Raw genomic sequence first — 144179 nt, 5'->3', positions numbered from 1 at the left:
AATTTCTGCTACGAAAATCTCTTAGAAGAAAGACAACAAGCTATGTTAACGCCCACATAGTAAAGCACACTAGAAATACGATTCTATTATATCCATTTGAGGAGTTATCACCGATTAAACAAGACAATCATAACAGATTTGTTAAAAAAATGGGGTTATTCGTCAACTCTTAAAATTGTAAGGGCTAACATGCAATTTGACCAAATAGGTAGATGTATTAACCCACGTTGTTTGATTACCCATAATAGAAAAGGCTGTAATCGAACAAAGTTGGTTCAATTGCACTTGTGCCAACTCTTACCCACATGACATTTAGCAACGTGGGTTAATATGAGAAATATTCAATCTGAAGTGACGGTAGAGATGGGGTGGAGGCCGCAGAAATGAGAATGGGGGTTAAGATGTAGAAGTATGCATAGAAGGACACGTTCTCCTCTCAAAGGATTGTTTCAAGTACCTAGGGTCTATGATACATAAGGATGGGGGTGTAGATGATGACGTTACACACCGTATAAAGGCGGGATAGCTTAAGTGGAGGGCAGTTACTGGAGTTTTGTGTGACAAGAAGGTGCCTCAAAAACTTAAGGGAAAATTTTATAGAATGGCAATAAGACCAGCGCTGCTGTATGGATCAGAATGTTGGGCAATCAAGAAGGATCACGTAAGGAGGATGGAGGCCGCAGAAATGAGAATGCTTCGATAGGCATGTGGTAGGACTCTGTGGGACATGACACCAAACTCTGCTATTAGGATGTCCTTAGGGGTGGTGCCTGTATCCGAAAAATTGAGGGAGGGAAGACTACGGTGGTTTGGGCATGTCCTTAGGCGACAACCGTCGGATGCGGTCAGGAGGGTAGAGTCAATTACAGTCGACGGTGCCAGAAGGAGATGACGACCAAGGCGGAAGTGGGAAGACTGCTTAAGATCTGATTTGAAGGATTTAACCCTTACCGAGGACATGACCTCTAATAGGAAATTATGGAGACTTAAGACCAGGGTAACCGATTAGTGCGGGTAACATCCATAGGGTGTAACATTTCTGTCTTCTTTTAATGTCTTTATAGTAATTTTCATGACTTCTACTTTTTATACGTTTCTGTCATTGAAATTAATGAAGGCTTAGAACTAGGGTAGCGGATTAGTGTTGCCTTAGTCTAGGTTTTAACCCATTTGACTTTATTCTTTCTCGTAGCTTGCTATCGTTGACTTCTGTGTATCATTCTCTTCATGTTTCTTCTTTTTAATTTTAGTCGGGTCTTACGTTTCTGTCTATATGTAGAAATTATTATGCAGGGATTTATTAGCAAGGATTACTTCCCATTACATGACGCGGATATGAAGACTACATATGAAGACTGTTCAAATATGTATTTACTTATTTATTTATACATACATTGCATTTTATCTTTATCTTCAATTTTCTGACTGCCGGATGTCTTCCACGGAAGATGCTCTTAACCATGCGTTGGGGGCAGCCTACTACTCTACCTCCCTCTTATCCCATTGCATATGAGAATAGGGTTTTGTTGTTGTTGTTGTTGAAGTGACGGTAGAGAAGTGTATACAACGCTCTCATTTAAGGCGTGAAGATTGAAGACGAAGGAAGAAGCTAGGGTTATCAGTGTATCAATAATTCTACCATGTGTCCTTCAATGGTAGCCCAGTTAGATGTCTTGACGTCACCGCTTGTCCAATGAGTGACATCAGCGAACCAATTTGTGGCATGTGGGATTCGAGATGGCACGTCCCGACCGGCTTGGCTCGGTGGAGTTGAGTCGACTCGGCTTGCTTTTAATGAACCAGCGTATATGACCACTATTTTATCTATGATGTGCGCCTACCACATTTTCAGTGTACTATGAAATTAAATTCGACAGTTGGCACAACCCTTGTATGCTAATATTACCCTTAAATTAACACATTAAATCATTCCTTTTTACATTTCATTTTTGTGAATGGCTTCCAGTGATGTGATTTGTAAGCTATTTCTAATCATATAAATAAGAATAAAGAGCAAAAACTTTAGAAAAATATATGATTTTCATTAAAAAAAAAGTAATATATATATTATATACACGAGTTGAACAGTAGCAACAACGTACGCATATAGAGATTGTCTTTAATCACTTAATTAGTGTATATTTAAAAAGTTATTTAAGCACTTGAAAATAAACTTCGTATATAAATAATGTGTGATTTGTAAATCTCATGGCCAAAACTACTTGTTTTTGAGCTCTCAAAAACAGTTCTTAGACTTGGTTAAACTCATATCTACATCGGTCAAGGATAATTTTAGATATTTAGATCCTGAATATTCTATAATTCAATAATTATTTATGATTGTCGTACTTATGAGTTTGATCAAATTTAAGAACTGTCTCTGACATATGAAAATCAATAAGTTTTAGTCATGAGATTCACAAATCACACCTTGTTTATATATGAGATTATTGAAGTGTTTAAATATAATCTCCTAAACATATGTAATTACTGAGTGAATAAAACCAAGACATATATATGTGTATTGTCATTCAGTCAATTCATGTTTATGCTCACACAAATACATGTCTTTGACACATGTGCGTGTTGCTACGTTTTCTATTTAAAAAAATCAACTCATTATTCTCATCTATTTCGTTAGAAACTTCATCTGAAAAATATGTCACACCAATAAAAAAACGTCTTACTAAAAACACCTTCTACATAACATATCTTAATTAAAAGAGTGTTGTTTTTAAAAATAAAATTATTTAGGTGTCATTTACTTAATTAAATATAAGATGCATGATATTCTCACAATATTGCCAATTTTACAAAAAATGCACACAAAGTTCAAATTAGCATGCATTTGACAATTGCAATCCTTCAACAGATGGAAGTGTGATATTTTATGTTGGACCGTTGGCATGCTGATCATATACTTACTTCCAAATATATATATATATATATCGATATCGGTTTCAGACTTTTAGTCCAGGTGTTAGAAATTCAAGATGAAACATAATTTTCCATTGATTTTTTGGGGGAAAAACAAATAATAATAAATAAGTTCAAGTACGTATGTACTAATGTGTACACGTCAACGACCAGACCAGCATGTGTTTTCTATTTGACTTTTGCGTTTTTGTTAATAATAATTAAAGAACATTTTTTTAATTAATAGATAGTATTTGATGTATTGACCAATTATCTAGATCGGATTTTACAAAGGCTCGTTATAGAGATGATCATTCCAATTCAGTTTGTTCTATTCACAGACGTTAGAATTTAAATCTCTGACTTTATTTAAGAAATATAGTATCTCATCCTACTAAAACAAATTATTGTTGATAATTAAAGAGATATTTTATATTAATAAATAAAGTTCATGTAGTAATAACAAGAATATAATTGAAATTAAATAAAAGTAAAAATAAATAATACATCAAATTAGCTTTAGATTTTTAGGTTTTCTTATCTAATTCAATGGAAAAGACCTTTTGAGAGGAAGAAGAAAAGAAAAATGAAATTGTGAGGGGAAAAATGAAATTAGTGCATATAAAATAATAATAATACATGCTAGTTTAGGTTTTTATTCTTTGAAATTATTTTTAATAGAGTATTTGATTCATTGATATGATTGATTCATATCAAGTATAAATAAAGATTCATTATTTAAGCAACTCTCATAATCTAATTTGTTTTATTTATAATATTATGATTCAAATCATAAACTTTAGTAAATGAATTTATAATGTGAACAACTCTCTAGGATTCAAATCATAAACCTTATTTATAGTATTATGATTCAAATCATAACAATTTAATAATAATCAATCTTTGCTTTATAACAAAATGCAATCAATCAATCCAGTGGCGGATCTATGTCTTGTTTACGGTGGACACTTGTTCACCATGAAATATGAATTTATTTCTATTTGTCTTCTATTTTAATGATTGTACTCACCTTAAACTTTTACGTACTCATACAAAAACTTAATATTGTTAATATATGTATACTCACCTTCAAAAAAATATTTTTATATCCGTGACTGAATTTTAATCATAAAATAAAAAATCCTAAATAATGATCCATTAAATGTTTCCCATACCACCAACTCCTTGAACCAATGGAGAATTTCCAAGGACAAACTTTGGTATGAAATATAAATCTCATTAAACTCAATAAACAAATCAAGTGATAGGCTTCACTTATAGCATTTTTTTTAATCAATGCGTTAAGTTGTTGCTTTGTTGTTTATTAATAGAGTTTTGGTATGAAATGACACCATCTTTCCTTTTCTATAAATTAATAATTCAACTATATTCATGTATTGTCATATTTATATATTTTATTATATCATAATTAATTTAATTTCAATGATTTTTAAATTTTTATATACTTATGTCGAAATAATATTAACAAGTGTTAAATATAATGATGTTATATTACATTCTAAAAGAGATTATTCAAATTTACGCTTTTAGATATTGTTGAAAGGAATAAGTACGACCTATATATATTGAACATAGATTATAAAACGAACAGAAAAATATATAAATTTTATATTTATTATTTTATTATTTTATAAATTCATTATTTGTATATTATATTATAAGTTTAAGGGTCACCTTTGTCTATGTACTAGACCTAATTTATCATTTTCGTTCCTATCGTATTTTAGCATAAATTTAACTCTCAAAGTTGTTTAATTGCATCATTCTATATCCTATCCCTAACTTAAAACCCTAAATTGATAACCTTAAACCTAAAGCATAACCATATAACATCTAAACCCTAACCTTAATTTATAATTTAAAACACTTAATTTAGAGTTTTAAGTATGAGGTAAGATATAAAATGATGTAACTATGTAATTTTAAAAATTAAATTGATACGAACATATAATAGATACAAAAATAATAAATTGAGTATATTATATAAACAAAAGTTACCCTTTTTATCTATATATTATTTTATATTAATTGTATCTACCGGCACCAATACCACATAAATGGTGGGGGAAAATAGTAAAAATCTCAACTGCCCTGGGAAGGGAGGACAATAATTCAAAGGCAGAAAAGTTGTGACAGCCTGCATACATAGTACAGATTTGTAAGGAAAGAGTTACTGTCTTTATTTATTTATTTTGGATATTATTAATAATGTTGTATAAAAATATTTTAATTAATTTTGCTTTTGTCGTTTTGTCATGCTCCTTTTTATATAATATGAAATTTTATAGGCCAAATACTTAAATAATAGTGTAATATTTTAAAACCTATAATATTTTAAAACTGTTGAATAAATATCTGATATTTTTAAATATGATTATATAAATGTTTGGTTTTTAAAAACTTTTGAATAAAGGGCTTAACAAATTTTGAAAATTCTAAGTCTTTATTGAATTGTTTTAAAAGATTTGATTCTAATTTTAATAGATTTGAAAATTTTACTTTTATTTATAGAAAAGCTTGCAGACAATGTAATAGCATTGTTAAAATATATTTATATTCATTAACAGTGGTTGGTTCAAGTGGTAAGCAGATATTTCGAGTTCGAGGCTTTATGTATACATAAATTTTTTGTTGAATACTCACCCACGACGCGAGTTGGTCCAGCGAGTCAGTCCGGACTTATCATATGCAATTCTTCAATTTTGTACTATTTCCTCATTTCATGCATTCAAGGTACCTAATTTTGTAAATCCCAGGGCGGAATAAAAAATTTATTAAGACGGGGTTAAAGAATTTTTTTATTTTTTATAAATACATTTTTTTAAATTGAGGGACGGGGCGTCGAGTAAATTTTATTTCTTTATTTTTAATATATATATATATATTTAATATTAATTAATATTTTAAAAAAATTGGAAAAGCCTAAAGTTTTAATTTGACCCTCAAATTTCACCCAATTAATTAAAAAAAAATTCGGTTGTTACAGTCTTTGACAGGGAGAGTACCCATTTAATAATGTTAGTACAGAGTATGAATTTGATCAAAAAAAGTACAGAGTATGAAGAACGCGAATGACACGTGCATATAAGTTCTTCGTACGTGCGAGAAATTATTTGATTATAAGCGAATCGGTTCGGGTTGATACTCGGAGGACAAGTGGGCCAGTCAAAACGTGGAGGTTTGGGCCGGAAAGTGGGGTCCACTAAGAGGTTTCGGTTTCAAGGAGGGAGGTGGGCAGGCGGCGCCACTTCACTAAGATGTTCGGTGCTAAATTGATCCCAAAGTCACACACTTTTCCCGAGGCAGTATATGTAATATTAAATATATTTTTGGGTAAATTATATTAAATATCATCGAATTTGTCAATTAATATGATTGTAATTTTGAATTTTAATATTGTATGTAATTATATCATAAATTCTCATAAATAATTGAATGACATAATAATTTGATGCTTATATACGTTGATGAAAATAAATTTATTACGTTGTCCGTTAGCAATTCATTTGTTTTGGTTTGGACGAAAAGTCGTGGTAAGTAAATAAATGACCGTTGATCGATATTTTCTTATGACAAAAATAAAGGCATACTAAAGAATGTATGGGTGAAGGAGAAGGAAGTGATCAGAAGGTCCCTTCTCAATCGTAGTTGAGAAGTATTTACAGTGACTTTAATTGATAGTGTTAGGCATAGAGTCATTATGATTAGGTCAATGGGCAAAATAAAACTAGATATCAGATTCTTAGATTTTTATTCGTAGATCACGTGAGTCTATTAAGGATGTTCTCCATGCAACTTAGTTGACCTGAAGGATGTAGACTTCTCGTAGACTCCTGTAAGCAAAGGAGCTATTTGAAGGTGTTTGATATATATATATATATATATATATATATATATATATAACGACGTTGATTAGTTTAGAACAATTACTACTACTTTTAACCAAGCATTCAAATAGCAGCAAAATAACGGAATAGCGGTCGCTATATCGCGGTCGTGGTGTGTCCGAAACCACTATCGCGGAAAATAGCGTTGTGAAGTGGGATCACACTAATAATGGTGGATCGCTGCCTCAATTTAACAGATAACGGTCAATCGCGACAATAGCGGATCGCTTTCTGTTATTTTTTTATTATAAAAAAACAGCTTTTTGTATACCCATTTTTGTTAAAAATAATATTATTGAAAGTTTAGACCCTAATTTTAAATTTTTTAAATCCACTCGTATGAATGGCCGAATGTGAGACACTCTTCTTGTGTAATGGATTCGCATCCATCTGATTCATTGTATATATGCAATAACAAAAACAAAAGCTTTGAGGTGAAGATCACACAGCCCCTTACAGTGCAGACGCAGTGGTACGTGAGAATGAAGTCATTTCTTTGATCAACAGTCAGTCCAAAATTTTACACACATTCTAGTAACGGTCTAATTTATAATTAATGTAAATTATGCAATGCAATTGTCAAAATATACGACACAATAACAACAATAGAATCGATCGCACAATAAAAAAGACATCAATATTAAACTACATAAAACCTTGAGAGTAGATGACAACCTAAAATAGTAAGATTGTTTAGCCTGAAATCTGACGACAGATGAAGAATCTTTAGGATTGATACACAATGGTTATTTGCTACCATACACTGTTACATTGATGATAAAAGATTTAAGAGTTCCACTTTATAGCTTTTCAATGACTAATAATGAGTAAAAGATTTAAGAGTTCCACTTTATAGCTTTTCAATGACTAATAATGAGAAATTATTCCACAAGTTCTACATTGAATATTCACAATTAAAATGGCTTTCGTTGCATGTTTAAGGAGCATGCTCTGTGTGCAGTTACAGTAAGGCTTATGGCAATCATTGCAGCAGCTCAACCAGAACAACAGTGGAAATAATAAGCATCCAATACCCTTTTGAACAGGCAATAGTTGCAACATTAGCAGCAACTTTTTCATTCGTTGTAGCACCACTTTTGACCCCTTGAAAGCATTCTTAACCTCCATAGCCATCTGTATTGCTCGAAGTTCAGCAGTAGTTGTATTCAGCACACCAAGAGCACCCGAAAACAAAACAGACACCTATCCACATTGAATTACAGAGAACCTTGAGGCTTTAATCCGGTGAAGGGATAAAGTTTTATCAAATCCTTGTTCAAACACTGATTCATTCTTCGCAAGTCATCAAACTTTAATCAAGGAAGAGAAAAATAGGAGGGGCTGCACTCGGATCGACTAGTTTTCTGCTACTATACACTGTTACATTGATGATAGATGATGTTTCAATATGTGATCATAAGGGGAAAGTCAAGTGATTAATGTATAAATAAACTCATAAAATTTTGAAGGCCAAAGATTTATTATTAGTTTCCAACAGGTATAAGTGAAGCATCCTTCAATAACTTAAAAAACTTTAGGCTAATCATCTCTAGCAGTTTCAGTAATGCCCTACAACAAATTAACACTACATTAGGTGATACAGGTAAACGAAATCTTATTACAATGACAAAATCAAGGTGTCTCATAATACAAATAATATGTACCTCACTTTGCAAAGATACATTAAGTGAGACATTAAGGAAATAAGAATTTTAAGTATTCATGCACTTTTGAACCTAAGATGAAGAAAGCACTATCAAAGAACCATCAAAGAACCTTTCTTATTGAAGTTAAGAATAACCATATGCATTATAAATATAGATGTGCATACTTGATTCAGGTCATTTGGAGTTAGAAGTAGAAAAACTGCCTTGATCTTTTATAGAATTTTCCATTTCTTCGATGAGATTTTACATTTAATAATTCTCAAGAGAAATTAATATTATTTACGATAAAGAAAAGAAGAAAAAATTAAAATGAATTTAGACTCACTTGGGTGTTAGAAGTTGAAGGCTTGCTTTGGTCTTCTTTAGAATTCTCACATTCTTCGATCATGACTCGCTGCTATGATCACCAGGTGAAAATCAGAATCTAATACAATTTTCTTATCTTATCATGTACAATCATAGTCAGCAACCTCACTGTAGTGTGAATAATGAGCAGTTGTCTTAATTCTAAATAATACATGGCATCCTGTTATGGTCACAGGACATTTGAGAAAACATACCTTTTCTCTGAATAGCTGTTGTATGGTGCTATTAAGGCTGCCTTCCAAATGAACTTCTTCTCCTCCCCACTTCTGTAATTGTACTTTGTTCAACATTGGAGTGTTTGAGTCTCCTTGAGAGAACATCTTCATCTTCGGGCAATACTGTACAACTATATTTTTCAAGGATGGGAATGAAAAGGTATAATTCCCTGATGAGCAGAAGTTTTCTAGCTTTGGTAGATCTTCAAGTTCCAAACGGTTGAGTTGGGGGAAACTGATTTCATCATCGTCATCGTCCCCACCTTGTATTATCTCTTCTATATTTTTGCAATTGATTATACTCATTTCTTTGAGCTGCACTAGACTTTCGGCTGTGGGATGTGTGATTAATTTTATGATTCCATCACATCCATCTATTTTCAAGGTCACTAGATTTAGGAAAGATACCGAGGATGGAACTAGATTACCTTTTAATGTATGGCAGAGCTTAACATGCAAAATCCTTAGATTTGGAAATCCTTCCTTTTCCTTCCATAGATGCATCAATGCCGGAAGAAAGCTAAGCCTTAAATCAGTTATCTGAGAGAGTAACAGCGATGCAGGCTTTTCCTCACCACCTTCTTCACTTTGGATTACCATCTCTTTGAAATAAGAAAAGCTTATTTCGAGTGTTTGATGATTGGGTAAGGCTAATAACCAGAACAAGTAAGATGGCAATAATTGCTTATGATACCCCTCAAGTGTGATGACTTTTAGGTTGCCAAAGTGATGAGACATATGTTGCTGTTGTTGTTGGCCGTCGCAATGACATATGATGTCTTTCAGTCCAGCATTCCCTCCCAAAGTGAGTTGATGTAGATTTGGAAACGTACACTGCACAATTCCCCATTGTTTCGTTAACAACACAAGCATAGGATGCCTTGCTCAAAATTGAAAGAGTTCAATACTAAAAAAGTAATTCATACTGGAAAAAAATATTTCATGGAAAAAAATATTTCATATAAAATAAAAGAAAACATAACACCAGAAGAATTCAAGTTCAGAAAATAACTTATTGCTACAGCTATGCACATCATGTTTTATATTTTCCATTCTTTTAACTTTTAACTCTTACATATTAAATAAATTTAACTAAAAGTGAAAACTTCTTACATATTAACTTTCAATATCGTCTTTCAAAGAAAAAGTTGGAAGATGAGTAAATAAAATGCATGCGATTTTACAGATAGGAAATATCTATATCTTTATGCATACCTTTTCATGGAAGATATATGGTACTGTTGCTCTGCCCCATATTTTTAAATCCCTTAGCGAGGGAAACTCAATCGGATTAATTCCAAAGCAAAATCCTTTTAGTTTTGGAAGAGAATTGAGTACCAAAATGTCAAGTTTAGGGAACACACTTATGCTGCCGTTAATCCTTTCTTCTTCGGTTGCCTCTAGTATTCCCTCTATTACCCATTCCATTTTATCACAATCATAAACCTCAAGTGTTTTCAGATGCACAAAGCTTTTAACCATGGATGAAGTAAATACATACTTCAACTTATGGCAATTCGCCACTTTCAAAATTGTTAAACTTTGAACACCAAAAGACATTAATGGAAGTTGATCATCAATATGCCATATTTTCTCAATGCCATAGATTGAGTTCAACTCCAACTCTTCCAAGGCAGGACACGAAACCTGCAAATATATAAAACTCATGTTTCATATTCCATCATGAATAATTCTTTCTTAATTAATAATTATCATTCAAAAAAATATATTTTTTAGAAAGTCATAAATTCTTTTTGAATATTATATAAAGATAATAAAAGATATAATTAAAAACTCTTATAATAATATTTTATAATTGTTTTAAATTTTGGTTTTCTTTTCGTAAAATTTTCAACTGAATTGATGTCACTTGACTCGTAATAATAGCGTAGATATAAATAAATATATACTCTTTTATCTAATTTAAAGGGAAATAAAGAAAATACATCAAAACAAAAAAAAATTGATGGATGCCATAATTAATAGATGAAAAAAATATGAATATAAATACCTTTTTATTTTTTTTGATAGGAATAGGAGGTCTCATTAAAAACCTCCCTCATAGTTGCCTCTTGAGAAGAGGCAACTAGCGGAAGGAGGAAAAGAGTACCTCAATATATTAGTAAACCCGAATTACATAAAACTATAACTTACAACATCACCCGAATTAAAATCCCAAACATAACCGCTAACAGTAAGGACATTCAACCTATCCCCTCCTTAGCTAACTTGTCCGCCTCCCAATTACAAGCCCTAGGAATCAACCTAACCATAATATCCCTACCCGAAATTACATCCCCAATTTCCCGAACCAAAGAACTGAAGAACGAAGGAGCCTCAGTAGGCCTGAAAATCCAATCCACTGCAGTCTTACAATCACTTTCGAGAATAAGTCTTCCCTTCGACGCCCAGTCCGAATGTAGAAATAGATCAATTCCTTCTTTAATGGCTTTCAACTCAGCAAACAGAGGAGGACCAGGCCCGACAGGCTTAGAGAAATAGATCACGGTAGAGCCATTCGAATCTCTCAACAGACCTCCGATTCCACCCTGCAAACCATCACTTCTAACAGCCCCATCCACATTGAATTTATAAAAATCAGGTGGAGGTGAATACCAGCACAGATCCTTCTTCTTCTTCTGAAAATTGACTGCTAAACCATCTGCAAGCCTTGGATCTCCTATTAATAGATCTACCTGGATGTTAGCTTCAGGAAATTTAGCTAGAAACCATTTGGCCAGCCTGAATCTGCAAATGAAGAACAATGTAGATCTCTCAAAATTCCATTTTTCAAACACCACTAAGTTCCTAGCCTTCCAAATCGTCCACATAACAACACCCGGGATGAAATTCCAAATAGAAGAAGAAGCCTTCAAATCAGACCATGAACTAAGTAGAGACGGGGGATCTTTGGGCAGAACAGTATTAACCTCCCATAAATTGATGAACAAATTCCACAACTCCCAAGCGACAGGACAAAACATAAATAAATGATGAATTGTTTCTTCCTCCTTTTGGCATAAAGGACATAATAACTCTTCCAAAGGAATACCTCTTTTCTTCAATTCCACTCTAACAGCTAATTTTTGGTGAGATAATTGCCATAAAAATGTTTCAACTTTTGGGGGAGCCAATCCAGACCAAACCCATTTCTTCCACTGAAAATTTCCTCCAGAGCTTCGAATTAGAGCTGATCTACAGGCCTTAACTGAGAACAAACCATCTCCACTCCCTGACCAAATTAGGAAGTCATCAACAGCATCAATCAAGACAATATTATCAATCAAAGTCATTAGCGATATCCATTGATCCAATTCCCAATCACATAAATTCCTCCTCAGACAAATATTCCAACTCCAACAATTATTATCATAGCAGCCAAAGTCCACAACTTTCCCCGTTTTGTTAATCGATAAAGCATAAATCCTAGGGAATTGTTCTTTTAAGGTGGAATTATTAGCCCAAATGTCATTCCAGAATTCGATTGATCTACCATTCCCCACTTGGATCTTGGAATTGGACCTCAGACAATTCCCAATATCGTCATTTTTCTCATAATTATTCACAATTCCTCTCCATATCCATGAATCTTGCGGGTTAACAGCCTTATTAATTGAAATAGACAAATTGGTAATATTGTGCTTGCAGCAGATCATCTCCTTCCACTGAGAATGTTTATCATTTGCAAACTTCCAAACCCACTTCCCCAGAAGCACTCTATTCGCCATCGACAAATCCAGGACACCCAAACCACCCTCCTCGTACGGTTGACACACAATTTTCCAATTCACCCAATGAATCCGCTTCTTCAAGGGATCGTCCCCCCAAAGGAATTTAGCCATCAGAGAATTCAACTTTTGATTAATCTTTAGAGGGATTTTGAAAATAAAGAGAAAGAAAATTGGCAAGGACGACAAAAAAGACTTCACTAATACTAATCTCCCTGCCATCGATAATGTTTTTGCTTTCTAGCCCTCTAATTTGCTATTGAACTTCTGCAGAACTGGTTCCCACAACAGATCCGAATTTCTGTAAGTGCCTATCGGTATACCAAGGTATGTCATAGGAAGAGCCCCAACACCACAACCTGCGAACGTAGCCCACTCCTTTAGAACCTCCTCATCCATATTAACACCAAATAACTTGCTCTTTGATAAATTAAGTTGGAGGCCTGTCATTAAACCAAAGATCCTCAAAACTCTCCTAATATTCATAATTTGAGCAGAAGAGTCCCTGCAGAAAAGTATTAAGTCATCTGCGAATTGTAGATGCGTCAAATGAAACTTATTTTCCGCCCTACCAACACTGAACCCTTCAAACAGAGCACTATCAGCAGCCTTAATCAACATTAGATTCAATAATTCCCCAACAATATTGAACAGCATAGGAGATAAACTGCAGCCTTGCCTTAACCCTTTCCCCATCTTGAATTCATTGGTCGGAGAACCATTGACAAGAACAGAAATTGAAGCGGAGGAGATACACAAATCAATCCAAGAAAGCCACCTATCTCCAAAACCCATAATTCTCAGGAGTCTCAACAATATAGGCCATTCCACCGAATCATAAGCCCTTCGAAAGTCCACCTTGAAAACAACACCTTTCCTCTCTTTTTTCCTCCAATCATCAATAACTTCATTAGCCAAAAAGACACAGTCCAATAGCTGCCTTCCGGGAATGAAGGCAAACTGTGACGGACTAACCAGAACACTAATAACAGCCGCAAGCCTTCTAGCTAGGACTTTGGAAATTATTTTATACAAACTGCCAACTAAGCTTATCGGTCTGTAATCTTCTATACCTTCAGGATTTCTGATCTTTGGAATCAACGTTAGGAATGAATGATTGACCCCGTGCTCCCAAATCCTTCCATTATAAAAGTCCTCGACAAATTTCATAATGTATGACTTCAGAGATGGCCAAAATTTCTTAAAGAAACCCATGGTGAAACCGTCTGGCCCCGGTGCTTTGGCACTATCCGAGTGGAAGACTGCCTCCCACACCTCCTGTTCTGAGAATCTAACTTCAAGAAGCTTCTTTTGATCATCTGTCAATTTAGCAAAAGTCAAATTGATTTTGTCCACCTCTAGGGTTGTTACCGAGTTAAAATTGTCCTTGAAATAATTAAAAACAAAGCCTCTCAGCTGATCCGGTTCTGAAATAACTTCCTCAGCTACCTTCAATGAAGAAATGGTGTTAAACCTATTCCTATTCAACGCACACATGTGAAAAAACTTTGTGTTTCTATCCCCCTCAATACTCCATCTCACTCGTGACCTCTGCAGCCAAATGCTCTCCTCCTTCCTATGCAAATTCCACAACTCCTTCCTCGCAACAATCATCAAGTCCCATTCTTGAAAGGAAGTCCCCTCTTCCTGTAGCTTCAATTCCAGACCATTAATTCTGGATTCTAATTCAGAAATAGCATCGGAAAATCCCCTGTGATTATTCCTTGGCCAATTCCTAATAGCCTGCTTAGTTCCTCTAAGCAGTGAAAACAGACCCCTACCACCAATACCCCTCCTTAGATTTGATAATGACGATTCCACCGCCTCAACAAACCCATCTTCCTGAAGCATGTAATTATAGAACCGAAACGGCTTAGGGCCCCAATTATTGCATTCTTCTACCAACAAAACTGGATTGTGATCCGAAAGGGATTTGGGAAGCATTTTTTGGATCACATTTGGGAACTGATTTAAAAATGATCCACTAATCAAAAATCTATCCAGCCTTACCCATGTAGTTGACTCTCTATTATTGGACCATGTAAATCGCCCCCTACTAGCGGTAAATCCATCAAATTTGATGACTGAATAAAAGACCTAAGCAGATCCATAGAGTGCCAATTCTGAGTAAACCCACATTTCTCCTCAGAGTCTAGATAAGCATTAAAGTCCCCCCCAAGCAGACCGGCAAGTTGATGCTTTGAACAGCACATAAAAAATCCCTAAAAAACTCCTCTTTATCAGCCTCTACTGATGGACCATACACATTGATAATGACACATTCAAAATTGCTCATATTAAACTTCCCTGATAATGCCATAAATCTACTACTGTTAATCTGTGCACTAACCTCAAAGTAGTTCTCATTCCATAAACATATCAGACCTCCTGCCGAACCATCAGCTGGAACAAAACAGCTGCCTCTGAGCAGATTACCCCCAAGCTTTCTTGTTAATCCACTTCTACAGACATTCAATTTTGATTCTTGAAGTAGTAAAATAGCCGGCTTTTCTCTAAGAACCAACCTCGACACTGCCCTGATTTTTTCAGACTTCCCAAGCCCCCTAATATTCCATGTAATCATTTTTAGTTTTGACATTTTATTTAATAACATTCAACACCAAATTCAATCCACAAGGTACAATCAGGAGGCCTTTCCAATCCCCAACAATTCCATCTTGAAAATCTCATCCTCTACAATTTGATTCCCCCCTTTAAAAGAAATTCCCAGCATGTCACAGACTTCCCTAGTATATTCCGCTTCCTGCCTGGCTTGAACAAAGTCTTGAGATGGCTGAGACACCTCCCTAACGTAGTCCACTGACTCCCTGTCCGTGCTACCATTCACCCTCCTATATATTCTATCATGAAATCTTACTTCCACTTCACCCTCCGAACATACACTACCCGAATGACAAGGAGCAATTCTGAACCTTCTCCTGTTCATTAAATTTGTGGACCGAGAAAAGCCCTGACTAGAATTTTTTGTAGACTCCAAACTGCTCTCCTTATCTAAGAATCTGCCCTCCACCTCATGGTCACCAGATACACTATTCCTATCAATGTCCATTTGTCTATGAGAATTTATCACATTATCCTCAATTATACTCCGCTGCTCGATAGCCTGCTCTACGATCAATTCGACGCCCTGCTCAGCTTGTACCAATTCCTTCTCCCCCCTGAAATTATAATCACGTGCCTAGGATTATCAACTTCTACAGGGACCAAAGGATTGACTAAAATGTTATTGGGCTGGAAAATTAGTTTATCTCCAATCCTTTTTACGTTATATGCAGGCCCAGAAGGACAGATTTTCATAGTAGAGTTTAGGGGAGACTCATTAACATCAGATTGGTTTTTTTCATCGGGAGAAGAACTTTCTCTCAGACCTAGTCCCACGTGACCTTCCACTTGGACAGACCTATTTTCCACAAAACCTGACAGCCCACAATTGGACTTTCCTGCATTTGACTTTCTTGAAGTAGCCTGACCCTCAGTAACTTTATTCATACCACTATTATGACCATTATTCAGCCAAGAAGTAACTTTATGCGAAGAAATCTCTGCAAAATCTTCTCCTTCAACTGCTCTTTCTGGAACACAGTCCTCCTCTGACTCGGAAAGGACAGAATCCCTGTTCACCTTGTTTGAAAATTTCTCTTCCATCTTCCTCCCCAGTTCCTTCGGCTGGATCAACACAGACCCCATGAGAATCTTAACTTTGAAAGATCTACCATAAGAACCTACAGTGACCATTTCTGGAACATCGAAGGGACTCTCCACCCTTAACAAAACCTTCGCAGACGAAAGGTCGTATCTCATCTTTGATTCTTCCTTAAAACAAATGAACCTTCCCCAATCCTTAGTAAGCTTCTCCAAGAAAGCCTCATTCCAGCACAATAAGGGCAAACCACACAGTTCTATTTGGCACAAAGCCAAAGGAACACCATTCTCATTAACTGCTGGAGCTAACCAATCGAAACACAAGGACAACACTTCCTTCTTGTTCTCCCAAGCATAAGAAAATTCATCAACAGAATTAAAAGTGATGATACAAGCCTTCCAAGCATAACCCCATCTCGACACCTGGATTCCCAATCCCTCTATCTCCAAGGCTTCCTTTACCGACTCATAATCATAAGTTGATTTCATTATTCCTGTTAATGATCGTTTCACCCACTTGAAATTGTCTGTCGCAATATGCATCTCCCACACGTTCCTCACACCAGTAGCATTACGTTTGCTACCCTCCACCAACATCTCTGACTCTTGTTCTCTTCTCTTGTTTACATCAGACCTCGCTACTTCCTTATACGTTCTGCCATCCCTGAAGCTTTGCAACGACTTTGCCTTTAGCCCATTTGAAACCAACTCCTGCTCTCTTGACTTGATCCTCAACATACTCTTCCCATCATCGACCTCCTTCTTAGTTCCCTTCTGATACTTAGCAACCCCTACCGATAATCTCCTCCCATCGAACCATCTCCCATTCACAGACTGGATAGCTTTTTCCCTACTTTCCTCATCAATAAATTGGACAAAAGCGAATGTTGAGGACTTGTACTTTGATTTCTCTAAAAACCGCGGAATGAATATTCTCACAATCTGACCATAAGGGCTAAAAAACTCTCTAAGCACACGTCTTGAAACCCTCTTACTAAGATTGTCAATGAACACTGTCCATTCCTCAGTAGAGGCAATGGACTTTTTCGAGTTTTCTGCACTTCTCTCTCTACCTATCTCACTCATCTTTATGTCATATTGTATATAAATACCTTTTTATCAAAAAGCCATGTGACGGATTGAAATGTATTTTCTATACACCACGAGCCATTGAATTCATTCAACTTCAAGATGCATAATTTATCCAATTTCAAAGTGTCGTCCTCTCTAATCTCTTCCTTTTCAACAATTAATGCCATCATATTGTCGCATTGGGATACCTCAAGTTCTTCGAGTTGGAAAAGACTTTTCGCTATGGAGAATGAGAACAAATTCTTCAACATATTGCAATTCTCGACTTTTATGAATCTTAATTGCTCAAAAGATTCAACATTTAGATCGTAAAGCCTTTCCACAACATCTTCACCTCCTTGCAGACTTAGACTTTCAGTTTTTCTGGACAACAATTTATAAACGCCTTCGGTCAAATCAATACTTTTATTAATCTTCAGCTTCAACATTCTTGATGTTTCCATCCCTCTGTCATCCTCATAACCCCACTTCTTACCTCCGATTGAAATCTTGAACCTTTCCATCTTTCCGAGAAACAAGATATCATTTGGTATGGCTTCCACATCAGGAATATGTGCTTCCAAAGTGGTTAGACGAGACAAATGCTGCAATTCCATAAGACTAGCTTTGCTTCTTGGATTCTCAATTCCCTCAATCTCCCATCCATCAAAGCTATTGTATAGGTATAGTTCTTCTAATTTGGATAACTTAAACAATACATTTAGTGGTATTAATTCAAGCCAGAAACAACTACTCAAGTCTAATAATTTTAGCTTGGTCAACTGTCCTATCTCCTTTGGTAGCATTTTCATTCTAGATCTACGGAGATCAAGGATTTCTAAATTTTCCAACTCTCCTAAGATGACTATATCTTCTACATCACAGCCTATCAAACGCAATGTACAGAGAGTTTTCAAGAAACCAAAGGAGGAAGGCAAGGTTGTAAAATTTGTTTCGCCAAATTCCAAGACTTCGAGTCTTTGCATCCCCTTAAAAATGTTGTCGGGAACTTCCACAGAGCCATACATGAAGAAAAATGTAAGGTTTGGACATTCCAACTCATCTGGGAGCTGACTAACCTTAGCATATTTTAAGCTAACAAGATGAGAGTTTCTCATTGTATCCTCCCTCTTTTCAAATACATCTTCCTTTCCTATAGCAAGCCAATGACGGTCCCTAGAAGCAATTGAAATGGCAACATCGCGGACAACATCATGCATATCAAAGCGTTCAGGTGTAGAACTAGCAAGTAACAGGGAAGAGTCTTTGAGGTCACTAACCAGTGTCAACACTCTGTTCCGCACTTTTTCCATCGTGTCAAGGACAGGAAATAAACCCAAGCCCCAACAATATTTCAGTAAGTCTTCGATGGCAGCATCATGATCCATTATACTGCAGAGCAAGAAAGTGTATTTAAGTTCCTCCCTTTTCAAATATCTGTAGCTCATATCTATGGCTGAATATGCTTCAGCTGTTATGCCTTCGGAGTTTATTTCAGAGGGTTTTAGCTGCTCCAGAGCATCCTTCCATTCATACAAATTCTCCTTGTGTTTCAAAGCCTTTGCAACTGTTGTAATAGCGAGCGGCAGTCCTGCACATTTTTGGGCGACTTCCATTGCTGTAGATTGCAAGTCAGATCTTTCAGCGATATGACCAGCCACCTTCTTAAACAGGTTCCATGCTTCAACTTCATTCAATATATCAATTGAAAGGCTTTTTTGCGAATCCATCGACTTCAATACAACGAGCTTCCTCGAGGTTATTAAGATCTTGCATCCCTTGTGTTGGTCTACTGAAGGAATTCCAAGTGTGTCCACCTGTTGTTTCTCCCAAATATCATCCAAGATGATAAGAACCTTCTTGGCTTTCTTTAATCAATCACGTAGCCGGGCTGCTCGGACATCAACGCTTGGGTCGTCGTCTAATTTCATGCCTAATTTGTTGGCGATCTCATTTTGAAGATTTACTGTGTTAGGAGTTTGTGTTACAGCTACAAAGACCACCTCATCGAACGACAGTTTCTCCTTGGCTTTTCCAGCGACCTCTTTGACGAGTGTGGTTTTACCCACACCCCCCATACCGTGCACTCCGATTATGCTGACTGTATCATCTTTCAATGCAGTCATTACCTCATCGAGAACACGGCTTCTTGATTCGAAGGCATCGTACTCTTTGACAGGTCTGATAATGTCGGTCACTTGAAGAGCAGGAAGGTAGGAAATCTCCTTAAATGCATCCTTTTGGGTCAAGAGTTGAGCTATAGCATCGGCCTCCCTGTCCGCTTTCTTGCTAAGCTGGTAACTGGACATGAGATCAGGGCAAAATCCAGCAAAACACCTCTTCATTGCTTTCTCTTCATTCTTCTGCAATTGTGTTGCAGCCTCCTCGGAGATCTTCTCATTGGCCTCTGTCAACCACCTTTGAACATTCTCAAAAAATCACCTCCCCATTCCTGTTAGCCGCTTCAACAGATTGTTGCACCCTTTCTCTTGCATCCTTTAGGTCTTGAACTTTTCTCCGGAGGTTCTGAAACTTGCTCCTGGGCTTGAATACGTAACTAAGTTGTCGTGCGGTGGGATCGACAGCATACTCAACAGCTTTGCCAGCAAGAGATCCAACAATGCCAACAAGAACGTCCATTTTTTCCCTTGAAAATTTGCTAAGAAGCAGAACAAACTATAGAACGACGGGGGAGTAAATCCTTAGCAACAGAACAGTCGCTGCAGAGAAAACAACATATTGGATAATGAAATGCGTACTTGAAACAGCGGAGTAAATATGATAATCAAAGATGAAAACAGTGTGTTAAACAAAGCATACCTCCTCTTTTTGGGTATCCAAAGCAAGAGAGTAATGAGCTTTAGAGTTTGATTTCTTCCTATTCCAACTGTGTGAGAGAGAAAAGAAGACAGAGGAAGAAACAACCAAGTTGGAAAATAATGGTGGACAGATGTACAAGTTAATTATTTAATATATGTTATTTGTTCATGCCTGCTTAGTGCATACTTTTGTTTTCTTTCTCGACAAAAGCATCTTTGACTACATCTGTGTTTGGAGATTTAAATCCAAATAACTTATCTCTACATTGTTTATTTCAAGTGGGACAAAAGCATGCATAATCTATACTTTTCTTCTTTATATTTACTTTTTTTTCAACAAAACCATCACTGATTCAGATCCTGCAAAAACGGCACCCAAATCGGACTGAACCATTTGTTAGGCTGTTGTTCTAGTCAAGTTGCAAGTTGGCAATCACAAGTTGGTCGCACAATTGTTTAATACATTGAATTTAAGAGGAGACGATTGGATAAAGGGACGGGTGGGGAGCAGCTTCCGTAGGAGACCTCCAAATTATGAAATACCCTACATAGGACTCGATCCTACGTCCTCAAGGTTAAGAACCTTGTGTTCTACCAACTGAACTGGATATATTATATGATAAGGTTTGTCGTAATCTATACCTTCATTTTATTATAAATTTGTAACAGCAAATATAATATCTTACCATGTGCATTTCCATATTTCTCTCATTTCACATTACAATAATTTCCGTATAAAAAATGGATTCAAATTGATTACTCATTTTATTCATAATCACAAGTCTAACTCATTTTATTTAAAAGAATTATATCTTTTAAATCAAAGCCTATCAAACATAATGTACAAAGAATTTTCACCCTAAAATAGTTCATCTGTGGATAGAAACTATTAGTTAACAAACGGTTAACGCTCCAAAATATGAGCTTTTTTACTCTAAAATGAAACGTTGAGAGTCAAAATGCTCTAGAAAAAAAAAAGAATAAAGGTCAAATTGACAATTCAGTAAAACATAAGGGCCTTTTTACCCTAAAATGAAATGTTATGGGCCAAAGTGCTCTAAAACGAAGAATAAGGGCAAGAAAAACCATTTTAGTAAACATTTGCGGTAATTTTGACATTATGCTTTAATAGAAAATAAGCTGAACTTGGCTTGGTTCATCCTCTTTTCTCTTCTCCACTCCCAGTTTTAACGATTCCAGTCTTTTCCTGCACAAACTAAATGTGAAAAACCGGAGCTTTTGGGATGGCGTACGTTTATGGGTTTCTCTCGGCGCACATTAGCGGGTCTAATGGAATCTGAAAAACCCATCCGTTTTCCCAGAAATCTCACAGATCCTTCACCGATTCTCTCTGTTTCTTTGCTGATCTTCAAGTTTTATATTCCCCTGGTTTAATCGATGGATTGGCGCAAACTATTCTCTTGCTCTACTGGTCAGCCACTTCGCTATTTTCCCCCAAATGTTAAAGATGGCACCCCAACTGTTCATCCTCCGCCAGAAGTTTTTGAAGAAGGTACTGCCGAGTGGAAAATCTCTCTTGTTGGGCAAGTGCTTGGGGCTACTCCGAACTTCTCTTCCCTTCAAAAAATCATTGAAAGCTTGTGGAAAAAACCTTTACAAGGTGCCAAAATTCAGGTCAGTTACGCCGGACCTAACCTTTACCTGTTTAATTTTGATACTGAATCTGCTCGTGAATGGGTACTGGAAAATGGGCCTTGGCATATTTTTAACAAGCCTCTAATCCTTAGGAAGTGGGAACCAAACATGAAAAAACTGCATTTTGACTTATCTAGAATTCCTCTGTGGGTTCATTTATACAATGTCCCGCTTGAATTGTTCTCTAATGAAGGCTTAAGCTACATCTCTAGTGCTGTAGGATTCCCTCTCTCAATGGATTCTATAACAGTTTCTAAATCTCGTCTGGAATTTGCAAAAGTCTGTATCGAAATTGGGGCCTCAGACGAGATTCCAAAGCAAGTTGATGTTATTCTTAATAATGGACAAACTGCTTCTGTTTTTGTGGAAGTTCCTTGGCTCCCACCATGTTGCAAAGCTTGCAATACTTTTGGTCATAGTGCTAAAAGTTGCAAAACTCTTCCTTTAACCTCTCACACGACTACCCAAGTCTGGAGGAAGAAGGAAGCTTCTACCTCCACTAATCCTCAAAACTCAAAAAACGTTGAAGACAAGCTGGATTCTAATCACACTTCTATCTGCGTAGAGGATATAAATTCTAAGGAACTTAAAACAAGTGACCAACCAACATCTGATGTTCAATCCTCTGAAATTTCTCCTCCGTCTCTGGATGTTATTCACTCCAAAGGAACTCTGTCTTCTTCTCCTTCCATCCCAGAAGTTGAACCTGTTCTTCAAGATCCTAAAGTTCCTTCTGTTCCTGCTTTACAAAGTTCTGCAAACAGTATTCAAACCTCTTCTTCTTCTCTTTCTAAAGGAAGCAGAGGTCGACCTCCTAAGAATTCTCCAAGTAATGCTCTCGCAGCATCAAGTAATAGGTTTGAAATTCTCAACTCGGTTGAAGATACTCAGTCAATACCTATTATTCCTGGTAAACAGCCCAGAAAAGCTGCTTCTGGTGTTGCCATCTTGATCAAAGAACTCAAATCAAAGAAGAAACACAATCTTGAGAAATCAAAACTTTCTACTGTTGACAATAAAGGAGGGGAACCAAATTCCTCAACTCAAGCCTAATGATCATCTCCTTTTGGAACGTTAGAGGATTAAACAATCCTCTAAAACAATCTAAGGTCCTCAGAAGAGCTACTCTCTACAAAGTTGACATTCTTTGCTTGCTAGAAACTCGGGTTAAGCAAGACAAATCTACTGACATTCTAGCCTCCACTTTTGAAAATTGGAATTTTTATTCCAACTATGACTTTGCCATAAATGGTAGAATTTGGCTCCTATGGAAGAAAAATCTTAATATTTCTTTATGCCATGTTTCAGATCAGAGCATTACTGTTAAAAGCAACTACAATAACAGTCCTTTCTTACTTTCTGCAATTTATGGGTGTAACGATGGAATCACTCGAAGGAACCTTTGGCAAGACCTTCGCAATATAGATTCTGATTTTGGTAATCTTCCTTGGATTTTGGGAGGAGACTTTAATGTCATCCTTCATCCCCATGAATCTTCTGCTCATGAGCATCTTAGTATGGTCACTTCCCCTGAAATTATTGAATTCCAGGAAATCTCTCACGACCTTCACCTCCTTGACCATCCATTTTTTGGCCCAATTTACTCTTGGAGTAACAAACAAAAAGATAATTTCCTTGCCCGAAAGCTTGACAGAGTTCTCATCAATCCTCATTGGCCTGAATTTTTTGCTCACTCATTTGTGGAATTTCTGGCCCCTGGTCCCTCTGACCATTGTATGGCTTTGGTGTCTCTTCACAAAGAGGTTCAATCCAATAGACCAAAGCCATTTAAATTCTTCAACTGCTGGACCTTGCACCCAAATTTTATTAATATTGTCAGCCACTCTTGGTCCACCCCAATCCAAGGAAATCCAATGAAAAAACTTTTCCTCAAGCTCAAACGCCTTAAAGCCAGTCTCAAAACCCTCAATAATGACTTCTACAGTGACATTTCTGCTCGGGTTAGGCTAAAGAGAGAAGAAATTGAAAAACAGCAAATCCTTACCTTAAGAGGCATTGAGCCAGTTGAAAAGGAGCTTGAACTGCAAAAAGACCTCACCTCCTTAGAGGAAGCTGAAGCAATGGTTCTCAAACAGAAAGCAAAAATTCACTGGCTAAAAGAAGGTGACAAATGTACCAGATTTTTCCACTCAGTCATTGCTTCTAAAAGGAAGAAAGACACCATCAGAGTGATTGTGGATGATCAAGGAAGAAGGTTGGAAACTTTTGACGACATGTCTTCTGAAGTTGTAAACTTTTTCCAAAAACTTTTAGGCTCTCAAGACCCTAATGTAAAAGATTGTCCCTCCAATATTCTTAAAGACCTCATTCAACCTATTCCTCGCTCTGAAGATTATGAAGGCCTTACTAGAGAAGTTACTTCAGAAGAGATCAAGGAGGCCATTTTCAGCCAAGGAAATGAAAAGGCCCCAGGCCCTGATGGTTATTCCTCTTTTTTCTTCAAGAAAACCTGGCCAGTGGTTGGTAAAGAAGTGATTGAAGCTATTACCTTTTTCTTCAAGGAATCCTATATCTTCCCAGCTTTTAATGCCACTACAATCGCCTTGGTTCCAAAGATACTGAACCCCAGCAAAGTCTCTGATTTTCGCCCTATTTCTTGCTGTTCAGTAATCTATAAGGCCATCACAAAGATCATTGTTACTAGGATGAATCAATTCCTGCCAAAGATTATTTCCTCTAACCAATCTGCTTTTGTTAAAGGTAGGAGTATTATAGACAATACCCTCCTTGCCCAAGAAATTGTGAAAGGTTATGGGAGGAAATCAATTTCCCCAAGGTGTGCCTTGAAAATTGATCTCCAAAAAGCTTTTGATTCCATTCACTGGAAATTCATTCCTAGCATTCTAAAGGCTCTTCAACTCCCTAATACTTTTATTGACTGGATAGTGGCCTGCTACTCTACTTCAACTTACTCCATTGCTTTCAATGGAAGTTTGACTGGATATTTTAAGGGTGCTAAGGGTCTTAGACAAGGGGACCCCCTTTCCCCTATCTTGTTTGTCATGGTAATGAACATTCTTTCTAACTTACTCAACAATGCCGCTGCAAAAGGGGTTTTCAATTTTCATCCTAAATGCAAGAAAATTCATCTCACCCACCTTATTTTTGCTGATGATCTCCTAGTTTTCTGCAAGGGAAACTTGGAATCTGTCATGGGAGTCATCACTGTTCTTGACTTCTTCTATGAAATATCTGGCCTCAAGCTTAATGTTTCAAAGTGTGAAATCTTTACTGCTGGAATTTCAGCTTACTCCCTTGACACTATTATTAATTCTTCTGGGTTTAAGCTTGGTAAACTCCCGGTCAGATATCTGGGGATACCTCTGGTCACAAGGAAACTTTCGGTCAAAGATTGCCAGCCTCTCTTAGACAAGATCAAGGCCAAACTCCATCAATGGTCCAGGAAGAAGCTCAGTTACGCTGGCAGATTGGAGCTGATCAAGACAGTTCTCTTTAGTGTGGCAAACTTCTGGTGTAGGCAACTTGTTTTGCCACAATCTGTCATTTTCAAAATCGAACAAATTTGTTCGAGATATTTCTGGAAAGGTTCCGACGTTTCTGCAGTGGGAGCTAGAGTTAGCTGGGGTAAAATTTGCTCCCCAAAGTCGGAAGGCGGGCTTGGACTTAAAGACATAAAGTCATGGAACAATTCATGCATGCTCCTTCTCATCAAGAAATTACTTGCAGGGGAGGGTTCCCTTTGGGTTGCTTGGATCCTCCACTACCTCATTAAGGATCATGATTTCTGGCACATGGAAGAACCGAATAACTCAAGCTGGATCCTAAGGAAAATCATGAAACTCCGAGCATCTGCTCGACCTCTTCTAGCATCCGGAGCTGTGACTACCAAACTGATTTGGGATGAGGTTCGACAGAAAAATGGTAAAGTCCCATGGCATAAACTGATTTGGTTTTCATTGCACATTCCCAAGTTTAGCTTAATCTCTTGGATGGTTATTTTGGATCGTCTTCCTACAAAGGATAGGCTTCTTCGGTTTGGGATTGAAACTAATGATATGTGCATCCTCTGTTCTGAAGCAAGGGAATCCAAAAACCATCTCTTTGCTGAATGTAAAATAACTGCTTCAATCTGGAATTCTATTCTTCAGCTCACAGGTATTCATAAACCTCTTCCTACCTGGACTACCCTGCTTACTTGGGCTTATAACACGTGGAAAGGCAAGTCATTGCTTACTAATATTTTGAAGCTTTCTTGGTGCACTCTCAATTATACAATATGGGAAGAAAGGAATCGTAGACTTTTTCGAGGAACCTGCAGATCCGAAGACGAAATTATGTCCTCAATCAAACAGACTGTTGGAACACAACTTAGCAATAGGGTTGTCAATAGATTGGATATTACTAATCGTTCTCTTTGTAGCTCTTGGGGTATTGTATGATTTTTTGTGATTCTTGTCACCCCTTCTTTTGTTCTTAATTGTTTGTATTGGATTTGAAGCATTTCTGCTTTCTTTGGGTAATAAAAAAATCTAATTATCCAAAAAAAAAAAGAAAATAAGCTGAACTTTTTAAAATATCCTAGTTATGTATAAAAGTTACAAATAGCTATACAATTTAACCCCTAAACTAGCATACATGAATCATCGGTCATTATGCTTGCAGGTAAACTAATAAAATTATTAATATTAGAAAAAAAAGCATCAATGTATGTTGCAAAAATGGTTACATACCTGATAGCACTGCAGGACCCCACGACACGTTTACAGATTTCCGGACAAGTTCCCTATTTGCATCGAAACTCAATTTCTATCTTAGGTTTTATTTTCTATATGAGCTGCTAAAGCTTCATTATCTAATCAAAGATTCTTCAAGGTTTTTAATTTATTGAATCTTTATATAACTAATTAAAATCGAACCATCTGTAATTGTGGGAAGATTTCAATCCATGTAGTAAAAAACTCTGGCAAGGGTTATTGTTGAGTTAATCGATTGACGGAATCGGCCAAGAGGGGGTGAATTGGCAATTAAAATTTTGGTGGAAGCTTTTGCAGAAAATTGAAAGAAATTGCACAACGATTTAGAGTGGTTCGACTTTATCAACAAAAGTCTACGTCCACTACCTTAGCTTGATTCTCTCTTGATTCTAGTTGCTTGATAATTCTTGTTATTGATCAATGGCTTCTAAGCTTACTTAAATACACCTTGAATCACTTCTGAACGTTGGGGATGATTAGAGAAGATATTATAGCCGTTTTAGTGTGAAAACATTTAATAAAACAGCTTGGAGCGTGAGGGGAATCGGTCCCCCCTTGAAGGGAATCGGTTCCTAAGTGTAAAATTCAAATATTTCGACCGTTGAACAGGGGGGGAATCGGTACCCCTATGGGGGAATCGGTTCCCTCCGAGCATTCTGGAAATCTCGGAGCCAAACCATTCAGGGGGAATCGGTACCCCCTTGGGGGGAATCGGTTCCCTCTGAGCAATCTGGAATTTTTAGCTTTGAAATGGTTCGAAATACTTTGTAAAATTATTTTGAAATTGTTTTATGATTAAAACTTAATTTTACACTTAAGTGAGGATTAAAAATGATTTTTTTGAAATATTTGAAGTAATGTTTTGATATTCGAATAGTTATATCGAATATACTTAGAAAATCATTTGGAAAATCTTAAAATCCATTTAACTTAATTTATTATATCGAAATATCAAAAATGTTTCAACAGTTATCAACATATAAGATCTAAGTTTAAATCATCCACGGTGTGAGTTGTGTGACTGTCTAATCAATAAGAGAAGTAATCATTCAAACGTCTCTTTGATTACCGAGACGCTAAGAAGGATTAGGTTTGACATCCCGAGTAAATATAACCAAGCTATCAGAAAAACATTTAGATATTTATATGTTGGAACTAATGATCGAATCATGAATTAATCTATGCGATTTACCTTGGCTATCAAAAAACCATTTAGATATTTTACTAAAATACCAATATCAAACTAATAAAATATAATATTTTATCCCGTTTATAGTAAATAGGATAATTATATATTATTTTACCTTTCGACATTATTAATGATTTTTGAAGCAAGTATTTGTTCCCTACACAAGATTATACCAAAACGTATACGTCTAAGCAGTTATGCTCATTGAAATATGAAAAGGTTGATGGTTGCAATAACAAATTGAATAATTTCAGGTCCAACTTGAACTTATAAAATTCTGAAGGGTAAAAACAAATTTTCAACAGAAAATACATAAAAGAAATTTAAAATATATGATAATTTCAAATTTTCAGGAGACGACCGTCCCGCCTAAGTCCATCCCTGGCAGCCGGTGCGACTCGACTGTATATTGAACAAAATGGAGGATTCGAACAAGATCGAACAGAATGGAGGATGCATCCATGGGGCTCGGGGTGTAAACAGAGATTCCACCAATGTCGGAATCGAGGATGTAAACGACCTCAAAGAAGAATCGGACTATGATATTAGAACTAACCTCTAGTTGTTACTAGGACTTGGTTTTCTTTTCCTCAAAATATATGTATTTATAACTTATCAGACACATCTAAACATAATATATAGTATCATTCTTCATGCATATAGAAAGCAAAAACGAATGCAATTCAATACATTTATATCAAATCGAACAAATCATGATATCCGATACCTTTTCGACTCAGTCCGAATAACATAGCATGTCATATGATGATAACAGTACTTCAACTTTCAATCTTCATGAATTAAGAAGGTGCAACATAAGGGCATAATGATAAAATTCAAGTCAAAGTATGCTGCCAATATGTGTACTTGAATGAAGTTTGAGATTTTATCATTGTAGTTAAAAGGTTAAAATTTAAATCCTTTCTTTCAAAATCTTTTCGATTTAAAAACCGTAATTCAATCGTTGACACCATTAGCATTTAAGCAATCACATAAACCCCGAAAGTAACTCGGTCCCTCTGATATGGTATCCAACCTTTTGTTGTCTCCTACAAGCCAACGACAAATGCCATGCTGTCATAAATCAAAACCAACAAAACTCGATATATAAATCTTTCAATGGGGAGACAGGAGAAACGAGGTTCACCTTGATGCTCTCTTTCACGAGAATCCAGGAAAGCTTCATTGTCAGTTGCTAAAAACGGTGATCGGGAGTAGCTCTCCAATATATCTGAAATTATAATGAGGTTAGTCTAAAATAAAGTATATAAAAATTTCCTTTTTCAATTCACAGATAATAAATAAATATATGGTATCATTAAGAGGTTATTCTAAAAATGTTATGATTTTCATAAATGAAATTAACTAGTGCTAACTAGGTCAAATAAATGCCGGTGCACAGGAAATAAATTTTAAAATAGACTAGAAACCAAGATATGGATGCACAAATACATGCTTGCATGCAGACAAATATATGTGGTATGGGAAGATGCATGTGCTGACACAAACTGTCGAAGGGAAAGAGACCTGAACTCTGAGAAAAATCAGCTGTGAGATCTGAAAGACTGATATTGCGGGGAATCTGGCCTAAAAATCCAAATGAAGAAATGTCGGCATCCAGAAGCTGTTCATTCAGTGGTTGAGTGCTTGATTCTACGGTACTGAAAGACATATCCCCAATTGTTGGACGTGCCTCCAGAACATTGCTCTCAGCACCAAACATATACGCAGAACTGGTCGAATAACCAGCTTCTGATTTTATCATTTTTCCCGTTCATTCTTTGCATCATACTCATGTTTGAATTCTGAGTTGAAAGCATACCCGGTGGGGCATCAAACCTGCTGGCATGGGTAGGCAGATCAATAGGACCATGAATCCCGGCATGTAACGACGAACTACCATTAGTGAATACATTGGGCAAACTAGAACCCATGGGATGGTGCATGTCCTCCTGCTTCAGAGCTGGCCCTGTGTTCTCGGGGGCATAGCAGGATGAGTTCTGGGGCACTATAAGAGAAAGCTAATTCAGTTACAAAAAAAAACTGAAAACTGGAAAAAACAAAAGCTTGGTTCGCAGATAGTCAGAAACTAAATTGAAAATGCAATAATTGGTACGAGTAATAACTATTACCAACCGCCACCCCCGGTAATCCATCAACAGCAGATTGCAACATGCAAAAAAATCAATGAAAAAAATTTAAGACAAGAAGATTGTGGAAGTTAATAGACAAAAGAACGTGTCAAAAAATAAGTAGTTTTCCAGCTCTTTTACCAAAAGTGGATATGCAGAAATAAGTGCATAAGTAATCACACATTCCTTCCTATATCCAAATTCCAGCTCTTCATGCATATTGTTAACACCCAAGAGTAACATAAGAAGGGAGCTCATATTTCATATTAATGTTAAAGCAGAAAGCAGAACGTAGAAGTATGAAAGCTGAGCTGCAATGAACCTGAAGCAATAAGGTACTCTCCATCAGGTGTCATCTTGATTTTCGAGGTAGGGGTTTCGAATCTCAAATCCTGAATCAACTCTAACCTCTCCGTATAATCTAGTATCAAGTAAATACAAGGGGTAGATGTCATAAAATAATAATTTCTTCATCTAAAAGAATGAAAATGAATTGATAGATGGTAACGTGTAACACAAAAGTAACAGAGTAAAGAAGAACACATGGCGAACTACATTCACCTTTTTGTGTGTGAAGGTCTTAGCAGCCAAAGAGATGGTCTCCTCTAGCAGCTGAAGCATCGAAGCAAAGCACCTCAGGAACAGAAAGCGAATGATACCATGATGGATTACTATCTAGGTTAAGCACAAGAAGAAATAACAGCAAAAGAGTTTATTTTCTTAACTTGATTTCAGTAAAGGCTTAAGGCCCTTTTTATACAGCTCATTATCTAACAGACTCATAATAACCTCATAACAGAATGGTTAACGTTCACACACACACATGCAACGCTCAACAACCTCACACTTCTCAACAACTCAGCTGCCACTGTAACTTCATTCACACTCAATCTTTATTTGCTAACAGATATTAATATTATGCATTAATTTATATAATTTTATTTAGATGTTTTAATTTTTAAATTATTACTCCGTAATTTAATATTTCGGACTCTGTTCATATATATATATATATATTTATATATATATTAACAATTTTAGCATTTATAGCAAGGGGAAACTTCTTCATTTCATGAATCTCTATAGATTTGCAAGCTTTTTAGCTACAAAGAGAGAAACAATGTCAACCTAATAGATTTGGCTGTCTGAGTGACGGTACAAGCAAAACTCCATGCAAATATCAACAATGACTGCAAACTCATGTGGTCATTAGTAAACTTTGACGAAGAATCTTGTTAATAAGTGTTGCTTTATTAATATTTATTCAAACTTTGAATTTGAAATCTAGTGTAAATTTATATACTTTAAATGATATTTATTTACTAATATATCTAATATTATTCAACCTCCACTATCTTCACATATAGCGGAAGATTTCTTTAAGACCTGGAGTGTAGCATATAGTGTAGACTAAGAAAAATAAGCAGCTACAATAGACAAAACCACAAAAGAAACAACTAAACAAATCAAATAAAAGAATCGAGGTTCTGTTCATGCACAAAAAAGTTTCAATTGACCTTAGTTGTGGGACGATGACTGCAATTGGAGTTGTAACGATAAGTCGAAGACATGCTCTGCTTATCTGTAGGACTATGGCGTCCTATATAGTACAGGTGCTCTGCTTCCCATCAGCCCTGATATCTTCTCAACTCGCCTCGCCCCTATCATTTCAATTATGATTTTCCAAGCAAATATCCACACACCTGAATAGTTGCAGGGGCAAAACGAAAGCAATTTTTAGATGGATAAATCCTATATCAGCAGCAGCAGGTTTGAATAAGAAAATGAATTTGAAGAGGATATAAAAACATTTGAAAATCTCTTTTCAGGTGTGAGTTCAATATCACTGTTTATAGGCATCAAATTACATACACAAAAGATTATATCTAGTACTTCCACTGTTTCAACTACTAGCTATTAGCTAATTCAAACAAAAGTAAATTGCAAAACAGCCAGCAGAACTATATTGTCATTAAAATACCCAGATTTCATACTTGTGTAAAAGGCGTTGAATTTTACTTCAGGAACCCGATAACAAAGAAACAAGAATAATTGCTTCCACTTTGAAAATTAAAGAAATCATCGTTCAAAAGTGTAACCAGCTAAGCAACAGAAAGAATTTCAAGTAAAAAGAGAGAAGAAACGCTTACGATTGAGAGGGAAATGATGAGAACAAATCTGTACAGTCTGGAAATGAAGCTCTTTATTGGGTTTCGCTTAGAATCTGTTTTAAAGTTTGGTTGAAATCCCCTTGCCTTGAACTGATCGTTGAAGTTTGGTGGAAGTAGTTTGGTGGGAGACGATGAATGGCCGTTTTCGTTCTTTTGGGATAAACTCTAAATCCACGTAGTATTCGGTCTCTTTGTTAATTAATATGATATTTTAATAAAAGGGTAAAGTAAAGAAACGTGATCTCCTAGATTATTAAAAGTTATAAAATGATTCTTTGATTATAGGGAGTTGATTTTCGAGTTCATCGACTATTAAAAGTTATAAAATTGTCACCCAATTATTTATTATATTCTAAACTCGTCTGACGGTCGTCTGAGTTGGACGTTAACATGCTAACTGAGATATAAGTCGTTTGAGATTAGATAGTAGTTTGAGATTACGATATCAGATTTTATCATATCTCAGGTAACAAGTTAATATCTAGCTCAGATTGCCTTCAATTTTTTAATGAAAATGAGTTTGAAACATAATGAATAGTTTAGTGACCATTTTGTAATTTTTAATAGTCGATGGACTCAACAAAATAACTCTCTATAATTGGGAGACCATTTTTATAACTTTTAATAATCAAGGGACTCAATAAGACAGTATCCTATAGTCGAGGGACTATTTGTGTACTTTACCCTTATTAAAAAAGGGTAAACTCTAAAATGATCCTTTCCGACACTCGATATTTCTTTTGATTTCCCCGTATAGATTATGATGAGTACGGTAGATATGAATTCACCTTCGTTAATAAGCGGCGACGAATGGGGTTGACCGTGAAAGACCGGTGCTTACATAGCTTGGTTTCAGCTCCACAGCTGAACTCAACCCCTTGGCTGAACCGAATTTGAGCTTGATCGGCCTCACTTGGTCTCTGGTTTGGTTCATGTATGTAAAACTACTACATGACACATGCTTTGAACCATGTTAGTCTAAATCCACATTCAAATTCATTAGTTTCGTAGTGCACTTTTGCAGGTGGAGTATCTAAATGCCTGCTATAGATGCTCGTTCCATTTCGTAGTGCATTACGGGGAAAACAGATGTCAAATTTCACTTCTTTCAGTTCGAACTTTTCCGAAATCGTATCCGCTTGTAGGTTTATTCATGGCACTTCAGCCAAGGATAATTGTTTTTGGAAAGATGACCGCATCCTTTTCCATGGCAGTCCGATTCCTAACTGGTCCCGCGGTCATGGCAGCTGCCTCTATCACTGTCGGATTAAGAGGTGTTCTTCTCCGCATTGCTATCGTGCAGGTAATATCAGTTTCCGGTGACTGTATATCTACCCTTAAAAAAGTATACTTTGAATCGGAGATCGGAATCATTTTGAGTTTTCAGGCAGCTCTTCCACAAGGCATCGTCCCTTTGTCTTTGCTAAGGTATACAATATTCATCCTGATATATTAAGCGCAGGTTAAGTTGTACTAATGTTTAATGTGTTATTTTGGGATTCTTAAAAATTGGTCTAATTATAGTTATAGTTCCTCTACTATGCTGAAATGAATGATTTTCATTCATAATTCCATTCAGGGTCATATTAGGGATGCTGATTGCCCTTGCTAAACTGCATTATACTGGGACCTTGAAGCTTGAGAAATGGAAAGACGAAGGACTAATGGGCAATTAAGCCATCCTTTTGTAAAAAGGAATTTAATTTTGCAAAACCAGAGAAAAGTAAAGGAATGAGTATACATCATTGCCAAAAGTACTTCCACTACAAATATATATTTACAAATATATATAGATCACGAATCTTCGTTACATAAATTGCATACTTTGCCACACAACCTATGCTATTCGTCACAAACATTAGAACCAATCAAACAACATTGCAAAGAGAAAAAAATAGTAAAGATGGAAAATTTGTTAATTAGAAGTTCTATCAAATCCATGTTTTTAACCTTCAAACACTCATTCAATCTTCGCAACCCATCAAACTTCAATCAAGTCGTAAAAAATAGAAAGAGCAGCATTCGCATCAATTGATTTTCTGCTACCATACACTGTTACATTGATGATAACAAATGTTTCAATATGATGCCATAAGAGGAGAAATCAAGTGATTATTATTTAAATTCATAAATCAAGTGACATATTCAGGAAATAAGAATTATTTCTGCATTTTTGAACTTAAGATGATGAAAGCATTCACCAAAGAAACTGTCTTATTGAATCTAACAATAACCGTATGATGCGATATACGTATATATATGCTTACTTGATTCAGGTCATTCGAAGAAAGAAGCTGAAGAATTGCCTTTATCTTTTGTGGAATTTTCCACTTCCTCTGTGAGATTCTACATTTAATAATCCTTGAGAGAATTTAATAACATTTATGAAAGAGAAAAGAAGAATAAGAAATTAAAATGAATTTAGACTTACTTGGGTGTTAGAAGTGGAAGGATTGCTTTGATCTTCTTCAAGATTTTCACCTTCCTCTATCATGGCATGCTGTTATGATCACCAAGTGAATAACATAATTAAATATATATTTTTATGCTACCATGTTTACTCGTAGATTTAAACTAGATTTACGTTGTTATGAACGGAACTTGTACTTATGGATTTTCAATTTGTTGGTAAAAGCAATTTAAAAAATATTATATTTACCAAGAGATTAAAAATTCAGCAGTATTTACTCGTAGTGAGTGGAATGCAAATCCAATTACAAGAATATTGTAAAATAGTAAATGAAAAAGAAATTTGAGAAAACACACCTTTTGTCTGAATAGTTGTTGTATGGTGCTGTTAAGGCTGCCTTCCCGAATATGCCCGTCAGTTCTCCAAATATATAACCGTACTTTGTGTAACATTGGAGTGTTTGAGTGCCCTTGGGAGAACATCTTCATCTTCGGGCAATCTTGTACAACTAGATCTTCCAAGGATGGGAATGAAAAGGTATAATTCCCTGATGAGCAGAAGCTTTCTAGCTTTGGTAGATTAAGAAGTTCCAAACGGTTGAGTTGGGGGAAACTGATTTCATCATCATCATCGTCCCCACCTTGTATTATCTCTTCTATATTTCCGCAAAAGGATATACTCATTTGTTTGAGCTGCACTAGACTTTTGGCTGTGGGATGTGTGATTAATTTTATGATTCCATTACAGCTCCCTACTTTCAAAGTTTCCAGATTTCGGAAAGATACCGAGGATGGAACTAGATTACCTTTTAAATTAGAGCAGGTGTCAACATGCAAAATCCTTAGATTTGGGAATCCTTCCTTTTCCTTCCATAGATGCATCAATTCACGAAGAAAATCCAGCCTTAATTCAGTTATCTGAGAGAGTAGCAGCGATGCAGGCTTTTCCTCACCACCTTCTTCACTTTGGAATACCATCTCTTTGAAACAAGAAACTCTTATTTGGAGTGTTTGAAGATTGGGTAAGGCCAATAACCGGAACAAGTAAGATGGCAATAATTGCTTATCATACCCCCATAGTCTGATGACTTTTAGGTTGCCAAAGTGATGAGACATAAGTTGCTGTTGTTGTTGGCCCTCGCAATGACATATGATGTCTTTCATTCCAGCATTCCTTGCCCAAGTGAGTTGGTGTAGATTTGGAAACATACACTGCACAAAGAGTTCAATACTAAACAAGTAATTCATACTGGAAAAAAAATATTTCATAGAAAATAAAAGAAAACATAACACCAAAAGAATTCAAGTTCAGAAAATAACTTATTGCTACAGCTATGCACATCATGTTTTATATTTTCATTTTTGAACTTTTATCTCTTACATATTAAATAAATTTAACTAAAAGTGAAAACTTCTTACATCTTCAATATATATACTTTTAACTTTCAATATCGTCTTTCAAAGAAAAGGTTGGAAGATGAGTAAATAGAATGCATATGATTTTACATAATAGGAAATATCTATATATTTATGCATACCTTTTCATGGAAGATATCTGGTACCACTGCTCTGCTCTTTCCATTATCAAAAATGAATGCGTTAAAATCAGAACATCCAGTTATCGTTAAATCCCTTAGCGAGGGAAACTCAATCGGATTAATTCCAAAACAAAATCCTTTCAATTTTCGAAGAAAATTGAGTTCCAAAGAGTACAGTTTAGGGAACACACTTATGCTTGCGTCAATCCTTTCTTCTTCGGTTGCCTCTAATATTCCCTCTATTACCCATTCCATTTCATCACAATAAGAAACCCCAAGTGTTTTCAGATGCACAAAGCTTTTAACCATGGATGAAGTAAATACATACTTCAACTTATGGCAATTCCTCACTTCCAAATTTGTTAAACTTTGAACACTAAAATATATTCCAGAAAGGTGATCATCAATATGCCATATTTTCTCAATGCCACCGATTGCTATCAACTCCAACTCTTCCAAGGCAGGACACGAAACCTGCAAATATATAAAACTCATGTTTCATATACCATCATGAATAATTTTTTCTTAATTAATAATTATCATTTAAAAATATATAGATATATATTTTAGAAAGTCATAAATTCTTTTTGAATATTATATAAAGATAATAAAAGATATAATAAAAAACTCTTATAATAATATTTTATAATTGTTTTAAAATTTGGGTTTTTTTATAAAATTTCAACTGCATTGATGTCATTTGACTAGTAATAATAGTGTAGATATAAATAAACATATACTCTTTTATCTAATTTAAATGGGGGAAATGAAAAGACATCAAAATAAAAAAAATTTGATGGATGCCATAATTAATAGATGAAAAAAAGATGAATATAAATACCTTTTTATCAAAAAGCCATGTGACGGATTGAGATGTATTTTCTATATACCACAGAGCATTCAACTTCAAGATGCGTAATTTATCAAATTTCAAAGTCTCATTCTCTCTAATCTCTTCCTTTTCAACAATTACTGCTATCATATTGGCGCAGTTGGATACCTCAAGTTCTTCGAGTTGGCAAAGTCTTTTTGCTATGGAGAATGAGAACAAATTCTTCAACACATTGCAATTCTCGACTTTTATGAATCTTAATTGCTCAAAAGATTCAGCATTTAGATCGCAAAGCCTTTCCACAACATCTTCACCTCCTTGCAGACGTAGACTTTCAGTTTTTCTGGATAACGATTTATAAATGCCTTCGACCAAATCACTACTTTTATTAATCTTCAGCTTCAACATTCTTGATGTTTCCATCCCTCTGTCAACAAAGTCAAACCAACTCCACTTCTTATCTCCGATTGAAATCTTGAACCTTCTCATCTTTTCGAGAAACAAGATATCATTTGGTATGGGTTCCACATCAGGAATATGTACTTCCAAAGTGGTCAGACGAGACAAATGCTGCAACTCCATAAGACTAGCTTTGCTTCTTGGATTCTCAGTTCCCTCAATCTCCCATCCATCAAAGCTATCGTATAGGTATAGTTCTTCTAATTTGGATAACACTGACAACACATTTGGTGGTATTAATTTAAGGCGGAAACAACCACTCAAGTCTAGCAATTTTAGCTTGGTCAACTGTCCTATCTCCTTTGGTAGCATTTTCATTCTACATCTACGGAGATCAAGGATTTCCAAATTTTCCAACTCTCCTAAGATGATTATATCTTCTACATCACAGCCTATCAAACGCAATGTACAGAGCGTTTGCAAGAAACCAAGGGAGGAAGGCAAAGTTGTAAAATGAGTTTTGGCAAATTCCAAGACATTGAGTTTTTGCATTCCCTTAAAAAGTTATCGGGAACTTCCACAGAGCCATGCATGGAGAAAAATGTAAGGTTTGGACATTCCAACTCATCCGGGAGCTGACTAACCTTAGCATATTTTAAGCTAACAAGATGAGAGTTTCTCATTGTATCCTCCCACTCTTCAAATGCATCTTCCTCTCCTAAAGCAAGCCAACGAAGGTCCCTAGAAGCAATTGAAATGGCAACATCGCGAACAACATCATGCATGTCAAAGCGTTCAGGGGTGGAACCTGCAAGTAAAGAGAAGAGTTTTGAGCTCGCTAACCAGTGTCAACACTCTGTTCCGCACTTTTTCCATCGTGTCAAGGCCATGAAATAAACGCAAGCCGCTACAATATATTTTTTTTTGTTGCTTGAATCATTGCTTAAGCCTCTACAATATTTCAGCAAGTCTTCGATGACAGCATCATGGCCCATTATACTGCAGAGCAAGAATGTGTATTTATGTTCTTCCGATTCCAAGTATGTATAGCTCATCTCTAGAGCTGAATACACAGCACCAGATATCCCCCTGTAGTTTATTTCAGAGGGTTTTAGCCGCTCCAGAGCATCCTCCCATTCATACAAATTCTCCTTATGTTTCAAAGCCTTTGCAACTGTTGTAATAGCGAGCGGCAATCCTGCACATTTTTGGGCGACTTTCATTGCTGTAGATTGCACATCAGATCTTTCAGCAATAGGAGCAGCCACGTTCATAAACAGATTCCATGCTTCGTCTTCTTTCAGCACATCAATTGGAAGGCTTTTTTGAGAACCCATCAACTTCAATACAACTAGCTTCCTTGAAGTTATTAAGATCTTGCATCCCTTGTGTTGGACTGCTGAAGGAATTCCGAGTTCCCTGATATCCAGGAAGTCCCAAATATCGTCCAAAATAACAAGAACCCTGTTCACCTTCTCTAGTCTTGCACGAAGTCGAGCGGCTCTCTTATCTATGTTTTTCTCGCTGATTGTCATGCCTAGCTTCTCAGCAATCTCCTTCTGGATATTCATCTCGTTTGGTTCTTGTTTTATTGTAACCAACACCACCTCATCGAACGACAGTTTCACCTTGGCTCGTCCGGCGACCTCTTTGACGAGTGTGGTTTTACCCACACCCCCCATACCGTACACTCCGATTATGCTGACTCTATCATCTTCCAATGCAGTCATGACCTCATCGAAAGCACCGCTTCTTGATTCGAAGGCCTCGTACAATTCGTCAGGTCTGATAGTGTCTATCGCTTCAATTGCAGGACGGTAGGAAACCTCCTTAAATGCTTCCTTTTTAGCCAGGAGTTGAGTTATGTCGCTGGCCTCCTTGTCCGCTTTCCTGCTAAGTTGATAACGAGACTTGAAATTAGGGCAAAAGCCCACGAAACACTTGGTTGCATTCTCTTCATCCTTTTGCAATTGTGTTGCAGCATCCTCGGAGATCTTCTCATTGGCCTTTGTCTGCGTTGCTTCCAGCTTGGAGATCTTCTCATTGGCCTCTGTCTGCGTTGAATCCAGCTTGGAGATCTTCTCATTCACCGCTTCCAACCAACTTTGAACGTCGTCAAAAATCACCTCCCCCTTCCTGTTAGCCTCTTCAACAGATTGTTGCATCCTTTGTCTTGCCTCCTTTAGGTCTTTAACTTTTCCCCGGAGGTTCTGAAACTTGCTCCTGGGCTTGACTAAGTAACTAAGTTGTCGTGCAGTGGGCTCGACAGCGTACTCAACAGCTTTGCCAGCAAGAGATCCCACAAAGGCAAAAAGACAATCCATTTTTTCCCTTGAAAATTTGCTAAGAAGCAGAACAAACTATAGAACAACTGCGAAGCAAACCCTCAGGATAAGAACACTCGCTGCAGAAGAAACAACATATTGAAGAAGGAAACAAATAGCATAATCATAATCAAAGATGAAAAAAAAACTATAGGGAATCAGCAGTGAGTTGAAGAAAGCATACCTCCTCCTTTAGTTAAGATTGATTTCTTGTTATCCCAACAAACAAAACAAAGTGAAATTGCAAACAGAGAGCAATGAAATTGGAAAGTGATATTTCTTCTACACTTGCATCAACATGATTACTTCAATTATGCCTCCAATAATTTGTTTACAAACAGCAAGTCTTGGTCGTCCAACTAACAGAGCCAGACAGAGGGGTCCACATTTATTTAAATAATGGTCCCCTTGTGGATTAGTCTTTGTCTTCTATAGGGTGGGGTCTTCATCAATTAATTCATTACAAACAAGTTGATCCCATTTGTATCTCTCCTCTCTATTATTTTGGTCTTTATGGATAAACTTGAACCTTCATGAACAGACCTACCAATCTAACGCAAAACCATTGCAATCAACTTGTTTTATCTGAATAAATAAACTGCACAATTAGTCACCCACTTATTACCTCGTTTATGTTTTGGTCATTCAACCATTTTTTTTTACAAAATCATATCAAACGTTATATTTTGTTTCTGTTTTGATCCTCCGTTGATAGATTTATATGTTGATTAAACAGAACTGGTGATGTCGCATTGGTATAATAACAATTTTAGTCCACAAAACTTACACATTTTATCAAATTGATCCTAATTCTGAAAAAATAACTCTTAAAATTTTAAAATCACGCGAATTTAGTCTCTCTTTAAACACACATTTAATAATTTGTTTACAAACAGCAAGTCTTGGTCGTCCAACTAACAGAGCCTGACAGGGGGTCCATGTTTATTTAAATAATGGTCCCCTCGTCGATTAGTCTTTGTCTTCCATATGGTGGGGTCTTCATCATTAATTCATTACAAACAAGTTGATCCCATTTGTGTCTCTCCTCTCTATTATTTTGGTCTTTATGGATAAACTTGAACCTTCATGAGCAGCCCTACCAATCCAATTCAAAAACATTGCAATCAACCATTTTATATGATATATATAAACTACACAATTAGTCACCCACTTATTACCTCATTTATGTTTTAGTCACTCAACTATCATTTTTTTCAAAATCATACCAAACGTTATGTTAGTTTTTTTTATCATACAAAACAAGGATTTACAAAATCATATCAAACATTATGTTTTGTTTCTGTTTTGATCCTCCGTTGATAGATTTATATGTTGATTAAACAGAACTGGTGATGTCGCATTGGTATAATAACAATTTTAGTCCACAAAACTTACACATTCTATCAAATTGATCCTAATTCTGAAAAGATTACTCTTGAAATTTTAAAATCACACCAATTTAATCCCTCTTTAAACACACATTTAATAATTTGTTTACAAACAACAAGTCTTGGTCGTCCAACTAACAGAGCCAGACAGGGGGTCCATGTTTATTTAAATAATGGTCTCCTCGTCGATTAGTCTTTGTCTTCCATATGGTGGGGTCTTCATCATTAATTCATTACAAACAAGTTGATCCCATTTGTGTCTCTCATCTCTATTTTGGCCTTTATAACGAAAAACCATTGCAATCAACCTTGTTTTATATGAATACATATAAACTACACAATTAGTCACCCACTTATTACCTCGTTTATGTTTTAGTCACCCAACTATCAATTTTTTTTACAAAATCATACCAAACGTTATGTTTTGTTTTTGTTTTGATCATCCACCGATAGATATAACCGTTGACTAAATAGAACCGGTGATTTTATATTGGTATAATAACAACTTTAGTCCACAAAACTTACACATTCTATCAAATTAATCCTAATTCCAAAAAGATTACTCTTGATATTTTAAAATCACACCAACTTAATCCCTCTTTAAACACACAATTAAGAAGTTGCATAGGTTTGACATGCAAATTATGAGGGGTAGATGGTGGAGAGGAAAAGAAATAGAAAACAAATTTGAACACATTCAAATCATGTCCCCCGGGTCTTCATCAATTAATTCATTACAAACAATTTGAACACATTTGTGTCTCTCATCTCTGTTATTGAGATCTTTATGGATAAACTTGAACTTTCATGATCAATCCTACAAATCCAAGGCAAAGTCAATACAACCAACCATGCTTTATCCCCATATATATATATATATATATATATATTGCAGAAACGGGTGTTGCAAAAAAACAGCATTAACAGCCGACAGAGCCCTGAACTATCATACACGAATCATCGGTCATTATTCCTGCGGGAAAAGTAATAAAATTATAAGTAGTATAGCAAAAAAGCATATATGATCTTGCAAAAATGGTTACATGCCCGTTATTAGGACCCATTAACAGCGGAAAGTTACATTTTGCCTTGAAATACAAACCAGCTTGTTATGAGGTTATTGATGATTCGAGTAATGTAGCAATAAAGTGCAAGCATATATTATCGTCTACCAAGTAATAAAGTGGACGCAACTAGTACGTAGAGTATTGTATCAGAGATCATCACAGAAAACTAAGAGGTGCAGCACTCTCTTTCACTAATTTTATGCTTCCATACACTGTTACATTGATGAAAGAGATGTTTCAATATGAGATCATGAGCAAAAAAATCAAGCGATTCATATATAAACTCTTAAATTGCAGAAGGTCAAAGACTTATAATTAGATTCCACAATAGGTAAAAGTGAGGCATTCTGCTTCTATGGAAGAAACTTGTAAGGCCTAGAACATTTGAGACCAAAATGAAGGTGTATGAAATATCTTATGTACCGATGATAAGTCGAATCTTCACTAATACAACTCCCAAAGACAGAATTTGATAAGGGTACCTTAATCTTCCTTAGAATTTTCGAGATCCTCAATCTTGACCAACCCCAGCACTAATACTATGATGAAGAAGAGCTTATTACAATGACAGTCAGTCAATCTGCAAAACACATATAATATGTACCTCACTCCGCAAAGATACATCGAGTGAGTCAATAAGGAAATTAGAATCAGAAGTACCCTTGCACTTTTGAACCTATGATGAAAAAAGCATTATCAAAGAACCTTTCTTATTGAAAGTAAAAATAACCATATGCATTGTATGTTTATATGAGCTTATTCGATTCAAGTCATTCGAGGTTAGAAGTTGAAGAATCGCCTTGATCTTTCATGAAATTTTGTACTTCCTCGACAATATTCTACAATAATAATCCTCAAGAAAATAAATACTATTATGAAAGAGAAAAGGAGAATATGTTATTAAAAATAAAATTATTTATATAAATTTTTAAAATTTTGAAGTAATAACAAGTATAATGAGGGTTATACTTTAATATATTTGTAGACACCCATTTTTGTCCGGGTTTTTTTAATATATTTTTTTAATTATTATTATTATTAAAATTTTAATTTATATTTTTGCAGGCCATGTTACAAGAACCTGAAGCCCAACCCAATTACAGGATTCAACCCAGTTACAAGACACAACCCAGATACAGAACCCAACCCAACAACAAAACCTGGGACCCATCGGACTCAACCCAATTACAAGACCCGGAGCCTAGATTTGACCCAACCCAATTTACCGAAACCCTAAATACATTAGGGTTTCTGGTAGATTTTCAGTGCCACTCAACTACAACCCTTAGATCTATGCCCATCCAACGGTCCAGATCACTTTAGTCCACAAAACTTACATATTCTATCAAATGGATCCTAATTCTAAAAAAATTAATCTTGATATTTTAAAATCACACCAACTTAATCCCTCTTTAAACATACATTTAAGAAGTTGCATAGGTTTGACATGCAACTTATGAGGGGTAGATGGTGGAGAGGAAAATAAATAGAAAACAAATTCAAATAGGGACTAAATTGGATAAAAAATCATTGAATAGTTATAATTCATATTTTAAATTTATGATATAATAAATTATAATTGAATTAATATCCAAACTCTTTTCTCTCTCTAAGAAGTGACATGTAAACAATTACTATAAATTTTTATTACAATTTAGAGGATTACTTATAGAACAACCCATCATCAATAGCACTAATCCACTGACACTAATCCACTGAAGGGATGAATTTGTATCAATCTATGTTTTTACCTTCAAACACTAATTCATTTCACGCAAGCTATCAAATTATACCGAGAGGACCCGACAACAAAACGGACTTATCAGGTTCTCAGGTTCTCAGATGGTGGACTTATCAATCTTATGAGGGGTAGATGGTGGAGAGGAAAATAAATAGAAAACAAATTCAAATAGGGACTAATTATAGAATGTATCATCTTCTTCTGAGCTCGAAGCAGGGCTCATCAGGTTCTCATACAAGCTGTCCTTCGGTGCTCGATCGGAGCAGGAACAGTAGTTGTATCCATTATACCGAGAGGACCCGACAACAAAACGGACTTATCTGCATTGAATTTCATAAAACCTTGAAAGTAGAATGTTCATCCTGAAATCAGACAACAGATGAAGAATCTCTAGGATAACTACACAATGGCTCATACAAAACAACCCCCTTATCAAGCTTTAATCTAGTGAAGGAATCAAGTTTTAGCAATCCATGTTTTTACCTACAAACACTAATTTATTCCTCATAACCCATCAAACTTTGATCAAGACAGAAAAATAAGAGGGGCAGCACTCTCTTTGACTAGTTTTATGTTACCATACACTGTTAAATTGATGATAAAAGATGCTTCAATCTGAGATCATGAGGATAAGTCATAAATTGCTGAAGGTCAAGACTTATTATTAGATTCCACAATAGGTAAAAGGGAAGCACTCTGCTTCTATGGAAGAAACTTGCAAGGCCTAACATTTAAGGTGCATGATCTATCTTATCTACCAATGATAAGTCGAATCTTCACTAATACAACTCCCAAGTAAAGAATTTAATAAACGGTACCTTAATCTTCCTTAGAATTTTCGAGATCTCAATCTTGACCAACCCCAGAACTAATACTATGATGAAGAATAGCTTATTACAATGACAGTCGGTCGATCTGCAAAACACATATAGTATGTACCTCACTCTGCAAAGATACATCAAGTGAGTCGTGAAGGAAATTAGAATTAGAAGCACCCTTGCACTCTTGAATCTATGATGAAGAAATCATTATCAAAGAATCTTTCTTATTGAATATTGAAAGTAAAAATAACCATATGCATTGTATGTTTATATGAGCTTATTCGATTCAAGTCATTCGAGGTTAGAAGTTGAAGAATGGCCTTGATCTTTCATGAAATTCTGTACTTCCTCTACAATATTCTACAATAATAATCCTCAAGAAAATAAATACTATTATGAAAGAGAAAAGAGAATAGTACATTCAAATGAATTTAGTCAATTTGCTATTTATTTGAAGTTTCCTAAAAAAAACCAGTGGTTTTTTAACTTAGGATCGACAACGTACTCAGCAGCTTTGGCGGCAAGTGATCCCAGAATGGCAAAAACAGCCTCCATCTTTTCCCTTGAAAAAGAATGATAAGAAGCAGAACAAACTAGAGAACAACTGGGAAGCAAGCCCTCAGGATAAGATCACTGAGTATAAAATTATAAGTTTATCCCTTAAAATATTATAAGTTTATCCCTTAAAATATTATAAGTTCACTCCTCTAGCATAAAATTTTACGATAGTTATATATATCATGCTTGAAGAAAAATTTGCATGATTAATTTTAACCCGAATTATGAGCGGTGTTTTCTATTTGAACTAATTGATGCCAAATTAGCATGTGGGTGCTAAATGTTTAATTTGAGAGTATTGTAGAAGGACTAAATTGGAATTTGACCAATTTTGTCTTCTCATTTAACGTTATAGGTAGCTCTGAGTTCAAATTTCAGTTTCTTTTAAAAGGATTTCGGTTTTCTCTGGGAAATGGAATTATTTAATTATCACTTAATTGGTGTTAATAGTTCATAAATACTAATTAAATCAATGTTTATCGACGCCCTTGTTAACAAAATTTATTTCCTTAATATTGGTTAACGTTTTCTTTTCTTAAAAATTATAATGAAAAGCCATTAAGTAAAAATATAAATTTGAATTTGAATTTTGTAAATGAAAAATAATACTAATATTTAAAGTTTTAAATTTAATTATGGAATAGGGGAAATTGAAATAATTAATAGTAAATGGTGCAATGAGTAGTGGTTCAGATGTTTTATTAGGTTACGGAGAAGTGGGTGAAGGGGAGAGGATTAAATGGAAAGGCATGCAGTGGTAGAGGAGCATAGGGTTAATAGGCAAATAGGATGATATATATTTGGATTCATTCATAACATGGTGACAAAAATAAATGTATAATAATCTTAGTATCCTAGCATTAATAAAACAAATCATAGCATGAAACAAGAAATAACATAATAAGAGCACCAGAATCATAATAAAACCATAAATATAGAAGAGCATAAATATCAGTAGCCAATCTCGAAAGAAAAAAAATACATTCAACAAAGGACTAAATTAAAATAATACAAAACCAAGTATCCAATTCGCAAATCGTAAAAATTAAAAAGAAATGGTGACTAAATCACAAAAAAGCTAATCTTAAAGGGACCTAAGGCACGATTAACCCTACAAATAGTTACTAAAACGCGGATCACATTAAACAGAAAGGACCAGTAGGTGATTTAACCTTAAACTAGTGACCTAAATACAAAACACGCTAAAGGTATAGGGACCTTAGAGTGATTTTTCCAAAACGTAAAATAACAAATACCTTTCCCCTTTCCCAAACTCATTTCTGCTCGATAACTAATCCCTAACTCTCCCTTTCTTCTCTCCTTCTCTCCTTCTCTCAACCCACGGCAACCGCTCACCCCAAAGAATTCGAAACCCTCACCGCTTCGGCCACCCTACATGGGTGGTCATTCCCAACTACCCACCATCGATGCCTTGAAACCCCTCGTAATAGACCCCGGCGATAACCTAACCTAACCCCCCCATCACTCTTCACGCACGGTGGCCAACCGTCCATTGAGCCATAGCCAACCACCCCTCGGCCACCTTATATGGGTGGCCATTCTCCTCTAGTTTGTAACCTACCCCCTGTAGGAACACTGCTCAGACCACTACAATAAGACTTACTGGAGATCCTCTCTTCTAGTGAGAACCAAGTCTCGAAACAACCACCCCACGCGGTGGTCCGGCGACCCTAACTCAACAATGACTAACCTATCATCTCCTCGACGACTGTGCTACCCGACGAACACTCAATGGCAGTAAGGTATCTTTCCTATCTCTATTTTATTTTTATTTTTTCTTCAAGTATAGAACTAGCATCGAACAAAAGAAAAAAAAACACATTATAATAAGAATACCTTAAAAGTTTGATTGATGAGAAAAGAACTTGTAGAATTTCTTTTTGATTTCTCAGAATTTTTGCTCTCTGTCCGTGTGTACATTATGTTTTCCATTTCTCGGGTTATATACCCAGTACAGAAAAAAAAAATCCTCTCCCACTAAGCTGTCAGAGCAATTGCACATCCTAGACTGGAGCAGGGTTTGGTAGGCACTGTTGGTGGCAGAGAGATAAGGCACGGGGACTACGTTATCAGGATCTGGGTCTGGACCGGGTCGGGTCCTGGGTCGGATCCGGATGGGGTCCTGGGTTTGTTGGTTTGTTTTTTTTGTTTTGGTTGGATTTATAACTTGGGCTAGTTTGGGGTTTGAAGGGGTTAGGGTCTTGAGGTGTGGATTATGAAAAATGGTGATTACAAGATAGAATGTGTGTGATCTCTGTGCTACCATTTTGCAGAACTTCAGCAGCATCCCCTATGTTTCCAATAAATAGATTCTCACGAATAAGGTGCATGACCACCAAACACAAATGATCGTTTGTATTAAAATCTTGGGCTCTTTTGATTCGCTTTCCTGCAAAAATATAGAATACCTAATTATATTAACCGATGCCAAAGTGTAATGAGAGAAAAAAGGATAAGGTAATGCAGTCAAATGATGGAAAAGTAGCATTCCCTTAATGCATTAAGTACTACAAGTTATTGAAAATAACCAATTAAGGGTAACCTCCCAAATGGAAACCAAACGCATTGAGAATTACTTATCATTTACCAAATAACACCTAACTATTTCATTTTTAACGTTCATAACCAATGGAATTATGAAAAATAAATCACTACTATTTACTGAAGTCAGGTGACAAAAGCAAGTTCTTTTGCAAAGTGAAAAAATTGTTTCAAGTTTCCGTTTTTCTCCAATTTTTCTTTACTTTCTCGGTAACCAAACAGGAAGTGAACTATCTGTAGTCAAATGAGAGAAATGTTAAGGTAATGTGGCCAAATGATGAAAAAAAATAGCATCGCCTGAAGGCGTTAAGTACATGTTATTGAAAATAACCAATTAAAGGTATTCTCCAAAAAAGAAAGCAAACGAATTGAGCGATTACTTATCACACCAAACAGCACTTACCTGTTCCATTTTTAACATTCGAAACCAATGAACATGAAATGCTACCCTTAACTGAACTCAGATGACAAAAGCAGGTTCTTTAGCACGGTGAAACAATTGTTTCAAGTTTCCATTTTCCTCCGATTTTTGTTATTTTATTGGTAACCAAACACGAAGTGAATTAATTGTAGTCAAATGTGAGAAATGATGAGGTAATGTCGTCAAATAATGAATAAAAATAGCATTGCTCGAATTCATTAAGTACTACGTGTTATTGAAAATAACCAATTTAAGGCTAATCTCCTATATGAGATTGACAATCACTTATCATTTACCAAACAACACCTAACTGTTCCATTCTTAACATTCAAAACCAATGAACATAAAATACTACCCTTTTGCTGAACTCAGATGAACAAAAGCAGGTTCTTTATCACAGTGGAACAATTGTTTTCAACTTTCCGTTTTCCTCCGATTTTCCTTAACTCGCACGGTAACCAAATGGGAAGTGAACTAACTGTCATCAAGTGAGAGACAATAAGGTATTGTAGTCAAATGATGAAAAACATATCATTGCCTGAATGCATTAAGCACTATATACTATTGAGGAAAGACTAATTAAGTGTAGTCCAAAATATGATGGAGAATCACTTGTCATTTCCCAAACAGAACCTTCCGTTTTGAAGGGGCTATTTGAAGGTGTTTGACTGATGGAGGACTGATAGTTTTCGGGTTCATCTCCCAATGTATAACAATATAAACTAAATAAATTAAGTTTTTAATTCACCTCATCTTCTTCTTCATCAAAATTATTATTTTTCACTTATTTTTAATTACCTTGAAAATTGTCACTCTCTCACATTTTTTACAATTATCCTAGACATTGATGAACTCGTATCATCATCATTTACCACTTCAGCGATTTTGATATTTTTCAAAAATCTTTTTAAAATTCACGAATTTAAACAAAAAAATCTAAATTATTTTTGAGGAGTTTTTGAAATTTTCTTGAATTTGAGGGTTTTAAAGTATTTGTTCGAAAATTTGAATGAAGAAAAGAATTATTTTGACAAGACGAACAACATATCTCAAAACTAGTCTTGTCAGACGATCATTGTAAAAGAACTTAGTATTAACACGTTGAATCTTTATATTAATTTTTATTAATTTTGAGTGAATTTTTATTGATATATATATATATATATCAAAACGCCGTTGATCATTCCAAAACAATTACTACTACTTTTAACCAGACATTCAAATAGCGGCTAAATAACTAAATAGTGGTCGTTATATCGCGGTCGTGTCTGAAACTACTATCGCGGAAAATAACGTTGTGAAGCGGAATCACACTAATAGCGGTGGATCGCGGCCACAATTTAACAAATAGCGGCTAATCGCAACAATAGCAGACCACTTTCTGCTTCTTTTATTATAAAAAAACAGCTTTTTGTATACCCATTTTTGTTTAAAATAATATTTTTAAAATTTTAGAATCCAATTTTAAAAATTTTAAATCTACTCGTATCAATGGCCGAATGTGAGACACTCCTCTTGTGTAATGGATTCGCGTCCATCTGATTCATTGTATATATGCAATAACAAAAACAACAGCTCTGAGGTGAAGATCACACAGCCCCTTACAGTGCAGACGCAGTGGTACGTGAGAATGAAGTCATTTCTCTGATCAACAATCTGTCCAAAATTTTACACACATTCTAGTAACAGTCTAATCTATAATCATTGTAAATTATGCAATGCACTTGTCAAAATATACGTGACAATAACAACATTAGAATCGATCCCACAATAAAAAAGACATCAATATTAAACTACATAAACCTTGAGAGTAGATGACAACCTAAAAGTAGATTGTTTAACCTGAAATCTGTCGAGGACGAAGAATCTTTAGGATTGATACACAATGGTTATTTGCTACCATACACTGTTACATTGATAAAAATTTAAGAGTTCCACTTTAGCTTTTCAATGACTAATAATGAGAAATTATTCCACAAGTTCTACATTGAATATTCACAATTAAAATGGCTTTCGTTGTACGTTTAAGGAGCATGCTCTGTGTGCAGTTACAGTAAGGCTTATGGCAATCATTGCAGCAGCTCAACCAGAACAACAGTGGAAATAATAAGCATCCAATACCCTTTTGAACAGGCAATAGTTGCAACATTAGCAGCAACTTTTTCATTCGTTGTAGCACCACTTTTGACCCCTTGAAAGCATTCTTAACCTCCATAGCCATCTGTACTGCTCGAAGTTCAGCACACCAAGAGCACCCGAAAACAAAACAGACACCTATCCACATTGAATTACAGAGAACCTTGAGGCTTTAATCCGGTGAAGGGATAAAGTTTTATCAAATCCTTGTTCAAACACTGATTCATTCTTCGCAAGTCATCAAACTTTAATCAAGGAAGAGAAAAATAGGAGGGGCTGCACTCGGATCGACTGCTACTATACACTGTTACATTGATGATAGATGATGTTTCAATATGTCATCATAAGGGGAAAGTCAAGTGATTAATGTATAAATAAGCTCATAAAATTTTGAAGGCCAAAGATTTATTATTGGTTTCCAACAGGTATAAGTGAAGCACCCTTCAATAACTTGAAAAACTTTAGGCTAATCATCTCTAGCAGTTTCAGTAATGCCCTACAACAAATTAAACACTACATTAGGTGATACAGCTAAACGAAATCTTATTACAATGAAAAAATCAAGGAGTCTCATAATACAAATAATATGTACCTCACTTTGCAAAGATACATTAAGTGAGACATTAAGGAAATAAGAATTTTAAGTATTCATGCACTTTTGAACCTAAGATGAAGAAAGCACTATCAAAGAACCTTTCTTATCAAAGTTAAGAATAACCATATGCATTATAAATATAGACGTGCTTACTTGATTCACGTCATTTTTTGTTAGAAGTAGAAAAACTGCCTTGATCTTTTATAGAATTTTCCATTTCCTCGATGAGACTCTACGTTTAATAATCCTTAAGAGAATTAATATTATTTACGACAAAGAAAAGAAGAAAAATTAAAATGAACTTAGACCAACTTGGGTGTTAGAAGTTGAAGGCTTGCTTTGATCTTCTTTAGAATTCTCACATTCTTCGATCATGACACGCTGCTATGACCACCAGGTGAAAATCAGAATCTAATACAATTTATTATGTTATCATGTACATTCATAATCAGCAACCTCACTGTAGTGTGAATAATGAGCACTTGTCTTAATTCTAAATAATACATGGCATCCTGTTATGGTCACAGGACATTTGAGAAAACATAGCTTTTCTTTGAATAGCTGTTGTATGGTGCTATTAAGGCTGCCTTCCAAATGTACTTCTTCTCCTCCCCACTTCTGTAATTGTACTTTGTTCAACATTGGAGTGTTTGAGTGTCCTTGAGAGAACATCATCATCTTTGGGCAATTATCTACAACTAGATCTTCCAAGGATGGGAATGAAAAGGTATAATTCCCTGATGAGCAGAAGCTTTCTATCTTTGGTAGACCTTTGAGTTTCAAACGGTTGAGTTGGGAGAAACTGATTTCGTCATCATCATCCCTACCTTGTATTATTTCTTCTATATTTTTGCAAAAGGATATACTCATTTCTTTGAGCTGCACTAGACTTTTGGCTGTGGGATGTGTGATTAATTTTTTGATTCCATCACATCCCTCTACTCTCAAAGCCACCAGATTTCAGAAAGATACCGAGGATGGAACTAAAATAGATTTTAACTCGGGACAGTATCTCACATGAAGTATCCTTAGATTTGGGAATCCTTCCTTTTCCTTCCATAGATGCATCAATTCAGGAAGATCACTCAACCATAATTCAGTTATCTGAGAGAGAAGCAGCAATGCAGGCTTTTCCTCACCACCTTCTTCACTTTGGAATACCATCTCTTTAAAATCAGACCACCCTATTTCGAGTGTTTGAAGATTGGGTAAGGCTAATAACCAGAACAAGTAAGATGGCAATAATTGCTTATAATACCACTCAAGTTTGACGACTTTCAGGTTGCGCAAGCAATGAGACAAAAGTTACTGTTGTTGTTGGCCCTCGCAATGACATATGATGTCTTTCATTCCAGCATTCCATCTCAAAGTGAGTTGATGTAGATTTGGAAACGTAAAGTTGCTGTTGTTGTTGGCCCTTTGAAAGATGAGCATAACAGTAACCCTAAAGTCCATTGAATAAAACATCACTTTACAAATGATTAATAAAGCATGAACTATATGTGACTACTAACATTAGATATTGAAGGAAAAAAAGGAGCAAATTGTAGAATCTTGAATGAAGAGGATCAAGCAACTCTACAATCAAATCAAACCATTACTTGCACAAACATAAGTCGACGAGCATGAATTACACAAAGGCACACTGACCTGTGGAACCCATTTCGGCGAGACAAAACTCGTGGCCTCGACGACATTCAACCCTGAAGCAACCGGCATTTTAAAACCTGGAGTGTAGTATATATAGTGTAGAGTATGAAAAAATAAGCAGCTACAATAGAAAAAACCACAAAAGAAACAACAAAGTGAGCAAACAAATCAAATAAAAGAATCGAGGTTCTGTTCATGCAAAATAAAAGTTCCAATTGACCTTAGTTGTGGGACGATGACTGCAATTGGAGCTGTAAGGATAAGTCGAAGACATGCTCTGCTTATCTGTAGGACTATGGCTTCCTATACTCTTAAGTAGTTTAGGTGCTCTGCTTCCCATCAGCCTTGATATCTTCTCAACTCGCCTCGCCCCTATCATTTCAATTATGATTTTCCAAGCAAATATCCACACACCTGAATAGTTGCAGGGGCAAAACGAAAGCAATTTTTAGATGGATGAATCCCATATCAGCAGCAGCAGGTTTGAATAAGAAAATGAAGTTAAGAGAAACATAATGAATAGTTTAGTGACCATTTTGTAACTTTTAATAGTCAAGAGATTCAACAAAGTAACTCCCTATAATTAGGTGACCATTTTGTAATTTTTAATAATCAAGGGACACAATAAGGCAGTATCCTATAGTCGAGGGAGCTTTTGTGTACTTTACCCTTATTAAAAAAGGGTAAACTCTAAAACGATCCTTTCCGACACTCAATATTTCTTTTGATTTCCCTGTTTAGATTATGATGAGTACGGTAGATATGAATTCACCTTCGTTAATAAGCCGGCGACGAATGGGGTTGACCGTGAAAGACCGGTGCTTACATAGCTTGGTTCGAGCTCCACAGCTGAACTCAACCCCTAGGCTGAACCAAATTCGAGCTTGATCGGCCTAACTTAGTCTCTGGTTTGGTTCAAGTACGTAAAAACTACTACATGACCCATACTTTGAACCAAGTTAGTCTAAATCCACATTCGAATTCATTAGTTTCGTAGTGCACTTTTGCAGGTGGAGTATCCAAATGCCTGCTATAGTTGCTCGTTCCATTTCGTAGTGCATTCCGGGAAAAACAGATGTCAAATTTCACTTCTTTCAGTTCGAACTTTTCCGAAATCATATCCGTTTGTAGTTTTATTCATGGCACTTCAGCCAAGGATAATTGTCTTTGGAAAGACGACCGCGTCCTTTTCCATGGCAGTCCGATTCCTAACTGGTCCTGAGGTCATGGCAGCTGCCTCGATCACTGTCGGATTAAGAGGTGTTCTTCTCCACATTGCTATCATGCAGGTAATATCAGTTTCCGGTGACTGTATATCTACCCTTAAAAAAAAGTATACTTAATCGGAGATCAGAATCGTTTCGAGTTTTCAGGCAGCTCTTCCACAAGGCATGGTCCCTTTCGCCTTTGCCAAGGTATACAATGTTCATCCTGATATATTAAGCGCAGGGTAAGTTGTATTAATGTTCAATGTGTTATTTTGGGATTCTTAAAAATTGGTCTAATTATAGTTTTAGTTCCTCTACTACGCTGAAATGAATGATTTCCATTCATAATTCCATTCAGGGTCATATTTGGGATGCTGATTGCCCTTGATAAACTGCATTATACTGGGACTTTGAAGCTTGGGAAATGGAAAGATGAAGGACTAATAGGCTATTAAACCATCATTTCGTAAAAAGGAATTTGGTTTTCCAAAACCAGATAAAAATAAAGAAATGAGCATACATCATTGCCAAAAATACTTCCACTACAAATATATATTTACAAATGCGAAGATGGTTTATTTAGACTAGATCAAGAATCCTCGTAACATAAATTGCATACTTCGCCACACATCAAATCCATTTTTTTAACCTTCAAACACTGATTCATTCTTCGCAACCCATCAAACATCAATCAAGTCATAGAAAAATAGAAAGAGCAACATCCGCTTCAACTAGTTTTCTGCTATCGTACACTGTTACATTGATGATAACAAATGTTCAATATGATGCCATAAGAGGAAAAATCAAGTGATTATTATTTAAACTCATAAATCAATGAGATATTCAGGAAATAAGAATTATAAGTATTTCTGCACTTTTGAACTTAAGATGATGAAAGCATTACCAAAGAAACTGTCTTATTGAATCTAACAATAACCGTATGATGCGATATACGTATATATATGCTTACTTGATTCAGGTCATTCGAAGATAGAAATTGAAGAATTGCCTTGATCTTTTATGGAATTTTCCACTTCCTCTGTGAGATTCTACATTTAATAATACTTGAGAGAAGTTAATAACTTTTATGAAAGAGAAAAGAAGAATAAGGAATTAAAATGAATTTAGACTTACTTGGGTGTTAGAAGTGGAAGGATTGCTTTGATCTTCTTCAGGATTTTCACCTTCCTCGATCATGGCATGCTGTTATGATCACCAAGTGAATAACATAATTAAATATATATTTTTATGCTACCATGTTTACTCGTAGATTTATATTAGATTTATGTTGTTATGAACGGTATGGATTTTCAATTTGTTGGTAAAAGCAATTTAAAAAGTATTATATTGACCAGTATCAAGTAATGTGTATATATTGTTTGTAGTGAGTGGAATGTAAATCCAATTACAAGAATATTGTAAAATAGTAAATGAAAAGGAAATTTGAGAAAACACACCTTTTGTCTGAATAGCTGTTGTATGGTGCTGTTAAGGCTGCCTTCCAAATGTACTTCTTCTCCTCCCTAACTCTGTAATTGTACTTTGTTCAACATTGGAGTGTTGAGTCTCTTAGAGAGAATATCTTCATCTTTGGGCAATCCTCTACAACTAGATCTTCCAAGAATGGGAATGAAAATGTATAATTCCCTGATGAGAAGAAGCTTTCTAGCTTTGGTAGTCTATCAAGTTCCAAACGGTTGAGTTGGGGGAAACTGACTTCATCATCATCATCATCGTCCCCACCTTGTATTATCTCTTCTATATTTCTGCACCGCGTTATACTCATTTGTTTGAGCTGCACTAGACTTTTGGCTGTGGGACGTGTGATTAATTTTTTGATTCCATTACAGTCCTTTACTCTCAAAGTCACCAGATTTCGGAAAGATACCGAGGATGGAACTAGATTACCTTTTAATTCAGGGCAGAACTCAACAAGTAAAATCCTTAGATTTGGGAATCCTTCCTTTTCCTTCCATAGATGCATCAATTCACTAAGAAAAATAATCCTTAATTCAGTTATCTGAGAGAGTAGCAGCGATGCAGGCTTTTCCTCACCACCTTCTTCACTTTGGAATACCATCTCTTTAAAATCAGAATGCAATATTCCGAGTGTTTGAAGATTGGGTAAGGCTAATAACGGGAACAAGTAAGATGGCAATAATTGCTCCTTATTCCCTCCCAAAGTGAGTTGATGTAGATTTGGAAACGTAGACTGCACAATTCCCCATTGTTTCGTTAACAACAGAAACATAGGATGCCTTGTTCAAAATTGAAACAGTTCAATACTAAAAAAGTAATTCAAAATATTTCATAGAAAATAAAAGAAAACATAACACCAAAAGAATTCAAGTTCAGAAAATAACTTATTAAATAGAATGCATGCGATTTTACAGATATGAAATATCTATAAATTTAACTAAAAAATGAAATATCTATAAATTTTACAGATATTAAATAGAATTCAAGAATATATATACTTTAACTTTCAATATCGTCTTTCAAAGAAAAGGTTGGAATATGAGTAAATAGAATGCATGCGATTTTACAGATGAAATATCTATATCTTTATGCATACCTTTTCATGGAAGAAATGTGGTACCACTGCTCTGCTCTTTCCATTATCAAAAACGAATGTGTTCAAATCAGAACACTCACCTATTTTTAAATCCCTTAGCGAGGGAAACTCAGTCGGATTAATTCCAAAACAAAATCCTTTCAGTTTTGGAAGATATTTGAGTTCCAAATGGTCAAGTTTAGGGAACAGACTTATGCTGCCGTCAATCCTTTCTTCTTCGGTTGCCTCTAATATTCCCTCTATTATCCATTCCATTCCATCACAACATGAAACCTTGAGTGTTTTCAGATGCACAAAGCTTTTAACCATGGATGAAGTAAATACATACTTCAACTTCTTGCAATTCCATACTTTCAAACTTGTTAAACTTTGAACACTAAAATATATTCCAGAAAGACGATCATCAATATGCCATATTTTCTCAATGCCACCCACTAAATACAAGTACAACTTTTCCAAGGCAGGACACGAAACCTGCAAATATATAAAACTCATGTTTCATATTCCATCATGAGTAATTCTTTCTTAATTAATAATTATCATTCAAAAATATATATATTTTAGAAAGACATAAATTCTTTTTGAATATTATATAAAGATAATAAAAGATATAATAAAAAAACTCTTATAATAATATTTTATAATTGTTTTAAAATTTGTTTTTATCCGTAAAATTTTCAACTGAATTGTGTAGATATAAATAAATATATACTCTTTTATCTAATTTAAAGGAAAAGAAAAGAAATCAAAATAAAAAAGAAAAATTGATGGATGCCATAATTAATAGATGAAAAAAAAGGAGATAAATTTATACTCTTACATATTAAATAAATTTAACTAAAAGTGAAAACTTCTTGCATATTAATTTTCAATATCGTCTTTCAAAAAAAAGGTTAGAAGATGAGTAAATAGAATGCACGTGATTTTACATATAGGAAATATATATATCTTTATGCATACCTTTTCATGGAAGATATGTGGTACCACTGCTCTGCTCTTTCCATTATCAAAAACGAATGCGTTCAAATCAGAACATTCAGTTATGCATAAAGCCCTTAGCGAGGGAAACTCAATCGGATTAATTCCAAAACAAAATCCTTTCAGTTTTGGAAGAGATTTGAGTTCCAAATAGTTAAGTTTAGGGAACACACTTATGCTGCCGTTAATCCTTTCTTCTTCGGTTGCCTCTAATATTCCCTCTATTACCCATTCCATTTCATCACAATCACAAACAACAAGTGTTTTCAGATGCACAAAGCTTCTAACCATGGATGAAGTAAATACATACTTCAACTTATGGCATTCCTCCACTTTCAAAATTGTTAAACTTTGAACACTAAAATATATTCCAGAAAGGTGATCATTAATATGCCATATTTTCTCAATGTCACCCATTTCAACAATTAATGCTATCATATTGGCACATCTGGATACCTCAAGTTCTTCGAGTTGGCAAAGTCTTTTCGCTATGGAGAATGAGAACAAATTCTTCAACATATTGCAATTCTTGACTTTTACGAATCTTAATTGCTCAAAAGATTCAGCATTTAGATCGTAAAGCCTTTCCACAACATCTTTCCATCCCTGCAGACATAGACTTTCAGTTTTTCTCGACAACAATTTATAAATGCCTTCGACCAAATCAATACTTTTATTAATCTTCAGCTTCAACATTCTTGATGTTTCCATCCCTCTGTCACCATAAGAACCCCACTTCTCATCTCCGATAGAAATCTTGAACCTTCCCATCTTTTGGAGAAACAAGTTATCATTTGGAAACATAGAAAACATACCTCTTCTTAGCCGTGAGTTGAAGATGAAAAAAAAAACTTGATCAGATTGATTTGTAGTTATCCCAACAAAAACAAAACAAAGTAAGATTGCAAACAGAGAGCAATGAAGTTGGAAAGTGATACTCTTCTTAGCCGATCATATCAAATTATCAACGTATTAGTCTTCCAACTAATAGAGCCAGGGGTCTACGTTTATTTAAATCACATGGTGGGATCTTCATCAATTAATTCATTACAAATAATTTGAACACATTTGTGTCTTTCATTTTTGTGATATGAGGTCCACGTTTATTTAAATAATGGTCCCTCGTCGATTAGTCTTTGTCTTCCACATGGTGGGGTCCTCATCAATAATTCATTACAAACAACTTGATCCCATTTGTGCCTCTCATCTTTATTATTTTGGCCTTTATAAATAAACTTGAACCTTCATGAACAACCCTACCAATCCAGCGCAAAACCATTGCAATCATTTATCTGAATAAATAAACTGCACAATTAGTCACCCACTTATTATCTTGTTTATGTTTTAGTCTCCCAACAATATTTTTTTACAAAAATCATACCAACATTATGTTTTGTTTTTATTTTGATCATCACTGATTGATTTAACTGTTGACTAAACACAACCGGTGATTTTGTATTGGTATAATAACAACTTTAGTCCACAAAATTTACACATTCTATCAAATTGATCCTAATTCTAAATAAATTACTCTTGATATTTTAAAATCATACCAATTTAATCCCTCTTTAAACACACATTTAATAATTTGTTTACAAACAGCAAGTCTTAGTCGTCCAACTAAGAGAACCAGACAGGGGGTCCACGTTTATTTAAATAATGGTCCCCTCGTCGGTTAGTCTTTGTCTTCCATATGGTGGGGTCTTCATCAATTAATTCATTACAAATAATTTGAACACATTTGTGTCTCTCATCTGATGATATGGGGTCCACGTTTATTTAAGTTTTAATATTTTAATATTATATCAATTTAGCCACTTTATGACCTCATACGATAAGATTTATCTTATAGTAATAAATGGTGGGTATCATTCTAGTAAGAGTTAAATGATGAATAAAATTATTTTTGTATTAATCTACGGTAATTATAAATAGTAGTATTTGTTTTAGAAATTCTTAACTATTTGACAATAAACATTCCAATTTTCTACAGTTTTTGATGCTCAAACTAATGACCTCTAAGAATAACAATTATTCTTTTTAACTACTGAGATAATTCGATTCGTACAAGTGATAAATGAAATCATCCACTTTCAACAAAAATTGAATAATTATCCATTTAGTTCTCTTTTCTTTTATAAATTCAATTCTTCTATAATTTCTTAAATAAACATCAATTCTCTCCTTTCAAATCTTTAATTGAATTTATTGGACTTCGAAGTCGGTCTAGTATTGTAAAATATAAATTGTGGGACTTACATTTTAAATTTTTATTGAAGTCGGTGTTATTATGGACCGAAATTCGACACGTTAAGAATTTAAAAATGTTATATTATAAATTTAAACCTACTACTAACATCACAACAAGAGTCAACTTGTGTTAATACAAATGTTTCAAATTTTATTAAGTTTAGCAAGGAGGAAGACGGTGCCTGAAGTGACGGCAGGGATAAAGATATTCATTTTCTCTAGCAGAAATGTTAATATGAGAAATATTCATTTTAGGTAGTGAAGATTGAAGACGACAATCATAGTAAAGACATACCGAAAAAATAAAAAATTGAATAACACCAAACATGCTTAAATACTATCATACTATAAAAAGAACCTAAATTTCTGCTACGAAAATCTCTTAGAAGAAAGACAACAAGCTGCGTTAACGCCCACATAGTAAAGCACACTAGAAATACGATTCTATTATATTCATTTGAGGGGTTATCACCGATTAAACAAGACAATCATAACATATTTGTTTAAAAAAATGGGGTTATTCGTCAACTCTTAAAATTGTAAGGGCTAACATGCAATTTGATCAAATAGGTAGATGTATTAACCCACGTTGCTTGATTACCCATAATAGAAAAGGCTGTAATCGAACAAAGTTGGTTCAATTGCACTTGTGCCAACTCTTACCCACATGACATTTAGCAACGTGGGTTAATATGAGAAATATTGAATCTGAAGTGACGGTAGAGAAGTGTATACAACGCTCTCATTTAAGGCGTGAAGATTGAAGACGAAGGAAGAAGCTAGGATTATCAGTGTATCAATAATTCTACCACGTGTCCTTCAATGGTAGCCTAGTTAGATGTCCTGACGTCACTTCTTGTCCAATGAGTGACATCAGCGAACCAATTTGTGGCCTGTGGGATTCGAGATGGCACGTCCCGACCGGCTTGGCTCGGTGGAGTTGAGTCGACTCGGCTTGCTTTTAATGAATCAGGGTAGATGACCACTATTTTATCTATGATGTGCGCGCTACCATATTTTCAGTGTACTATGAAATTAAATTCGACAGTTGGCACAACAATCATAGTAAAGACATACCCAAAAATTAAAAAATTGAATAACATCAAACACGCTTAAATACTATCATACTATAAAAAGAACCTAAATTTCTGCTACAAAAATCTCCTAGAAGAAAGACAACAAGCTGCGTTAACGCCCACATAGTAAAGCACACTAGAAATACGATTCTATTATATCCATTTGAGGAGTTATCACCGATTAAACAAGACAATCATAACAGATTTGTTAAAAATGGGGTTATTCGTCAACTCTTAAAATTGTAAGGGCTAACATGCAATTTGACCAAATTGGTAGATGTATTAACCCACGTTGCCTGATTACCCATAATAGAAAAGGCTGTAATCGAACAAAGTTAGTTCAATTGCGCTTGTGCCAAGACATATATATGTGTATTGTCGTTCAGTCAATTCATGCTCATGCTTATGCTCATACAAATACATGTCTTTGACACACATTGGGCTTGTTGCTATTTTTTTAAAAAAATTAGCTCATTATTCTCATCTATTTCGTTACAAACTTCATCTAAAAAATATGTCGCATTAATAAAGGAATGTCTTACAAAAAACGCTTTCTACATAATAAATTTTAATTAAAAGAGTGTAATTTTTTAAAATAAAATTATTTAGGTGTCATTTACTTGATTAAATATAAGATGCATGATATTCTCACAATATTGCCAATTTTACAAAAAATGCACACAAAGTTCAAATTAGCATGCATTTGACAATTGCAATCCTTCAACAGATGGACCGTTGGCATGCTGATCATATACTTACTTCCAAATATATATATATTGATATCGGTTTCAGACTTTTAGTCCAGTTGTTAGAAATTCAAGATGAAACATAATTTTCCATTGATTTTTTGGGGGAAAAAACAAATAATAATAAATAAGTTCAAGTACGTGTGTACTAATGTGTACACGTCAACGACCAGACCAGCATGTGTTTTCTATTTGACTTTTGCGTTTTTGTTAATAATAAGTAAAGAACATTTTTTTAATTAATAGAGAGTATTTGATGTATTGGCCAATTATTTAGATCAGATTTTACAAAGGTCCGTTATAGAGATGACTCTTTTAACTCAGTTTATTTTATTCATAAACGTTATAATTCAAACTCTTGACTTTATTTAAGAAATATAATATCTCATCATACTAAAACAACTGATTGTTGGTAATTAAAGAGATGTTTTACATTAATAATTAAAGTTCACGTGGCAATAACAAGAATCTAATTGAAATTAAACAAAAGTAAAAATAAATAATACTTCAAATTAGTTCTTGATTTTTCGGTTTTCTTATTTAATTCAATGGAAAAGACCTTTTGGGAGGAAGAAGAAAAGAAAAATGAAATTGTGAGGGGGAAAATGAAATTAGGATCGGTTTGTTTGGCTGTAATTGGTTTTTCAAAAAATGAATTAATGAAAATGAATTACTGGAATTTGAATTCTGGAAAATGAATTATATCTCTGGAAAACGTTTTCCAGAAAATATTTTCCGGAAAATTAATTACATTTTTTCTGAAAAACATATAGAAAATGTTTTATGATGTTTGGAAGATGTTATTTAAATCTTTTTTCCACTAGTTGAAGAGTTTTTTAAAAATTATTTATTATAAATATTAAATATAATAAATAATATTATTTATCATAAAACTTAATATTATTATTTTAAAATATTAAATAAATTATTTATTATTAAATATTATTTTTATAATTTTATTAATAAAAATATTCATATTGGTATATTTCAGTGAAATAAAATATTATAAATTATATTAATTATATTAATATTATAAATTAGTGTATTTTAAATATCTTTATTAAAATATATAAATAATATTATTCATTATTAAATATATAAAAAATTATTATATATTATTAAAATAAAAATATAATATCTTATATTATATAATATAATTGATTATTTTATAATATTAAAATATAATATTATTATTATAAATATTAATAAATATATTTTAAATATTTTAATAATTAATATTTTGATGAAAATGATATTAAAATATTTTATTAATATTAAATTCATAAAATAAAATTATTTTGAGTATTTATTCTTTGAAGTGAAAAGTTCGGAAAATGACTTACGAAATTTGAATCTGTAAGTCATTTTACAGAAAACACAAAGGAAATTATGTTACTAGGAAAATGAATTACATTCCGGAAAACGAATTACGTGAAACAAACACGGGAAAACATTTTTCGAGAAACGAATTACGTGAAACAAACACGGGAAAACATTTTCCGGAAAACGAATTACATGAAACAAACACGGGATTTCGGGAAAAACTAATTCCGTAATTGAATTTATGGCAAACAAACAGACCCTTAGTGCATATAATAATAATAATACATGCTAGTTTAGGTTTTTATTCTTTGAAATTATTTTTAATATAGTATTTGATTCATTGATATGATTGATTCATATCAAGTATAAATAAAGATTCATTATTTAAGCAACTCTCATAATCTAATTTGTTTTATTTATAATATTATGATTCAAATCATAAACTTTAGTAAATAAATTTATAATGTGAACAACTCTCTAGGATTCAAATCATAAACCATATTTATAGTATTATGATTCAAATCATAACAATTTAATAAAAATCAATCTTTGCTTTATAACAAAATGCAATCAATCAATCCAGTGGCGGATCTATGTCTTGTTTACGGTGGACACTTGTTCACCATGAAATATGAATTTATTTCTATTTGTCTTCTATTTTAATGATTGTACTCACCTTAAACTTTTACGTACTCATACAAAAACTTAATATTGTTAATATATGTGTACTCACCTTCAAAAAATATTTTTATATCCGTGACTGAATTTTAATCATAAAATAAAAAATCCTAAATAATGATCCATTAAATGTTTCTCATACCACCAACTCCTTGAACCAATGGAGAATTTCCAAGGACAAACTTTGGTATGAAATATAAATCTCATTAAACTCAATAAACAAATCAAGTGATAGGCTTCACTTATAGCCTTTTTTTAAACAATGCGTTAAGTTGTTGCTTTGTTGTTTATTAATTGAGTTTTGGTATGAAATGACTCCATCTTTCCCTTTCTATAAATTAATAATTCAACTATATTCATGTATTGTCATATTTATATATTTTATTATATCATAATTAATTTAATTTCAATAATTTTTAAATTTTTATGTACTTACGTCGAAATAATATTAACAAGGGTTAAATATAATGATAAGTTATATTACATTCTAAAAGAGATGATTCAAATTTACGCTTTGAGATATTGTTGAAAGGAATAATTATGACATATATATATTGAACATAGATTATAAAACGAACAGAAAAATATTTAAAATTTATATTTAAAATTTATATTTATTATTTTTTTTATTTTTATTTTATAAATTTATTAATTTTATTTTATATTATATTATAGGTTTAAGAGTCACTTTTGTCTATGTAATAGATCAAATTTATCATTTTCGCCCTTATCGTATTTTTGCATCAATTTAACTCTCAAAATTGTTTAATTGCATCATTTTATACTCTACCCCTAACTTACAATCTTAAATTGACAATCTTAAACCCTAAATTATATCCTCATAACCTCTAAATCTTACACCGTAAACCTTAATTTCTAACTTAAAACTCTCAATTTAAGGTTTTAAGTGAGATATAAGGTATATAATGATATAACTGTATAACTTTTAGAGTTAAATTAATACGAAAATACGATAAAGATAAAAATAATAAATTAAATCTATTATTAGAACAAAAAAAAATACCCTTTTAATTATATTATATTATATTATATTATATTATATTATATTATATTATATTATATTATATTATATTATATTATAATAATTATAACTACTAGCACCAATAGTATTTGTAAGGAGGGCAAAATAGGAAAAAATCTCAACTACCCTGGGAAGGAGGGCAATAATTCAAAGGCAGAAAAGTTGTGACAGCCTGAATACATAGTACATATTTGTAAGGAAAGAGTTAATGTCTTTATTTATTTATTTTGGATATTATTAATAATGTTGTATCAAAATATTTTAAAACGACGTCGCTTAGTTAAGAACAGTTACTACTACTTTTAACCAGGCATTCAAATAGCAGTCAAATAACGGAATAGCGGTCGCTATATCGCGATCGTGGTGGTATCCGAAACCACTATCTCGGAAAATAGCGTTGTGAAGTGGGATCACACTAATAGTGGTGGATCGCAGCCTCAATTTAACAGATAACGGTCAATCGCGACAATAGCGGACCGCTTTATGCTATTTTTTTATTATAAAAAAACAGCTTTTTGTATACCCATTTTTGTTAAAAATAATATTATTAAAATTTTAGACCCTAATTTTAAAATTTTAAAATCCACTCGTATCAATGGCCGAATGTGAGACACTCTTCTTGTGTAATGGATTCGCATCCATCTGATTCATTGTATATATGCAATAACAAAAACAACAGCTTTGAGGTGAAGATCACACAGCCCCTTACAGTGCAGACGCAGTGGTACGTGAGAGTGAAGTCATTTCTTTGATCAACAATCAGTCCAAAATTTTACACACATTCTAGTAACGGTCTAATCTATAATCAATGTAAATTATGCAATGCAATTGTCAAAATATACGACACAATAACAACATTAGAATCGATCGCACAATAAAAAAGACATCAATATTAAACTACATAAAACCTTGAGAGTAGATGACAACCTAAAATAGTAAGATTGTTTAGCCTGAAATCTGACGAGAGATGAAGAATCTTTAGGATTGATACACTTTTACATTGATGATAAAAGATTTAGAGTTCCACTTTAGCTTTCCAATGACTAATAATGAGAAATTATTCCACAAGTTCTACATTGAATATTCACAATTAAAATGGCTTTCGTTGCATTTTAAGGAGCATGCTCTGTGTGCAGTTACAGTAAGGCTTATGGTTATCTTTGCAGCAGCTCAACCAGAACAAGTGGAAATAATAAGCATTTAATACCCTTTTGAACAGGCAATAGTTGAAACATCACCAGCAACTTTTTCATTCGTTGTAGCACAACTTTCGACCCCTTGAAAGCATTCTTAACCTCCATAGCCATCTGTATTGCTCGAAGTTCAACGGTAGTTGTATTCAGCACACCAAGAGCACCCGAAAACAAAACAGACACCTATCCACATTGAATTACAGAGAACCTTGAGGCTTTAATCCGGTGAAGTGATACAGTTTTATCAAATCCATGTTCAAACACTGATTCATTCTTCGCAAGTCATCAAACTTTAATCAAGGCAGACAAAAACAGGAGGGGCTGCATTCGGATCGACTAGTTTTCAGCTACTATACACTGTTACATTGATTATGGAAGATGTTTCAATATGTGATCATAAGGGGAAAGTCAAGTGATTAATGTATAAACTCATAAAAATTTGAAGGCCAAAGATTTATTATTAGTTTCCAACAGGAAAGTCAAGAGGATACAAGCAACTATACAATCAAATCAAACCATTACTTGCAAAAACATAAGTCGACGAGCATGAATTACACAAAGTCACGCTGACCTGTGGAACCCATTTCGGCGAGACAAAACTCGTGGCCTCGACGACATTCAACCCTGAAGCAACCAGTATTTTAATTAATTGGACCTTTATGGTGGTTGGTACGATTTCCTTTCGTTTTGCAACCCATCCCTTGGCCCAAGCCCCACTATCTTCACATATGCCGGAAGATTTCTTAAGACCTGGAGCGTAGTGTATAGTTTAGACTATGAAAAATAAGAAGCTACAATAGACAAAACCACAAAAGAAACAACAAAGTGAGCAAACAAATCAAATAAAAGAATCGAGGTTCTGTTCATGCACAAAATAAAAGTTTCAATTGACCTTAGTTGTGGGACGATGACTGCAATTGGAGCTGTAACGATAAGTCGAAGACATGCTCTGCTTATCTGTAGAACTATGGCTTCCTATACTCTTAAGTAGTATATGTGCTCTGCTTCCCATCTGCCTTGATATCTTCTCAACTCGCCTCGCCCATATCATTTCAATTATGATTTTCCAAGCAAATATCCACACACCTGAATAGTTGCAGGGGCAAAACAAAAGCAATTTTTAGATGGATGAATCCCATATCAGCAGCAGCAGGTTTGAATAAGAAAATGAATTTGATGAGGATATTAAAACATTTGAAAATCTCTTTTCAGGTGTGAGTTCAATATCACTGTTTATAGGCTTCAAATTACTTGCACAAGATTATATCTAGTACTTCCACTGTTTTAACTACTAGCTATTAGCTAATTCAAACAAAAGCTAAATTGCAAAACAGCTAACAGAACTAAATTGTCATTAAAATACCCAGATTGTATACTTGAGTAAAAGGCGTTGAATTTTACTTCAGGAACCCGATAACAAAGAAACAAGAATAATTGCTTCCACTTTGAAAATTAAAGAAATCATCTTTCAAAAGTGTAACCAGCTGAGCAACAGAAAGAATTTCAAGTAAAAAGAATTTCAACCCCTAGGCTGAACCGAATTCGAGCTTGATCGGCCTCACTTGGTCCCTGGATTCGTTCAAGTATGTAACACTACTACATGACACATGCTTTAAACCATGTTAGTCTAAATCCACATTCAAATTCATTAGTTTCGTAGTGCACTTTTGCAGGTGGAGTATCCAAATGCCTGCTATAGTTGCTGGTTCCATTTCGTAGTGCATTCAGGGAAAAACATATGTCGAATTTCACTTCTTTCAGTTCGAACTTTTCCGAAATCGTATCCGTTTGTAGGTTTATTCATGGCACTTCAGCCAAGGATAATTGTCTTTGGAAAGATGACCGCGTCCTTTTCCATGGCAGTCCGATTCCTCATGGCAGCTGCCTTGATCACTGTCGGATTAAGAGGTGTTCTTCGTAACATAAATTGCAAACTTCGCCACACAACCTATGCTATTCGTCACAAACATTAGAACTAAACAAACAACATTGCAAAGAGAAAAAAAGGAGTAAAGATGGAATTTTTTTTAATTAGAAGTTCTATCAGATCCATGTTTTTAACCTTTAAACACTGATTCATTCTTCGCAACCCATCAAACTTCAATCAAGTCATAGAAAAATAGGAAGAGCAGCATTTGTATCAACTGGTTTTTTGCTACCATACACTGTTACATTGATGATAACAAATGTTTCAATATGCTGCCATAAGAGGAATAATCAAGTGATTATTATTTAAACTCATAAATCAATGAGAGATTCAGGAAATAAGAATTATAAGTATTTATGCACTTTTGAACTTAAGATGATGAAAGCATTACCAAAGAAACTGTCCCACTGAATCTAACAATAACCATATGTTGCGATATACGTATATATATGCTTACTTGATTCAGGTCATTCGAAGATAGAAATTGAAGAATTGCCTTGATCTTTTATGGAAGTTTCCACTTCCTCTGTGAGATTCTACATTTAATAATCCTCGAGAGAAGTTAATAACATTTATGAAAGAGAAAAGAAGAATAAGAAATTAAAATGAATTTAGACTTACTTGGGTGTTAGAAGTGGAAGGATTGCTTTGATCTTCTTCAGAATTTTCATCTTCAGGATTTTCACCTTCCTCGATCATTGCATGCTGTTATGATCATCAAGTGAATAACATAATTAAATATATATTTTTATGCTACCATGTTTACTCGTAGATTTATATTATAGATTTATGCTGTTATGAAAAGAATTATATTTACCAAGAGATTAAAAATTCAGCAGTATTTACTAGGTTTATATTGACCAGTATCAATTAATGTGTATATGTTGTTTGTAGTGAGTGGACTGTAAATCCAATTACAAGAATATTGTAAAATAGTAAATGAAAAGGAAATTTGAGAAAACACACCTTTTGTCTGAATAGCTGCTGTATGGTGTTGTTAAGGCTGCCTTCCCAATGCTCCTGAATTCCCCTCCCATGTACTTTGTGTAACATTGGAGTGTTTGAGTGTCCTTGAGAGAACATCTTCATCTTTGGGCAATCACGTAGAAATAGATCTTCCAAAGATGGGAATCCAAAGGTATAATTCCCTGATGAACAGAAGCTTTCTAGCTTTGGTAGATTTCCAAGTTCCAAATGGTTGAGTTGGGGGAAACTGATTTCATCATCATCATCGTCCCCACCTTGTATTATCTCTTCTATATTTAGGCAACTGATTTGGGAATGAAAAGGTAAAATTCCTTTGTGCAACTTTGGAGTGTTTGAGTGTCCTTGAGAGAACATCTGCATCTTCGGGTAATTATCTACGACTAGAATTTCCAAGGATGGGAATGAAAAGGTAAAATTCCTTGATGAGCAGAAGCTTTCTATCTTTGGTAGACCTTTGAGTTCCAAACGGTTGAGTTGGGGGAAACTGATTTCATCATCATCATCGTCCCCACCTTGTATTATCTCCTCTATATTTTCGCAACTGATTATACTCATTTCTTTCAGCTGTACTAGACTTTTGGCTGTGGGATGTGTGATTAATTTTATGATTCCATCACATCCATATACTATCAAAGTCACCAGATTTGGAAAAGATACCGAGGATGGAACTAGATTACCTTTTAATTTAGGGCACGATAAAACATGCAAAACCCTTAGATTTGGGAATCCTTCCTTTTCCTTCCATAGATGCATCAATGCGGAAAGATAATCCAGCCTTAATTCAGTTAAATGAGAGAGTAGCAGCGATGCAGGCTTTTCCTCACCACCTTCTTCACTTTGGAATATCATCTCTTTAAAATAAGAACTCCATATTTCGAGTTTTTGAAGATTGGGTGAGGCTAATAACCGGAACAAGTAAGATGGCAATAATTGCTGCTCATTCTCTCCCAAAGTGAGTTGATGTAGATTTGGAAATGTACACTGCACAATTCCCCATTGTTTCGTTAACAACAGAAACATAGGATGCCTTGTTCAAAATTGAAAGATTTCAATACTAAAAAAGTAATTCATACTGGAAAAAAATATTTCATAGAAAATAAAAAGAAAACATAACACCAAAAGAATTCAAGTTAAGAAAATAACTTATTGCTACAGCTATGCACAACATGTTTTACATTTTCATTTTCATTTTCAATTTTGAACTTTTAACTCTTACTTATTAAATAAATTTAACTAGAAGTGAAAACTTCTTGCATATTAAATAATTCTTTCTTAATTAATAATTATCATTCAAAAATATATATTTTTCTAGAAATTCATAAATTCTTTTTGAATATCATATGAAGATAATAAAAGATAAAATAAAAAAAATCTTATAATAATATTTTATAATTGTTTTAAAATTTGTTTTTTTTTTCTTAAAATTTCAACTGAATTGATGTCACTTGACTCCAATAATAGTGTAGATATAAATAAATATATACTCTTTTATCTTTTTAAAGGGAAAAAATGAAAAGACATCAAAACAAAAAAAGAGAAAAAATGAAGGATGCCATAATTAATAGATGAAAAAAAAGATAATGCTTTTCAACAATTAATGCTATCATATTGTCGCATTTGGATACCTCAAGTTCTTCGAGTTGCCGAAGACCGTCTCCCGTTTGAATCACCTATTAGCATCCGAACCACTTCATGTTCCAATATTCTTCTCCATGGCTCATTATAATAGTTGTCATCTGTATCCTTGCTCACACAATCCACAATGATCTCATATTTCTCCCCACTTACTGACTCTGAAAGCCATGGCACTCTACTGGTGTCCCTCCTCTTCGATGGATTTTCAACCTCTATTTGTTTATCTTTTGCCCCCACATGTTTCTCATCGACTCTCGAAGAATCTTCGACCGTGACCGAATTTTCATCGTCTATAACTTGTTTGTCGACCGTGAGTGTTGGAGAAGGGGTTTCAGAAACCACGAACATCATAATGACAATGACAACAATGATGAAAAGGAAGGCCGTGAACTTGCTAAGGCTCAAGTTATATATAAAGCGAGCGATACAGAAAACAGAATCACAGATAAAAGAGCTATAGTCTTGAGGACATGTGATATTACCCTCAAACTCTGGATATATGCCATTAAATTTAACTTGTTGTACCACCAAATGGATCATCAGATTAACACCCGATCTTACACGGTTGAAATCAAACAACAGGCTTGTGATGCAGAAGAACAGAGTTGTCCAATATCTCGACACGAAACTCGACCGCCACCAAGCCTTTTCATATCTTGTATAGTAGCACTCTAGTTCCTTCAATCTCTTGGAAAGATAGGAATGTTGGACGTCGAAGTCGGGAATATGTAGCCAGAGCAAATGAAAAGATCTTAACACTTTTGGGTCATTGTGAGAAAAACTTGAGATGATTTCATTTGAGCATAGCAACTCCGCATCAGCAGGACGTTTCATGAGCCTACTCATGAAAGAGGCATAAGCAGTCAAGTCTTTGGAGCCTGTCTTAGAACTATGCTCGAAGGCCACACAGTTAAAAAGGATGGCGATGAAGAGGTCATCAATGGTTATAGACGGGATTCCAAGCACCCCATTGTTGAAATCGATATCGGTGAACCTGGCAACGTTTCTCGGCCTCAATTTTATACCCGATGCTTGGAGTTCCGTTACATTCATTGTTAAGTGAAATGGCGGTAGAGGATCACATTGTTGTTCATGTTCAACCCCCTTCAACTTCAGATTGGTTGCATTGTCAACTTTCTTTGAAACATCAGCTTGGTTTCTGATATCCAATTTCTTCAGAAGTGAGTAAACAAAATTCGGGAAGATCGTAGTCTTCATATGGAAACGGCTAGGATCCGATGGGCAGATGGATTGGAGAAACAAATCAAGTAAATGGCGGGGTTCCAAATGGTCGAATTCGCAGCTGATATCCATCGATCGAGGGAAGACCAGATCGAAAAACTTCAGGGCCTTGGTATATAGAGAAACTGCTGGTGATCCTTTTTGGCCCTGGCTCCCCAGTGACTCAAACAACATCTCCAAAACAAAGAAAGGGATTTGGTTCTCTAGAATGAGCAGGTCTTGAACCAAAATGGGGAGCTGCCATGGTTCAATTGGGAAACCCCAATCTTCAGATCCTCCACCAAAATTTCCCAGAAGAACCTCCATTACGAAGCAACCGTCGACCAACATCGATTCGACGAATTCGGGACTCGACATCGACACTTCCTCGGAGTAGCATCTTCTAGCGCGCCTCTCAAGAGCCGTCATCTGTCGGACAAAGAATCGTAAATCTTTGTCTGCCCGCGATACGAAACTGTGGAGGAAGGAGTACTTGTATTGTTGAAGCGGGAGGGTTTTGGTGCAGTGAAAAGGGCCAATAGAAGCCAATTGAGGCTCCTGGAATTGTAATCCAGGGAAAGGAGTTCTGAAGATGCAGGGATTACAACACGTATTTCCATCATCACACACTTGTTCAATGAAAGCTTCTTCCATGGATTTTTCTGGTTTAGCCTGGATTCCATCATCATCAAACACTTGTTTCACTTGGGTGTTAGAAGTGGAAGGATTGCTTTGATCTTCTTCAGGATTTTCATCTTCAGAATTTTCATCTTCAGAATTTTCATCTTCAGGATTTTCATCTTCAGAATTTTCATCTTCAGGATTTTCACCTTTCTCGATCATTGCATGCTGTTATGATGACCAAATGAATAACATAATTAAATATATATTGCTACCATGTTTACTCGTATATTTATATTAGATATATACTGTTATGAAAAGTATTATATTTACCAAGAGATTAAAAATTCATATTTACTAGGCTTATATTGACCAGTATCAATTAATGTGTATATATTGTTTGTAGTGAGTGGAATGTAAATCCAATTACAAGAATATTGTAAAATAGTAAATGAAAAGGAAATTTGAGAAAACACACCTTTTGTCTGAATAGCTGTTGTATGGTTCTGTTAAGGTTGCCTTCCAAATGTACTTCTTCTCCTCTCCAACTCTCTATTACTACTTTGTTCAACTTTGGAGTGTTTGAGCGTCCTTGAGAGAACATCTTCATCTTTGTGCAATAATCTACAACTAGAATTTCCAAGGATGGGAATGAAAAGGTATAATTCCCTGATGAGCAGAAGCTTTCTAGCTTTGGTAGATCTTCAAGTTCCAAACGGTTGAGTTGGGGGAAACTGATCATCGTCCCCACCTTGTATTATCTCTTCTATATTTTCGCAATAGGATATTCTCATTTGTTTGAGCTGCACTAGACTTTTTGCTGTGGGATGTGTGATTAATTTTTTGATTCCATTACATTCCCCTACTCTCAAAGTCACCAAATTTCGGAAAGATACCGAGGATGGATCTAGATTACCTTTTAAATTATCGCACCCGACAACATGCAAAATCCTTAGATTTGGGAATCCTTCCTTTTCCTTCCATAGATGCATCAATGCGTAAAGATTATTCGGCCTTAATTCAGTTATCTGAGAGAGTAGCAGCGATGCAGGCTTTTCCTCACCACCTTCTTCACTTTGGAATACCATCTCTTTAAAATAAGACCACCCTATTTCGAGTGTTTGAAGATTGGGTAAGGCTGATAACCGGAACAAGTAAGATGGCAATAATTGCTGCTCATTCCATCCCAAAGTGAGTTGATGTAGATTTGGAAACGTAGACTGCACAATTCCCCATTGTTTCGTTAACAACACAAACATAGGATGCCTTGTTCAAAATTGAAAGAGTTCAATACTAAAAAAGTAATTCATACTGGAAAAAATATTTCATAGAAAATAAAAGAAAACATAACACCAAAAAAATTCAAGTTCAGAAAATAACTTATTGCTACAGCTATGCACATCAAGTTTTATATTTTCACTTTCATTTTTCAACTTTTAACTCTTACATATTAAATAAATTTCACTAAAAGTGAAAACTTCTTACATATTGAATATATAAACTTTAACTTTCAATATCGCCTTTCAAATAAAAGGTTGGAAGTAGAATGCATGTGATTTTACGGATAGGAAATATCTACATATTTATGCATACCTTTTCATGGAAGATATCTGGGTCCGCTGCTGTGCCAATTCCATCTATGCTTAAATCCCTTAGCGAGGGAAACTCAATCGGATTAATTCCAAAGCAAAATCCTTTCAGTTTTGGAAGAGATTTGAGTTTCAAATAGTCAAGTTTAGGGAACACACTTATGCTGCAGTTAATCTTTTCTTCTTCGGTTGCCTCTAGTATTCCCTCTATTACCCATTCCATTTCATCACAACTCCAAACCTCAAGTGTTTTCAGATGCACAAAGCTTTTAAGCATGGATGAAGTAAATACATACTTCAACTTATGGCAACGCTCCACTGTCAAAATTGTTAAACTTCGAACACTAAAATATATTCCAGAAAGGTGATCATCAATATGCCATATTTTCTCAATGCCACCAACTGATTTCAAGTACAACTCTTCCAAGGCAGGACAGGAAACCTGCAAATATATAAAATTCATGTTTCATACTCCATCATGAATAATTCTTTCTTAATTAATAATTATCATTCAAAAATATATTGTTTTTTTAGAAAGTTATAATTCTTTTTGAATATTATATAAAGATAATAAAAGATATAATAAAAAACTCTTATAATAATATTTTATAATTGTTTTAATTTTTTTTCAATAAAATTTTCAACTGAATTGTGTAGATATAAATAAATATATACTCTTTTATCTAATTTAAAGGGGAAAATGAAAAGACATCAAAACAAAAAAGAAAAATTGATGGATGCCATAATCAATAGATGAAAAAAAAAGATAAATATATATTCTTACATATCAAATATATTTAACTAAAAATGAAAACTTCTTACTTACTAAATATATATACTTTAACTTTCAATATCGTCTATCAAAGAAAATGTTGGAAGATGAGTAAATAGAATGCATATGATTTTACAGATAGGAAATATCTATATATTTATGCATACCTTTTCATCGAAGATATGTGGTACCACTGCTCTGGTCTCTCTATTATCAAAAACGAATGCGTTCAAATCAGAACATCCAGTTATGCATAAAGCCCTTAGCGAGGGAAACTCAATCGGATTGTTTCCACAACAAAATCCTCTCAGTTTTGGAAGAGATTTGAGTTCCAAATAGTCAAGTTTAGGGAACACACTTATGCTGCCGTTAATCCTTTCTTCTTCGGTTGCCTCTAGTATTCCCTCTATTATCCATTCCATTTCATCACATTTATAAACAACAAGTGTTTTCAAATGCACAAAGCTTTTAACCATGGATGAAGTAAATACATACTTCAACTTATGGCAATTCCTCACTTTCAAAACTGTTAAACTTTGAACACTAAAATATATTCCAGAAAGACAATCATCAATATGCCATATTTTCTCAATGCCACCGATTGACTTCAAGTACAACTGTTCCAAGGCAGGACACGAAACCTGCAAATATATAAAACTCATGTTTCATATTCCATCATGAATAATTCTTTCTTAATTAATAATTATCATTCAAAAATATATTGCTTTTTTCAGAAAGTCATAAAATGTTAAACTTTGAACACCAAAAGACATTAATGGAAATTGATCATCAATATGCCATATTTTCTCAATGCATACCTTTTCATGGAAGATATGTGGTACCACTGCTCTGCTCTTTCCATTATCAAAAACGAATGCGTTCAAATCAGAACATCCAGTTATTTTTAAATCCCTTAGAGAGGGAAACTCAATCGGATTAATTCCACAGCAAAATCCTTTCAGTTTTGGAAGAGATTTGAGTTCCAAACATTCAAGTTTAGGGAACACACTTATGCTTCCGTTAATCCTTTCTTCTTCGGTTGCCTCTAATATTCCCTCTATTACCCATTCCATTTCATCACAACATGAAACCTTAAGTGTTTTCAGATGCACAAAGCTTTTAACCATGGATGAAGTAAATACATACTTCAACTTATGACATTTGCACACTACCAAACTTTTTAAACTTTGAACACCGAAAGACATTAATGGAAGTTGATCATCAATATGCCATATTTTCTCAATGCCACCGGCTGAAAACAAGTACATCTCCTCCAAGGCAGGACACGAAACCTGCAAATATATAAAATTCATGTTTGATATACCATCATGAATAATTTTTTCTTAATTAATAATTATCATTTAAATATATATATATATATATATATTAGAAAGTCATAAATTCTTTTTGAATATTATATAAACATAATAAAAGATATAATAAAAAATTCTTATAATAATATTTTATAATTGTTTTAAAATTTGTTTTGTTTTGTAAAATTTTCAACTTAATTGATCGCACTTGAGTCGTAATAATAGTGTAGATATAAATAAATATATACTCTTTTATCTAATTTAAAGGGAAAAAACAAAAAGACATCAAAATAAAAAAGATAAATTGATGGATGCCATAATTAATAGATGAAAAAAAAGATGAATAGAAATACCTTTTCATCAAAAAGCCATGTGACGGATTGCAATGTATTTTCTATATACCACGAGCCATTGAATTCATCCAACTTCAAGACGCGTAATTTATCAAATTTCAAAGTGTCATTCTCTCTAATCTCTTCCTTTTCAACAATTAATGCTATCATATTGGCGCATCTGGATACCTCAAGTTCTTCGAGTTGGCGAAGGCTTTTCGCTATGGAGAATGAGAACAAATTCTTCAACATATTGCAATTCTCGACTTTTATGAATCTTAATTGCTCAAAATATTCAGCATTTAGATCGTAAAGCCTTTCCACATCATCTTCACCTCCTTCCAGACATAGACTTTCAGTTTTTCTGTACAACAATTTATAAATGCCTTCGACCAAATCAATACTTTTATTAATCTCCAGCTTCAACATTCTTGAGGTCTTCATCACTCTGTCATCAATCCAATGCCACTTCTTATCTCCGATAGAAATCTTGAACCTTTCCATCTTTCGGAGAAACAAGTTATCATTTGGTATGGCTTCCACATCAGGAATATGTACTTCCAAAGTGGTTAGACGAGACAGATGCTGCAACTCCATAAGACTAGCTTTGCTTCTTGGATTCTCAATTCCCTCAATCTCCCATCCATCAAAGCTATGGTATAGGTATAGTTCTTCTAATTTGGATAACATTGACAACACATTTGGAGGTATTACTTTAAGATGGTAACAACCACTCAAGTCTAGCAATTTTAGCTTGGTTAACTGTCCTATCTCCTTTGGTAGCATTTTCATTGTAGATCCACGGAGATCTAGGATTTCCAAATTTCTCAACTCTCCTAAGATGGCTATATCTTCTAAATCACATCTTATAAAACTCAACGTACGGAGAGTTTTCAAGAAACCAAGAGATGAAGGCAAAGTTGTAAAATTTGTTCTAGGAAATTCCAAGACTTCGAGTCTTTCCATCCCTTTAAAAAAATCATTTGAAATTTTCAAAGACGAATTATCCTCCACACCAATTGAGAAATAGTTAAGGGCTGGACAGTCTAATTCATGATTAAGAAGCTGACTCACCTTCGCATTCTGTAAGCTCATCAGCTGGCTTTTTTTCATTTTGTCCTCATCTGGCCACTCCTTGAGTGGAGCTAGCCAATGCCGATCCCTTGAAGCTATGGATTGGGCAACATCACGAACAACGTCGTGCATGTCAAAACAATTTGGGTGAGAACCTTCGAGTAACAAACAAGAGGCCTTCAGGTTGTTTATCAATGTCAATATTCTATCTCGACTCTCTTCCATGGTGTTAAGATCAAGAATAAAACGCAAGCCAACAGCATATCTCAATAAATCCTCCACGTCAGCATTATGACCCATTATGCTACAGAGTAAAAAGATTGGCCCAAGTTCCTCAGCTTCTAGAAACTTATAGCTCAACTCTATAGCTGAATATGCACCCGCGGGTATGCCTTCGAAGTTTCTTTTAGAGGGCTTAGTTAGTTGTCGCAAAGCATCCTTCCATTCAAAAAGCATCTCTTTAGGCTTTAAAGCCTTCGCAATTGTAGAAATAGCGATTGGCAGTCCTGCACATTTTTTAGCAATCTCAACTGCTATAGACAGTATGTCAGATCTTTCAGCAATATGACCAGCCATTTTCTTGAACAGGTTCCAAGCTTCATCATCTTCCAATGTTTCAATTGAAATGTTTGGAAGAGAATCCATCGATTTTAACACGTCAATACTCCTTGATGTTATTAAGATCTTGCATCCCTTGTGTTGGTCTGGTGAAGGAATTCCAACTGTTTCTACTTCCAGTTCCTCCCAAATATCATCCAAGATGACAAGAAATTTCTTGGCCTTTAGTCGATCACGTAGCCGGGCTGCTCGGACATCAACGCTAGGGTTGTCTAATTTCATGCCTAATTTGTCGGCGATCTCATTTTGAAGATTTTCTGTGTTCAGAGTTTGTGTTACAGCTACAAAGACCACCTCATCGAACGACAGTTTCTCCTTGGCTTTTCCAGAGACCTCTTTGACGAGTGTGGTTTTACCCACACCCCCCATACCGTACACTCCGATTATGCTGACTGTATCATCTTTCAATGCAGCCATGACCTCATCGAAAGCGCGGCTTCTTGATTCGAAGGCCTCGTACTCTTTGACAGATCTGATAATGTCTCTCACTTGAAGAGTAGGAAGGTAGGAAACCTTAAATGCATCCTTTTTAGACAGGAGTTGAGTTATGGCGTTGGCCTCCTTGTCCGCTTTCCTGCTAAGTTGATAACGAGACTTGAAATTAGGGCAAAAGCCCACGAAACACTTGGTTGCTTTCTCTTCATCCTTTTGCAATTGTGTTGCAGCCTGCCCGGAGATCTTCTCATTGACCTCTGTCAACCAACTTTGAACGTCGTCAAAAATCACCTCCCCCTTCCTGTTAGCCTCTTTAACAGATTGTTGCATCCTTTGTCTTGCATCCTTTAGGTCTTTAACTTTTTTCCGGAGGTTCCGAAACTTGCTCCCGGGCTTGAATACGTAACTAAGTTGGCGTGTAATGGGATCGACAGCGAACTCAACAGCTTTGCCAGCAACAGATCCCACAATGGCAAAAACAACCTCCATCTTTTCCCTTGAAAAAGAATGATAAGAAGCAGAACAAACTAGAGAACAACTGGGAAGCAAACCCTCAGGATAAGAACACTCGCTGCAGAAGAAAACAACGACATATTGAAGAAGGAAACACATAGCATAATCATAATCAAAGATGAAAAAAAAACTATAGGGAATCAGCAGTGAGTTGAAGAAAGCATACCTCCTCCTTTAGTTAAGATTGATTTCTTGTTATCCCAACAAACAAAACAAAGTGAAACTGCAAACAGAGAGCAATGAAATTGGAAAGTGATATTTCTTCTACACTTACATCAACATGTTTACTTCAATTATGCCTCCAATAATTTGTTTACAAACAGCAAGTCTTGGTCGTCCAACTAACAGAGCCAGACAGGGGTCCACGTTTATTTAAATAATGGTCCCCTCGTCGATTAGTCTTTGTCTTCCATATGTGAACCTTCATGAACAACCCTATCAATCCAACGCAAAACCATTGCAATCAACCATGTTTTATATGAATACATATAAACTACACAATTTATTATCATTTAAAATCTTTATTTACAAACAGCAAGTCTTGGTCTTCCAACTATAATTTTTTAAAGTAGGACTGCAAACAGAGAGCAATGAAGTTGGAAAGAGATACTTCTTCGACGATCATATCAACGTATTAACTTTAAAGTTGCCTCCAATAATTTATTTACAAACAACTAGTCTTGGTCTTCCAACTATAGAACCAGGGGGTCCACGTTTATTTAAATCATGTCCCCTTGTCTATTAGTCTTCATCTTTCACATGGTGGGGTCTTCATCAATTAATTCATTACAAACAATTTGAACACATTTGTGTCTCTCATATGATGATATGGGGTCCACGTTTATTTAAGTTTTAATATTTTAATATTATATCAATTTAGCCACTTTATGACCTCATACGATAAGATTTATCTTTTAGTTATAAATGGTGGGTATCATTCTAGTTAGAGTTAAATGATGAATAAAATCATTTTTGTATTAATCTACCGTAATTACAAATAATAGCATTTGTTCTAAAAAAATTTAACTATTTATCATTTGACAATAAACCTTTCTTCTAAATATTGAGGTAATTTGTTTCGTACAAGTGATAAATGAAATCATCCACTTTTAACAAGAATTGAATAATTATTCATTTAGTTCTCTTTTTTTTATAAATTCAATTCTTTTATAATTTCTTAAATAAACATCAATTCTCTCCTTTCAAATCTTTAATTGAATTTATTGGACTTCAAAGTCGGTCTAGTATTGTAAAATATAAATTGTAGGACTTACATTTTAAATTTTTATTGAAGTCGGTGTTATCATTGACCGAAATTCGACACGTTAAGAATTTAAAAATGTTATATTATCAATTTGAACCTACTACTAACATCACAACAAGAGTCAACTTCTGTTAATACAAATGTTTCAAATTTTATTAAGTTTAGCAAGGAAGAAGATGGTGGCTGAAGTGACGGCAGGGATAAAGATATTCATTTTCTCTAGAAGAAATGTTAATATGAAAAATATTCACTTTAGGTAGCGAAGATTAAAGACGACAATCATAGTAAAAACATACCGAAAAAATAAAAAATTGAATAACACCAAATACGCTTAAATACTAGCATACTATAAAAAAAGAACCTAAATTTCTGCTACGAAAATCTCTTAGAAGAAAGACAACAAGCCGCGTTAACGCCCACATAGTAAAGCACACTAGAAATACGATTCTATTATATCCATTTGAGGCGTTATCACCGATTAAACAAGACAATCATAACAGAATTGTTAAAAAATGGGGTTATTAGTCAACTCTTAAATTTGTAAGGGCTAACATGCAATTTGACCAAATAGGTAGATGTATTAACCCACGTTGCTTGATTACCCATAATAGAAAAGGCTTTAATCGAACAAAGTTGCTTCAATTGCACTTGTGCCAACTCTTACCCACATGACATTTAGCAACGTGGGTTAATATGAGAAATATTCAATCTGAAGTGACGGTAGAGAAGTGTATACAACGCTCTCATTTAAGACGTGAAGATTGAAGACGAAGGAAGAAGCTAGGGTTATCAGTGTATCAATAATTCTACCACGTGTCCTTCAATGGTAGCCCAGTTAGATGTCTTGACGTCACCGCTTGTCCAATGAGTGACATCAGCGAACCAATTTGTGGCCTGTGGGATTCGAGATGGCACGTCCCGAGCGGCTTGGCTCGGTGGAGTTGAGTCGACTCGGCTTGCTTTTAATGAACCAGGGTAGATGACCACTATTTTATCTATGATGTGCGCGCTACCACATTTTCAGTGTACTATGAAATTAAATTCGACAGTTGGCACAACCCTTGTATGCTAATATTACCCTTAAATTAACACATTAAATCATTCGTTTTTACAATTCATTTTTGTGAATGGCTTCCAGTGATGTGATTTGTAAGCTATTTCTAATCATATAAATAAGAATAAAGAGCAAAAACTTTAGAAAAATATATGATTTTCATTAAAAAAGTAATATATATTATATACACGAGTTGAACAGTAGCAACAACGTACGTATATAGAGATTGTATTTAATCACTTAATTAGTGTATATTTAAAAAGTTATTTAAGCACTTGAAATAAACCTCGTATATAAATAATGTGTGATTTGTAAATCTCATGGCCAAAACTACTTGTTTTTGAGCTCTCAAAAACAGTTCTTAGACTTGGTTAAACTCATATCTACATCGGTCAAGGATAATTTTGGATATTTAGATCCTGAATATTCTATAATTCAATAATTATTTATGATTGTCGTACTTATGAGTTTGATCAAATTTAAGAACTGTCTCTAACATATGAAAATCAATAAGTTTTAGTCATGAGATTCACAAATCACACCTTGTTTATATATGAGATTATTGAAGTGTTTAAATATAATCTCCTAAACATATGTAATTACTGAGTGAATAAAACCAAGACATATATATGTGTATTGTCGTTTAGTCAATTCATGTTTATGCTCATACAAATACATGTCTTTGACACACGTGCGTGATGCTACGTTTTCTATTTAAAAAAATCAACTCATTATTCTCATCTATTTCGTTAGAAACTTCATCTGAAAAATATGTCACACCAATAAAGAAACGTCTTACTAAAAACACCTTCTACATAACATATCTTAATTAAAAGAGTGTTGTTTTTAAAAATAAAATTATTTAGGTTCCATTTACTTAATTAAATATAAGATGTATATCATTCTCACAATATTGCCAATTTTACACAAAATGCACACAAAGTCCAAATTAGCATGCATTTGACAATTGCAATCCTTCAACAGATGGAAGAGTGATATTTTATGTTGGACCGTTGGCATGCTGATCATATACTTACTTCCAAATATATATATATATATATGGATATCGGTTTCAGACTTTTAGTCCAGGTGTTAGAAATTCAAGATGAAACATAATTTTCCATTGATTTTTTGGGGGAAAAAACAAATAATAATAAATAAGTTCAAGTACGTATGTACTAATGTGTACACGTCAACGACCAGACCAGCATGTGTTTTCTATTTGACTTTTGCGTTTTTGTTAATAATAATTAAAGAACATTTTTTTAATTAATAGATAGTATTTGATGTATTGACTAATTATCTAGATCGGATTTTACAAAGGCCCGTTATAGAGATGACTCTTTTAACTCAGTTTATTTTATTCATAAACGTTATAATTCAAACTCCTGACTTTATTTAAGAAATATAATATCTCATCATACTAAAACAACTGATTGTTGGTAATTAAAGAGATGTTTTACATTTATAATTAAAGTTCACGTTGCAATAACAAGAATCTAATTGAAATTAAACAAAAGTAAAAATAAATAATACTTCAAATTAGTTTTTGATTTTTCGGTTTTCTTATCTAATTCAATGGAAAAGACCTTTTGAGAGGAAGAAGAAAAGAAAAATGAAATTGTGAGGGGAAAAATGAAATTAGTGCATATAAAATAATAATAATACATGCTAGTTTAGGTTTTTATTCTTTGAAATTATTTTTAATATAGTATTTGATTCATTGATATGATTGATTCGTATCAAGTATAAATAAAGATTCATTATTTAAGCAACTCTCATAATCTAATTTGTTTTATTTATAATATTATGATTCAAATCATAAACTTTAGTAAATGAATTTATAATGTGAACAACTCTCTAGGATTCAAATCATAAACCTTATTTATAGTATTATGATTCAAATCATAACAATTTAATAATAATCAATCTTTGCTTTATAACAAAATGCAATTAATCAATCCAGTGGCGGATCTATGTCTTGTTTACGGTGGACACTTGTTCACCATGAAATATGAATTTATTTCTATTTGTCTTCTATTTTAATGATTGTACTCACCTTAAACTTTTACGTACTCATATAAAAACTTAATATTGTTAATATATGTATACCCACCTTCAAAAAATATTTTTATATCCGTGACTGAATTTTAATCATAAAATAAAAAAATCCTAAATAATGATCCATTAAATGTTTCCCATACCACCAACTCCTTGAACCAATGGAGAATTTCCAAGGACAAACTTTGGTATGAAATATAAATCTCATTAAACTCAATAAACAAATCAAGTTATAGGCTTCACTTATAGCCTTTTTTAAATCAATGCTTTAAGTTATTTCTTTGTTGTTTATTAATTGAGTTTTGGTATGAAATGACTCCATCTTTCCTTTTCTCTAAATTAATAAATTAATAATTCAACTATATTCATGTATTATCATATTTATATATTTTATTATATCATAATTAATTTAATTTCAATGATTTTAAATTTTTTTATGTACTTATGTCGAAATAATATTAACAAGTGTTATAATGATAAGTTATATTACATTCTAAAAGAGATTATTCAAATTTACGCTTTGACATATTGTTGAAAGGAATAATTACGACCTATATATATTGAACATAGATTATAAAACGAACAGAAAAAAATATAAAATTTATATTTATTATTTTTTATAAATTTATTATTTTATATTATATTATAGGCTTAAGGGTCACATTTACTAATGTAGTAGATGTAATTTATCATTTTCGCCCTTATCGTATTTTTATATCAATTTAGCTCTCAAAATTATTTAATAGAATCATTCTATATCTTACCTTTAACTTAAAACCCTAAATTAAAAATCTTAAACCCTAAACCATTACCTCGTAACATCTAAATTCTAAACCCTAAACTTTAATTTTAACCTAAAATCTTCAATTTAAGATTTTAAGTGAGGAATAAGGTATAAAATAATATAATTGTATAATTTTGAGAACTAAATTAATACGAAAATAAAATAAAAATAATAAATTAAATTTATTATAAGAACAAAAGTTAACCTTTTTGTCTATATTATATTATATATTTTATCACCAGCACCAATACCACATAAAAAGGTGGGGGAAATAGAAAAAATCTCTGCCCTGAGAAGGAGGGCTATAATTCAAAGGCAGAAAAGTTGTGACAGCCGGAATACATAGTACAGATTTGTAAGGAAGGAATTAATGTCTCTATTTATTTATTTTGGATATTATTAATAATGTTGTATAAAAATATTTTCATTTATTTGTGCTTTTGTCGTATTGTCATGTTCCTTTTTATATATTATGAAATTTTACAGGCCAAATACTTAAATAATAGTGTAATATTATGATAAGTTATATTACATTCTAAAAGAGATGATCCAAATTTACGCTTTGAGATATTGTTGAAAGAAATAATTATGACCTATATATATTGAACATAGATTATAAAACGAACAGAAAAATATATAAAATTTATATTTATTATTTTTTTATTTTATAATTTTATAAATTTTATTTTATATTATATTATAGGTTTAAGAGTCACTTTTGTCTATGTAATAGATTCAATTTATCATTTTTGCCCCTATCATATTTTTGTATCAATTTAGCTCTCAAAGTTGTTTAATTGTATCATTCTATACTCTACCTCTAACTTACAATCCTAAATTGACAATCTTAAACCCTAAATTATATCCTCATAACATCTAAATCTTACAATGTAAACCTTAATTTCTAACATAAAACTCTCAATTTAGGGTTTTAAGTGAGATATAAGATATAAAATGATGTAATTATGTAACTTTTAGAGTTAAATTAATACGAAAATACGATAGAGATAAAAATAATAAATGAAATCTATTATAAGAATAAAAATTACCTTTTTCTTATATTATATTATATTATATTATATTATATTATATTATATTATAATAATTATCCACATAATAAGGCGGGGCAAAATAGAAAAAATATCAACTGCCCTGGGAAGGAGGGCAATAATTCAAAGGCAGAAAAGTTGTGACAGCCTGAATACATAGTACATATTTGTAAGGAAAGAGTTACTGTCTTTATTTATTTATTTTGGATATTATTAATAATGTTGTATAAAAATATTTTAATTTATTTGTGCTTTTGTCGTTTTGTCATGCTTTTTTATATATTATGAAATTTTATAGGCCAAATACTTAAATAATAGTGTAATATTTTAAAACGTATAATCTTTTAAAACTGTTGAATAAATATCTGATATTTTTAAATATGATCATATAAATGTTTGGTTTTTAAAAACTTTTGAATAAAGGGCTTAACAATTTTGAAAATTCTAAGTCTTTATTGAATTGTTTTAAAATATTTGATTCTAATTTTAATAGATTTAAAAATTTTACTTTTATTTATAGAAAAACTTGCAGACAATGTAATAGTGTTGTTAAAATATATTTATATTCATTATCAGGGTTGGTTCAAGTGATAAATAACTTGATATCGTTTAAGTAATGTTTCGTGTTTGAAGTTTTGTGTATGCATAAAATTCTTGTTGGAAGATTCACCCACTAAAGCCAGTTGTGCGACACGAGTCGGTCCAGACTTATCATACACAATTCTTCGATTTTACATGATTTCCTCATTTCATGCATTCAAGGTGTCTAATTTTGTAAATCCCATGGGAGGAACTAATAATTTATTAAGACGGGGCTAAGACATTTTTTTATTTTTCATAAATACACTTTTTTTTAATTGAGGGGTTGAGTAAATTTTTCTTTATTTATTTTAAAATATATATATATTTTTTAACATTAATTAATACTTAAAATGAAATTGACATGGACCAAGACTCCTCTAGACCCGTTGAAGTTCCGCCCATGGTAAATCCTATACTAGTTCTCAACAAAGTCAAATTAGTAGTTGGAATTCTATCGATTATTCAGCAAATGATAATTTATAGATTTCTCTCAATTAAATTAGTGATTTTGATATATATATACTCTTCACTCATTCTTGTTCTAACATTTTTCTCCGAGCAAACTTAACAAACATAAAGAAGAAACCAAGAAAGGACATGAGGCATTTGTGACCCTACCTATAGCATGAAAGGTAAAGAGTTGATTGACCTAGGGTTTAATATATGTGGAATTTATGAAAAGTTACAAGGGTTACGTAATTGTAGATTCTTTTACTATTTTCTTTCCAATTTTGGAATTGACATGTTTGATGTATTATTGCAACTTTGTGGCTTCATTTCATCCAGCCAAGTGAGAATCTTCCAAGACATGTGTTATAGACTTTGTAGCAAGACAAAAGGCTAGAGTAGCTTTACACCATGATAGCTCTATCTTTTATTTATGATAATATGAAGAAAAAATATATATTTATAAAAAGGTTACAAGATAATATCTGATCGTAATCTTTTTTAATCAATGATAATTTATACACATCTTACAAATGTAATTATTCGAACTTAAGACCTCAGGGGATAACTACACTCTCTAATCACTTAGTATTAATTCAAAAAGACATATATCTAAACCATATCAATAAAATACATATTTAAGAGATAACAATTGAAGTTATTTTCCAAATTAATATTCATTGTTATCTAATTTTTGAAATGATACATTTTTGTCGCATATATATATATATATATATATATATATATATATATATATATATATATATATATATATATAGTTATTTATGTCTTTTAGAAGATGCATTTGATATGATGTGTCTTTGTTGATATCTATTTTTTATATATTTTTTAAGATTAAATAAAAAAAAATAAACTGTAAAGATTAAAACAAAAATTTCAGAAATTGAGATAAACAATGTGTTTAATGTGATATTTTAAATATAATTATATTAGAATTTTTTAAAAGATCACAACTCTATATTCAGATGTTGGATTGACATATTTATTTTTTAATCCTCATGACATTTTAAAATTTTACCTTTTTATACAACACATGTATATCATTATTTATAGGATTTGATGACATGTGTAATTTTACTAAAACTTTTAATATTTTTTATTTTAACCCTTGTAATTTTAATTTCTTTCAATATGACCATCGTGGTGGCTCAAACAAAAACTAAAACCAAACCAAAGTTGCTGGCAACTCACACTGCCCCTGACAATGTCAGGGTAAAAAAAGAACGAAATAAAATATTCAAAATTACTAACGAAGACCAAAATATTTAATATTAGATACACAATTTAATTTAATGTTTTTTCATTTTAATCCATGTAATTTTAATTTCATATCTAACTCAATTCCAATATAGATATTACAACTTACAGGGAGTTATCTTGTATCATGATGCACCACCTCATCCCAATCTACATCTCCTATAGAGATTATGCATTGACGAGGTTCGTTGAGAGGAACCTCGTAAATCCTCCAACCTCCCTTCCACTTATAAGTGATAATCTCTATATTATCTGCACAACATTTTAAAACATATTGATTTATCAGGGCGTAAGAGTAGATCCACATAAGGTGATATTGCAAAAATTTGCAGAAAAATCTTTATCGACCATATCCACAAGAAGTTGGGCAGCCTTTGAAGTAGAGCTGTTCCGGAAAAACCCTTTGATCATTACATTATGAGAGATGCTATTGGACAAACAACAGTCACATTATTTACAATTGCTTAATCCGTGCTATGTGTAATGAGGGAGAATAGTATCACTTATAATAGCTGCAAATTACACATAGCATGGATCAAGAAATTGTAAATAACGATATCCGGTTCTGTTTCCCTTACCCATCAATTTGGAGAAGAGATTGAGAGCCTCCTTCAGCAACCCCTGGTGAATTATAAGAGATGCTATTGGGCAAACAATCACTATCTTCCATGCTCCCAAAGAATCATTACATTGTTTACAATTGCTTAATCCATGCTATGTGTAATTTGCAGATATTATAGGTGACAATATCAAGTGAAATGTTGTTCTCCCTCACTTCATTACATCCTTTCAATGGCCCAAATTACACATAGCATAGATTAAGAAATGAGAGAAGCTCCAGCTTCTCTCTAACCTAGGCGTTTTCAAAATTCAAAATTCAAATTTCCACGAGCCCAGGCGTCTCTCCACCGACAACCACCAGTCGTCTGCTGCCTTCGTCCGCCACCCGCCGCCAGCCGTCATCCGCTACACTCCGACCACCGTTTTGACGCCGTTTTTTCCTGGGAAGATCGCCGGCACAAGGTGTTTCCTATTCTGGGTTTGGTTTCCCGATTAAGACTCTTATTCGTCGTAGATCTAAACGCCGCTCACGGCCGTTTTCGTCTCCATCCGTTGAACGTACACCGAACATCGCATCTCCTCCGTACTCAGAGCCTTTTTGCGACCATAACCCATTTTCTTAGTGTCGAGAATAGTTTCATCTCTCCATGATTTTGTAGTGAGCAGTTTCAGCAAGAACAGATGCTCACTACTCCAAACCTTCTGCTTTTCTCCTCTGCCGACCCAGTCTTTAGACTCATCTATTGGTGGATTTCCTCCGACACTACCGATTCAACTTTGAGCTCTTGTTCTGGAAATTTTATTTCCAGGGGTGATACGTAGACTTCAGTTTACTTCGCCGACAGAACAGACGTAGTGAGCAGTTTTGTAATGAGCAGTTTCAGCAAGAACAAACGTTCACTGCTCCAAACCTTCTGTTTTTCTCCTCTGCCGTCCTAGTCTTCAGACTCATCTATTGGTGGATTTCCTCCGACACTGCTGATTCAGCTCTGAGCTCTTGTTCTGGAAATTTTTTTTCCAGATTAGTTCGTCAAGTATCTGGGTTTTTCACTTCATCAGTCTTTCATCACATGCCGGGTGCTGGAATCCACTCTTCTCTCCAGCAGAGACCTTCGGTCCATGCTCATACACCCTCTGCAGCTGCACCTTCTCAGCCATCTCACCCTTCTAATCCTGACAAGGTTTGTACTATCTTCATTATGGGTCTGCCTGAAGACGTCAAAGAGAGAGAGCTACAGAATCTACTTAGATGGCTTCCAGGTTATGAAGATTCGCAATTGAACTTCAAGGGAGAAAAGCCTAAGGGTTTCGCTCTCTTCTCAAATGCAAAATTTGCGGTTGCTGCCAAGGATGTCCTTCAGAAAATGGTTTTTGATGCTAAGTTGAAGTCTCTTTTGCACATTGAGATGGCAAGGAAGAATCTTGTTGTTAAAAGAGGTTTAGTTATTGATTCTGATGCTTTTGACAAGAATGGACGTTTTCCTGTTCATCCAGTATTGCCATTGCCAAATCCAGCTTATGTAGGATCTCCTAGTACTCATGTGCCTGTTAAAACTGGGTGTTGCGTTAAAAAGTCTGCAGTAGATGGTGTCCACGAGGGAATCAGGGAGTCCACCACAAAGGGGTGCAGTAATGACAAGTCTGGATGTTACACGTTATTTATTGAGAATTTACCAGAGAAGATCCATTGGAAGAGGTTTGGATCTTTATTTTGCTCTCACGGTCGGGTACTTGATGCTTTTATTCCAAATAAAAGAAATTCAAAAGAAGTTCGCTTTGGTTTCATTCGCTTCGCATCAATCGAAGAAGCAAGGAGAGCGATCTCAAAAATGAATGGCTATCATATCGACAACAGCAAAATTGGTGTTTCTTTCGCTAAATTCAAATCTCGACACCTCGACAGGTGTTCTTCGTAAGTCCGAGATGGAAGATGATTCGAGGAAGAATCATTATAAAGCTGAAGGCGTTATAGATAAAGAAAAACTTCAAGTGTTGAGCAATTGTCTAGTGGGGTGGTGCAAAGAATTTATCAAAATCGGTCATCTCGCTAGACAAATGCATGCAAAGGGCCTCATTGGCTTGTCCTTAATGAGAGCTGCTGGTAATGCAGTATTAATGATTTTCGAAGACTCTGCTTCATTGAGAAGTGTTGAGAACGATAAATCAAAGACTCTCGCAGAGTGGTTCTCCGTAGTCGAAGCTTGGTCAGAGAGTTTGGTAATGCAGTGTCACCGAGTATGGTTAGTTTGCGAGGGTGTTCCGTTTCACGTATGGAATTGGGATACTTTCAAGAACATTGTTGATTGTTGGGGTCAGTTACTAGCAATCGATGAAAGCTGTCAGTCACCATCATCCTTTGATCGGGCAAAAATTCAAGTCCTCGCAAAGGCTGGTGCGAGAATTGATGCAACGTTGGAATTGAAGGTTGGTGACAACTCCTTCAAGATCATGGTGCATGAGATAGAGCCTTCATTCAAGCCAAACTCTTGGACTCCTAAAGAAGACGAATCTCATTAGATATCGTCTCTCTAATTGTGTTTTGATTTGGTTTATTTGGTTGCAGGTGTTGTGTCCCTTTTGTATTATGTTCTGTTGCGTTGCTTTAATTCTATTGCTGGAGGTGTATTTAGAAATAAGGTGATTCGATTGTGATTTTGAATGAGGTTTTATGAGCTTAAGGTGTTTGTTGTAATGGTGAATATCACCATAGGAGGATATTCCGTGTTATCTTTTGTATTGGGTATTATTATTAATAAACTTTGAGGTACTCTTTTCTTCCTTCCAATGTTCGTTAACATACTTCTTAGTATGTGAACGAATACGAAGGGAGTTTTTAATGAGACCTCCAACTTCTATCAAAAGAAATTGTAAATAACGATCTTCAACCTTCAATTTGGGTAAAAGATCAAGAGACTCCTTCAACAACCGGTTTTTACAAAGATGCTAAAATATCAGGTTCAAAACCTCTTTCTTCCATCATCCTTAGAAACCTAACAGCTCTATCAGTATGGTCGAAACGCAACCCATTAAGTATAGCATTGTAAGCAACTAGGTTGATACCCTTTTTCAACCATTTCATTTCAACTATTTCATCAAACAAATTTGCCTGAGAAAACTTACTTTCTTTGCAAAATCCATTAATCAAAGTGGAAAAAGTTACAAAACAAGGTTCAACACATAGCATCAGCATTTTCCCCAAAACAGACAACCCAAAGATCAATTCTACCTAATTGAAAAAAGCAATTAATGAAGATCTTCAAAGAATAAACGTTATGAGGAACTCCAAATAATTCCATTCGGCTACACATAAAAAAAATAACGGCATAGCATTTCATTCTACCAATGGCTGCTAATAGTTTAGAGAATTCCACGATCGAAGGCTGTGGGTATTTCACAATCATCTTACTGAACAAAGCCAAAGCATCATCAACAATATCAATGCCGATCCTACATTTTTAGGTTTTCCCTGACAGAAGTTGAATTCTTGCTTAAAGCATCGATATAGGTAGCAATGGTTTAAACAGAACAAGAAAATAGAAGGAAGAATTAAGATTGGCCATACCTTAAAAGGAAAAATAGAAGAGAAAGAGCTGAGCTTGAAATGAAACCTCGACTAACAGAGCACCAAAGACGAGAGTTGCAGGATGGCATTTGCCGATTTTATTTAAACTCTTCATATCCCTAATTAATTTCCCACAAAAAGAAACCTAATTAAACTCCTACTAAACTGTAGCTTGGTAATAAGATATTTTATTTTTTTAAATTAAAATAGATTTATTAAGAAAAAAACTAATCATATTTATTGGGCTTATAGTACAAATAAATAATTAAAGTGTATCATTTTTCATCTAAATATCTAGTTTTTTTTCTAAAATAGGTATTTAAAGTATTCATTTTTCATCTAAATACTTTAAGATTGAAAATTTTAAATTCTAGTATAAAATATCTAAATTATACGAGAATTTAAAAATTTTCAAATATCTAAATTATACGATAATTTAAATTTTTCAAAAGGTGTAATCGCTCCCAATAACGTTTCGAGTCATCTTTGATTATATATATATATATGGTCAGGATCGCTCCCAACATCCTTGATTATAAAATTTTCAAAAGGTGAGGTCGCTCCTAACATCTTTTTAAGCCATCTTATATGTTATATATGGTTATGATCCACTTACAAATGTAATTTTTTTTATACATATTTAAGATCGTTGAATGAGTAAAAATAGATGGATAAAATAACTTCTTATTTTCTTTTTCAATGAATATTTTCTCATTTCTTATTATAATCTCAATCATCTATTTTCTGTTATTATATATATATATATAATCATCCCATGCAAGTGGCATGAAACTCACGTTAAAACTTAAAACTCACAATATTTTTCTTTTTGACAATATGATTGACTACATTATTTAATTCTAATGAACAATCATCTTCCAATAATTTAACAATGAGTAGATTAATTCTTATTATATTTATTATGTGGCTAAGTTGTATTTAATCCAAAAAAAACAAGATGTGAAATTCGTATTTCATCATTACTTTATCAAATGGTGACGTGCCACCATCATATCAATGAATTAACAACAGAATTATAAAACTTACTATTTTTTTTTAAAAAGTATTTTAAAGAGAATATATGAATATCACATCATCATGGAGGATCAGTCTAGATTGGACGTCGCATTATAAAATATACCATTAATATGCCACATTCATGTACACCATTAATTAAATCGTTATTATTAGATAATTATTAAAAATATAATTATCTATCCACAATTAATCCTTTATTATTATCTAGTTTAAATTCTAATAAGAATATAACTATTTTTTATTAAAAAATATAATCATTTTAAGATTTTTTATTTGTTTAGGATTAGAACACTTAATTTATTTAAGTTTGCATATTCACCCCAATAACAACCATCAAACTAATCGCCAAAGATTCTATTCATCATCGAAAAATCGTGTTACTTACTTGTAGTTATGTAATGCCATCTCCATTAGACTCTTCACAAAATCATTTGAAATTTTCACAACTGCATATTAGTTTATTCAGTTGCTTAAGAAATTATTGATTTTTATTTATTTATATGTAATTGAAACTCCTGTTTTGATCAATATTACATGGTTATATATTCATCCTATACAAAGACATAGTCTCCAGCTCCTCTCATTAGAACTAGTTTCGAAAGTGATTTTGTGCATTCGCCACTAATGATGACAAAACTCAACAATTTAGGCAATTTGAAGTCATTGTTTACATACGAAGAATTAACTGAAACTATGAGTATTTTTTAGACAGTAATATTTTGCGTGAAGGTGAATTTGCGATTGTTTATAAATGTTGCTTACAAGATGAAAGAGGGTGGTTGTAAAGCAACTAAAAATCAGTGGGGACTACGTGAATGAAAATTTAAAGTTGATGTTGAAGAACATGATCTTCCGACGATGAATAGGAACGTCGACGGTTGATTCTGATGATTATTGTCGGGATGAATATGCAAATTTATATAAATTAAGTGTTCCAATCATTGATAAATAAAAATTATCGAAATAATTATAATTTATAATAAAAAATTAAAATTTAATTATATTCATTAAAAAGTAAACTAAATAATAAAAAAAAAGTAATTACGGATAGATCATTATATATATATATATTTTATATATTTATGTAATAAGAACAATTTAATTAGTGATGTGCATCGGTATGTCACATTAGTGGTGTGTTTCGGTATACGACGTGCATTCTAGAATTTTCTTCATCATGGATATATTATTATAGGAGTATAGGGATGGCAACAGGGCGGTTTCGAGCCGAGAATTGGTCCCCTCGTCCCCATCCCCTTTTAAAAAACCCATACCCATCCCCGCTTAAAAAACCGCGGGGATTTAAACAGGGATCTTTTTCGGGTAATCGGGGAAAATCGCGAGAAAACATGTATCCCGTTTAGCATAAATGATTATTTAAACAGGTATCGGGCCGGGTATATATATTTAAATTAAATTTATAAATATTATATATATATATATAAAATAATTATTTTTAATATTTATCGGGCCGGGGATTACCAAACCCGTCCCTGTTTAAAACATTCATTTTTCCCTATCCCCGTCCCCGTTTAAAAAATTCATTTTTTCCCTATCCCCGTCCCCGTTTATCATCCACAAACCCGACCCGTTTAATTCGATTTTCGATTTTCCCCACGTGTTCGTTTTTTTTTGTCATCCCTATAGGAGTAGTATCAATAATAAAAAATTAAAATTGTGAAAAAATTAATTTTTTTAAAAATTGCAACAAATTAAAAGGAAAAAAAATTAAGAACAGAATTATTTGTTGCTATTAAAATGCTAACATAAAATTTTTTACCATTATTTGGCCACATGGTTAAAGATGTAGTTGAATGCTCATTATATAAAAAAGGAAAGAAAATTTTGTATTAGCTTAATAACCAAAAACAACTAATGATGTTATCAACTTAGATGTAATAACATTACAAGAAGTATAGGATAAAAAATAGACTAAAATAGATGGATTAAATCTTAAAATTTGACATTATGGAGGGATTAAAACTAGAATTAGATCTTTTTATTGTTATATTAGAATAAACTATATAAAAGGTCGCTTAACTTTTATAGTGCTTGCATTTTTATTACCAAAAGTTTAAAACTTATACAACAATCATTTAAGTTTTTAATTCGCTTTCATGAGTCCATGGGCGGACCTTTGTGGGGTCAAGATGAGCCTTGGACCCATCAATTTCTTTTTTAAGTATTAATTAATTTTGAAAAATATATATTTTTCAAAAATGAATAAATAAAAATTTACCAGGCCCCATCAATTTAAAAAAAGTGTATTTATGGAAAATATAAAATACTTTAACATTGTTTTAATAAATTTCTAGTTTTGCCCCTATTCATGACGATCATGACCGTTAACAAATATTGACGTGACAGATTAGAGTATATTATTTCCAAAAGAAAACTCTAAGTTTTAAGATCTAAGATTGACGGTTGTGGCTCGTAGTTGTGATTTTTGGAACTTGGATTAAACGATGATGATGAATGATTCAATAGTCATGGAAAAATGATGAAATTTTCAAGTATGATGGATGCTTTATTTAGAGGCAACAATGAAGTACACCATATGATGATGACATATGCGAAATGAGGCTAATGACTGTCAATTAATCTAAAAAGAATTAATTTTTTTAGAGAAAAAGATGAATCTAACATGTCACGCTAACATTTCTTAACATAATTAATGATAGTGACCATAATAAAAGAAAATTAAAAGTTTAATAACAAAAATATAAGAGTTCTAAAGGATTGGTTATGTCGGAACCATCTTTCGGTTGGGCCCAAAATTGGGCTTCGACTTGAAATAATTGAGTTAAAGTCGCCACCGACTATTTTAAAAACATTTAGGTAGGCCAAACACCATTTTACATGATCTGCGTTTCACCAGAAATGTGTCGGGTACGGGAGCCGGTTACAGTCAAAGAAGGATTAACACCCTTGTACTGCTCTTTCGGTACCAATTAATTTTTCGATTGTCTTAATTGCGAAAATTAAAATTTAAAATTTCGATTCGAATTAATTACCTTTGATCGATTGAAAACATCCCTAGAAAGTAAAAAATGTTAGATTATAAAAAATATAAATAAATATGAAAAAAGAAAAAAATATTAATGTAATAATATAAAAAATAAATAAAATAAAAAATAAATAAAATAAAAATAAATAAAAATAATAAGAATGAAAAAAAAAAACGAAATAAAATGAATAGAGGGAAAAAATAACAAAAGTTTAAATTCTAAAAAAATGAGAAAAAATTGTTTAAGGATCACCTAGTAATTAAACAAAATATCAAATGTACAAAATTAGTGATTAAAATATAATTATTATAAACTAAGATATCGAGAATAAATAAATAAAAAATTAAATTTCATTAGTGACCAAAATAAAGTATGCATAAAATTGGAAATCAAAATTAAAAATACTGAAAATAAATTGCAGTGACCAAAATGTAAAGGGTACAACTTACATGAACCGAGGATGAGATTTACCCATAATAGTTGAAGGACCATGGGGAGAACTTACCCAAAGTTCAAAGTCGTGACACTTTATTTATTTATTACAATAATTAAAGCTTGTATATTCCTTATTTCTTAATCCTTGTTTTGCTTTCAAATCTAGGCGTATGTGCAGCAGCTAGAGAATAGTCGACTGAAACTGACACAACTTGAGCAAGAGCTGCAGCGAGCTCGTCAGCAGGTCTGCTTTATGTTATCCCATCACTATTGTGATGTATCATATGCATTCTTTGATTTTCAGGCTAATAATGCCGTCTATTATGCCTTATTTTTCTTTGATTTTTCTTCTTTCACTGCAGGGTATATTCATTTCAAGCTCTGGAGATCAGTCTCATTCAATGAGTGGAAATGGTATGTAAGCTTTTATTTTCATCATTGAAATTTGAAAATGATATTTTGATTTGCTTTTAGGGGCTTGGAGTTCAAGTAATTATATTTTTTTTGCTGAAATATGTTTCATATAGTAGCTATTAGTCTTGTGGATATTACGTTTTAGCTGGTGACACTGAACTTCGCACTATTGTCGACAACACCACAGCACAGTTCGATGACATTTTCCGTTTGAAAGGCATCGCTGCAAAAGCTGATGTTTTCCATATCTTGTCAGGAATGTGGAAAACACCAGCTGAACGTTGTTTTCTGTGGATAGGTGGATTCCGTTCATCTTAGCTTCTTAAGGTTGATAGATGCGTACAACCTCTATGTTTTGATCCTGAGTCCATGCAGTGTTGTTATGATAGGGTTCCAAGATGTCTCTCCCATGTTGACCTATGCACCTGGATTTGGCTATTGTCGCCATGCTTTATCTTTGGGACTCAATCGACCCTTATAGGATTTGTCACTCGAAGGTGTACTTGGTTCAGACCAAGGACCTCTCACATATGAGATATTTTTGCAACATGATTACACTGATCGAACTCCTTTGGGTGACAAATCCTCGAGGGCCATTTGTCCAAAGAATACAATATTTTTTTATGCAAGTGTATGCAGATGCAACAGCCAAACCTTGATGTGTAGGGTGACATGGGAGATATTCTGCAACCTGGTCGCAGCTTAATCGATGTTTGTCAACCATGTTTGTTTATAGATAATTTTCTAAGCTTAATCGATGTTGCTCGCAGCTTCTTGCAAATCAGTTGGAGCCTCTAACTGAGCAACAGTTTATGGGTATCCAGAACTTGCAGCAATCATCCCAGCAGGCCGAAGATGCTTTGTCACAAGGAATGGAAGCATTACAACAATCGTTGGCCGAGACGTTGGCCAATGGCTCACCTGCCCCATCGGGACCATCTGGGAATGTGGCAAATTATATGGGTCAAATGGCCATGGCCATGGGAAAGCTAGGAACCCTCGAAGGGTTCCTTCGCCAGGTACGCTATTTCTTGGCGTGCAATATGGCTTTGGGTTTTTGTTTTTATTGTGGGGGAGAATGAGAGAGGTTTTCGTGTTAATGATTTAATAAATATTCAGATTTGGGGTGATCACCGGATTAATGATCTCTCATTTTGTAACATACCAGGCCGATAATCTACGTCAACAGATGCACCGGATCCTGACTACTCGACAATCAGCTCGTTCCCTTCTTGCAATAAATGACTATTTCTCTCGGCTTCAAGCTCTCAGTTCTCTCTGGCTGGCCCGGCCACGTGAATGACCTGTAACACCCTAATTTAGGGGCTAAAATTAAGAAATTATAAAGTGGTGGATTTAATTTGGTATTTTGAAAGAAACAGCGGGTTAAATTATAAGAATTCAAAGTTGACATACCGTTTTAAGAAGTTTAGGAAATTTAGTGGCTAAACCCATGATTTAACCATTTCTTATATATGTTGAATTATATAACTCTTCCCCGTATGTTTTCTGGAAAAAAATTTCCAGATTTTCCTCTTCATCAACCCCTCTTTGAACTCCGATCTACTAGTCGTCCGACCTCCAAACGACGATCTGAAACCACCATCGTGTTCGTTGTCAACCGAGGAACAAAACCCCTCAAACCTTTTGTCGTGAATCATCGCCGTTTGTCGTGAATTTCAGTCGGAAGTATCGTCGATTATAACTCGGTTTTAGTTGGTTTTTCATCGATTCACGACGATCGGGTCATCCGTTTACGACACTTCCCGCACCATCGTGTTCGTTGCATCGTTCCGAATTTGCCGGTGTCATCCCTGGTCTCCGTCGACGGCGGCGCGTGAGGAGGTGAAGCGGTCAAAGTTTTCGATTTGTTGAAATCGAGCTCTCCGCCGTTCAAAATTGTGAACCGAGCTTTGTAAGTATCTCGAAATCGCTCAAAATAATTTTTAGAAATTTTTCCGGGATTTTAGCACTGTTCACGCGCCCCCACGCGCCGCCACTACGCGTGGGGAAGAAAAAAATGATCAGTTTGACCGGTTTTGGTGCATAGTTGACCGGTTTGACCGGTCACAACCCGACCCGACCCGTTGACCCGACCCGTTTACCCGACCCGTTGACCGTTGACCGGCGTTAACCATTGTTGACCAAAACTTTGACTGGCTTTGACCGGGCATTAAACGACCTTTGACTTCGACCGAGTATACCTATCCTGACATTTTTCGACGTTCCAAATCCGATTCCGCTGTCCGTTTTTCGAAATTCGAACCCGAAGACCTCGAAATTTCTGGTCAAACCCGTTGACTTTGATTTTGACCGAAAAATCCAAATTTCCGAAAAGTCATATTTTATGCTTTCGACGTCCTGAATCCGAATCCGAAGTCCGTTTTGCCAAATTCGAACATGGTAAGCCGTCTTTCACTGATTTATCACCCGATTCGATCCGTTTATCGCAATTAAGCTTCGTTTCTGATATAATTTATGTTGATATGTATCTGAGGAATTATTGGAAGCTGAATTGAGGATCAAAGGCATTCGAATGGAATTTTTATGGTCGATCAGTATTGTACCGAAATCGAGGTAATACTTTACTACCTCTTTATGCTTTATGGAACATGTTTATATTGATAAATGCATGAACAAGATAATGTTGGACACTTTGGTGGAGTTGAATAATTTATACACTCGATATGATGTGGTAGAAATTCTGTAACTGATTACGGATCGAATGACTAATATAAGAGATTGAGGAATTGTTAGATTAAATTACAAGTTTGTGATTAGTGATAAAGAAATCAGCCCTGTATCTGCAACTTATAATTTATTTCATCAAAGGTTAAATGTTAAAAAGTACTTGGATGAGAAATTGTGAGAATAATCTGGTAGGGTAAAATTACGAAAATACCCTTATGTTGTAAGATGACAAGAATTGTCCCTGGAAGTTGGTTAATAACTCTGAAAAGACATATTGATCTGGTAAAAACTATTGATGTGCATAAGAAATGCTAGTTTTGATTAGGAAATGCGGATAACCGGTTTCTAGTCTTATGAGGGTTTGTGAAGGATACTAGAAGTCTGTTAAGGGAATCATTTCAAGATCAGAGAGTGTTCAAGAAATCAATTAATCATAGGATCTCTAAATTATAATTATTTTCGTTAAGAGCTAATATCGAAATTATCTGGTTAAGAAATTACGGAAATGCCCTTAAGAGGTAGAATAGTCTGAGTTGACTCTGAATGAGAAAATACTTAGGGGATTCGTACTTAACTCGATTAAGTACGGATTTAATTGTTAAAATCATGACTTTGTACAGAAAATTCATGATATTCCGTTTGTAAAATCTGAGAAGACACTTGACTCGAAAATATCCGAATAATGAGCAAATACTTGAAGAATAATTTATAGGGGGTATTCTGTTGTCAGAATTGTTCGAAAGGACTAAAGTAAATGATAAGATTGAATTAAATAATAAGACAGGATGGAAGGAAAAGATTGAAATACCGTAGATCTGTAAAATGACCAAAATACCCCTGTAATGGAAATGACCCAAGAATATCACCAAGCTCAGGAATGATTGGATACCCTCGAGCTCTGAAATGAATGGAATAAAACTGAACACCAAAATTTCCAAAATACCCTCATGACCTATACCAAGTAAATGCCTTAGATTAATTAAGGAATCCAAATAAGCATAGGTATTGGCCTACCTTTAAAAGTAATGGAACACAATTTAAGTGAGTAGATCAACACTAGAGCTATGTCAATACCTGAATGGCATAGATATTACTGGAATGTGTGTTCGTCTTCTTAAGTTTGGCTCGATGACAAATTTTGGAAGTATTCAATTCAGCTCAGATCTAGATCGTATTCAGTACTAGGAATTGGATGTTTGTTCGACAAATCAACCACGAAGACCAAATTGAATGGAATGGAAGTACAACATGTATCTGAAATTCAGGAACGTTTAAATTATTCTGGAAAATCCCGAAGTAACTGGATTGGACTTGAATGTTAAATAAATTAAGTAACCACAAGGACTGAGGATTTAATAAGTGAGTTGGATGAATCCGGAAATATTAATGAACATATATGATGTAATGTTCTTATGGATTATGAATTACAAAATCAAGTACGTCAGTATTTCATGATATGGTGAAAGCGTGAACATGAAATACAGACATTAGAAGATTTATTCAACGTTAATTTCGAAAATGAAATATGAACAAGAATTTGTGGTATTAAAGAGTAAATACCCTGCAAGGAAAATGAATTGAACAGTCGACATAGATTGTTAAGGTTCTGAATCTTCGTTCTCAAGTTGTTCGATTATCCGATCAATTGACATGGATGCAAAGGATTCTGAATATCCTTCTGATTACGTACAACTTCTGAAAATTGTCCGAATAAGATATGATCCTGATAATTCACATTCTGAATAACTGATGATTCCTTCAGTTATTGAACTTTTTACAATAGTGATTCTAATTTCTGATATTCTATCGGTATACTGAAGATCCATATTTCTCTACTTGCTAAGATTATCAAGTACCTTTGAATAATATTTGTAAACTCTGGTGTGTTCCCTACTTATATGAATATTTTATCTGATTTCTGATTTGAATTCTGTTTTGACATCTGATCTGAAATCTGTTCTGATTCCTAACCTGGATTCTGTTCTGATATCTGATCTGAATTATGTTTTGATTTCTGATATCTCCGTTTACCGACGGAGAAATGTTTTATCTGGGGGTTTATTGTTGGAGGAAGATTATCTGCATACTCCTCGGCTTTGTGCTCAGGGTCTAAATGGCATGTGCGGTTGGGTGTATGGTTCTGGGGAACCTACACATTTATGATGTGAACGGATGGGGGTATATATATATATATATGTTTTAAAAGATCTGTATATTTTTACTGAATTTTTCGGGAACACACTAGAAAACCTATTCTGATCTCCTGAACTTAGACATCCGAAATATTTCCATCTGAAATGAATACTATTTGTTACTACCTGGAATATCCGTAGGATCTCTACTCAACATAAAGATCTGTAAATATCTGAACCAATAAGGAAAATATGTTTATCTGTATCTGCACGTTTTTCAGCATCATATGGTAGTTCTGTATTACTGAGCTTTTCGAAGCTCACTCTATTACTCACCTTTTCAGGTTAAAAGAATTGTATCAGTGCATCTATCGACTTCAGTAAGGGAGTTCTTCCGGCGATGTTGCAGAGTATGGTACATGTGATTAGGGGGCATGTAATTGTATTTTGATTTATATATATGAGTCTGAAAATCTGTTTTATTTTTAAATAATGAAAAATGATTTTATAAGTTACACGTTTCAATAAAAGTTTTAAAATTTCCGCTATTTTTACGGTGGGTCGCTCCGGTGACCCTAATGTGACTTCCCGGATCGGATGTGGCTACCCGCATCGGTCTGGGGGTTACATGACCAGTAGATACAAAATCCATCTATATGAAAACCGAGATTCCATACCGCTGCTGTTCTTCAACATTGACATCCTGAATCTCCGGGAAGCAACGGCGACTGTTGTGTCTAGTATCGAGAACGATAACGCGACGTTCAATTATAATGTTGTTGGTAAAGTTGTACGTTGGCTACAGAATGTTGTAAAAAACGATAGCCGATAGGTCGAATAATAACGTGATCAGTTTGATGCTTAGATTTCAGGAATGAAAATAGGGAGTTGTGAATATGTATTCAAAATTAGGGGTGTGCAATACCGGATATCGGATATTATCCGATCTGATTTTTTCAGATATCCGAAAATTTCGGATATCTAAAATAATGATCCGTATCCGATCCGAAAAAATCGGATATCTGAAATTTCGGATTGGATATCCAAATATCCGAATCCGGTTTTTTTTGCAAAAAAAATAAAAAAAAATAACAGAAATTAAAATATTCATATTTACTTGATATCCTATAAACATCACCGTCTGCTAGAAGTAGGAGGAACAGTTTGGGGATTTCAAATCGGTGTCATCTTGCAATAGATGCAAGCCGGTTGTCATAAAATCTGAATCCGAAAATGTGGTTAGGACCGTCAAGAATTCGGATACGGTTGCGCCACTATCGGATTCTCATTCATCTGTTCAATAACAGCCAAGGAACCGAGGGATGATTTCACGGTTACTCCCTCGGTTAAAGAAGAAACAGAAGAATGAGAATTCACCGAACCAAACAGAATCCGAGGAGATTGCGCAAGTACTAAAGGACTCCGGCATGTTGTCGATCAAAGCGCTGAAGAAAGAGTTGATAGAAGCACATGCGAATCGAGATGCGGCCCTAATGGAAGTTTCCGAGATGAGATCCTCACTAGGAGAGCTCAAGCAGAATTTGGAGCATTTAGAAAGCTATTGCGAAGATCTCTGGAAGGCCTTGAGGCAAGCAATGCAAACAAAGGATTCTCAGATCAATGAAAAGCTAGGAGATTGTTCTAGGAAGGGGAAAGCCATTGATGTTAATTAACAAAGCTTGATGCCTGTCAGCGATGAGGTAATGGCAGAGGGTTTCTTGCATTGTATCGGAAGCAAGATTATCGGGTTTTTAATCCGAACATGATTTTTTTATCGATCCGTATCCGATCAGATAATCCAAAAAAAATTCGGATACTCGATCCGAACTATCCGAAAATTGAAAAACAGATCAGATATCCGAATTTTTGGATAGGATCAACGGATCAATGGATCGGATCAGTCGGATCGGATTTTTTTGCACACTCCTATTCAAAATAGCATATGATGAATATATGGATGAAAAAAATTCTTGTATTTTAGTAAAATTAAAATAATTTTATTACACCTTTCGTTGAGGATGGACATTGGTCGAGGTTTTGGTTAATCCGATTTGAACTCGACCCGATTTTTTGAAATAAAATCTAAACCTGTTTTGAAATTATATATTTATAAAAATATTATTTTTATTCAATAAAAATAGAAATTTAATTGAAAAAAATAATATATAGAGGGGTATTATTGTAATTATTTTTAAATATATAAGGTAAAATTATATTTTTTTCGGGTTGGGTTCGATATTTTTCACCCTAAACTCAAACCCGACCTGACCCAAACATAACTTTTAAAAAAAATTCAACCTGATTGGGTCGGGTTGGAACTTATCAGGTTCGGGTATCTTGCATATCCCTACTTCCATCACTCATAAATTTCTTCTTAAGGTTGCTCATAACGAATTTATTCTCTTATTTTCCCTTCTCTAGAGACACTCTTAAAGAATTTATTTTCACCGTCAACATAAATATTGATTAATTAGTAACTCTCCGCTCATATTAAAAGGAACGACCATAAATCATCGGTTTGATCATCTCATTTCTCATCATATTAACTATCAACTCGCTTACTATAAATCGGTAAAATTATTTATACATAATAAAAAATATAATTAAGAGACAAAAGAAAAAAAAACGAATAGTAATCTACAAAATTAGTAGGTTAAATCCTATGCAAATATCGTTTTGTTTATTATATAATTTTATAGCATAGCACGAGAAATCCTATGCAAGTTGGGACATAGGGAGCATCAACATGTGTTTAATAAAGCCTTTGGCTCAATCAATCTAAGTACTCCACACACGCACGAGAATTGTGTACTACGCATTTTGTACGAATATCGTAATTTTATTATGTTTTCTGGTCTTTTCATTTTATAAAATTTATATTTTTTAATGTTTTATTTTACGGTAAAAAACTTTTGTAGATGAGATTTATTATTGACTGACAATCGATATTTTTACCAACTAAACAGATTTAATTTGATCCAAATACCGACGTAGCATGTTCATGTGTGAAAAAAATATGATAACGTAAAATAATGTCACGTCAACAAAAATATTTTTTAAAATGTAATCATAAATATGGGTTATCATTTGATTCGTTTAAGAACTTAAAGAAATAAGAAAATTTTAGAAGTGTAGGGTCAGAGCTTGCCTCTAGCATATGAAAGATCAATTCCCAACGACCAGGCCAACCTATTATCAACCTAAGTGTTGCTTTCATAATTATATCAACTCCGGTGATAGATGGCCACATAAATGACGTTTTTTCATATATTAAGACAAGAAAATAATCTATATCAGACTCGTTTTAGGATACACTTATATTATTCATTGATTTACTAATTTAGATCATGTTTTGTACGGATTTATTATGAGAACGACCTTTCTAATTTAGTAATATTGTTTAAAGAATCTGTTGAATTATGTTTCGATATAACAAATTTAAGGCAAAATGTTTTTGGATTTGAATTGAATTTATTCAAAATGTTTTTGGACTTGAATTAAATTTATTCAAAGTTTTAAAAATGTTTCAAAAATAATTCAAAGTCCATTAAATTCGGATTTGAGCCAAAATGCTAATGGGTGTCAAAAGGTATCCATACACCCTGCAATGTGGATATACACCCTGCAGGTGTATCCATACGCCTGTGACTGCTCAAACACCGAATGCAAATAATGTATCAATACACCTATGAGTGTATCCATACACTAGTGTATCGATACATCCTGCAATGTATCCATACACCCTGGCTGCAACTGCTAGTAACAGCTAGTTTATTTGAATTTAATGAAGGGGTACCGATACACCTTGATAGTGTACCGATACATCATGTTATGGGCAGCCTTGTTTTGTAGAAAAATCATCCCCAAACGACTCTAAAACATCCCCAACGACTAGATAAGACTTCAAACACATTCCAAGCTATAAATACAAGCTAAGGACACTTGAAGAAATATGAGAACAATTATCCAAGCAATCAAACACAAGAGAAGAACTTTTTATTCTTATTTTCCTTTCTCTTGTAAATATTTGTTCTTGTGAGCTTAATTCTTGTAAGCACCTACCTTTGAGAGGTTTATTTGTTTACTTCTTTTATCTTTTTGTTAAGGGGAAATGTTCTAGTTAAGCCTATGTAAAGGCTAGGGAAAGGTTCTAGTTTATCCTGTGAAAAACTAGGGAGTTGTAAAGATTATCTCTTTGTCCTTAAAAAGAAAGAACAAATTAGTGAATTTGTTGGAAAATCCTTGGTGAGGAGCTAAGGTAGTGGATGTAGACTTGGTTGAGAAGTCAAACCACTCTAAATCGCTGTGCAATTCTCTATCTTTCGATCTCCTTACTCCCTAAACACAAAAATCATTCCGACTCCTCTTTGCAAACCGTTCCGGTTGTCGATACGAGTTTCCACAAATCCCAACAGAATCTAATGTCTCATCCCATTATACTAACTACTTGTCGATAAAATCAAATTAACAAAGCTCTCGTATACTCTGATTTTTTAAATATATTTTGTTTGTTTACTATATATTAAATGATTTTCTAGAAGTAAAAGTAAAAAACAAAACATTCACATGCCATTGCTTAGAGTTTCAATGAAGAATTTGTGGTGTTGGGAGAGTTTGGTGGGGGAGAGCTTGATCGGCCTAACTTGGTCTCTGGTTTGGTTCAAGTATGTAAAACTACTACATGACCCATGCTTTGAACCATGTTAGTCTAAATCCACATTCGAATTCATTAGTTTCGTAGTGCACTTTTGCTGGTGGAGTATCCAAATGTCTGCTATAGTTGCTCGTTCCATTTCGTAGTGCATTCAGGGAAAAACAGATGTCGAATTTCACTTATTTTAGTTCGAACTTTTCCGAAATCGTATCCGTTTGTAGGTTTATTCATGGCACTTCAGCTAAGGATAATTGTCTTTGGAAAGACGACCGCGTTCTTTTCCATGGCAGTCCGACTCGTCATGGCAGCTGCCTTGATCACTGTCGGATTAAGAGGTGTTCTTCTCGGCATTGCTATCATGCAGGTAATATTAGTTTCCGGTGACTGTATATCTACCCTTAAAAAAGTATACATTGAATCGGAGATCGGAATCGTTTCAAGTTTCAGGCAGCTCTTCCATAAGGCATCGTCCCTTTTGTCTTTGCCGAGGTATACAATGTTCATCCTGATATATTAAGCGCAGGGTAAGTATTAATGTTCAATGTGTGTTATTTTGGGATTCTTAAAAATTGGTCGAATTTTAGTTTTAGTTCCTCTACTACGCTGAAATGAATGATTTTCATTCATAATTCCATTCAAGGTCATATTTGGGATGCTGATTGCCCTTGCTAAACTGCATTATACTGGGACCTTGAAGCTTGAGAAATGGAAAGATGAAGGACTAATAGGCAATTAAGCCATCATTTTGTAAAATGGAATTTGGTTTTGCAAAACCAGAGAATGATAAAGGAATGAGTATACATCATTGCCAAAAATACGTCCACTACAAATATATATATTTACAAATGCAAAGATGGTTTATTTAGACTAGATCACGAATCCTCGTTACATAAATTGCATATTTCGCCACACAACCTATGCTATTCGTCACAAACATTAGAACCAATCAAACAACATTGCAAAGAGAGAAAAAAAAGAGTAAAGATGGAAAATTTGTTAATTAGAAGTTCTATCAAATCCATGTTTTTAACCTTCAAACACTGATTCATTCTTCGCAACCCATCAAACTTCAATCAAGTCGTAGAAAAATAGAAAGAGCAGCATTCGCATCAATTGATTTTCTGCTACCATACACTGTTACATTGATGATAACAACTGTTTCAATATGATGCCATAAGAGGAGAAATCAAGTGATTATTATTTAAATTCATAAATCAAGTGAGATATTCAGGAAATAAGAATTATAAGTATTTCTGTACTTTTGAAGGAAAGCATTTACCAAGGAAACTGTCTTATTGAATCTAAAAATAACCGTATGCTGCGATATACGTGTATATATATATGCTTACTTGATTCAGGTCATTCGAAGATAGAAATTGAAGAATTGCCTTGATCTTTTATGGAATTTTCCACTTCCTCGGTGAGATTCTACATTTAATAATCCTTGAGAGAAGTTAATAACATTTATGAAAGAGAAAAGAAGAAAAAGAAATTAAAATGAATTTAGACTTACTTGGGTGTTAGAAGTGGAAGGATTGCTTTGATCTTCTTCAGGATTTTCATCTTCAGGATTTTCATCTTCAGGATTTTCATCTTCAGGATTTTCATCTTCAGGATTTTCATCTTCAGGATTTTCATCTTCAGGATTTTCATCTTCAGGATTTTCAACTTCAGAATTTTCATCTTCAGGATTTTCATCTTCAGAATTTTCATCTTTAGGATTTTCATCTTTAGGATTTTCATCTTCAGAATTTTCATCTTCAGGATTTTCACCTTCCTCGATCATTCCATGCTGTTATGATCATCAAGTGAATAACATAATTAAATATATATTTCTATGCTACCGTGTTTACTCGTAGATTTATATTAGATTTATGTTGTTATGAAAAGTATTATATTTACCAAGAGATTAAAAATTCTGCAGTATTTACTAAGTTTATATTGACAAGTATCAATTAATGTGTATATATTGTTTGTAGTGAGTGGAATGCAAATCCAATTACAAGAACATTTGTAAAATAGTAAACGAAAAGGAAATTTGAGAAAACACACCTTTTGTCTGAATAACTGCTGTATGGTGCTGTTAAGGCTGCCTTCCCAATGTACTTCTTCTCTTCCCCATAGACTCCATTCCTTGCTTATTTGTACTTTGTTTGGAGTGTTTGAGTGTCCTAGAGAGAACATCTTCATCTTCGGGCAATTATCTACAACTAGAATTTCCAAGGATGGGAATGAAAAAGTATAATTCCCTGATGAGCAGAAGCTTTCTAGCTTTCGTAGATTATCAAGTTCCAAACGGTTGAGTTGGGGGAAACTAATTTCATCATCATCATCGTCCCCACCTTGAATTATCTCCTCTATATTTCCGCAAAAGGATATACTCATTTGTTTGAGCTGCACTAGACTTTTGGCTGTGGGATGTGTAATTAATTTTATGATTCCATCACATCCATATACTTTCAAAGTCACCAGATTTCGAAAAGATACCGATGATGGAACTAGATTACCTTTTAAATTATCGCACCTGACAACATCCAAAATCCTTAGATTTGGGAATCCTTCCTTTTCCTTCCATAGATGCATCAATGCGAGAAGAAAGTTCAGCCTTAATTCAGTTATCTGAGAGAGTAGCAGCGATGCAGGCTTTTCCTCACCACCTTCTTCACTTTGGAATACCATCTCTTTAAAATCAGACGACCCTATTTCGAGTGTTTGAAGATTGGGTAAGGCTAATAACGGGAACAAGTAAGATGGCAATAATTGCTTATGATGCTCCCCAAGTTTGATGACTTTTAGGTTGCCAAAGTAATGAGACAAAAGTTGCTGTTGTTGTTGGCCTTCACAATGACATATGATGTCTTTCGTTCCAGCATTCTCTCCCAAAGTGAGTTGATGTAGATTTGGAAACGTACACTGCACAATTCCCCATTGTTTCGTTAACAACAAACACCCTATATCATGTTTTGTATTTTCAATATCATCTTTCAAAGAGAAGGTTGGAAGATGAGTAAATAGAATGCATGTGATTTTACGGATAGGAAATATCTATATATTTATGCATACCTTTTCATGGAAGATATATGGTACCACTTCTCTGCTCTTTCCATTATAAAAAACGAATGCGTTCAAATCAGAGCATCCAGTTATTGTTAAATCCCTTAGCGAGGGAAACTCAATCGGATTAATTCCAAAGCAAAATCCTTTCAGTTTTGGAAGAAAAATGAGTTCCAAATTGTCTAGTTTAGGGAACACACTTATTCTTCCAATCCTTTCTTCTTCGGTTGCCTCTAATATTCCCTCTGTTACCCATTCCATTTCATTACAAAATGAAACCTGAAGTGTTTTCAGATGCACAAAGCTTTTAACCATGGATGAAGTAAATATATACTTCAACTTATGGCATCGGTACACTACCAAACTTTTTAAACTTTGAACACCAAAAGACATTAATGGAAATTGAACATCAATATGCCATATTTTCTCAATGCCACCTATTGAGCTCAAGTACAACTCTTCCAAGGCAGGACACGAAACCTGCAAATATATAAAACTCATGTTTCATATTCCATCATGAATAATTCTTTCTTAATTACTTATTATCATTCAAAAATATAAAGGGGAAAAAACGATAAGACATCAAAATAAAAAAGAAAAATTGATGGATGCCATAATTAATAGATGAAAAAAAAAAGATGAATAGAAATACCTTTTTAACAAAAAGCCATGTGACGGATTGAAATGTGTTTTCTATATACCACAAGCCATTCAGTCTATACAACTTCAAGATGCGTAATTTATCAAGTTTCAAAGTGTCATTCTCTCTAATCTCTTCCTTTTCAACAATTAATGCCTTCATATTGGTGCAATTGGATACCTCAAGTTCTTCGAGTTGGTGAAGTCTTTTCGCTATGGAGAATGAGAACAAATTCTTCAACATATTGCAATTCTCGACTTTTATGAATCTTAATTGCTCAAAAGATTCAGCATTTAGATCGCAAAGCCTTTCCACAACATCTTTCCATCCATGCAGATATAGACTTTCAATTTTTCTGGACAACAATTTATATATGCCTTCAACCAAATCAATACTTTTATTAATCTCCAGCTTCAACATTCTTGATGTTTCCATCCCTCTGTCATCATAAGAATCCCACTTCTTATCTCCGATTGAAATCTTGAACCTTCCCATCTTTTCGAGAAACAAGTATTCCTTTGGTATAGCTTCCGCATTAGGAATATGTACTTCCAAAGTTGCTAGACGAGACAAATGCTGCAACTCCATAAGACTAGCTTTGCTTCTTGGATTCTCAATTCCCTCAATCTCCCATCCATCAAAGCTATTGTATAGGTATAGTTCTTCTAATTTGGATAACTTTGACAACACATTTGGCGATATTAATTTAAGGAAGACGCAACTACTCAAGTCTAATAATTTTAGCTTGGTCAAATGTCCTATCTCCTTTGGTAGCATATCCATTCTAGATCTACGGAGATCAAGGATTTCCAAATTTTCCAACTCTCCTAAGATGACTATATCTTCTACATCACAGCCTATCAAACGCAATGTACAGAGAGTTTTCAAGAAACCAAGGGAGGATGGTAAAGTTGTAAAATTTGTTCCAGTAAATTCCAAGACATTGAGTCTTTGCATTCCCTTGAAAAAGGGATTAGGAACTTCCACAGAGCCATGCATGGAGAAAAATGTAAGGTTTGGACATTCCAACTCATCCGGGAGCTGACTAACCTTAGCATATTTTAAGCTAACAAGATGAGAGTTTCTCATTGTATCCTCCCACTCTTCAAATACATCTTCCTTTCCTAAAGCAAGCCAACGACGGTCGTCCCTAGAAGCAATTGAAATGGCAATATCGCGGACAACATCATGCATATCAAAGCTTTCTGGTGTAGAACCAGCAAGTAACAGGGAAGAGTCTCTGAGCTCGTTAACCAGTGTCAACACTCTGTTGCGCACTTTTTCCATCGTGCCAAGGCCATGAAATAAACCCAAGCCCCAACAATATTTCAGCAAGTCTTCGAAGACAGCATTATGGCCCATTATACAGCAGAGCAAGAAAGTGTATTTAAGTTCCTCCCTTTCCAAATATCTGTAGCTCATCTCTATGGCTGAATATGCTTCAGCTGTTATGCCTTCGGAGTTTATTTCAGAGGGTTTTAGCTGCTCCAGAGCATCCTTCCATTCATATAAATTCTCTTTATGTTTCAAAGCCTTTGCAACTGTTGTAATAGCGAGTGGCAGTCCTGCACATTTTTTGGACACTTTCATTGCTGTAGATTGCAAGTCAGATCTTTCAGCGATAGGACCAGCCGCGTACTTAAACAGATTCCATGCTTCATCTTCTTTCAGTACATCAATTGGAAGTCTTTTTTGAGAACCCATCGACTTCAATACAAATAGCTTCCTTGAAGTTATTAAGATCTTGCATCCCTTGTGTTGGTCTGCTGAAGGAATTCCGAGTGCCCTGATATCCAGGAACTTCCAAATATCATCCAAAATAACAAGAACCCTGTTCTCTTTCCCTAGTCTTTCACGAAGTCGAGCGGCTCTCACATCTATGTTGTTCTCGCTGATTGTCATGCCTAGCTTCTCAGCAATCTCCTCCTGGATCTTCTGCATGTCTGGTGTTTGCTTTATTGTAAGCAATACCACTTCGCTAAAAAGCTGTCTCTCGTTGGCTTTTCCAGCGACCTCTTTGACGAGTGTGGTTTTACCCACACCCCCCATACCGTACACTCCGATTATGCTGACTCTATCATCTTCCAATGCAATCATGATCTCATCGAAAGCGTGGTTTCTTGATTCGAAGGCCTCGTACTCTTCGACAGGTCTGATAGTGTCTATCGCTTCAATTGCAGGAAGGTAGGAAACTCCATCAAAGTTTTCCTTTTGGATCAAGAGTTGAGCTATGGCATTAGCCTCCTTGTCCGCTTTCTTGCTAAGTTGGTAACTGGACTTGAAATCAGGGCAAAATCCAGCAAAACACCTCTTCATTGCTTTCTCTTCATCCTTTTGCAATTGTGTTGCAGCATCCTCGGAGATCTTCTCATTCACCGCTTCCAACCAACTTTGAACATTCACAAAAATCACCTCCCCATTCCTGTTAGACGCTTCAACAGATTGTTGCACCCTTTCTCTTTCATCCTTTAGGTCTTGAACTTTTCTCCGGAGGTTCTGAAACTTGCTTCTGGGCTTGAATACGTAACTAAGTTGTCGTGCAGTGGGATAAACAGCATACTCAACAGCTTTGCCAACAAGAGATCCGACAATGCCAACAAGAACGTCCATTTTTCCCTTGAAAATTTGCTAAGAAGCAGAACAAACTATAGAACGACGGGGGAGTAAATCCTTAGCAACAGAACAGTCGCTGCAGAGAAAACAACAACATATTGGATAATGAGATGCGTACTTGAAACAGTGGAGTAAATATGATAATCAAAGATGAAAACAGTGTGAAACAAAGCATACCTCCTCTTTTGGATATCCAAAGCAAGATAGTAATGAGCTTTAGAGTTTGATATCTTCCTATTCCAACTTTGAGAGAGAGAAAAGAAAACACAGGAACAAACAACCAAGTTGGAAAATAATGGTGGACAGATGTGCAAGTTAATTGTTTAAACTATGTTATTTGTTCATGCCTGCTTATTGCATACTTTTGTTTTCTTTCTCGACAAAAGCATCTTTGACTACATCTGGGTTTGGAGATTTAAAACCAAATAATTTATCTGTACATTGTTTATTTCAAGTGGGACAAAAGCCTTGAAGACCAAAAAATTCAGATTGATTCCATATATTATATGATAAAGTTGGCAAAGATTATTATTATTTTTTTGCACGGCAAGATAATATTTTATTAGAATATACAATTTAAATCTAATAGGGCTTAAGGACAAGCACTAATCCACTAGCACAATACAGAATTAACCCACAACAAAAACAAAATATACCATAGAGAATCAAACTATACCTCCATACCATGGTCATATGCTTCTACCACCATGCTCTAAACATATCTGATTTCTTTCTTCCACCTTTTTTCAGCCATATCATTACAATGCCGAGCAACAAAAACAAAACGGATACACTCAATTTGACAAGCAAACTTATCAAAATTAATAAAAAAAATTATAAAACATCCATGGCCTCTAACTTCAATTAGTGACTCATGCACTGCAACTTGCGAATTCAACTTCACTACAAGACCATATCGATCATCTTTCCCAATTCAATAAACATCTCCAAAGCCATTTTCATGGCTAGCACTCCAGAGATTATTATAGTATGTATGATACAAGGGGAAAGATCTCTTAATCACCATTTCAATGAAAGACAATTTACAGTATGGATTTCAAGATTGATACTCCTTAAGATTGGACAAGGCATAGAGATCTAAATATGTCAAATTTGGAAATTCAAATATAATAACATCCCAACGAATGAATTGAATTGTGGAGAAAGTGATTGCATAGCACGACAGAATTCACCAAAACAATGGAAGGAAGGCATTTTAAGCCCACCACACCTTCCATCCTTTAAATTTTTGGTCTAACACTTGTCTGAAACCCCTTAACTGTAGATAAGTTATGAATTTAGTCCCTAAACTATAATTTAAGTAAATAAAGAACTTCAAAGATTAAAACTTGCTTCATTGCTCATAACCTTTGAAGGTAGCACAAGTTCAAAAATCAAAAGTTTATTACAAATATTTAAGTAAATAAAGAATAAATGGACAAAAGCAAATTCAAACAAGACATAATGTTTTTCGTGCCAAGTACAACAAAGATTCATGGTGGATGCAGTAACCTTTCCTTGATTCGCATTTGAATGCCCCGCTAGTCATCAAATGTCCATGCACCCGAATCAATTAAATTTTGGACATTTCGCTTTAATGTCCCACAATTCTCAGTAGTGTGTCCCGAGCTTCCTATGTGGTAGTATCATATGACGTCAACGTAATAGCCTTCAGGAAACGGGTTTTTTTTAATTGAACTAGAGTCACAAGATTCTTCTCAACAAGCGTTGGGAGCAATTTCTTTTACACTTATTTGTTATGCTAATGCCGATTGGGCTACTTCAGTTGAAGATCGTCGTTCCAAAACGGGATATTGTGTGTATCTTGGTGAAAATCTAATTACCTAGTGCCCTAAGAAACAGTCTGTGGTGTCTCGTTCCACCTCGGAGGCTGAGTATAGAAGCCTAACTAACTCAGATGCTGAATTAATATGGGATGAACAACTCTTAGTTGAAATTGGAGTAGTTGTTCATGGAAAACCAATTGTATGGTGCGATAATACTTCGACAGTGTCTATGACTGCTAACCCAACTCATCATGCTTGAATTAAACATGTTGAGATTGATTTACATTTTGTTCGAAAAAGGGTTCTTGGTGGCAAACTTGTTAATTTTCTTCCTTCTGCTGAATAAGTGGCTGGTTTGTTGACTAAGCCAATACCTCCTACTGTATATGCTTTTATGAGAGACAGACTTAGAGTAGTGGCTCCTGAGAAATGTTTTGAGGGAGTAAAGGAAGACGAAAACGAGAAGAATGATAGAGTATAGTATAAATATGTTTTATGCTGGGTAGTTGTGCCAAGCTGGCAGGTTATTACTAATCTGTTAGTTAAGCCAGGATAGGAGGTTAGCCCGTTTGTTGGTCGTAAATGAATTGTATAAATATGTGATAAGTGGGCCTTTTGAGGTTAAGTAATAATAATCAGATTATATTTCCCAAAACTCAACTAATCCTTTCTCTTTTAGTCAAAATCCCTAGAGTTTAGTTTACTTCTTCTCTTCAGCCTTTGTTGCTCAATTATGACCATCCATGACTGTGCATGATAGTATCTTTCACTCTTCATTTCTATCTTTTATATTGATTTTGATGTTGATTTTGGTAGAGAAGACAATAGCGACAGGTTAATCGATGTGAGCTTCAGTTTAAGTGGTTAAAGTTTTCAAATTCTGACACCTCAATTCGAATTTTCTAGCTCCATTTCTTGATTGAGGTGAAGTTCAAGTGATGGTAGTGATGGAGGGGAGTGGTTCAATGGGTGATGTTATGTTCACGGACAAACACATGATTTTATGTTGGAGGGTGAATTTATAAAATTTTAAGAAGAACGAATTTATAAGACTTTAGAGGAACGAAAATAGATTTTTGTGTAAACTAATTTAGTTCCCACTGCATATTCCAAAGTTCAGTTTGATAGCTTGGATGGCTATGCTAAACAGGTTGCCTACTAGAGATCGACTTCTTAGAATGGGAATATGCACAGAAGATCTTTGTGTAAACTGCATCAATTCTCAAGAGACAAGGGATCATATATTCTCGCAATGTCCTCTGGCAGTAGGACTCTGGAATGCTATTTTGAATCTTAATGGGATGAAGTCTTCAATCCAGACATGGGATGAAATGGTTTCAAGGGCAAGTTCTTTATGGAAAGGGCGGTCCCTTCTTACCACCATCTTGAAAATCTCTTGGACAGCTTTAATTTACTTATTGTGGCAGGAAAGAAATCAACGAATGTTTCAAGGCCGTTTTAGAACGGTTGAATGCTTGTTTAAAGAAGTTAAAGACCATGTTGGAATTCGACTTAGAGGAACTAATATTAATAGGCTTGATAGTATTAACTTAAAGCTTTGTAATGTTTGGGATATAATCTAACCAATCTTGTATAGGATGCTCTTTAATTTTGTGATGTACGATTGGTTGATTGGTTGTATCTGAACTTCTTTGGGTAATAAAATCAAAATTATCCAAAAAAAAAAAAATAGATTTTCAACAAATAATAAAAAAAATATTTAAAATATATAAGAATATGAATTTTTTTAAAAGCGACTGTGAACAAGCTTCCATTGACTAACTGATTGAAAGAAATTATTATAGAAAGGAAAGTGATTGAGCAAAACTGATAAGAAAAAATGAGGAAGAAACCAAGCAAAATTTCCAAATCTAGGGAAAAAGTGCAGAACTCTTTCTTCTCAATTTTCTTCGTTTGTGCCCTACTGGACAGCTAAAATATGGGCATTTGAAATCATTTTGAAAAGTAATAAACACCCAAAAAAAACTAATAAAAAACTCTATTCTTTTATATACGGATTAAACTTCCAATTTTTTTAGTTCAACAAATTGATTAATAAGGTAGAAAAGAGTAAAGTGGTTCTGAACAGAGGCTTGGATCAGAACACTGAGTTGCTTGTCGATGTTTCATTTAACATACCGACGGGAGGTATTCTCCTAACGGAGAGTCTTGGCTTCCTTTGCAGCTTCATGAAGACGAGTGAGGCAAAGATTGTGGCGATTTTTGCACGAGGATGGCAGAGTGCAAAGACAGGGCGGCGACAATAGAGGATGATCTGGTGGGGGGGGGGGAAGTAAACTCCATGGCTTAGGTGATCTCTCAGTTGTTTGATCGCGTTAGCATTTTAAAAAACATATGGTGGACATTCCAGGCTGAGCTCGAGCCATACTGATACTTCTAACAAAATATCTAATTCGAATGAACACTAAAGCACAGCAAACATCAATCACGGAGGGCAAAGCATTACATATACTCCAATTTTTATAACAATTGAACTTAAAGATCAAAATTTAGTTACCTAAATGCACTTATACACTTGTGAACTTTCGACATACTCTTCTAAACACTTTTCTAAACAAAACTAATGTTAAGGCTTAAATACATTACAATTCTTTTCTAATATATCATCTTCTACAGTGACTCTAAAACATTAATGAATTGTCTCATAAACCTTTCTATTGATTTATAGAACATCTTTAATCCATGAAATTAAACACATAAAAAAGTATATATTTTTAAGATCTGACAGTTTTTAAAAAAGAATAAACTGAAATCTTATCTAATCCATGAATTTTGTTAAAAAATGCTATGTCGCACGTATACGACAACTTAGTGCCGGACTAAGTATTCGATACGTCCCTAACATAGGTACAAGACGGGTACTATTTGGATACATATAGGGGACATTTCATGTTTAAAGGGGACAGTTGACGTTAATTGAGTATTCCGAAAAATTTTCGAGAACGTGTAAAAGATAATATTTGATCTTTACACTCGTACCTAGGATTATATGAATTAGGATATAATTTTATTTTTTAATTAAGATTTAATTTCTCTTACAAATAAGTATTCTTCGGATCCAAAAAGTTGATAGACTAACTTTGGTGTCGAAAATTCATTGCTCTAATTTGTTAAAGAAATTACAATACTTATTCTTTCATCCATTCTAATTTCCGTTTTTATAAAAAATTATAGTCACTATTGCAAGGATACCTCGTACCCTATAATTTTAGAAATTATTGTTTCTCATCCCCATACCTGTTTCAATGCAACATACAAAAAAATGTATAAATTTTATCAATCTTCTTTTTACTTTTGGAAAACATATGATAACTTTTATTTAATAATCAAAATCAGTGACGTCGTCCCTTAAAAGTTCACGGATAAAATCTGGACAGTTGTAACCGAAAGTGAACGGTTCATTACAGTCGAAGCCGAAAGAAGCTAAAGCATGGGCAACTCTATTGCCCAACCTATGAACGTAGCAAACTCCCACATCCTCAAAGGAATTCATCAACTGTTTCGCCTCTTCAAGAACTAAGCCCAGCATGGAGAACTCTGGTAATTTGCTTTTCAATCTGTTAACCACCGCGAGTGCATCACATTCTATAATGATTTTCGTGAACCCTTTCGAACTAGCAAACTGTAAGGCATGGATCACGGCTTGTGCTTCAACAAACTCGGCCGAGTGGGCTTCTCGAACGAAATGTGCTCCCCCACCCAACACGAAACCATCATCATCACGAACAACAAAGCCAACAGCCCCACAACGATCCTCGATCCGGAATGCACCATCCACGTTGAACTTCAACAGCGGAATACTTGGAGCGCACCAACGCACAACTTTCGGCCCCAAGGGGAGGATAGGTCTTCTTGTATAATTGTGAACTTGGTATTCCTCTTGAAGATCATTGCTCGCCATTTCGAAAGCCACCGGTGGTTGAATGGATTTTCCCTACATTAACCAAAGCATTACGAACATTCTAAAGTTCCCAAAGTAAAATGATAGAGAGTGAGGGGTCGTACGTACCTTTTCATCGGAGAACAATGGTGTTTGGGGTTGGGACTCTACATGCTCAAATATCTCCATCTTTCCACAGCAATACGTACTCAACTTTTTTAACACAGGCCATACTATTCTATGCGTTCCTGGATAGAAACATACGAGGTTTGGCAGATTCCAAAGCCCAATAAAGGATAATTGATTAAATTGAAACCAGATTTCGCGTTCTTCTCCTTCAGCCTTCTTTGAAACAATCTCCTCCACCCCACAGCTATCAACCCGTAGACTTTCAAGTAGCCGAAGATCTTTGGCTACTGAAAAAGGAAACAGAGTTTTCAAACTCCAACACTCCCAAACAAATGCTTTTCGTAGATTTCCAAAAGAAATACTTCCGTTGGGATCTTTGTTCCAGACATGCTTCAACTTTGGCAAGCAAATGAGATTCACTTCTCTTAATTGACTGCCAACCACATTTGTTTCTTCAATATTTGAACCATGGACTTGGAGTTGGAACACTTCTTCTAGTGAAGCACAATCAGTTATTGTTAGTATTTCCAACCTTTGAAATACTTGCGGCACAAGAAATGGAAAAATGTTCGACAACGCGTCGCAGCACTCAACTGTCAACTCTTTTAGCTTTGGAAAAGAATCGGGATGAAGTTGATTATACCATATCCTCTTCACATTTCTCAAATGAGAAACAGAAATTTTCTCCAGGTTTGGGAAAGCAACCTACATAACAATCCAAAGAGCTAATTAAAATAGCTGTTGAATAAAATTAGTAAATTTATAGAGCCATTTTAGAAATTAAGTTATATAAAATGTTAGCTCATTACATTTATATGAAGACACCAGTAAATCACATTTACTAAGATAATTGTCATCGTTGTTGATAGCGAAGTGTCTAAATATGTAAATATTTTTTCAGGGGAAAAAAGCAAACCTTGTCAGAGAAAAATGTAGCAACATTATCAGCTTCATCACCAATTATTGCTTCTTCACACCTATTTTTGGAAAATGTAGACGCAAAGGTAGCCATGTTTGGACAGTCGGCTACCGTAATTTCTTTCAAGGATGGACATTCAAGAGTTGCACTTCCCAGGTAAAAGCTATTCATGTGCGAACATGCCTCCATACGAATGGACTGTAAACGAGGGAATATGCTAATGATTTTATTACCATCTGTTATTGCCGCTTCCTCAACCACTGAAATCGAACCCTCGTCTTTAACGACTTGTTCCATATTACGGCATCTCTTGATTTCTATTTGTTGGAGTCGTCTAAAGCTCAAGGTCATAGAGAGGTCAAAAATGCATCTCAAGTTGTTGGAATCACAGACCTCCAGAAATCTAAGATTTCTTAAATCCAACATTTCTTGCGCATTTCTGCTCCATATGTCTATTAGCTCCGGAAATTCTGAGAACTTCAAAGCCTTCAGGCCACGATATTCGACCTGAGTAACAATACATCAAAAAGTTAAACTTTGGTACCAAAATATTTAACAGGAGCCCAACAAGACTGTTGAAAATAGATTATGCAAAAGATCATTAAATGTATATATTCTTCAGTATATTTTCAATCATTACCGGTTTTTTGTATAACTGCTCCAAAGTGGCATTCTGGTCCCCAGCCCACCGTGCCCTAAAATCTGTTTCTGTAATTATAAAGAGCACATACCAAGAAATGAGATCTCCAGTTTGTGTTTTAGCATATAAATTCACAATTCGATGGATTTACAAGAAGCCTACTGCAAGTCTACAATGAAAACCAAATTTTAGCAATTGATCATTAAATACATATATGCATATGAACTAATTTTCAGTTCTTTGTACCTTGTGTGTGTAACTGTTCAATGGTGGCATTAAGGTCACCAGCCCAAACTCTCCTACTAAAACCTCTTCCTGTATGTTGAACCCCACGTAGCTTTGGTGTGCCTAAAGCTCCACGGAAAAAGTTCTTCAGTGAGGAACATTGACTCACTGTTACTTGATCCAGTGATGGGAACCTCAAAGTATAATTTCCAGAACAGAAACTTTTGAGGTTTTGTAAACAGTGAAGCTCCAAGCATTTCAACTCCCTGAGAACAACCTCACCACATGTTTCATCTCCATTGCTTGCAATCACTTCTCTCATTGACTCACATTCTGTTATCTTTAGTGTAACGAGCCGCTCTAAACTTTGGGCTTTCGAAGATGTAATCAGCTCTACCATCTCTTTGCAATCCCAAACATCCAAGGTTGTAAGATTTTGAAAAGACGACGAAGCAGATGATAAATTACTTAAGCTGCCACATTCATAAACTTGAAGAGTTTCAAGATTTACACAAATGTGGTCAAGGGGAGAGCCTTGCTTCCATAGATGCGTTATATTGTCAAAATATTGCAATTTTAACTCTTTAATTCTTGGCAGCAGCATTATCACGTCTCTTTCCTGACCAGCACCATCACCTTCGCAAGGAGAAAACTCTTCATAATCAAAAGAAACCATCTCAAGCATTTCCAAATTGGAAAATCTTTGGAGGAAATGAAACGGAAAAACTGCTGATTCATCGAGGTAGTCAGTAACTCGAAGACACTTTATATCAAAAAATGAGTCTATCGCAAACTGACCATCACTTATCATTGCAATGTGGTCATTAGTAAATGAAACTTCTTCCAGTTGAGGGATGATCTGAGAAGTCAACAAGCCAAAAACCAACGATACGTTTGTGATTATATAATTTTCTTTTCATTTTATAGATGATGCAAGTAAAACATAACGAAATGGTGAACGGTCATACCTGTTCAATGATGAACAGTGGTCTTGGGAGTTGGGACTCTACATGCCCAAATATCTTAATCTTCCCACACCAATACGTGCTCAACTTCTTTAATGCAGGCCATACTGTTTTATGCATTCCTGGGTAGAAACATACGAGGTTTGGTAGATTCCAAAGTTTAAGGAAAGATAACTTATTAAATTCAAAATGAATATCATGTTCTTCTCCTCCATCAATCTTTGAAACAACCTTCTCCACGCCGCAGTTATCGACAATAAGGCTTTCGAGTTGTACAAGACGTTTTGCTATTGAAAATGGAAACAGAGTTTTCAAACTCCAACACTCCCAAACATCTACTTTTCGTAGATTTTCAAAAGAAAGATTTCCACTGAGATCCTTGTTCCAGACATGCTTCAACTTTGGCAGGCGAAAGAGATTCACCTCTCTTAATTGACTGCTCGCCATATTTGTTTCTTCAATATCTAAGCCATGGACTTGGAGTTGGAACACTTCTTCTAGTGAAGCACAAGAAGTTACCGTTAGTATTTCCAGTCTTTGAAATACTTGCAGCAAAAGAAATGGAAAAATATTCAACAACCCATCGCAGTACTCAACGTTCAACTCTTTTAGCTTAGAAAAAGAACCCGCATGAAGTTGATTATTCCATATCCTCTTCACATTTCTCAAATGAGAGATTTTGATCTTCTCCAAATTGGGAAAACCAACCTACAATACATTATCCATGCAAATGATCAATGAACTATGCTTTGATTTTCACCAAATTCAACAATATAATCTTCGTAGTAAAGTACACCGGAGGTCATTGAAAACTGTAATATGCTCAAATGATCATTTTGGTCATTGAACTTTCAAAAGTTGCAAAATGATCATAAATTTTATTGGACTATTACAAAATAGTCACTGCAATGTTATAATAAATTGTAAAAGTTCAATAAATTAAATGACCATTTTGTAACTTTAGAAAGTTCAGTGATCTCTGGTGTACTTCAACCCAAAATGAAAAGAAAACTAACCTCGATGGAGAAAAATGTAGCGACATTATCGGTTTCATTACCAACGATTGTTTCATTGTCCTCGTTTCTCAAAAAAGTAGAAACAAAGGTAGTCATGTTTGGGCAGTCAGATACCATAATTTCTTTCAAGGATAGACATTCAAGAGCTGAACTTCCCAGGTAAAAGTTTGTCATATTTGAACAGAACTCCAAGACAATGGACTGTAGATGAGGAAATATGCTAATGAATTTATTACCATATGCTATTATTGCTTCCTCAGTCATTACTCTCCTTGAATCCTCTTCTTTGACGACTTGTTCCATATTACTGCATCTCTTGATTTCTAATTGCTGGAGTCGTCCTAGGCTCAGGGCCATAGAGAGGTTAAAGATGCATTTCAAGTTGTTGGAATCACAAACCTCTAAAAGTTCAAGACTTTTAAAGTCCAAAATTTCTTGAGGATTTCTACTCCATACGTCTATAAGCTCCGGGAATTCTGAGAACTTCAAATGCTTCAGGTCACGATATCCAACCTAAGTAGCAGCATATCAAAAAGTTAAACTTTCATGCCGATTGGACAAGAGCCCAACAAAGCTATGATGAAAAATAAATTATGTAAAATATAATTAAATGTACAAATTCTTCAATGAATTTTGCATCAGCACCTGTTCTTTGTATATCTGCTCCACGGTGGCATTAAGGTCCCCAGCCCAACATCCCTTAACATCAGTTTTTGTTAACTGTACTTTCTGCAGTTTTGGCATGCTCAACACTCCTTGATAAAAGGTGTTCATTTTAGGACATTTGCTCAAAATGACTCGTTCCAAGGAAGGAAACCTAAATGTATAATTCCCTGAACAGAAGCTTTTGAGGCTTGGTAAACAATGAAGCTCCAAATATTTCAACTTTTTGAAAACAATCTCATATGTTGTTTCATCCGCTTGGCTTGCAACCACTTCCCTCATCATTTCACATTCTTCTATCCTCATTGTCACGAGGCACACCAAACTTTGGGCTTTGGAGGACGTGATCAGCTCTGTCATCTTTTTGCATTTCCAGACATCTAAAGTTGTAAGATTTCGCAAACTTGAAAAATATGATCCTAAATTGATCAAGCTGTGACAATACCAAACTTCAAGGCTTTCAAGACTTGCAGAAACATGGTCCTCTTGCGTCCATACAAGTCTTTGGTTGGTAACAAAATCCAGTTTCAACTTTTTAACTTTTGGGAGCGTGGTAACCATGTCTTTGTCCGCGCCTGCATCACCTTTGTAAGGAGACAACTCTTCGAAACTGCAAGAACCCCTCACGTCAAGAGTTTCCAGATTGTAAAATCTTTGAAGGAAACAAACTGAGATAACATTCCGTACATTGAAATGTTTTCTAATGTGAAGATGTTTTATATTGCAAAACAAGTCAGCCTCAAACTGACGGTGATTTATCATCGCAATATCATCGAAGGTAAATGAAACTTGCTCCAATCGGGGGATAACCTAACAAATCAACAAGAAAGAACAATGAGATGATATATATATAAACGGATTGACTTATTTTAGGATGATCCTAAAAACATTAGTTTTCAGGCACCAACGAAATAATGTCGTGTTATACATTTTGAAAGGCATTAAATTTTATAAACTCATCTATACCCGAATCCTCTCCAATCCAATTAACTCTAATTAAAAAAATATTCAAATTTAAATTGAATGCATTAGTTATGAGAGATAGTAGATGGTTCAAGTAAAAAAGATGAACTATCTTTATGGAAAGGGTGAAGGGTCATACCTGTTCAGTGATGAACAGTGGTTTTGGGAATTGGAACTCGACATGCCCAAATATCTTAATCTTCGGACATGCATATTCCCTCAATTGCTTTAACGAAGGCCATATTGCTTTATGTGTGCCTGGATAAAAGCATTTGAGATTTGGTAGTTTCCAAAGTTTAAGGTAAGATAACTGATTAAATTCAAACCGAATTTCATGTTCTACTCCTCCATCAATCTCTGAAACAATCTCTTCCACCCCACAATTATCAACAATAAGGCTTTCAAGTTGTAGAAGACGCTTGGCTATTGAAAACGAAAATAGAGTTTTTAAACTCCAACACTTCCAAACATATACTTTTCGTAGATTTTCAAAAGAAAGAATTCCACTGAGATCCTTGTTCCAGACATGCCTCAACTTTGGCAATCGGAAGAGATTAACTTCTCTTAATTGACTGCTTACCACATTTGTTTCTTCAATATCTGAACCAGGGACTTGGAGTTGGAACACTTCTTTTAATGAAGCACAATCAGTTATTGTTAGTATTTCCAGTTTTTGAAATACTTTCCATATAAGAAATGGGAAAATATTCAACAACGCATCGCAGTACTCAACTTTCAACTCTTTCAAATTTGAAAATGAACCTGCATGAAGTTGGTTACACCATATCCTCTTCACATTTCTTAAATGAGAAATTTTGATTTTTCGCAGGTTGGGAAAAGCAACCTATAATGCAGTATTCATGCCAATGGAAACAAAGATTAGAAGTGTTAAATTAAAAGAGAGAGAGAAGGGGAAAATGTACAGCGTAGAAAAGTGTACCGTTTTATTGAACAAAACAAAATCAGTTGGGAAATCTCTGCTCATGGACTTATGGATGAATCCCTTCAATTCCGGACAGTTTTCTATCTCAATAATCTTCAAGGCTGGGAATTCAACAGTATAATCTTCATGGCAAAATCCGATGAGCTTCTCAAGACCCTTCAATTTGAGGGACTTCAATCGAGAGAAACATATTAGGAGAGCTCTGTTTCGAGATGCTTCTTTCATTGATATTATCTCCCGTATGCGCTTACATCTACTTATTTCCAAGGATTTAAGCTGCTGCAGATATTCAGCCATAGAGTCGGATAGCACGTGCTTTAAGTTGGCGCAGCCCTCAATGATCAAGCTCGTCAAATTTTGAGCTGAACAAAACGATTGGGGAATCCATATTCTTTCCATGCTAATTGAGGATAATTTCAACTTCTCCAACTTTGGGAACAACGTCTGCACACATGTACTTGTTTAATTACCAGATCAAATCTCATTAACAAAAGTGCTTTTTAATATTCAAAATCATTATTGAGAAAATAATAAGATAAATACATTAAATTTGAATCTTTTGCTTAAAATATGTTTGAAATCGGAACTTACAGAAGTGAAATATAGAGCTCAAATTTCTTAAAGACTGAAGGAGAATTACATTTAGTTTTTATAAAAAAATTAAAGAATTAAATTTAAAAAAGATGGAAATGAGACAAAAATGCAAGCATTGGGAGAAGAAAAAGAATTTATTACCTTTTGGTTGAAAAGGGTCGTTTCCTGTGGCTGTGGAGATATGGAAGTCCAACCTTTGTTTCCGGAGCAAAAACTAATGAGGTTAGGCAGACCCTTAAGTGTCAAAGACTTGAGATGAACAAATTCAATTCTGTGAACATCATCATTATCTTTAAGGATATATCGGACCATCGCACCATTTTCGATATGCAAATTCTTCAACTGTTGAAAATAATCCCTATACTCATCATGTGACAACATCTCCACACCTTCCACTTCATCTATATATAAATTCTCAGCTTTCCTCATTAAAGCTTTGATTCCATTATTAAGAAAGCTAATGCGTGTCTGTAGGTTGAGTCTTACTGTTCTGGAGTATTCACAAGCAAAGTTGCAATCCCAAACCCAATCCCAATCACTATCTTCTGCCACGAAAATAATGTATCTTTGCAACTTTTCAAAGAATAAATCTTTGGGAATAATGTTTGCATTAGGGATGTGAATTTCTAAAGCTGTTAAACAGGACAAAGCTACTAACTCGGCAAGGCTAGAATTGCTTTGTTGACTAGAGTGTCCCTCTGCTCCCCATTCAACAAAACTGTTGCGCATATACAGTTCTTCTAATCTAGACAATTTGCAGAAGACACCAAGTGGGATTCTTTTGAGTTTGGGACAATCACGTAAATCTAACCACTTTAGCTTAGTCAGTTGCCCTATTTCTTCAGGCAACGTTTTAACATCAGAACCAAAAAGGCAAAGAATTTCCAGATTCTTGAGTTCCCCGACCAAGGAAATATCTCCCAACACACAACAAAACAAGCATAATGTTCGAAGGTTTGCTAGCAAGACAATTGATGAAGGCAAGGACGGGAAACTCATGTCAGCCAAAATTAGGACTTTAAGATTTTCCATTTCCTTAAAAAAGTTTGAAGGTATTTTCACCCGAGGATACTTGCTACCCATACAAAAAAGAGTAAGTTTTGAACATTTCAACTTATCAGGAAGCTTGCTGATACTAGCATACCTCAAACTAATTTTGTTGCACTCTTTCATTGTTTCATCATCTGGCCAATCATTTAAAACATCACCGTGCTTTACAACAAATGCATGGTTGCCTTTAGAAGCAATTGACATGGCCACATCACAAATAAGATCATGCATATCAAAGTGGTGATCATTATAACTATCAATCAACAAACAAGAGGCTTTGAGATGACTCACCACTGTCAAGAGTCTGTTCCGTGTTTCTTCAATTGTGTTGACACCATGAAATAACCCCAAACCAATCGAACACATGAGCAACTCATCCAAGTAAGCATCATGATCCATTAGACTGCAAAGCAAGAAAGTCTGTTTATGTTCTTCGGTTGGTAAACGATCATAGCTCAATTCTATAGTTGAATATGCATCTCGTGGTACTCCGCTGAAGTTGCTTGACGATGGCCTGTTTAGTTGGCGCAAAGCATCCACCCATTCAAACAAAGGCTCATCTCTCAAAGACATTGCAAGTGTTCTAATGGCAATTGGTAGACCACCACATTTTTTAGCCACCTCTGTTGCTATAGGTGACAAATCACGACTTTCGACACCATCCCCTGCCGTCTTCTTGAAGAAAGCCCAAGCTTCTTCGTCCTCTAAAACTCCGATAGCAAAGCTTTTTTTAGCATCCATACCCTTGGACAGAACACGAAGATTTCTGGACGTCAGCAGTATGGTGCATCCCTGATGCTCATCTCCCAAAGGAATGCCAACTTCCATCAGGTCCAATCTTTCCCAAATATCATCTAAAACAACAAGAATCTTCTTCTCTTTCTTCAACCTCAGGCACAATCGACTTGCTCTTCCACTCACACTCTGCTCCTCAAATTTCAATCTCAACATATCTGCAATCTGATCTTGGATTTTCTGGATGTCAGGGGTATGAGTCAAAACAGCAAAAACCACCGAGTCGAATACCTTATCCTCTTTGACTTGTCTCATAACTTCTTTAACAAGCATGGTCTTGCCAACACCAGGCATTCCGTGCACCCCTACAATGTTGACATTAGGATCTTTCACCGCCTCCATGACGTAGTTAAACGACTGCTTTCTTGAATCAAAGTCCTCAAAATCTCTGGGAGGTAAATCCACAATGGGCCGTGGGACACCAGGATATGATACTCTGTCAAATCCACCTGGCCGCAGGAGTTCATCAACTGCACTGGCTTCTTCTATAGCTTTCTTGCAAAGCTGATAGCGAGCCTTGAAATTAGGGCACAAGTTGACGAAACACTTGTTGTTTGCTTCGTCTTCAAGACCCTTAACTTCATCATACTTCGAATTGATAACATTGTCTGCTTTAATCAGCCAACTCTTGACGTCGGGGTATATACAGTCGCCGTTCTTTTCGGCAGCATCAATGTCCAGCAGCACTCTGTCTCTTTTTCCTTTCAACGTCTCGACTTTATTCTCGTAATCCGAAACCGTTTCTCTATAGTTTCGTACATAGGTGAAGCAGCCTTTGATTTTTCGGAACAAGAATCCGGCAACACCAGTGAGAACGTTGCTAGCGCTTCCCGTAGTAATATCCATTTTTATATGGGGGTTCAAAAGTCAAGCAAAGCGTAAGTGATGGGATAGTAACGGAGACAATAGGGAAGCAGATTCAAACAATAAGGAAGTAAGGTTAATGAGACCAGGTTTTGACAGATTCCAAGCTCTCAACAAAAACAACGTTAGGGAAGACAGAGTAAAGTAATCGAACGAGTTTATTTTGAGTATTAAGGGAAACTGATTAAACGTAGCTAAGATGGGAAAATAGATGTGAAAACATTTGTGGATTTTGATTAGGCAATGGAGGGATATATGAATGCGAATACCTGAGATGTATTTAGCAAAGATGATGCAATAAAATTACCAGGAAACTGCAATAATATTCCAAATGACTTTGATATAAAGTAAAAGTCATTGGAGTAAGAAATTTACCACGAAACAGCAATAATGTCGTTGCAATAATATCGTTCCATTGTCTTATGGCGCAAAGATCCGTCGAAACGTTCGTGGAAATTCCGGGACCTATTTAAAATGATTGAAAAAACCATTAAAGATATTGGAGATATCACTATCGACATTTCCGGGAAAGTGGATGGAATTGCTGATGCGGCGGTTCCCTTTTAGTTTGTCAAAAGAAAGGATTGAAAGTTGAAACCAAGTATTTTCTTTAGCAAAAATCAGTATGAACGCTGCAATGGAATCCAAGGACAAGCTTTAGAAGTCAAGGAGAAGCTTTTAAGGAGGGCGCCAACCAAAAAAAAAGATATGAAAAAGAGAAAGAGGGAGGGAAAAAGGAAGGCAAACAGGGTAAGTGGGTATTTATAAAGATCTGTAAATTTAGTGGGAAATTCTTTGGTTTAATAATAAAAAAGTACTTAAACTATGTCCTTTTTTTCGTTTAGGTGTCTAATTTTTTTTATTAAAATATGTACTTAATGTTTTTAATGTTATCATTTTAGACCGTTAAAAAATCCCGTCAATCACTTAAAATGTGACGCGTAGTATGTTTATAAATTTTCAAAAATTTTATTTAAAGAAACTTAATTTTTTTCAAAAGAAGTTATAAAATTTCTCTAAAATCTCATAAAAATCCCAAAATCATTAATTCAAAATCAACTTCGTCTTCGGCCGTCCCTCGTTGTTGTTTGCCGATTATCCTCTTGCCGTATCCTTAATCCCAAATTTTTAAAATCTCAATACTTATATCTCTAAATCCAATTGGATTACAATTTCAAGTCTTACTAGTGGTAGGGTGCGTGAGGGCTACAGATTGTGGTCGGTGAGTGAGCAAGTCATCATCGACGAGTGAATAGGTGATTACCGATGATAATGGTGGTCGACGACGAAATTGATTTTGGGATTAAGGATTTTAAGTATATTTTGGAATTTTATGAAATTTTAGGTATTTTTCTGAAAAATAGGAAAATTTTGGATTTTTAAATTTATGAATTTTATTTTTTTAAAAAATTAAAGGAAGTAAAAAAATTTGACCACATGCCAACCACTGATTGTTTGATTGACTTTTAATGATTTTTCTTTTACTGATTGTGATAAACTAGACATTTAAAATGATAACGTCGAAAATTTTAGGAACTTACTTTGATTGAAAAAAAGTTTAGGCACCTAAACAAAAAAATATGTAAAGTTTAGACATTTTTTTATAATTAAGGCAAATTCTTTCAATATGTTCTCCGTCATTCTTATAAGGGCTATTGGAATGACATTTTTATTAAGACTCGACGGTTTCGATATGATCCTATTGGATTAATTTTTTAAAAATATAAAGTTCAAATTTGATCGATTCTATTGAAAGGTATTGAGTTTGGGTTTAGGGTGAAAAAAGTTTGACTCGATCTAACTCGATATAATATGGTAATTATATTTATATATTTAGAGATAATTATAATAATATCTCTTTCTATATTAACTTTTTTTTTTCAAATAAATATTTATTTTATTTAATAACAAATGTAAATATAAATATATTTAGATCAGGTCGTGTGTGGTTTTGACCTAAAGTTTTCAGTCGGGTACCCTCTTAAATTCGGATCAGATCAAATACAAGTAAATTGTTTTAAAATATAGTTGGGTCTTGATTCTCAATGAGTATGAGCTTAAAATGTACATTTAATATATGATATTGTTAATATTTTCAGCTAATTTGATTAATAAATCGATTTCAAACTGAATTAATAAATAATCGAATTTTAAATTTTTTAATTATTAACTGATTTAACAAAACCTAATTAAATTTTAATTTGACTGATTAATTCAATTAAAATTGAACAATAAACACCCTTAGGAAAACAAAATTAACAAAAAATACAAATATTAAAAATTAAATTTATCATATGTCTACCAATAATGTTAATAAGAATCAAAGGTCAGCACCAAGGTTTCAAATAGCAGTCGAATAGTGGTATTGTGGTTGTTATATCGCGGTCGCGACGGTGTCCGAAACTGCTATCGCGAAAAATATCGGTGTTAAGCGGGATAACACCAATAGCGGCAGACCGCGGTCGTAATTTAACGGATCGCGACCAATCGCAACAATAGAGGACCGCCATTATGCTATTATTCTGTTATTTTAATTAAAAAACAGGTTTTTTATTAAAAAAATCAGCTCCTTTGAAAAAGTTCACGACTGCGATATCTGTAATGACCGTAATAGCATCCGTTATATCCGCAACCGTGATAAACGCGACGCGACCGAAAACGTGACCGCAAATGATATTTAAAACCCTGTGTTGAGTTAATCGAATGACGAAATTGGCCAAGAGGGGGGTGAATTGGCAATAAAAAAAATTTGGTGGAAGCTTTTGCAGAAAATTGAAAGAAATTGCACAACGATTTAGAGTGGTTCGTCTTTCTCAACCAAAGTCTACGTCCACTACCTTAGCTATCCACACTAAGGATTTTCCACAAATTCACTAATTTGTCTTTCTTTTGAGGACAAAGAGTAACCTTACAATCCCCCAAGAATTATACCCCAAATTCTTGAGAACACTCTCTCCCAAATAGAACAATACAAATTTACAAACTTACAAGGAAATCCTCACAAGGTAGATTGTTTGCACAATTCTAGAACAAAGAAAAGAACACTCAAGAATGAATACAATTGAGCACAATAAGTGTTCTTGAAAGCAAAATGAATATTGAATGAAAAATAGGCTTGAAATGCTCAAACTTGAGGTTTGATGCTTTCTCTTTGATTCTCTCTTGATTCTAGTTGCTTGATGTTTCTTGTTGTTGATCAATGGCTTCTAAGCTTGCTTAAATACACCTTGAATCACTTCTGAACATTGGGGATGATTAGAGAAGATATTATAGCCGTTTTAGTGTGAAAACATTTAATAAAACAACTTGGAGCGTGGGGGGAATCGGTACCCCCTATGGGGAATCGGTTCCCTAAGTGTAAAATTCAAATATTTCGACTGTTATACAAGGGGGGAATCGGTACCCCCTTGGGGGGAATCGGTTCCCTCCGAGCATACTGGAATTCTCGGAGCCAAACCATTCAGGGGGGAATCGGTTCCCTCAGAGCATACTGGAATTCTCGGAGCCAAACCATTCAGGGGGGAATCGGTACCCCCTATGGGGGGGATCGGTTCCCTCTGAGCAATATGGAATTTTTAGTTTTGAAATGGTTCGAAATACTTTGTAAAATTATTTTGAAATTGTTTTATGATTAAAACTTAATTTTACACTTAAGTAAGGATTAAAAATGATTTTTGAAATATTTGGAGTAATGTTTTGATATTTGAATAGTTATATCGAATATACTTAGAAAATCATTTGGAAAATCTTAAAATTCATTTAACTTAATTTGTTATATCGAAATATCAAAATGTTTCAACAATCTCCCCCTTTTTGATATAACAAAACATTTTAGTAATTTTAAGATTTTGAAATCAAGTTTTGAAATTACTCCCCCTTACTTTAACACTTCTCCCATTTATCATTTAAAAACACATTTAACACTTTTCCCCCTTTTTGTTAAATCAAAAAGACATTTTAAAGAATGTAAACAAGGTTTTGAAATCATTTAGCCAGTTGATTATATATATAATTTAAGATGCTAAGATCACAAGCAAGAGAAACGTTAGCCATTAGTTTCATAATCAATATTCATATTTAATGTGATATGGCAAAATTGGTCATATATCTATCATGAAGTAAATGATGCAATAATCAAACCAAATATATAAGTTCATACCAACCATAAATCCTAACAAATTCAAAAATCAATCAATCCACAAATTAAACATTCCAAAATATTCAAAATGTTAAAACAGTAAGTTTGAAGTTTAAAGCAAAACATAGAATCAAACATCCGTAGGAGGATCTGGAGGAGGAAAATGAGCTCGCATAGCGGCCATCTCTTGTGAGAGTGCATCAATACGTTCATTCATCGAAGCGTTGTTTGTGCGCATCTCTCAAAGAATTTCTAATTGTTGAGATCCCATTGCGGATAAATGAAACTCTATAGAAGTAAAGCGCGAATCCATGATCGCATATCGGAAATCAAATGTCTCCATAAAAGATTGAAAATATGGAGGCATTTGATGCGTTTGTTGTGCTTGCTCATCGGGCTACTACTCGGGCTGATCAGGCTCATCTTCGGCTTCATCGATGTCTCGCATTAATTGCTCAAGCTCGGGATCTTCGTCAGTTTCAGGTAGAGCTTGTGAAGAACTAGCTCCCGGAGTATGTGCAGAAGATCGAACCCATTCACCGGTTTTCTTGTTCTTTATCCATCCTGCTCTGGTTAAGGAAAGAAGATTGATTTGTTTCTTAAGGGGAAAACGGCATCTAGAGCGACTCTAAGCCTAGCTTTGGAAAACAGATTACTCAAAAAGCAACCGTAAACTAGAGATGAATAGAGTTTCTTGTTAGGAATAAGATTTACGGTTTCAACAATTTCAGCAAAAATAATCTGAGGTATGTTAATTTTAATACGGTTTTCGAAACAATGTAACCACCAAAGATCCAAGGCTCTAAGAGTAGAATAACGACCTCCGGATGGTCGAAACCACCAAGAAATCATTAGATGAAGAAAACGTTCATGTAGGTCTAAGACACTCGTACTATCTCTTATTTTATAACGAGAACCTAAAACTTGTTTTTCATTCGAAATACCATCGTTATCTAATCCGAATGTATTGGCTATCTATACCGAGTCAATATATAAGAATTGTCCTAGGAGGTAGGAACGAATTCCTATGGTTTCGGTTTCAGTTTGGTTTTTAACACAAACGGTATTAGAGTAGAATATACGAACAAGTTGATGGTAAACGATGGGTTCAAGGTCAAATAGTTTATCAAATTTCCACTCTTGTAAAATGGGAAGATATTTAAAATTGATAGCTAACATAGCTTGACGAGAAGGAATACGTTCTTCCCGGATTTTGTAAGAGTTGAAATATTGATAATACCAAAAGCGATGATTTCTAGACCCAGGATGATTGAAAAACGAATTTTGGATAGTCAAGTTAGGATCAGTGGGATTAGGATTAGAAATTGGAATAGGAGGTGGATTTTGTGGTGGATTTGGTTGACGGTGTGAGCGACTAGATGATGACCTAGCACGTTTAGGATTGGACATGGTTTAGGAAATCAGAATAGAATGGATAACCTACAATTTAGAAAACACAAGTATGCAATTCAATCAATCCCAAAACTCAATTGAGTTCTCAATATTTCAAGGTTCTCTAAATCAATCCTAATGGGCAAAGTTTTTGAAAACTTTTGAAAAATACGGTTTTGAGAAACAATATATGTATAGTTTTCATGTAATTTAATCAAAACACAATAATTTGAAAATCAATTTTTTTTTTATTTCGAAAATTTAAATTTTTTTGTAAAATTCTTGTGTTTTTGATGAAATTAGTTGTAATATCTAGTTTCTAATCACTAAACAATCAATGCCCGATCTAAAGTTCATCCTAGAACTAATTAAAACTAGTCCTATGTTCAAAATCAATGAAATAGAGAGTTTTGAAAAATTTACCTTGAAGGATTTCGGATTTGAGTGACATTAGATGAAGTTTGCACATTTTTGATGATTCCAACAGGTTTAGAAGATGATATTTGAAGTGAATTCCGATTAAGAACGTTGATTTGAGGCAAAGTGGTGATTTGAGAGTGTAGAGGGGAAGAACGGCGGAAGGAAGAAGATGTTTTGGGGTTTTGAAGAGTTCTGCCCGATAAAACAAGAACCCCATGGGGGTATCGATTCCCCTGTGGGGGGAATCAGTTCCCCTTCAAAGGGGGAATCGGTTCCCTCAGGGGGGATCGATTCCCTCTGCACCAAAATGCTAAAATCCGTTTTTAAACACCCAAAATGCTAAATTAATTTCCTCTAGTGGTATTGGCAACTCGTATATTGAAAATTAATCATGTTCAAACAATTAAATTAATCTTTAAACGATATTTGAACATAAAATTAATTTTTCATCAAGAATCATAAACTCCCCCTAACTAATAGAAATGAATGCAATAAAAAATTACTATTATAAACATTTTTCATTTATTCTTAAAAATGTTAAAATTATTTTTAAACACTAAGTGAAGATAGGTTGGTCAAACCTAATTCTCTCATAAGTGTCCAAAATCTTTCCTTGTCTAAGGGTTTTGTAAAGATATCCGCTAATTGGTACAAAGTATCAACAAATTCTAGAACTACATCTTCCTTAGTGACATGGTCTCTAATGAAATGATGTCTTATTTCAATGTGCTTAGTTCTAGAGTGTTTGATGGGATTTTTAGTGAGACAAATAGCACTAGTATTGTCACACTTGATAGGAATGGTACCTACTTCAATTTCATAATAAAAAAGTTGTTGTTTCATCCATAAAACTTGTGCACAACAACTACCAGCTGAAATGTATTCGGCTTCAGTGGTAGATAATGCAACACAATTTTGTTTCTTTGAAAACCAAGAAATCAGCATATTTCCAAGGAATTGGCAAGTACCGGAGGTGCTTTTCCTATCTAATTTGCATCCTCCATAATCTGCATCAGAAAAAGCATGTAATCTAAAGCTAGAGTCTCTAGGATACCAAAGTCCTAAACTAGGAGTGTCCTTAAGGTATCTAAAGATTCTCTTAACAGCTAGTAAATGTGATTCCTTAGGACATGATTGAAATCTAGCACATAAGCAAACACTAAACATAATGTCCGGTCTACTTGCAGTTAGATAAAGCAAAGAGCCAATCATTGACCTATATAATTTAACATCTACACATTTACCTCCTTCATCTAAGTCAAGCTTTGTTTAAAAGCTCATTGGAGTGTCATGAGGTTTCCCATTTTCCAGTCCAAACTTCTTGAGCAAATCTTTGACATACTTAGCTTGATTGATGAAGATGTCATCTTTTCTTTGCTTGATTTGGAGTCCCAAGAAAAATGAGAGCTCCCTCATCATGCTCATCTCAAACTCACTTTGCATTAGCTTAGAAAATTCTTGGCAAAGAACATCATTAGTAGAACCAAATATTATATCATCAACATAAATTTGAACTACTAATAAATCTTTACCTTTATGCTTTAAAAATAATGTAGTGTCAACCTTCCCTTTTTAAAAACCTTTTTCAATTAAAAAATTTGACAATCTTTCATACCAAGCTCTAGGAGCTTGTTTTAAACCATAAAGAGCTTTTTGTCAATTTAAGAACATGGTTTGGAAATTTTGAATCTTCAAAACCTGGAGGTTGTTCCACATATACTTCTTCCTTTATAAAACTATTTAAAAATGCACTTTTAACATCCATTTGATATAATTTGAATTCATGAAAATTTGCAAATGCTAGCAACATTCTAATTGCTTCCATCCTAGCTACGGGAGCGTATGTTTCATCATAGTATATGCCCTCTTCTTGAGTATACCCTTGAGCAATAAGTCTAGCATTGTTTCTCACTATATTACCACTCTCATCAAGCTTATTCCTAAATACCCATCTAGTACCTACAATAGATTTATTACTAGGCCTTTCAACTAATGTCCATTCTTTACTTCTCTCAAATTGATTTAACTCTTCTTGTATAGCCATAATCCAATGTTCATCATTTAATGCTTCTTTAATATTCTTAGGCTCTATGCATGAGATAAATGCAACATAATTACAAATATTTCTAAGAGAAGATCGAGTTGTTACCCCTTTGGATGGATCACCTATAATTTCACCACCCTTGACATCGTTGTACTCTCTTGGATAAGATACTTCCCTTTCTTCAATGGTTGGATTCTCAAGAGGATCATGAGTTTCCTCATTTTTCGTTTCTTCCTTTGATAATGGTTCTCCAACGTCATTTATATTTATAACACCTACATCATCACTCACACAAGAATCCTTCCTCGGAAGGGGATTATCATAAAAACAACATGTATAGACTCTTATACAACTAAAGTTCTTTTATTAAATACTGGATAAGCTTTAGAATTTAAGAAATAACCCAGAAAAATTCCTTCATCACTTTTAGCATCAAATTTTGCCAAGGTTTTCTTTACCGTTGTTTAGAACAAAACATTTACATCCAAAAGGATAAAAATAGCCAATGTTAGGCTTTTTATTTTTGAAGATTTCATATGGAGTTTTCTTTAAAATTGGCCTAATCATTACTCGATTTATAACATAACAAGTGGTATTTGTGGCTTCCGCCCAAAAATATTTTGGCAAATTATTTTCACAAAGCATGGTTCTAGCCATTTCTTCTAAAGTTCGATTTTTCCTTTCAACAACTCCATTTTGTTGAGGGATTCTAGGTGCTGAAAAATTATGGCTAATACCGTTAGAGTTACAAAATTCAGTAAATCCAAGATTTTCAAATTCAGTTCCATGATCACTCCTAACACTAGCTATAGAGTAACCTTTTTCATTTTGGATTACTTTTGAAAATGTGATGAATTGTTCTAATGCTTCATCTTTAGTACTTAAAAATAAAACCCAAGTATATCTAGAATAGTCATCTACCAAGAAAAATGCATATTGTTTTCCACCCAAGCTAGTAGTCCTAGTTGGCCCAAAAAGATCTATATGGATCAATTGTAATACTCTACTAGTTGATACGTCATTAATGGATTTAAAAGAAATTCGCTTTTGTTTTCCTTTAACACAAGCATCACAGATTTTATCATTATCAAATTTAAGCTTAGGCAACCCTCGAACTAAATCACCTTGAATTAGCCATTGCAAAACACTCATACTAGCATGTCCTAGTCTCCTATGCCATAACCAACTATCATGTTCATTCTTAGCAACTAGGCACAAATTAGTCATATAAATAGAATCTAAATGCACCATGTATATGTTTCCTATTCTATGACCAACATGTAGATGCTCGTTTTTGTCCAGGGTCCAATACAAGATTCAAAGTGGATTGCAGGACTAAAATAAATATAATAGTTTGCAACACCCAGTTGTCTCTCTTCAACCGTTTCGCCTATAACTGCAGCAAATAACCAAGTCAGATTTTTTGGGAGCCAAGTAAAAAGCAATGAGGCAAACGGTTATGGAAAAAGAGGGTAAAAACTGATGGAAACAGTTTGTAAGTGGGGGCACGACTTGAAGAGTATTTTGGGGGGAAATAAACTGTAAAGAGTTCAGTTTTTAGGAGGAACCACTGGAAAAGGAGAAAAAAGGAGAAGATTACACAAAAAAGTAGACGAGAAACAGAGAGAACAACAAGTGAAGGGAAACCCATTCAAAAACAAAAGCAAAAAAAAAAAAGGCCATCTAAACTAGCAAGGTCTCAGGCAGTGGAATAAACAAAAAAAACCACCATCGATCATTCATCATAAGCGAGAATAGAGAGCAATTCAACGGGATTAACAGAAAGCAGTAATTATTTTCTTGAGGTATTTTTTTAATCCATTTTTGATTTTTAGTAAAAACAAAGAAAAATGGGTCGTTTGAGGTTACCGTTTGTTGGTGGTCTCTCGTTGGAGCCAATGTCGCCGGAGTCAGTGTTCAAATGTTGATAATCAATCGGGAAACCTTGTACATGAGTTAGGGGTTAGAGTCACAAATCCAATCAGAGATTAAAACAGAAAATAGTAGAATAAATTAGAGGATTGGAGCAGTGGTGTTGGGAGGCAACCATCAAGGTTCACAGCAACGATGGGTGTGGGTAAGGGAAAGTGAAGAGTGACGTGAGGTTGGGGATGTTTTGTATGTAGTTAAGTAGGCTTATTTTTTAGTTTAGGTTTTGGTTAAATTAACTTTTGGTCCCTCAAGGTAAATCCTTTTAAAAAAAACAGTCATCTGAAGCGTTAATTTATGAATTTGTTTTTTTAATTATTTATTTCATTTGTCTCAATTTCGTTATTTTCCAAATTTAGGTTTCAGTTGTAATTTTCGGGTTATTCATGTTTAACTCCTTAATGTATATGTTTTTTTTTTGTTTTAATCATTGTCTTAATTTTTGATTATGTATCCGACTTTTGTGTTATTCTAAATAAGCCCTTAGTTAAGTTTGCGAATAATTTGAATCTAATCCATGTTTGCTTTTATGTTTCCTTATTTAGTCTCTTAATCATTTCATTTGATTGAATATTATTTAGAACTAAATTTTTATGGTATGTTAATCAATTAGATTAGTTTGTAGTTCTTTAGTTTTATTTTTTAAATAAATATAGTTGTGGATATTTGAATATGTTTTTTAGGTTATTATATTTTACAATTGATCCCTAGATTAGATAACTTTTCTTTTAAAATAATTATGGTTAATTAGAATTTTAGTTTATGTTTAGTCCTTTTTTTAACTTAAATTCAATCTTAGAGCTTTAACTTAAGCTCAACCTTTAGATTTAGATCACTTTATTTTATTTTATTTTTAGATTAATTCCTTAAATCTAAGTTTCTTTAATTTAGGTCCATTGTTAGGGTTATCTTTAATTATATTTGTTTTCTATGTGATAAGTTTATGTGTGGAAGTATGTGAGTGATCTATTTACGAAGTGTATGACGACATTTGTTGCATGAATTTGTATGATATTTTCACGTGCATAACTCGGCCTATTACATAATCGGACTAAGGGTAATACCCTTTTAATTTAAAATTGTCTTGGGTGGCTTGTCTTAACTGATTAGAGAGCCATTTTGACTATTTTAAATTAAAAGTGTATCCCGAAAGTGAAACAAAAAAAATTGATTCGTCACCTAAAATTTGGGAACGAAAAAAAAGGAAATGTTCGTTTATTTAAATTTATCGAGAAAAAGTTGTTATAACTTTTAAGATCTGGTCTCGATATTTGTAAATAATCGAACATTCTTTATCTTTCTAAAACGACTTGGTAATTTTAATTTAATTGAGTGCTTTTGAATGTTTTAAATTTACATTTTTATTTTATAGGATCAAAAATCAAAATAAATTTGAATTTGTAAAATTCATTGCAAAGACGTTAATTAATCGACTAGGTACCGATTTAGGGCGTTGTGGGGGTGCTAATTCTTCCCCACACGTAACCGATTCATGAACTCATTTTTGGTAACGCAGACCTCAATTTGTTGTTTTAATTAAAATTAAATTTTATTTAAAATGACAAAGCATTTTTGGGTGCCCAATCACACCCTAATCAAAGATTGGTGACGACTCTTTGAACCGTATTTTTCGATCGTAAAGGAAGTTCAAAATTTTTCGAAACGAGAGGTCTTTTAAATGTCATTTGTTTTTTTAAATTAAAATGAGATAATTTAGAATTAATGTGGTTTTCAAAATCTCACCTTTCAAGAAAAATCGTTTCGACAGCTTGGCGACTCCGCTGGGGACCTTTTTTTAGAGAGTCAGGCCGATAGTCGATTAATTAATTGTCTTTGCAATTGAAAATTATAAATTCGTTTTAATTTGGTTTTTGATCCCTTGTTTGGTTTTTAATAAGTTTTGTTTGTATTTTGGTTTTTTTAATTTAAATCGATTAACAATTAAATAGTTGTACTAATCTGTTTGCTAATGGTTTCAGAATAATTGTGTGTTTTGGGAATTGATTTTGAGTGTTTTTATTGTTTGTTTTTTCTCTTTTCCTCACATACTGCACAACTTCATTATCATAACATGAGCTAAAACCCCGCTCCATCCTAATTAAGTAGGAGTGAGAGAATATGCCCTCGTGTGGTTTTCACCTCCGCATGGGATAGTGGATTGCTCCTGGAGCTCACGCCTTATGGTCCTCGTGATGGTATTCACCTCCGCATGGACATAAGGAGGTGTATCCCCTCGAAATTGAACTCGATCCCCTAAAGCCTTTGATGGGCCAGGATTGAGGGTTCGGCAGCCCAAGGGGGCACCGGCAAGGACAATTCGAGAACCTATTACTTTAGAACTGAACTCAGCATATAGTGAACATAGAGCCCAAATTTAGGTCGAGCCTAACCCGAACCTTAAGAGTCCCGTGAGGAGGGAACACAAGGAAAAGCTTTTTGAGTCATTTAATTTCGTTTTTCGAATAAATACACGCGAACTAGAAATCATGTGGTTAGGTTTATTTTTATCAAACAAGCATACGAATTAGATATCATGCGGTTAGGATTTTTTGTGAATGATAAGGCATGGGGGTAGATATCATGTTGGGTAGGATTTGCTAAAACATGATTGGGTAGCCAGCATGTGAGGGTAGGTTTTATTTAATGACTTTGATACTTATTATTTTGTTGTTTATATTATGTGAACTAACCCATTTTTGGTTTTATGCATATTTTATTTTGAATTTATCGCATTTGCATCTTCATCCAAAGGTGTTAATTCACAAGTGATTGACTAATAAGAAGGTCGGTCATAATAAGACAAGAAATTCTTAACCATGTAATCAAAATCGGGAGATCCAGAGGTGTTCAGATGATTCATGAAGAATGACATCCGATGAATGAAGAAATTTGAACCTGACTGAAGAATGATTCATGAAGAATGGCATCCGATGAATGAAGAAATTTGAACCTGACTGAAGAACGATTCATGAAGAATGACATCCGATGAATGAAGAAATTTGAAACGGATTGAAGACAGATCCACAAAGTAAGACATCCTGAAGATGTTCCCTCAGGAGATAGATGTAGTAATGCCAAGTACGAGAAGACCCTTCACAAAGACGTGAAGAACACTTTCCATTAAAAGTGGAGGTGAAGATCCCAAGATTCAATTCAAGAACAACCGATTTCATCAAATGTGATAAAATACGCCGACCATTTTGGAGATGCAATGTCAGATTCCATGAAGAGTACGGTTCAAGGAAATGAAGAATCACAATTGTATTTTGATTACATGGTGTAATGAAATCTTGTTGTCTAAATGAAGGTTGTTCTATAGTGGTCACTTTTGGGATTAACACCTTTTGCATTTGCATTTTGCATCCACATTTGCATTCGCACCGCTTTAATTTAAGCACTTTTACACGCATCAATCATGAAAACGTGAGAGTAACTCATGAAAGATACTGTGACAGAAGCTCTGGAAGCAAATTGAAGTTACCCTGAGACGTGTTTCTGGAAAGATAGACAACAATGAATGAGATCTTAGCACGAGTTAGTAAGATCGAGAGAATTCAAGAACAGCTCGTAAGGACCCAACAAGAAATGATTGATGAAGCAAGGAAGTTCCAAGCTGAATACAGGGGACAAATGTCCATGTTGATGAGCATGATGATTACAGTGATATATGGGGAGAAATCATCAGATGACCCTATTATACAAGAAAATATGAAGACTTCGGGTGAGAATCTAAATATTATTGGTGCAACCAATGTGATGATAGCAAATGATCAAGAACAGATGAAGACTTCGGGTGAGAATCTGAATGTTAGTGGTGCAACCAATGTGATGATAGTAACTGATCAAGAACCTATTAGGGGATGTGGTAATTCAAGTCAACTCCAAAAAACAAGTAAGATTCCAGAAGATGCTACGGAGATCATACTGGGAAAAGCAGAAGTTAAGGGTGAAACTTCCAATACGAAAGTGGAGCCGAACTCAAAGAAAAAAGGCATAGAGGAGGTTCAAATTCCAGTAAAGAATACTAAAAAGAATAGAAAAAAGAAGAAGATGACACCTCTGATTCCGATTCCGATTCCGATCTCATATTCAGACTTGTTACCATTTCTCTTTGAAAGTGGGCTCTTAAAGCCTTTTCCTCTGAGGTACAACACTTATTTACGTCCAGACTGGCAAGGTGTCAAAAGATCATGCGGTTATCATTCTTAAGAGTTTAACCACTCTACAGAAGATTGTACGATCCTGAGATTTAAAGTTCAAAACTTCATCACGGAAGGGTTGTTATGCTTTGAAAATGGAAAACCTAAGCTCCCCGGAAGCTCAAAACTTATCGATAAAGGGAGATTTGCAAATCAATGTCTCTTCCAAGATGTTGGTCAAACGTTAAACCTTCAAATCGAATGTTCCAGTGGTCAGTCACAAGGTCTTCAATATGATCATAATAACGGTAAGGAGAAAGTAGGATCAAAAGAGTTTTCATATAGCCAGATATATCCAAAATTGCTCCAAGCCCAACTGATTGTCCCACGTCTGGCCAAGCCTTTGCTGCCCCCTTATCCGAGTTGGTATAATGAGGATGTTACTTGTGAATATCATGCTGGAGCCCGAGGACACTCCATCGAGAATTGTAGCAACTTCAAGCGTCAGGTTCGAGATCTTTTGGCTCGTGGAGTTATAGAGGTGGATGCTCAGCAGTTGAAAATTAATCGCCAGAATGAAGTTGATGGGGTTGAAACAAGTGAAGTATATGCCAAAGAGAGTGTTGAAAATGAGAAAAATAAAATCAAGGAAAGCGAGATATGTGAAGCAGAGATAAAGGACTCAACTCTTGAGACCTCTCTGACACTAAAAAAGAAGATAGAAGTGGGAAGTGACAAGAAGAAAGTTAAAGGAGAGGTAGTCCGAGACTGGCCGCAGAAGATGTCTTGGGAAAATACGACCCTCAAGGGTTTTCAAGTGCCCATTTCCGACTTGTTATCCCCTTTAATCAAGAATCAGTACCTCACTCCAAGGCCATTAAGAATGAAGACTAGCCCATCCGCTTATGGCTATGACCCGAATAGTGCTTGCGATTTTCATCTAGGGGCATTGGGCCATCACACTGACAAGTGCATATCATTGATGGAAGAGATAGAAAGGCTCGTTGACAAGGGAGTCCTGACAAGAGAAATGATCGAGAAATGGGGAGTAAGTGAGGGTAAAAACCCTAATCCAACGGGGCACCCGCCATTCTAGGGAAAGTAGGGCCTTTTGGTTGAACAAGTGAAGGTTGTGCTCCACCACAATCGTATTTTCCATTTGCAACATCATGTTTGAACTTGTTTTTCATCCTTTCTCAGTTTTTTTTATAATGATATTTAAAAAAAATTCATGTTACTTTATGGATGGTGAGCATTGAATCGAATTTACGACTTGAAATTCTTTGAATATCAACTGAATTAAAAGCTCTTTAATGATTAGATTTATAAATCTTTGACAAAATGACAAGGTTGAAACCTGATAAAACAAGGACCTTGACCTTAACCCCAGAATATGTACTCAAACACCATACCCTTTTCTTACAGGGATCGATATAGCCTTCTTCTATCATAAGGGGATGAACAATAGGCTTGGTATTCAGGTATGCACAGGAGCGGACAATATGGGGCATCTCTCGTGCATGACGTTACAAAACTGACTAGACTTCGCTTTTGTTGATGACGTTCAATGATGATTATGATCTTTACAAATGGAATAGTCGAGTAGATGAGTCTAGTTTGGGTCAGTTGCTTGGGAATTGAACTCTAACGATGAGATTTTCTGACCTTCAACAAACACCGAGACTATAACAGGTTCTCCTTGACAAGCTTAAGAAATGGAATCCGTATACCCAAATATATATATATATATAATATGTTTATACAATAAAGCTGAGCTATTCCACTAAGGCAATTGGTTATGGAGGAAACTCGAAAGCCCTGGCTTTATGAATAGATTATATTCAAACCATGACCTTGATCGGGTACTTGGCAATTCGGTGTATGCTCCACTGTGATTGTCAAGTTAAAGACTTTGTGATGAGATGAATCCTTCAGCTAGCCCGATAAAGGCAAATTACAATAAAGCTAATTTTTGCTAGCCAGAAAATGGAAAATTAAATCAATTTTATAAATAAGGAGTTGCGGCAAAAAATGGACTAAGGGAGATAAGGAACACCTGTTATAGTCAATTTCACACGTGCACTCAGAAATTTCATTTTTAGATCGATATTTCTGCACTGCCTTGGTTAGAGAAGTCTACGAGGCTTGAACAAATGGAAGATTTCAGAGAACTGAAATGGAAGTGTTCTAGAAAGTATAGTAATGGATTATGCTAGTTGCATCATTTTGTCCGCATCCGATTAAAATACCAAGCCAAGAAAGAAGGGCATGTTGCAATAGTCACGATGACCGAGAAGGAAATGATATTTCGGTGGTTGAAACCTTAGAAAATAGGAAGCCAACCTGAAGTCAACCCCTCAATTTTGACACTTGTCAAAGAGCTATAACCCTGAAAATATTAAAGAGCTATTGATTTCTTTTGATATTTTGTGAACTCTTGTTTATGATTTGATTCAATTATGAGCCTAAATTAAGGGGCAGTGTTTTACAAAATTATTTCATTCTTTGATCCCTAAAATAAGAGAAAGGGGAAAAATATTTTCAAACAGGATGGTCTC

At 34.5% G+C, this 144179-nt stretch overlaps 4 protein-coding genes and 2 pseudogenes across 7 annotated transcripts; 1 reads left to right on the top strand and 5 right to left on the bottom strand.

Annotated features, from left to right (window-relative positions):
• Nucleotides 1-7753: 7753 nt before the first annotated feature.
• LOC120202905 lies at nt 7754-24238 on the bottom strand. The gene is made up of 6 exons (XM_039203261.1): nt 24234-24238; nt 17576-18241; nt 10288-10719; nt 9052-9906; nt 8817-8885; nt 7754-8201 (listed from the first exon to the last, which is right to left on the bottom strand). The coding sequence occupies exons 2-6, from the start codon at nt 18149-18151 to the stop codon at nt 8181-8183; spliced, it is 1953 nt and encodes a 650-aa protein (XP_039059192.1). The 5' UTR covers nt 18152-18241; nt 24234-24238; the 3' UTR covers nt 7754-8180.
• Nucleotides 24239-28774: 4536 nt separating this feature from the next.
• Nucleotides 28775-32407, bottom strand: LOC120202908 (annotated as a pseudogene).
• Nucleotides 32408-34001: 1594 nt separating this feature from the next.
• Nucleotides 34002-112229, bottom strand: LOC120202904 (disease resistance protein At4g27190-like). 2 transcript variants are annotated; one of them, XM_039203259.1, is made up of 11 exons: nt 109505-112229; nt 108862-109332; nt 107851-108711; nt 51341-51409; nt 37026-37622; nt 36185-36658; nt 35453-35858; nt 35004-35356; nt 34669-34737; nt 34505-34583; nt 34002-34289 (listed from the first exon to the last, which is right to left on the bottom strand). In XM_039203259.1, exons 1-10 carry the CDS (start codon nt 112100-112102, stop codon nt 34515-34517), a joined length of 5967 nt encoding a protein of 1988 aa, XP_039059190.1. In that variant the 5' UTR covers nt 112103-112229; the 3' UTR covers nt 34002-34289; nt 34505-34514. The 2 variants fall into 2 exon arrangements, with proteins under 2 accessions (XP_039059190.1, XP_039059191.1); XM_039203260.1 differs by lacking the exons at nt 34669-34737; nt 35004-35356; nt 35453-35858; ... (1 more) ...; nt 37026-37622; nt 51341-51409 and adding exons at nt 55021-55089; nt 68296-68379; nt 72223-72366.
• LOC120202907 (probable disease resistance protein At1g12290) lies at nt 37975-40046 on the bottom strand. The gene is made up of 2 exons (XM_039203262.1): nt 39924-40046; nt 37975-39819 (listed from the first exon to the last, which is right to left on the bottom strand). The coding sequence occupies exon 2, from the start codon at nt 39737-39739 to the stop codon at nt 38264-38266; it is 1476 nt and encodes a 491-aa protein (XP_039059193.1). The 5' UTR covers nt 39740-39819; nt 39924-40046; the 3' UTR covers nt 37975-38263.
• Nucleotides 96469-97624, top strand: LOC120202909 (annotated as a pseudogene).
• A 4974-nt stretch (nt 112230-117203) lies between the features above and the next one.
• LOC120202903 lies at nt 117204-127623 on the bottom strand. Of its 3 annotated transcripts, none has more exons than XM_039203258.1 (9): nt 124992-127623; nt 124254-124700; nt 123593-124157; nt 120675-120814; nt 119728-120565; nt 119482-119549; nt 118839-119348; nt 117923-118627; nt 117204-117847 (listed from the first exon to the last, which is right to left on the bottom strand). In XM_039203258.1, the coding sequence occupies exons 1-9, from the start codon at nt 127539-127541 to the stop codon at nt 117233-117235; spliced, it is 6438 nt and encodes a 2145-aa protein (XP_039059189.1). In that variant the 5' UTR covers nt 127542-127623; the 3' UTR covers nt 117204-117232. The 3 variants fall into 3 exon arrangements, with proteins under 3 accessions (XP_039059189.1, XP_039059187.1, XP_039059188.1); XM_039203256.1 differs by having other exon boundaries at nt 120675-120845; nt 123624-124157; XM_039203257.1 differs by lacking the exon at nt 123593-124157 and having other exon boundaries at nt 120675-121379; nt 124992-127622.
• Nucleotides 127624-144179: the final 16556 nt, after the last annotated feature.

The sequence above is a fragment of the Hibiscus syriacus genome, unplaced genomic scaffold (assembly GCF_006381635.1).
Source record: "Hibiscus syriacus cultivar Baekdansim isolate YM2019G1 unplaced genomic scaffold, ASM638163v2 tig00009009_pilon, whole genome shotgun sequence".
In the NCBI taxonomy this organism is placed as follows: Eukaryota; Viridiplantae; Streptophyta; class Magnoliopsida; order Malvales; family Malvaceae; genus Hibiscus; species Hibiscus syriacus.
Note: the sequence above shows the minus strand (reverse complement) of the source record. Positions and strands in the feature narration are given on the sequence as shown.

What these genes read in the sequence shown, in the direction of transcription:
- LOC120202905 (XM_039203261.1), bottom strand. Translation starts at nt 18,151, where the DNA reads ATGGAATTGCAGCATTTGTCTCGTCTAACCACTTTGGAAGCACATATT. An exon ending in CATATATCTTCCATGAAAAG is followed by an intron (nt 9,907 to 10,287) that starts GTATGCATAAAG and finishes GGAATTGTGCAG; the next exon opens with TGTACGTTTCCAAATCTACA. An exon ending in AACAGCTATTCAGAGAAAAG is followed by an intron (nt 8,886 to 9,051) that starts GTATGTTTTCTC and finishes TGATCATAGCAG; the next exon opens with CGAGTCATGATCGAAGAATG.
- LOC120202907 (XM_039203262.1), bottom strand. Translation starts at nt 39,739, where the DNA reads ATGGATTGTCTTTTTGCCTTTGTGGGATCTCTTGCTGGCAAAGCTGTT.
- LOC120202904 (XM_039203259.1), bottom strand. Translation starts at nt 112,102, where the DNA reads ATGGACGTTCTTGTTGGCATTGTCGGATCTCTTGTTGGCAAAGCTGTT. An exon ending in CATGGCTTTTTGTTAAAAAG is followed by an intron (nt 109,333 to 109,504) that starts GTATTTCTATTC and finishes ATATATTTGCAG; the next exon opens with GTTTCGTGTCCTGCCTTGGA. An exon ending in CTTCCACTTCTAACACCCAA is followed by an intron (nt 34,584 to 34,668) that starts GTAAGTCTAAAT and finishes TATTAAATGTAG; the next exon opens with AATCTCACAGAGGAAGTGGA.
- LOC120202903 (XM_039203258.1), bottom strand. Translation starts at nt 127,541, where the DNA reads ATGGATATTACTACGGGAAGCGCTAGCAACGTTCTCACTGGTGTTGCC. An exon ending in CGACCCTTTTCAACCAAAAG is followed by an intron (nt 124,701 to 124,991) that starts GTAATAAATTCT and finishes ACATGTGTGCAG; the next exon opens with ACGTTGTTCCCAAAGTTGGA. An exon ending in TAAACTTTGGAAACTACCAA is followed by an intron (nt 120,815 to 123,592) that starts ATCTCAAATGCT and finishes GGAATCTACCAA; the next exon opens with ACCTCGTATGTTTCTACCCA.